Source organism: Betta splendens, chromosome 6 (genome assembly GCF_900634795.4).
Source record: "Betta splendens chromosome 6, fBetSpl5.4, whole genome shotgun sequence".
Classification (NCBI taxonomy): domain Eukaryota; kingdom Metazoa; phylum Chordata; class Actinopteri; order Anabantiformes; family Osphronemidae; genus Betta; species Betta splendens.
Window position 1 is genome coordinate 16,580,411 of NC_040886.2, and position 139,301 is coordinate 16,719,711.

General features: G+C 46.3%; 10 protein-coding genes and 1 long non-coding RNA gene across 14 annotated transcripts in view; 6 read left to right on the forward strand and 5 right to left on the reverse strand.

Annotated features, from left to right (window-relative positions):
* Positions 1 to 234: 234 nt before the first annotated feature.
* Positions 235 to 42,010, forward strand: cspg4 (chondroitin sulfate proteoglycan 4). Its single transcript, XM_029154424.3, has 11 exons — positions 235 to 484; positions 23,944 to 24,107; positions 24,854 to 28,402; positions 29,583 to 29,762; positions 29,840 to 30,115; positions 32,480 to 32,656; positions 36,403 to 36,601; positions 36,683 to 36,814; positions 37,140 to 37,300; positions 38,413 to 38,596; positions 38,695 to 42,010. The coding sequence occupies exons 1-11, from the start codon at positions 409 to 411 to the stop codon at positions 40,503 to 40,505; spliced, it is 6,909 nt and encodes a 2,302-aa protein (XP_029010257.1). The 5' UTR covers positions 235 to 408; the 3' UTR covers positions 40,506 to 42,010.
* A 9,491-nt stretch (positions 42,011 to 51,501) lies between these two features.
* On the reverse strand, positions 51,502 to 63,386 carry snx33 (sorting nexin 33). Its single transcript, XM_029153596.3, has 2 exons — positions 61,048 to 63,386; positions 51,502 to 53,443 (listed from the first exon to the last, which is right to left on the reverse strand). Exons 1-2 carry the CDS (start codon positions 62,474 to 62,476, stop codon positions 53,190 to 53,192), a joined length of 1,683 nt encoding a protein of 560 aa, XP_029009429.1. The 5' UTR covers positions 62,477 to 63,386; the 3' UTR covers positions 51,502 to 53,189.
* LOC114857262 (uncharacterized) lies at positions 53,444 to 61,041 on the reverse strand. Its single transcript, XR_003786189.3, has 2 exons — positions 57,564 to 61,041; positions 53,444 to 57,465 (listed from the first exon to the last, which is right to left on the reverse strand). It is a non-coding gene; the product is annotated as an uncharacterized LOC114857262 (long non-coding RNA).
* A 749-nt stretch (positions 63,387 to 64,135) lies between the features above and the next one.
* snupn (snurportin 1) lies at positions 64,136 to 69,340 on the forward strand. The gene is made up of 9 exons (XM_029153597.3): positions 64,136 to 64,260; positions 65,087 to 65,251; positions 65,546 to 65,729; positions 65,936 to 66,040; positions 67,229 to 67,325; positions 67,452 to 67,549; positions 67,703 to 67,780; positions 68,176 to 68,256; positions 68,414 to 69,340. Exons 2-9 carry the CDS (start codon positions 65,094 to 65,096, stop codon positions 68,732 to 68,734), a joined length of 1,122 nt encoding a protein of 373 aa, XP_029009430.1. The 5' UTR covers positions 64,136 to 64,260; positions 65,087 to 65,093; the 3' UTR covers positions 68,735 to 69,340.
* A 4,182-nt stretch (positions 69,341 to 73,522) lies between these two features.
* ptpn9a (protein tyrosine phosphatase non-receptor type 9a) lies at positions 73,523 to 88,654 on the forward strand. Its single transcript, XM_029153986.3, has 13 exons — positions 73,523 to 74,093; positions 78,479 to 78,622; positions 81,524 to 81,613; positions 82,954 to 83,078; positions 83,239 to 83,344; positions 83,654 to 83,764; positions 84,064 to 84,380; positions 84,528 to 84,615; positions 84,810 to 84,879; positions 85,446 to 85,524; positions 85,623 to 85,773; positions 86,200 to 86,407; positions 86,538 to 88,654. Exons 1-13 carry the CDS (start codon positions 74,061 to 74,063, stop codon positions 86,726 to 86,728), a joined length of 1,713 nt encoding a protein of 570 aa, XP_029009819.1. The 5' UTR covers positions 73,523 to 74,060; the 3' UTR covers positions 86,729 to 88,654.
* Positions 88,655 to 89,936: 1,282 nt separating this feature from the next.
* sin3aa (SIN3 transcription regulator family member Aa) lies at positions 89,937 to 102,731 on the forward strand. 3 transcript variants are annotated; one of them, XM_029154048.3, is made up of 21 exons: positions 89,937 to 90,089; positions 94,303 to 94,519; positions 94,694 to 94,876; positions 95,141 to 95,247; positions 95,344 to 95,638; positions 95,772 to 96,011; positions 96,102 to 96,254; positions 96,344 to 96,499; positions 96,634 to 96,723; positions 96,815 to 96,933; positions 97,008 to 97,218; positions 97,415 to 97,531; positions 97,694 to 97,932; positions 98,258 to 98,441; positions 98,553 to 99,129; positions 99,269 to 99,438; positions 99,516 to 99,689; positions 99,959 to 100,051; positions 100,368 to 100,462; positions 100,561 to 100,753; positions 100,836 to 102,731. In XM_029154048.3, exons 1-21 carry the CDS (start codon positions 89,992 to 89,994, stop codon positions 101,064 to 101,066), a joined length of 3,942 nt encoding a protein of 1,313 aa, XP_029009881.2. In that variant the 5' UTR covers positions 89,937 to 89,991; the 3' UTR covers positions 101,067 to 102,731. The 3 variants fall into 3 exon arrangements, with proteins under 3 accessions (XP_029009881.2, XP_040927177.2, XP_029009880.1); XM_041071243.2 differs by having other exon boundaries at positions 96,637 to 96,723; XM_029154047.3 differs by lacking the exon at positions 89,937 to 90,089 and adding an exon at positions 91,144 to 93,031.
* Positions 102,732 to 105,098: 2,367 nt separating this feature from the next.
* Positions 105,099 to 112,325, reverse strand: crabp1a (cellular retinoic acid binding protein 1a). The gene is made up of 4 exons (XM_029154760.3): positions 112,099 to 112,325; positions 110,495 to 110,673; positions 106,996 to 107,109; positions 105,099 to 105,423 (listed from the first exon to the last, which is right to left on the reverse strand). The coding sequence occupies exons 1-4, from the start codon at positions 112,166 to 112,168 to the stop codon at positions 105,373 to 105,375; spliced, it is 414 nt and encodes a 137-aa protein (XP_029010593.1). The 5' UTR covers positions 112,169 to 112,325; the 3' UTR covers positions 105,099 to 105,372.
* Positions 112,326 to 114,351: 2,026 nt separating this feature from the next.
* skic8 (SKI8 subunit of superkiller complex) lies at positions 114,352 to 118,790 on the forward strand. The gene is made up of 11 exons (XM_029153433.3): positions 114,352 to 114,493; positions 115,016 to 115,066; positions 115,156 to 115,183; positions 115,591 to 115,696; positions 115,966 to 116,138; positions 116,851 to 116,999; positions 117,202 to 117,295; positions 117,497 to 117,590; positions 117,662 to 117,754; positions 117,897 to 117,975; positions 118,571 to 118,790. The coding sequence occupies exons 2-11, from the start codon at positions 115,055 to 115,057 to the stop codon at positions 118,658 to 118,660; spliced, it is 918 nt and encodes a 305-aa protein (XP_029009266.1). The 5' UTR covers positions 114,352 to 114,493; positions 115,016 to 115,054; the 3' UTR covers positions 118,661 to 118,790.
* Positions 118,791 to 119,195: 405 nt separating this feature from the next.
* Positions 119,196 to 123,288, reverse strand: slc25a44a (solute carrier family 25 member 44a). The gene is made up of 4 exons (XM_029153430.3): positions 122,719 to 123,288; positions 120,989 to 121,689; positions 120,760 to 120,887; positions 119,196 to 120,632 (listed from the first exon to the last, which is right to left on the reverse strand). The coding sequence occupies exons 2-4, from the start codon at positions 121,620 to 121,622 to the stop codon at positions 120,441 to 120,443; spliced, it is 954 nt and encodes a 317-aa protein (XP_029009263.1). The 5' UTR covers positions 121,623 to 121,689; positions 122,719 to 123,288; the 3' UTR covers positions 119,196 to 120,440.
* A 99-nt stretch (positions 123,289 to 123,387) lies between these two features.
* Positions 123,388 to 132,898, forward strand: ireb2 (iron-responsive element binding protein 2). The gene is made up of 22 exons (XM_029153416.3): positions 123,388 to 123,509; positions 125,548 to 125,634; positions 125,725 to 125,890; positions 126,056 to 126,193; positions 126,420 to 126,662; positions 126,838 to 126,907; positions 127,057 to 127,240; positions 127,343 to 127,482; positions 127,560 to 127,731; positions 127,858 to 127,958; positions 128,025 to 128,141; positions 128,276 to 128,435; positions 128,677 to 128,812; positions 128,936 to 129,020; positions 129,112 to 129,268; positions 129,507 to 129,631; positions 129,724 to 129,828; positions 129,930 to 130,072; positions 130,166 to 130,313; positions 130,471 to 130,593; positions 130,676 to 130,861; positions 131,153 to 132,898. The coding sequence occupies exons 1-22, from the start codon at positions 123,485 to 123,487 to the stop codon at positions 131,261 to 131,263; spliced, it is 2,922 nt and encodes a 973-aa protein (XP_029009249.1). The 5' UTR covers positions 123,388 to 123,484; the 3' UTR covers positions 131,264 to 132,898.
* A 93-nt stretch (positions 132,899 to 132,991) lies between these two features.
* snx1a (sorting nexin 1a) overlaps positions 132,992 to 139,301 on the reverse strand; it is an 8,415-nt gene continuing 2,105 nt past the window's right edge. Inside the window, exons 2-16 of one of the 2 annotated variants that reach the window (XM_029153418.2) lie at positions 138,898 to 139,301; positions 138,649 to 138,825; positions 138,415 to 138,551; positions 138,146 to 138,221; positions 137,940 to 137,983; positions 137,592 to 137,733; positions 137,425 to 137,503; positions 137,257 to 137,332; positions 136,963 to 137,076; positions 136,420 to 136,513; positions 136,013 to 136,218; positions 135,772 to 135,915; positions 135,419 to 135,499; positions 135,256 to 135,327; positions 132,992 to 134,839 (exon numbers count right to left, since the gene is read on the reverse strand). The exon at positions 138,898 to 139,301 is cut by the window's right edge and continues 260 nt beyond it. In XM_029153418.2, the coding sequence (XP_029009251.1) occupies positions 134,789 to 134,839; positions 135,256 to 135,327; positions 135,419 to 135,499; positions 135,772 to 135,915; positions 136,013 to 136,218; positions 136,420 to 136,513; positions 136,963 to 137,076; positions 137,257 to 137,332; positions 137,425 to 137,503; positions 137,592 to 137,733; positions 137,940 to 137,983; positions 138,146 to 138,221; positions 138,415 to 138,551; positions 138,649 to 138,825; positions 138,898 to 139,301 (1,897 nt within the window). In that variant the 3' untranslated portion in view covers positions 132,992 to 134,788. Of the gene's footprint in view, positions 134,840 to 135,255; positions 135,328 to 135,418; positions 135,500 to 135,771; positions 135,916 to 136,012; positions 136,219 to 136,419; positions 136,514 to 136,962; positions 137,077 to 137,256; positions 137,333 to 137,424; positions 137,504 to 137,591; positions 137,734 to 137,939; positions 137,984 to 138,145; positions 138,222 to 138,414; positions 138,552 to 138,648 lie in introns of both variants that reach the window. The other variant, XM_029153417.2, reaches the window with a different exon arrangement.

The following is a 139,301-nucleotide window of genomic DNA, read 5'->3' on the forward strand; positions in this document are numbered from 1 at the left end:
GCACATGGCCGCACACACACACACACGGCCGCACACACGCACACACACGGCTGCGCACACACACACACACACTTACACACACACATCTTTCACATTCACAGATACAAGAACTTGTGAATGTGTAAGTGCAGGGGTGACGGGGAGAGGCAGGATGTGATTCTGTGTGTGTGTGTGTGTGTGTGTGTGTGTGTGTGTGTGTGTGTGTGTGTGTGTGTGTGTGTGTGTGCGTGTGTGTGTGTGTGGAGGGGGGGTGAAAAGGGGCGTCCCTCTCGTGGGCCCTCCCCGGCCCTGCCCCTTCACATGGAGGAGTATCTTGTAGCAGGTCCTAAAACTGGAAACTCATTCAGTCCCCTCTGAATGGAGCGTCTTTAACGTGAGAGTGAAGGACTAAACTTCCAGCACGACGACATGAGAGCCTTGCCTTCGGTCCTGGCGGGAGCCTTCCTGACCCTGCTGCTCTCCCTCCCCGCTCCAGGTCATGGAGGTAAGTGGCTGCGTCAGCGTCCCTCTCTCTCCTCCACTTTCTCAGAGCTCTGTCCGAATCAAAGTGTGACAAACTAATGAAGCTGTGACCTGCAGACGTGGAGCCTCCGCACGTCTCTCTTCTCTCACTGTCTCTGCACCTTTGCCTCATTGCACAGCGGCGAAAGCCCTTTTTCCTTGCATGGGTCTGAGTCCAAGAAGGGAAGATGTGTGACGGCTCTGACCCCACACTGCATCTTCACTTCTTCCATCTGATGCAGCTCCTCCGCTCTCCTTCCAGCCGCGTGTGAGCGCCGGCGCGTTCACCTCCGCAATGTTTGCGTTGAGGTCCTGCTGCCAGACGTGAGCAGGCGCTGTGTTTGGGAGGTGAGCTGAGGTCCCGCCGCCGCCGGCCATGAATGGCTCTTTGAGCGCGGCAGAACCCAGAGCCGAGATGAAAGCCGCCGCGAGAGACGGGGGTCAGTGAACGCGCGGGGGCGCGTGCGGAGGGGAGGACGCACAATGGTCCCACAGAGCGCGGGGGAAGTCAGCAGCAGATGCGCCTTTATGGGAGAACGTCACACGGATGCACGGCTCCGTGCAGGTCTGTGCGTTTGGCCGATAAGAGGCTGCAGCTCATGAGCTCAGCTCAGAGCGGGGCGTTGGCAGAACGGGCCTCGGACCCGGAGCGGCCGTCGGCCTCGGGTTCTGGACGGAGGAGCGGCCTCGTCTCAGGCGCCGGATCAGAGAGACCCGGCTTTTCTGTGATGTGTTCGCTGCACGTTGGAAAAGCCGACGCCCCGGCCGAGCAGCGGGCAAAGGTTTTGCCTCAATCTGTGCTAGAACCTTCCTGGAGGTCTTTTCCGGTCGAGGCGAATGCGAGTTTTCCGCTAATCAAAGTCATGGCAAAGTAATAGAGGAAAAACTTTACGGGAGAACAATTTCTCCTCATCTAATTATGTGCTGGCACTACCCTCACTGCCTCAGTGTGAACAGCTCTCACCCACTGACCCTGGAGAACAAGATGCTAATGTTGACCAGATGTACCAAGTCACTGATTAGATTTTGGATCTCATTTGCGGCACAGAATCCCTGGCACCGGCTGTCGGGGGACGCCGTTAGCGGCGCCCGGGGAGCGCGGAGGGTTTGATCGTGAGGCTGTTACGACGTCCAGACTCCTGGACGCTCTTGAATTAGCATCCTTCAGTAGCGGCGCGCTCACCTTTTCCAAAGCCCTCGCACGGCGGCTCAAGTGTTTTGAATCACTGAGTCAGAGGAAGCGTCAGGATGCAGCGTGAGCGAGTGTTGAATAATGAAGGGAATGAATTCATTTCAGCTTTCTGCTGTTCTGTTCTGCAGCCACGTGACTCACGTCTCTAAAATCAACCCGTCTTTATCGTCGCGCGTCGGAAATAGGACTTGACATGTTTCTGTTCGGAGGCTCCACAGCAGCAGCAGCTCTGCATCAACGCTGCCTGCAACCGCCACTTTACCGGGGTTTGAAACCTTAGCAAGGCACTTATTTGCTCGCCTTCAACTGCTGACACGTTGTTTGGAGCCCGTTTCCTTCGGTGGAAACACAAAGTTTGTGGATGTGTTTGGAAGTTGGCTGCTCCTCTGGAGCCACGTCTGCTGACACTCCCCTCTGTTAGTCAAACAGTGTGAACACTTAATGACTTCTTTCTTGCCCCATTACCGACCTTTCAGCAACATCTTTTTGTTTGTTGTCTTTTGTTTTCTGAAAATCCATTTATAACACTTTGCCATCGCTTAAGACATAAATGTGACCCGACAGATGAGCAGACGGGCAGACAGAAGAAATGGAGGGAAAACAAAAGTGCTGTCCGGCTCTGCTGACAGAGCTAATGATGCTGTGTGTGTAGCCGCCGGGACGTGTGGCGCGAAGAAGCAATGTAAACACAATTATGGCCTTAAATTGCTGACCTGACTCATAATAAGACACAACATCCACAACAAACGCGTCTCCTAGTTAGTGCACACGACAGCCAGCGTTTCAGAAAAGCTTTGTCTCTGGATGCGTTTGCATTTTCAATTGCGGCGCTTAATGAGGGCATTTGCATCTCGGGACCGCGTGCGATGGCGCCACTGTCCCCGGAGCGTGGCGTCGCTATGGCAACGGGAGGAGAAACAAACATGGAGCTGGGCTTCGTGGGGCGGTGTGCGCACGGCGTCCGTGTGTTGAGCGTCGGGTTCTGCCGGTCCCGCGCCGCGACCCGCCGCTCACCCCTCACTTTAAACACAACGCCGCTCCAGAGCAGAAACGAAATGGGACATTCGGAGTGAATCCAAACAAGAAGATGTGAGTGTTTGTACCTGCGCGGTAGAACATAGAGGCCCAGTCCGCTCCTGTTCTGCACCAAGGCCTCATGAGTCCAAACGGCCCAAAACAAGTGGTTCCGCGTAGGTGTGAGGTCATTTCAACACATTGTTAAGAATATATGGGCTCAGGTCTGCACACAGTATGACTGAAATGGAGCAGACACAGAAGCTCTTTGCATTTCTTGTAAAACTTAAGTGCTGTGTGAGTCATTTGTCTACTTTGGAAGGTCTCCTGCTCATCGACGAGTTTGTCCTTTTAGCCGCGTGAAAATGAGACTCCCATAAAACCAGCGAGCGCGAGGCCTGTTCAATATTGATACCGCCTCTAATATAATATAACCTCGCTCACTTCTGCCTGCCTGATGTTTTATCCCGGCATTCTGAGAAATAAAAGTTTCAGTGAGTCAAGGTTTCTGAACTTTTTTTTTTCTTTTGAATTCTGGCCTCGGGCAAACAGCATCGCATGAATCCAAAGTTATCTGTGTGCAACCTGCCCCTCTGCACAGTCAGGTTCCACATCTGCCCCTCTGCACAGTCAGGTTCCACATCTGCCCCGCTGCAGCCGCCGAGTCCAGCGCCGCTGCTCCAGTAGAACCCGCAGGCTGCTGCTCACAGGCTGCTCACTTATACATGATGTCACTGAAGTGCAGCGACAGACCTGCTTTCATGGGTTTGTCTGTTGGAGGAAAAGTCCAAAAAGTGGTTTATTGTCCTGTGATTTACTAGAAACGGGAGCGTTTTGTCCATGGTAACAGAGCGTCTGTTGGATCAAAGTTCAACCAAAAAGTAGCTTTACCCTTTGTCTTCAGTTTGGCGTCTGACTGAATTTGCAGAAGTAGCCGCCTCCTGATTATCAACTGCCCGGGGCCTCCAGACTCTCCAGGGTCCCAAAGGCTCCACGTTTTCACCGCCTGCTTGATCGTTTGGACTAATTTGTGGTGTTTGTGCGATGGTTTTCTAATCCTGCATGCGCTGCCACCGCACAAGATCGCAGGTTTTGAATTACAAAATCTCATGACCCTGACTCGCACATGCATCCGTAGACAAATCGAGTTTTTTTTCAGGCCGTTTTGTGATAACACAGAACACAGTCCTTCATGTTTTAAAAGCAAATTGCTCGTTATAGCGAATGCAAGAAAGAAAGAAGGCCAGAAGTGTCACAGGCCTACAGATGTGCCAGATGTGCGACATCTGAGCGATTCTTCCTCGCTTTTACTCGCATTGTTGTCACACTAAAGACTTCAAACGCATATCTCAATTCTCAACGTGATGCAAGAACACTGACAAAAAGACATGTCCCTCGCCTCAGAGCCGATACACTTCCTGGCAGATGATCTTTCCCACATTACTCTCTTTGAGGTTGCTGGCTGTCAGTGCAGGCTGCACTGAGGATGTTTTAGGGCCATGGAGTCCTCAGGGCAGGCAGACAGCCCACACACATGCCCTGGGTGTGTACACAAAGAGGTTCCTGTACATAAACACACCCCCAGATGCAGCCCTGGGGTGAAGGGTCGTCTCACGATGTTGGTTTAACCCCTTCCTCGTCAATCAGATAAGCCGGTGGTCCGGACTGGTCCACGCTCAGATTTCAAGTCCGTGGAAGAGGCAATTTGAGATTCCAAATTGTGTAGGTAATTAGTGTGTTTACCTTGTCGCCGTGCAGTTTGAGGCACACAGTCACCAAGAACAGCAGCAGCAGCAGCAGCAGCAGCAGCAGCAGGGAGACAGACCTTTTAGTGTTTAACAAATGCACCAAAGCACATTTTGACCTAAACTACAAATGTTCATCAGGACACCGTGGACCCGTCCTCTGGCAGCCATGACAGTGTAGTGAGAATGTAGAAGGACGGATAGGATCAGCAGAAGCAGAGGCAGGCTGGCAGCACCAGGACTGCGCCCTTGGCCAAAAGCTGGAGATGCTCACAATCACTGGAGGAGACGCCATTTGCGATATCGTTGAGAAAATCCAGCCCTCGAAGCCTCAAAGGACGGATATGGACGAGAATAAGATTACGACTGATTTCTAAAACATCTTAAATGTAATGACTGTAGAATCAGAGTTGATTTCAGAAGGAACAAAAGGGAGAAATAGCAGCTGGCTGGTCGGTACGTCAGGGTACCTGCAGGACCGCTGGGCCTCGGCGTTAACGAGCCCAGCGTTCGTTACGACCCTGAAACAGACAGACTTATATCTCAGCCCGACGCGTCAGCTGGAGCGTGTGTTTATTTTTGATAAGAGCTGTTGGGGAGTTTAGTGCCCAAAACGAAAACTCCAGAGAAAATTCTCATCATCACAGAACTGCCAAGTTTTCAATAAGCAGGAATTATGCATGACCAGATGTCTCGATATGAGTGGCCTCTGTGGGCTTCTGCCTTTATTTTCATTTTTTTAAGAGAATAGTCTGTTTCATCATTTTTGTGGGATGAAAAGGAATGTGTTTAACTCTGCTGCCATTGTTTCTCTTATCCACTGAAAATAAATTGTCAAAATAAATGATTTTCATGGAACAACTCGACTTGGCTTCCCTAGAAATGTTTTTTTTTTTTATTTCGAACGCTACCATACAAGAGAAAATCTGCAACATCATATGATATTAATTATTATCTCAATTGGATTTCGAACAGTGTGTCCTTTGTTGGACAGCCTGCGAAGCATGTAATGATGCCCTCGCCGGTGGAAGCAGACTGAGGTGGCCCGTGGGTAACAAAGGCCGCTAAGCCACTGGAAAACAGCGTGAATCATGGGAAATATTTCCAGCCACGAGCGGCCTCATGTGAAACGTGTTAGGAAAAGGCCTGGGGTTTCCTCCCCAACATCTGGAGTCGGCTTGGCCCGTCTGCAGCGGCCGGTGCCGCGGGCTTCACTCAAGCTGTCCCTCATGAGTTTCTTGCCTAATATAGACAAAACAACTGCAACTGAGCGCGTCACATTAGTCAGCGCTCAAAGAATGTCCACCGTTGGCTCCGCGGCGGACAGCGGCTTGTTCTCTCACTTCGATCTGTTTGGCAGCATTTAAACAGTGACTTGCATTAAGGATAGCTTCAGTGTGTGATTCCTGGGAGGCCTGATGCATTTCAGATGCCGGTTTCCTGTTTGTACGTGTCCAGCAGAGACAGTAGCTTCCACATGAATATGACTCACCCACTTTATATATAGAGGAATCCTCTGAGAGTGCGGGTGACTCCTTCCAGCCCAGAGGGCTGTGACTCACAAGGCTGCGCTGGTTCATCATGAGACTTCAGACTGCAAGCTAATAATTTGTTTGTGCTGCTAATTAGTTCACCTTTGTCAGATGTTTTTGGCTTTCGATTCATGATAGGATTGAGTTTTAGCCACGGGTTTTCGCTTTGAAGACGAGGCTTTGAGAATCTGCCAAACACCTGACACCTGATGCATAGGAAAAGTGTTTATTATTTTCCATGATGATTTTGGTTGTGTGGAATAAATATGAAGACCTCGGGTTTCTTCCACATCGCTCGCCTCATCATTCCCACGTGACAGCGGGAGGCTGCAGTTAGAAGACACTTTTCACAGCATGCTGACGTGAAACCATCCTGCTGAAAATCTTCATCAGCACCGTCGAGGGAGCACGAAGCGTAATTTGATGCCAGACAGCCTCATTACAGGCAGGTTCGGGCAGAATCCAGGGGGCTGGGGAGCGCACCAGGCCCGGGTTCTGGCAAACGACTGCGCCGGATAAATATAGCCAGACGTGAGCGAGGACCAACAAAAGAGCGCGTTGCTTCACATGGAGCTGAGGAAATGTGGAAATGTGGAGGAAAGGATCCAGGGTGGGGACCAGTGTGTGTGTGTGTGTGTGTGTGTGTGTGTGTGTGTGTGTGTGTGTGTGTGTGTGTGTGTGTGTGTGTGTGTGTGTGTGTGTGTGCGTGTGTGTGTGTGTGTGCGTGCGCTGTGGCTCACAAAGATCCACAAACTTAAGGGTCCGGAGCAGATGTCGTCATCGCGCTGGTCTGCGGGCTTAAAATAACCATAGAAAATAATGAAGTTGGATGTGACTGACTGTACGGACTCACAGTAGCGAGCAACAGGGAACAGCTGCACAGTGGTGCCGCTGCCTCGCCGAGCCAGACAACCGAGCGCCTTGTGCAATCATGTGTTGAATCTTTCACACAGTTATGGCAAAACGGATGCTGGAAGTTTCATAAAGTATTGTGAAGTGAGCAGAAACTCAACTCAACAGCATGAATTCAACTAAATGTGTTCTGATTAGAGTCATTTACTAATTATTGCTGAAACACATAGAAACAGTTGTGACAGAGGCAACAATGTTAGAGCTCTAACACAGTTACCCTAAAATTTATAGCAATGCATTCTGGGTAAATCTGGCATCACACGGTAACGCCAATCTTGCTGCACAGATATTCTTTGTATTAGATGGATCAAGATGGTTTAACCTCCATCCTAAAAACAAATCAATGAATTCGGCTCCAACAGTAACCTGTTGCACATTAAGTTCAACTCAACATAAAATCCACTTCATCTTTGTCAGAAACAACAACAAAAGCCTGAGTCTTTGTGCGACCGACAGCAGCAGCTCAACGCAGTAGAGTAAACAAATGAGCGGCCAAACCAGCAGCGATGCAGATGACAGAGGGACGAAGGAACCGAGAACAACCTGTATTTTAGAGGGCGGCTCTGCAGCCTGACGTGCGGCACCGGTCCAGGTTTGGTCACGGGACGCGGTCCCTGAGGAACGCCGGCGCTGAGCGGCCGCGACTCGGAGCGTCCCGTCACCTCACGGCCAAAACGCATTCCTGGGCGCCGCGCTGGGGCCGAGAGCAGCTCCGTCCCGTCCTATGAGCTCAGGTGCAGCATCAGCCCTCAATCAACAGCTTCCAGCGGAGGCACCGCTCGTTTGCAGTTTCCACTCAAGGAAACCAGAAGCAGCTGGGTGGCAACTAGCTGAAGGCGCGCCTGAGGGAGAGAAGACCTGTTTCACTGGCGTCCTCACTCGCTAACTGTATATTAATTCATTATAACAACAAGACGCTCCTGCTGTGGCTCTGTAACACTGAGCTTTGTAGATATGAGCAAAGGAAACAGAGTCAAGAAAACGAAACCTGCACAGCGACAACAATTTAGTTTGTGAAAAGCTGAAACCCTAGAGGTGAATGCTTCAAACCATCTGTCCCGTCCGAGGCTGACTGTTTAGTGGGTCCACTGATGAAAGGAGACACCGTAGCAACGCTAACGTGAGGAGAGAGAGCCCTTCAGATGGTGTAATGGTGACAGAGGTCAAAGGTTAAAACCGAGGCCTGTTTGAATCACTACACGCTGAACATCTCCCTGTGATTCGACGTCACTGTCGTTTTCAAGCTCGTTTTACAGCTTCGGAAAACTTCGTCCAGCGTTTTCCATCGGAACGAGATGCGACCCGTCGTGGTTAGAAATGTAAAGGTGAAGGTGAAGCCCTGAGCTGCTCCTCCGTCTCTGCAGCGGTAAAGAATCGTGGGTCATGTCTGGTGTCGCGTGTTGCTGCAGAGCGGTCTCAGCGTCATACAACACACTGTTACTTGTGAGCACAAATATTTTCCTGGCAGCAATGAGTGGAATCGCTGCGTTCAGCGCGGCGCCAAATGGTGGATTTCATTCCCAGACGTTGTTGAACATGGTTGTCGAGCAGACGAGTGCGTGCTGGTGTGTTGAGGCTGGACGTGGACGGGTCCCGCCTCCCGAGGCGCTCGCCTGATAAGTAAAAAGGAGAGCTTTTAATTATGTCGCTAATTGAGGAAGAGTAAACAGTAAAATGAATCACTTTGATAACAATGATTGAAATTGCGTGTAATCAGGAATAAGCCTTAATAATGGATCATTGATTAGGCCTAATCATGAACATCCTATTAGTGGCTGCACAATCTGAGCACAAAGAGACTCACTTCAGGCCTCCTCAGCCCGAAACACGCGGAACCCGTTCTCAGCGGTTCAGTGGAAACGACGACGCAGCAAATCAGAGAGAAGTCCTCAACAGCTGCACGGAGCTGCTGGAGAACATCTGCTCACGTGACCTCCTCCACAGGATGGAGCACGGATGAGTGTGCGACGCTGCACTGTCATCACGCGCTCACGCGCAGTGTTTGGCTTTATTTCCCCTGGATCGACTCTGACAGGTTGACAGTGATGGTATTTTGAGTGTCTTGTGTTCGTGCCCACAGGGGAGACTCAGTCCCTGCATCTTTTCTCAAAGCAACGCTCCCACCGCTGGAAAAATTCCCCAAATGTTTGTGGTTTATTATGAACAATGTGTACAGAAGGAGCTGTGCCTTTGTAGTCGTACCAGAGTCCTGCAGCAGCAGCCATGTGGGCTCAGATACGCTGTTTGAAGCCCTTCCATATGGAAATGTGCTGATTCGCTATCAGACGTACAGTATGATGCGTTCACTTACAGTACCTGGAGCGGAGCAGACGTCCTCATGCGAGTCATAGGCTGCGAATGTCGTCTCCATGTGAACGGTGAACGGTGCTGACGCCTGAATCACAGCCAGGTCACAAACTCCCTGCGAGACAGAAAAGAGGGAGACGAACGCGTGTCGCTCGGCCGACGCTTTAACGTTAGAGACCAAGCAGCCTGTTGAAGCACAGAGGCTGTGCAGACGCTCGCTGTGTGGAGGACGCTGGACGTCTGAACAGAACCGGCCCGACCCGCACTGTCGCTACGTGTCCTGTGTCCTAATGAGCCACAGCCTGTGGTTCTGGGGCCTCGCAGCCAACTCGCTCTCATCTCCACCTGAGGCCGCTGAAGTCGGACCTTCGCAGCATGAACCACTACCTCCTTTGGAACCCTGTCACTCAAGATACAATCGAACTATTGTGCGTTGGCTGCTTCGGCTCATGCAGTCTGCTGGCTTGGAAAGCACACAAGTATTTTTATGAAAACGCATCAGACACGCATTCTGTGCTTTGTAGTGCTGCATTCTGGATGCATTTATTTCCCTGGGCCGTCAGTGAATCCAGCGCATATGCAGAACATCTGAACGCCAGCTGGATGCTATCGGATGTCTTTGGCAGGAACCGGCAACGCAGTCAGAAATACATTTGGGTGAAATTCCCAAATTCAATTCCTCCACCTCGTTTGAACTCTAATGAACAACTGTAAACGCATTCATAGCTAAAGGACAGCTCTTATTGTGAAAAGCCTGGACGTGTGCTGTTAGGTGTTTACATTTTCACATTCCAGCAGCGGAGCTAAGGTTTGATGCTGCACATTCCTGGTCATTTCACTGTTTACTGCGTTCTCCAGGAGGCTCCTCGTCCTCATTACGCTCACTTGCATTAACGCCTTGCTGCACGTTGCGCGGCTCCACCCCCCACGGAGCAGCTGTCACTCAGAGCTGCCTCCTAGTTTAACTCCGGCCTCTCATTGACTGGCTGTCACTGCCACATCAGATGAGCGCAGTGGCTAAAAATAAAAGGCATTATTAAGGTCTTATGAAGCTGCTGTCGCACAGAGAGTGACGCTGTTGGAAACAAGACCAACGCCCTGACTCTGCGCCAAGGCCTTCTGGTGAAACAGCAGATCAGACGCTTCCTTCCCCCAAAATACATTTCTCGCTGCTCACCAGAAAATCTCCTCATCCCACTGGGTACAAAGCGTACCTCCTCTTTGAGTCTTTCTTTCCATTTGTCCTCTGCTGCCGTTAGTCAAGTGTCGGTTGGAGCGGCTCCTTGAATACACAAAGGCTCCTTTTACAGTAGCCGCCTGAAAAACGGGTTCCTGTAGCGTTTGTTGGGTTTGCTGTTCTGGAGGGAGGCGGTTTCCTGCTCAGAGACGCCGGGATTGGACGGCCCCTCCCTTCCCGCTGCCCGGAGCCCCTCATTTCTTAAGAAAGCCTCCTTCTCTGCGATCCAAACCCACGTCAAAGCTTGGCAGAGTCAGGGGACGAACGCAGTGGAAGCGTATAAACACATTCCATGTCATGGACCGCACGGAGCCGCGCCGCGTTGAAACCCATGTGTGCGACTCGGCTTTTCCGAGGTCCCGTCGGCTCGGTGCGAGTCTCCCACACCCTGCACGAAGCCCTGCACGAAGCCCTGCACGAAGCCCAGAACTCACCCGCTGCCACTTTGTCATCGACAGCCCAGTTGTTTGAAGATTTAGGAGATTGGGGTTAACATAAATTATCTCTGGAGCTGCTTAGTCGGCGTTCTGTGCGTCGGAGCCGTGAACCACTCTCCTCGTGGCAGGTAGAAATGATGGAGACTCCTTAAGAGACCAGAGAACTCCTTAACTGCTACTTAGGAGGAGTCTCCAGCACGTAGCGACGCCGGCGTCGCTCCTGTCATTAGGCTGCTTCACACTGGGGAGCCACCGGTGATAACTGCACTTTACAAGTGCAGCGCTCAAGGGCACCTGGCTGGAAACGACGGCCCAGCAGCTCATTTAGGAGCCGGAGCCGACGTCCCTGCAGCCGTAAAGCCTCCTCCACCGCCTTCACGCTGCCGCAGCAGCACGTGCACAAGCCTTCGTTTGCCATCTATTCACTTGTCACACTGTTTGCCTGAATGGATTGAATTGTGTGTGTCACTGTCTTATTCGGGGATTGGACGGAGCTGGTGTTTGTGGAGAAGCCTCGTGTGTGCGTCCATCTGAAGCATTAGAGCGAATAGATGAGTCACAGAATTTAAGCTTCTTACTTCTGTTTTTGCCAATTCGGTTCCGCTGGGTTATTTTTAACCATATTTGAAATCATTCGTTGTTGCATGGAGAAGCATTAAACAAACGTGTTTGAAATGAACATACTGTAATGAAGAAACCTTTCTGTGATGGCAACCGTCGCGTATTGGGTGGAATTAGTGATGTTCTCGCAGCTAAATCAGGCCGTGAGCGTCAGTTTGTGTGGCACCGCTGGAACCCACGAACCGCAGCACCCGTCAGGTCGTGTTTGGACAAAGCTGCCGTGCAGTTGACATTAGAGGCTTTAAAATAGCAGCTTCAACAAGTGGAGCAGACTGGGGAGATGCATCTGTGCCAGATGCAGAGCCACACCCTTCACATGACTCAAGACAGGGACCACGGAGTCATGCCTCTGCAGCCGCCCTAGCGTCAGCAGCTCAACAATGGAGCTTTTGAGTGTGAGACAAACACAGGCTCAGCTCATGCTAACTATTGAAGCTGCTGCCATCGCTGGGCACCGGCACATTATTCAATTAAGTGCAGTATGAACCAGCGCCACAGGTGGGCTGCCAATAAGCACAGCGCTGTGGCTCTTTTTATAGTGATTCCATCTAAATGAGGTCACAAACGAGTTACCTGAACCTCCCTGAACGCGGAGGCGTCGCCACAAACGGCTGTGAGTGCAGATGGGATTCTGTGGGACTGAGGGGGATGAGGTGCCTGTCCTGACCTTGCTGGGGATCGTCTCTGCCTATAAAAGCCATCTCATGATCCCTCAAAGTCAGTTAAAACTGAACCATGTGAAGAGTCGCGGCATCAAAACCATCCTTTTGTCTTTCGACCTGTGCTTGTTATTAAGCCTCGGGTTGAGTCCGGGCGCGGGCACCGAATGGCTCACAAATTGCTTCAAAGGGATTGAGTTGCTGGAATCAAAGTGAGGCGGCAAACTCGAAAAGAGATAGAAATGATATCACCCACACGCATGATGGGAAAAACCGCTAATGAGTCTTTATGAATGTCTGACCCTAATAAGAGCATAATCATATTGGGAGCTGTGAAATCACATGTTCACCCATTAGCCACAGAAACACGCTGCTCAGTGTCTCCGATTAGTCCAAGGAGCTCCCAAAGGGGCCGTTAGCATGCGCACTCCAGAACACATTCAAATCCAGAGGATTTTAATTACTCTCAGATAGCTTTCAAGTGGGTTAGCTTATGTTGTTTGGATGGAGAATTAATGGTTTTTTAAGCTGTTTTCATTTCATCTGCAAACTGAAAGCGGCGTAAACACGCAGACGACAACAGCAGGTGATTTCGGTAGCAGTTCCTTTAATGATTAAACATCCCAAACATTAACTGCATGGAGCCCCACTCACAGCCGCCCTTTGAACATGTGCTGCTTCTGACGATCAGCTGATGAGGGGATTCACTGGCGGAATTCACGGCAGCGTCTAGTTTCTCTGTTTGTCAAGGATGAGCTGTGCTGTGACAGACAGGGTCTGTAAACTATAGAAGCTGCGTTTGTTTGTGTGATGTTTGTCTGACGTTGGCGACATAAGCTTCGAAGGAGCCGTTGCCAGCGCCGCAGATCATGCAGATCTGTGAAATGCTCCGAAAGCTAATCCTGAGATTTATGGTTATTACACCCGCTGGCGTGGAGTCTGATCTTCCTGTGAGGTACCAGATGCAGCGCGTGCGTGTTCATGTGCAGGTTTGCTGACGAGCACAGACCCACAGCTGCAGACGCTTCGGACTCGCCGGCTCGGACGCGTCCTGTCCCATATTCTCCATGCATTGTAGGTCAGCGTACATCATCTCCGCTCACATGATCCAAGGAGAGAACGGAAAAGCTGAGCGTCACACTCTTCCTCTCCCACAATGAGCCAGATGGAAGTTAATGCACGATAATTCCCTTCCTGGACGAAGCCCAAATAGCTTCATACTGTACGCGCACGCAGCCGAGCCAAGCATCCAGCCGGCTCCGGTGTCGAGTAATGAGTCACAATGAATGTCCCAAGCTCAGGTGGAAGCTCTGGCTCCATCAGTGGGATCATTTCTTACAGCGCTGCTCTGTGTGGGCTTCGGCTTCAGTTTACTTTAACAGCAGCCCTATTACACAGTCTGTGGCTGTGAGCGAGCCGAGGAAGTCATACATCAATGGGCATTGATTAAAGTGAATCACTGTGAACAGCAGCCGAACCAGGCGAGATGTAATATTAAAATATCAATTTCTAATTGGATTAAAGTGACTAAAGTGGAGCTGCGTCACAGAGGATGGTCCCATTTGCTGACTGACCTCACACTGATTCCTTCTACTTCTAATACGTGGCTTTATTGCACATTGGAATTGGAAGGAATGATGACGATGATGTAGTTGTTGGTGCAATTTAATCATCAGAAACGTCGCCGCTGCTTTGTGAACTCGAACCTTGAGGATCCATGAACTGTCACAGTGGAGTTGACGCAGCTTTAAATAGCGAACGGCACCAGTCCGCTTTGGGCCGGTTCACGAAGGCCTGCAGACGCGCGGCACCGCTCGCTGCCAATGTCGGCCAAATGACAGCGTGTTGAGCACATGTTCATAGAACATTAGAAGGGAAATGGAGAAGAAAGGAGGTGAAGGACAGGACGTTTGCTCCAGAAGGGACCATTAGAGGTAATAGCGTGGCTCACGTCCTCTCATCCGCAGGGAGTAAGAGCAGAGAAGTAGACTCTTTAATGACATTCATTTACATACAGTAGTGTGTTTTAAACAAGGTGCACCTCACTCTTGGGCTATTCTGGGAACAAACTAACAAGCTGAATCAGGAAATGGGACTCGGTTGATGCAATATGCAAAATATCAGCATCTGTTTCCGTACATGACACGACAAGGGATAAATGACTCTATTAAATGACTCAGTCAGCGTTTTAGTTCACATGTCGTTAATTGCTGCCACCGTTGAAACCGCTTGAAATTGAAAACCAGACGTTGTTCTTCCTGATAAACCTGCAACAACAACAACAACAGGTGAATGTGCTGTTGTGGACGGATGCATTAAAAGTTTACACATACGTCTGTTTGTATTCCAGACTCACCTAACAAGTAAAAGCTTTCATCCAATCAATAGCTGGAATTATCAGCCGTCTGGACCCACTTTGAAACCCTGAGGGCCTCATGTTTATTTTTCCTCCATCATGTCAGAGTTTACAGTAGCTGCCTCTGTCAAGTTTTGTTTTCAGCTACAGGCTTTTGCGGAGGCGAGCATCGATTTCAGGCGCGGGCTTTGTTTTAGACAGTGGCTCCGTCTCAGTGGAGCTTCTGCCTCCAGCAGTGAATAGAAAACACATTCCTGACTTTCCCTCTCGCCACTGATCAGTTCCGTGGCTCGGCTGATGATCTCTCCCTCTCTCTCTCTCTCTCTCTCTCCCGCTCGCTCGATCGCCCTGACATCGTGTTTCAACACTGTGCTCCTGCAACCTCAGGATTCATCAGAGACTGACAGCCTTGTCAATATTCCCCAGCCAAAGTGGGCAAAAAGCCATCTAGCGTCTCGATGAGATGAACAAATGTGCTCATAAATCTAAATATAGTGGAGGAGCTGTCGGTATTGTATGTAAAACTATGTGCAGCGATGTTGGTATTATGCACAGGATCTGCGTAAGCCATCTGTGCCCTGGCTGCGTCTCCCACCATCAAATCACTCACCCGTGTGTGGCACTTTCATTAGCACCCATAATGCTGCCACGTCAGGATTAAAGATTCATTTTGTCCACCTGATGATAAATGACATGCTCACGAGATGCGCCCAGATTCGGATTAGCAGATATACTCTGACGCACGTGCTCAGGTGAATATTAATGGGCGCGGGTTATAGATTAGAATCTGGTTCCAGGAGGACAAGTGTCCTGAACAGCTGAGGACTGAGAACTTCTGGCGTCTTTGCCTCAGACTCGCTCACAGACGCTTTCTCCGCGCTCTGTCTTGATGACGATCACAGACAGCTTTGCGATGCATCGCGTGCACCCGCCCTCCGCTCAGACGGGCCCGTTCTGCAGCTGTCAGTCACGTGCACAGAGCCGCCTTCGTGCTGGACACATGTTCGGCTAATCAGACGCTTGATCATCGTCTGGTTCTGCAAACAAACGCCGCGGGTGCTCACCGGCTGCTCCGTGCGGCTCATCACAGACAGAGGAGCTGCTGTTCCCTCTGTCCCAGGACCACGGGGACGTGCTTCATGTCCCTGAGCAAACGGCAGCTCCCACACACACAGCCTCAGCGTCAGGTGACCCGGCGTTCGCTGCGGGATCCACGCGCCGGTCCATGAGCCGCTCGCGTTGCACGAAGGAAGGTCACGAGCAACTTCTCTCAAATGCAATGCAGGAATAAGAGTGTAATCAGTCAGAGGCGATGGGTTGCATTAGGCATAATTACATCTGTTGGGTACACGGCAGAAGTAGCTGGAACAACAGCCCATTCGAACCCCGGCACTTGTTATCATCTAAATGCAAATTAGGCGTAACGAGGACCTTGTCCGTCCGTCCGTCTGTCTGTCAGGGTTCGGGGCTGAGTTGCAGGAGCAGCAAAATGAAATAAGTGGTCGCCGCTCCGTGGTTCTCTAATCATTCCTGTGTTTGTCTGTGTGTTTCTCGTCCCCTGAGGTCTTCAGGCACACGCTCGCTCCTCTCACAGGTCTCCTCGTCGTATCTTTTCCTGTTTGAACGTTTTGCCAGGTTTCTAAGGTGCTGCCTGTCTTTGAGGCATCCCTGAGGCCTGTGCGAGTCTGTGAGCGTGTGGTGCTGCTGAACCTGACTCGTGACCCCTGTCAGAACCTCCTCTCTCTTAGGACCTTCACACAGGAAACCAAGGAAACAGCTCTCAACTGAATGAAAGTCAGAAGTGGAAATCTGCTCAAAGTTTTAGCCCACGTGTGTTCATATGAACCGCTCACAGTCTCAGTCGATGGGAAAGTTTGGAGACGCTGGAGTTTTTCCAAACTGCTTTTACCACAATCCTGCGTTGACCTTTGGACCCAGGAGGAGCTGAAGTAGAACCGCCCCACACTGTTTTTGTCCTGCACGTCTGAAGCTTCAGCCTTAAGTGTTTCCAGGTGATATAATGGCTGCCAGGCGTAATGGAGGCGTAATAGTGGGTCGAGGCAGCTAATTTGACCACACAATCTGTGGAAATGAGGAGGACTAATGTGATGAATCTGCCATCAGCAGCTGCAAAGCGCCCGAATCCCGCGACGAGCCGAATGAAGCCTGGGATTTTCATCTTTCACGGATAAAATGAAAGCAGGAGCAGGCGGTTCCGCCGTGGATCACACTGCTGCTGCGTCTCCACAAAGCCCGGCTGCTGACGGACCTGAGTTATGTTCAGTAAACAGTAGCCGGCGTGGCCCCGACGGCCCCTCAGGCTCAGAGAGAGGCTGCAGCAGCGACGCCGGGTCCGTTCAAAGCGCCACCACAGATGTGCCGGGGCTCTGGGCCGGAAACAGTGGGCGCTCGTGCATGTGCTGTTTGGGCCGTGCTGATCCTGGTTCAGTAGCATGTGCGCTCGCTGCTTAGAACGCTTGCATTCTAGGACTAAAGGGAAGGATCTGTGAGCAGAAAGTGGCCGGTTCGGGTGAATGTGGAGGAGGGAGGCCGTGAGGGACTGTTAACTACATTGTCAGTTTCCAGGTGTTTGAATGGGACTGTGTGGTTCAGGGCGTTCCTGGAAAAAAACATGCGTGCTCTGAATCAGCTCTCTATTAAGGAAGCTTAAATAAACAGCGGGTTTTCACTCTGCATCTCACTTTTGCCACTTAGAGCCTTTACAAATAACCATAAAACTGAGTGCTGTGGATTTATGGGTTTATTGACTTTAGAATTAAATATGTAATCCTTCATATGACTAATAATAAACTTAGTAACGAATAATTATGACAGCTTTTAGAGATATTTTGTGATTTTTATCCCGAAAAGGCATTTGTTTATGATAAGAATTAAATATATGACAAGAAAAAAACAAGCCTGTCTCACATTCGAAACATTTTCCAACAAACCTAGTTCATCTGTCTTCACGTACTTTAATAATGAACCCAACCTGTGCAAATTGTGGAAAACTGAACTGGATGTCGTTGGAGCTGGAACACTGGAGCCTTGTTGAAGCTTTTAACAGCATTCCTGGCCTCTCCACGTTACAGCCTGGGTTTTTTTTAAGGGGGAGGCTAAAAATGGCGGCTAGAGAAAAAGTGAGAGTTGTACATAACGACAGGAAACGGAGCAGTGGGGGTGGTGAGCACTCCTAGCTTCTCCCGAATGAGAGATGAACTGGAGGAAAGTGGCAGGGGAGACGGGGCGGGTCGGGCTGGACCTGCTCAACGGCAGCCTGCTGGAAAATGGAGGCTGAGTCAGCCGGCAGCGCGAGGGCGAGCGGCTGTCAGGCTGGAGACGTCTAACTCAGAGGGTGTGTGTGTGTGTGTGTGTGTGTGTGTGTGTGTGTGTGTGTGTGTGTGTGTGCGTGCGTGCGTGCGTGCGTGCGTGCGTGCGTGCGTGCGTGCGTGCGTGTGTGTGCGTGCGTGCGTGTGCGTGCGTGCGTGCGTGCGTGTGTGTGTGTGTGTTTACAGTACTTTTGCACAGTGTACTTCTGTATTTAGAGTAACGCCAGCTGATGGAAGGGTTTGGAGCAAACATCTGGTTAAAACATCCATCTGGGGTCCTATATTCTGCAGCGTTAAGGAGCAAAGTGGGTGTGGGGGGGTCGGTGTGAGCTGAAGAGGGTCAGTCTGGTGCTGTGTGCTTTCAGCTGGTTCTCATTATGGAGCTAATGTGACGCTCTGATCACAAACACAGTCTGACATTGCAGACCCGGGTCAGGGCCGGATATGGGTTTAGGAGGCCCCTTCGCTGCAGCTTCTGTGTCACAGTTTCCCTCCTCGAACCGGGGCCTCGTTTATGGAAAGCCTCGCTATCAGGCGCTCATGGAAAAACTGGGTCGCGCATGAGGCTTGAAACCACGGTGACGAGTCAGATACTTGACTGGTTTATGCAGGATTCTAAACCAAGTTCACTTTGGCGGCCACAGTCTGACATCAGATGTGAAAAGCATCAAAAAGTGGGGCTGATTTCTCAAAATTACAGTTTAGTCGATTTGGGGAGAAAGAAAGTTGCGTCTAGTATTAAGTGAAATGTGGACACCATTCAAGAGGCACAAGCGGACAATAATAAAAGCGGTCAAACACAGCAGTGAAGCCCAGCGTAAAGCCGGTTCCCATTAAGAGCTCCCCGTGCGCCAGCTGATCTGGGATCCGGCTCCAAACCCCTAAATCTTTCCCTCCGCGTTGATGTTACATTGGAGTGATTCACGACTGTAAACTACTACTCAGCAGAGTGTTTTCCAGCCCAGTGAAAAGCCAATGTCACGCTGATAATTAGAGGTGGAGTGAATGATGCCTGCGCTCGCATTCATAGCTGCAGTCATGAGGCACTCGGAGCCGGCGCTGAATGGAGCTATTGATACGTCAGAAGTGACTGTTGCCTAAGAAGAAACCAGGACGAGAGCAAACACGCAGACGCGCCTCCTCAGCGCCTACGGCGCCGCGTGTCGTGCTTCTGAGCGAGTGATGGCACCAAATCACAGCGCCGCCAAGTGCTCGCCGCTCTTTCGTACAGGAAGCGGTGACGGTACTCGCAGTGTGCCGGTCCGAAACCCAGCAGAACCCACGGAGAAACGGAGGATGAAGACCCAGAGAAGCGTGGGGGGGTCCACGGGAGGGCGGTGTCCGCGGTGCAGGAGGCGCTCCCATCCTTCACCCGGATGGGACGGGACCTTCAACCTTCAACCGGGGCCGATCCACAGCAGGAAGCAGTTCAGCGAACACCTCCACGCGTCCCCACGGACTCCGTGAGCCACACCTGCTGTACAAGCTGTCCGTCCTCACGCTCGGCCGCCGCCGCAGGATGTAGTATTTAAATGTTACACGTGACAGAGGAAAAACTGAGAATGAGAGGAGAATGAAGGAGCAATAATTAAAAGGACTTCAACGAAGGCACGAGGTGGAATCACACTTCAAATCGGTGGCCTGAAATAACGAACAATAAAATCATTTCCTCTAATTAGCCGCACTAATCAGTGGAACCTCTGTGCTGCTCCCTCCCGTGTTGACGTTGTACATGTTAGAAGCTCAAGTGGCTGCACTTAACTGGGAGCTAATTTCCTGCCGCTATTACCTTGAACCATCAGGAACAAAGCAGCGTAGTCGGCCACGTGCCGCTTTTAAAGAACCATAATGAAAACCCCTGCTTTAATTGCACTCATAAGTAGGTGTCAGGTGTAAATGAGGCGACTTTCTGTCGAGGACTGATCCACGTCCCGCCTTGTTCCCTTCTCAGACGCACCCTTCCAGCCCCTCTTCACATGATGAGGCTCCACGCTGGAATTCATGAGCGGCGTCTTAAACTGGCCTTCAGTCTGATGGAAAACAGACTAAGTCACAGCTGAATGTATGAACAGTGAGCAGAGCGGGCGCTAGCGCGTGTGGGGCGGCCATAGGTCGGAGCAGCGCTGGGGCCGGTGTTGTGACGTCACCGGCGCTTGTTTTAACAGGACGCACCCGCTGAGACGCCGCAGGTCGACGGCGGCGCCGACACAGGGCGCTCTGTGCGGCCGCTCATAAACTACAGCAGAGGCCGCGTGGCCACAATGCGTCTGTTCACGGCCGTGTTTGTCCTGCTGCGCTCGGCCCGGAGACATCATCGGCCCAGAGTCGTTGGCAGCAGCGAGACTTCGGTTGGGACTGAGCTGGTGACGCCGTGCTGTGAAAGACGTGTGTGAAGGAAACGTCACGTCTTTGTGGGATGATGGGAGCGCGTTCAGCGTTTCAGACTAGTCCTGCTTCAGTCTGTGACTTGACTGGATGCTGTAGGTGACCTTTGACCTTTCACCTCCTCTGATCTCACCTGCTTTCTTGCTCTGTCTCATCTCAAGTGCAGCCTTTTTTTATATTAGTTCTACATCCCTTTCTCCTTCTGCAGCCCAGACAACACTAAGTCTTTCACCTCTTTATTTCCCTCTCTCTCCTTTTTACGATACGCTGCCATTCTCCTTTCACTGCGAAAGGTCATAATTTTTCCGGGGGTGCTGCCACCCCTGGTCTGTTGTGTAAGCGCGGGTTTCAAAGAAAAAGGAGCCTGAGAAGTTGTAATTATTGCCGGGGAGGAGGCAGCCACAAGCCCGCGTTCCTCTGCCCCCCCCCCCCGGCTCGTGTTGGAGCGCCTCAGAGGGACGCAGGGTTGGATGGGGATTTGGAGGTGGGTCAAAGCGATGCTGTGTTTGCTTTCACACCGACACAGTCTGGGCTGAGGAATAGCTCCATAAAACCTGTAAAAGCGTGTCCCAGGTGCCTGCTGAAAAGTCAGCGGGGAGGGAGGGAGCTCAGGTTCTGCTCTGCGCCGTTTAACTGAGCTGCATCTACTCAGAATCACAGACGAAGTCTCACATTTCCAGTAAACAACACTCGTTTTATTGGATTTATTTGTTTGCTGCCAATCATCTTCGTTTTTATTATAGTAACAGGCCTCTGGTGCGTGACTTCTGCATGTTATAATCCATGATGACAGGAATCACATCTGCATCTGTAACTGGAAAAATAATGTCCACCACCGCTGCCATTGACCCTTGTGGGAATGTAATCGTTCATTGTGTTAATGACCATGTTGCCATATGGTAAAAGCTATTAGGGCCGTAAAAGCTCTGCAGCGCTGACTATGGTTAACAACACCCTATGCTTGATGTAGTTATATCCAGTTGTAGTAGCCACAGCCCAGCAAAGGAAAAAAAGACGGGCACAACTACTATTTATAGTCGGGCAGAGCCTGGTTTAAGCGTGGGTTGCGTAAGTAGGTGGTTTGTTTGGATTTCACAGTGTTACTATGGCAAAACCGGAGCAGAGAAACACACGCTGGGTTTCCCTGCTACTGCATAACATTAACAAAACAAATCACAGTGAAGGCACCTGCTTCACGATGCTGTGTATAATTCTGTGTGCGGTGCAGTCGAGGCCTTCGCTCAAACACCCTCCCAGAGGCACCGCGAGCCCCTCTTCCATCCTCCAGCAGGTCTCTCCCCCCCGTGGCTTCCCCGGATGTGTGGCCAAAGGGCCAGAAGACAACAGGGTAATTCATCTGATGCTCTGTGTAAGAGTGGAAGGCTCCGTTTCCTGCGAGCAGCAGTCACTCATCAAATTATGGCCATCTGCATTGGCCCCGAGCCCCAGATTCCGCCTGACGTACAATAAAGTAGTGTGAGGAGGGGTGCGGCAGCTAAAGGGCACCAGAGACTGGGCTCTTCAGTAGGTGGAGCTTCACACACGGCTCCATCCATCATATGCATGCATCCTGCCCCGGGACCCTTGAGCACGGAGAGGTGTGATGGCCGGGCTCGTTCTCCTCCGTAATTATCTTCTGGCTGCACACGCAGGGTTTAAGCAAGGGTGCAGAGACAAAGGAGGTGTCACAGAGCAGGACATTTGTGTGGATAGCGTTGTGACAATGTGCTTCTCCAACATGAAGCCTTTTCTACAGGGCTTTTCACAGCTTAGCCGGGGAACTAATGAATTCCAGGACCAGGTACACTGCAGAGACTGAAGCTATTGTGTGGATCATTAGAAAATGTGCTTCTCTTCCTAAAGGCTACAGCAGCTACCTGAATTCGAACCAGAAAATCCCCAGGCGGAATTGTCTTGGCATCGCTCTCTCCTTCAGCCTTTTATCCCTATGCTCAGTGAACAATCCAACAAAAGCCCGGGTTTAAGAACCATGGAGCTCATTGCGATTTTCTTTGTTAATGCAATTGCACAGAAGAAAAGATTCTGTTCCCCCATTTTTCAGTTTTAGCCGGAAGGCTCTGGAGCAATTAGCACTTCTTTCATTTGGTATACCTTACCAAAACTCTCTGCACAGTACCATAATAGCCTGGAGCGCCGCTACAACAGCAGCCTCCTAAAAGCCGAATTCTGAAAATAAATGATATAGAACTGTGATAATTGTGTGCGCTTCAGTAATACAAATGACATTTGCATGTTGGGCTCTGCTCTGATTCTGAATTACCAGGAGGGAACTCGACGCTTTAGTCTTGCTTTTCTCTAAATCCTTTTAGTCCATTTGTTCGCGCTCATGTTGATTTCAAAGCTTGATACGTGTGATATTGTCAGAGACATTTTCCTGTGATATTTATTTCTGGGAACTACCAACATGGCTTTTCTGTGGCAGCAGGAGACCGGCGCTGTGCAGCAGCGTGTGATCAGAGGTCTGTGTGTGTGTTTAGCCCTGCGCTGGGCCGTACATCATCCACTCTGTTCATGACAGCGCGGCCTTGGAACAAAAAGCAACTGACAAAAGCGTAGACGCAGCGATAAAAGCTTTGCTCTCGTCCTCGCCGACTTCAGAATGATTTCATGATGTTGAACTGCTGCTGGACGGACCCGCTAGCGGGAACCCAGACAGACAAACGTGACCTTGGGTGTTTAAGCGCTGGCAGCGTGGCATTCACGCAGACTCAGCACAGACACAGGCCGCCACACGGTTCATGGACACTTGAGAAAATAGCATTTCCATTTATAGCGACGCATGTGCACGCTTATTTCTCCACCTCTCTTCTCTCCACATCATTTTTCAAATCACACTATGCAAGCGGGCACTGCTGTTGACTCTGACAGAACATTTTGGCCCTCGTGACCTCATGGGAATGTTCTAGCTTTGACACAGAAATGTCAAATATTCCACAGCATTAGCGTGGTGCGATCGGAACACCGTCTTCTTTGCTCTTCAGTCTCTGCATCTTGAACTATCGCCCTTCCGAGGGCGAGTGGGTGGCTAATGGAAAGGCCTCTCTCTATATCTCTCAGCGAAAGCCATGAAAAAGCGACGCTGGGAGAACCGGGTCTTGGAGGTGGTCCAGTTTAATTTCAGAGCATGTGCACAGGGAAGTAATTGACTTCCTCTGTGGTTTACATTTTGTCAAGGGCCCCGGAGAGCACAGTCCAAGGCAGGTGGCTGAATTTGCATATCATTGGAAGTGAGACAGCTCAAGCCTGGGAAATCCTGCACCCCAGGACTCTATATGCCCAGAAAACCTCCGCAGGGGTAATGAGTGATGCCTCGGTGAGAGAATCCTTTTGAGGCCAGAGCTGCTCTCAGCTCAGAGCAGCAGGACGACACCTGATAATACAGAAATCAGTACTGAGCAACATGCATTGTAAAGCAAGAGTCAGAAATTTCATACATTCATTCATTTCTGCAAACCCCCACATCAGAATTCCCAGAGTTGCCTGTCAGCATTGAACGATAAGCTTATGGCAACATATGCATGTTTTTCTTTGTGTTGTGTAACGTAGTGAGTCGTGTTGCGTTTGCAGGATGCAGCTGTGCACTGAAAATTGTAGTACTAGAGCAGTTTCTGTTGCTTTTCACTCTTAAAAGACAAGAAAAGACTTACTCATAATTTTTAATACACTGATCGTGACGCATGTTTGTATGTTCACAGAGTCCTACTTCGGGGACAGCGTCTGCACTGTACAAACCTCCCAGGATGTGTCCACGTTCCACCTGTCCCTGCAGATCAAGACGAGTCGGAGAAGTGGCCTGGTGCTTCTGGCTGCAGGGCAGGAGGACTACCTGTTCCTGGAGCTGCAGAACGGGAGAATACAGGTAACAGACTGTCAATGAGGCTGAAAGAGCGCAATTAAACGAATTTAAACTATATGAGCATCAGTAATAGGTGGTAGGAAAACAATATGAGAACAACTATGAACTACATTCATAGCAAAATGTCTTTAAACTATTCTGTTCTCATCTTCGTGTTCTGTGTCATTTTGATATAATACTCTGTGTTACGAGATAATGGTTATTGATTAGAAGATTAAAACATTACACAGTTGTTTAAATTGATTTTCAGACAAATGGGACTTGTCTCAGTTGTAAAATACAACAAGAGTGTAACTTCATATGACTGTTCAAAAATACATTAAAAATGAATTGTTTGGATTTGTTTGCTTGAACTTTTATTACTTGACTAGAGGGCAACAAAAGGTTTAGAGCTTAAGATTTGTACTGACTAACTTAATTGTATTTTGTGAATTCAAACTAATTCAAGTTTTATACCTGCAGCACTCAAAAACCCGAAATATGTTACAGTAACAGCTTCGTTCCATCATCTTCCCTTGCATTTGATCTTTATAATAAGACAAATATGACGTCTGTCACTGTCCAGCTAAAGGTCCGGTCAACTGCTTGACAAGAAAAGCAAAAGAACTAACACCAGGTGTACAGACACAAGGATTCAAGGATCCAATCAAACACTCTGTAAAACGATAAATATCCTGTATGTGATTACAAATACTTAAAATGCATTGTACATTTTAAACAAAATGCGTTTACTTTTTCTTTTCTTCTAGGCACGAATGAACATGGGAGCTGGAGAAGTGACACTGTCCTCATCCCCAGCAGTAGTGCTGAACAATCTTGTGGAGCACCAGATCTCACTCACACTGCAAGACAGGCAACTCACCATGACGATAGACGAGATGTTTCCAACATATGTTCCGGTCAGCAGCGACGGCGAACAGCTCAATATCGACCTGGGCATTTGGATCGGAGGAGTAGGAGAGCTGGACGTTCCCTACCTCAGCAGCGCCATCCAGCCGTTCCGTGGGTGCATTTCAGAAGTCAAGTTTGAATCCCACCAGTTTGATATCCTCAGCAAAGTGTTTAAACAGTGCCATGACACCAAGGAATCCTGCAGCAGTGAGTTTGAGGCCAGTGATGGTGAAACAACCAGTTTCACCACCCCATATTCCTTCATATCTTTTCCAACCTGGAGTGGGGCCAGTGGTGCTTCGAGGTCCTTGGAGTTCCTAATGAAAACCACCATTGAAGATGCTTTGCTGGTTTTCCACCCTGGTCATGAATCAGACTTCATTGCCGTTGGTGTTTCTAAAGGCTTTCTCAAAGGCATTCTAAATCTCGGCAGTGGCAAGAAGGTGCTCGAGCATCCACTCATGCAGCTGGATGATGATCAGTGGCACAGAGTTAAAGTTCAGATCAGTCCGGAGGCTTTCAACATCATAGTAGATAGTCAGATTTCCTCCCTCCCTCTGAATCCATCAGAGAAACTGGACTTGATTGGAAGCCTATATTTAGGAGGCATCCAGGAAAAAATGAAAGACTACTTTCGTGATAGTGAATCCTTGACTCTCGTAGAGGAGGAAATAACATCTGAATCCTTCATCGGGTGCTTAGGAGAAATCAAAATAAACCAAAAGGATAGAAGCCTGCAGGATGCGTTGGTGACCAAAGATATTCATGCAAAATGTGAAGGAGAGGACTACGACTATTCAACAGATGATTACACCGAGGCAACTACAACCTCTCCACCCGTTTACCGATTCAGTGATGTAGACCTGACTAAACAGCATTGCTACCCAACAGACAGTTTACCAGACATATTTAAAAATGTCACAAACCTCCTTGATGTCAGCCCGTTGTTTGTGACCGATGGTGGGGAAGTTTTCCTTGACCTCATCAACCTACGCCCTACGTTTGATCTTGGCACTGCAGGAATACAGCAATCCGACATTGTATTCACTCTTCTAGGCGATCCCTCTTACGGCCTGATTGATATAAACGTTAACTCAAAGCACAATCAAAGATTCACTCTTCTAGATGTTGTCAATAAGAAAATTAAGTACATGCATGATGGAAATGAAAGGCATACAGATGAGATCCGCCTAGAGGTGGTTGCTCGCAGTAATGACTACCTACCAGAATGTCTAAAATCCCCCCATGAGTACATCCTGACAGTTGAAGTTCTTCCTGCCGGTGATAAAACACAACCTAGTGGAGGAGAGTTCGACATCACAGAACGTGGCAGGACTCTCTTGAATCCCAGCCTTATCAACATCATGGACTCTGACACCCGTTGCAATAAATTAGTAGTCACTGTGACTTCAGAGCCATCCGTGGAAGTTGGTTACTTCGAGAATAGACAACTGCCTGAAAGAAAGATCTTGAAGTTCACTTGCAGGGAGTTGAGAGATGGAAATATTTACTTTGTACACAGAGGGGGTAGACCTGCTGGGATTACCTTGGAAGTATCTGACAGACAGGCTGTGAGCTATTCCACCACTTTAAAGCTATCTGTGACACAAGCCCACATGACCATCGTCACCAACACTGGCCTTCTTCTGACTCAAGGCACCAACTCGTCCATAGGTGTTCAGAATCTGGCCGTCCTTGCTCATCCTCGTAACGGGGATGTTATGTATAACATCACACAACCCCTGCTATTTGGAGAACTGCAGATTATGACAGGTAATGGATTATACAAGCAGGTTACAAGTTTCCATCAATCTGATTTGGATCGAAACTATCTAAGATATGTCAGCACAGACTCAAAAGACCAGGAGGACATAGTGGTGGAGAGGGTTCAGTTCGATACCCACCTGGGACAGTTCTCCCTTTGGAACAACATTTTCTTGGTTAAGATCACCCCAGCACCAGTGAAAGTTTCTAATGTGGTTGGACTGGAGATGGTGCCCGGCGAAGAGCAGACAATTGGATCCACAGAACTTCTGGCTGAAGTGAAAGGGAAAAACCCAGATCCACAAACTGTAAAATACATTCTTGTCAAGCCTCCAACTCTGGGTAGTCTTCATGTGTTAGACAAAGAGCTTGCTGAGGGTGACACGTTCACTCAGAGGGACATTTTGGACAACGCTCTTAGCTACAGGGCGCGTGTGCAAAGAGGTGGAGGAAAAACAGATGAGTTTCAGTTCAGAGTTGTTGCAGATAGTCAGTACTCTCCGCTGTATAACTTCCCGATTACCATCTTTGGTAACGAAGATATTGTTTGGACTAATGAGAGGTTGATTGTCCTGCAGGGCGGTGAACACACGCTGAACAAAGACTATCTTTGGCTGGAGTCAGAAGGTTCAACAGATATCGTTTATCGAGTCACACAAGAGCCAAAGTATGGACGGCTGATGAGAAAGTCCCCTCCCGGCCTGCCGAGGTTCGAGGGTGCAATTAAAGTTTTCAGTAATGAAGACCTCCATCTTGACAGGCTTACTTACAAGCATGATGGCTCCAAGACAACCAGTGATGAGTTCTACTTTACAGCATTTGATCAAGCTGCAGGAAGTCCAGACAATAATGCAATAAGGAGTGATGTTTTCACAATATCAATCCAGTCCAAGAACGAACATGCGCCAGTGAGGGTCGTAGACAAGGTGCTGAACGTGGTCCGTCACGGTCAGCGCCTGTTAACAACTGATGTCATCAGGTTTAAGGACGACGACTCCAATTTGAATGACACCCAGATTGTCTATGCTCGTGAAGGAATCCTCTCGGGTAATATCGTCTCAACATGGAATCCATCACAGCCTCTTTACCGCTTCACACAAGCAGACCTGCACGATAAACACGTCCTCTTCATCCACCACGGAGCAGACCGGGAACGCTTCTCGCTGCAGGTGTCAGACGGCTTACACAAGACCACCGCGCTGCTTGAGGTCCAGGCGAGCGAGCCCTACCTGCGAGTGGTGAACAACACAATCGCTGTCATCGACCACGGGAGCACCAAGACCCTCAACACCACCCTCTTGAGTGCTGACACCAACATGGACATCAGGGATGACAGCGAAATCAAGTTCCAGGTTACATCACCGCCCAGCGATGGTAGAATCATTGTGAGTGGGATTGAGGCGTCAGCGTTCACCCAGGAGGACCTGAAAAAAGCCGTTGTGTCGTATGAGCATGATCACGACAGTCTGAGGTCCAAGGACTCCTTCAGCTTCACCGTCCAGGCCGGAGGACATTCAGAGGAGGGCACATTCAAGATCAAAATATTCAAGAAAGGATACCTTTCTGAGCCTGAAGTGGTGACCAACGAGGTCATCATTTCCTTCGAGGGAGAACACTCTATAATCAGCCCAGATCGTCTCAAGGTAATGTTCATCGACTGGAGCAAAAGGATTCTGTAACAATTAATATTCATACAGTCAGGCAGTGATTATATGCCAGACTGATGCTTTTGACCACCATGCAACCGTTCAAATCACTCAAACACTCCTGTTTTTGTATATGTGTGTCTAATCTATATTATAACCACAAGCTAAATATGACTGTGCAGCAGCTGCTTTTAATCTAGTTTACGTACTGAATTGAGTCTGTTAAGTGTTGAAAACAGAGCAGTAAGTTTCCCCCAGAGGAGCTTCCTGAAGCTCAATGTAATTATTAAGATGAGGCTTCCCGCACTTCACCTTGCAAGCAATTAATGATGCTCAAAGTGTGGGCCCATTCATAACCTTAATTTCCTCTATATGCATCTCAACTTAAAATAGACTGAGAAATAGGTCGGAAAGTGAAATATACCTTCTGAAACTTTGGACTCTAATTTCGCACTAGTGCACACATCTTAGATCTGCGCTATTGATATCTGAGTATTGAACTAACCCCCAGAACACAGAGGATGAAATATGTCCAGGACAGACTCGACAGAATGGCCTTTAAAAGCAATAAAACGTTGACTTCCCTTCTGGGAGCCTGAAGTATGTGTGTCCTTAGTGTGAAGGAACAGTTTATGAAAACACTTAAGAGAAGCGTGATCGTAAATCTGGGCGTCTTTAAAAGATGCTAAGTGTCATCATGTCTGTTTTTGAGTCAGTGTGGAAGCGTCCTAAATGCACCACACTGAGCCTGGAACAGGAAACGCCGCAGGGCGTCTGATCCCAGACGGGTCAAAGTCGCAGCTTCGCGCTGCACTGGTGCCGGCACCTTCTCCCAGTCTGGCTTAGAAACCTTATTTGTGACTTTGGTTTGTTTGGTTGCCAACCGTTGCAGGAGAAGTTGCACAAGCTTCAAGTAGTTCTTCTTTTTTCTGTTGGGAAGTCAAGTGTTTACAGTTTGTTACTGTATTTATGGCAACTTTGACTTTTAGTCTCAAGCGACATAAAATGTTTTGTTGTTTTCTTGTGGCCTGAGAAGCTTCTCAGACCTCTGAAGCCAAACAGCCATTAAACAGACACTTGATTTCATTTACAAAGCAGACAAAGATGCGGGCAGCTCATTAGAATGGATCAAAACACATTCTTCACTGCTTCTTTGTGTTGCTCTCCCGCCTTTCAGGTGGAGCAAGCTGACATCCTGCCCTCAGAAATGGTGTTCACCATCAAACAGCTTCCTCGGCTCGGTCACGTGGTCAAGGTGATCAACAGCTCAGACTCGCCCGTTCTGGACTACATTCACACCTTCACGCAGAGCGACATCGACCGCGAGCTCATCCTCTACGTGTCTGCGTCCGTCCAGGTTCGGTTCTACTGCCTCCAGCCTCCGACTGCAGGTTCATCAGTACGTCCATAACTTATCGGAGCTGTGTCTTTCAGGGCAGCGACGCCTTCACAGTGGACGTCAGCAACGGCTTCAACGCCGTGGAGAACCTGCAGATCTCTGTGAACATCGTGCCTCGGCTCATCCCCGTGCAGATCTTCAACTTCACCGTGCGGGAAGGCCTCAGCACAGTGATCAACGCAGAGGTTATCAACATCTCGCATCCTTTCTACAGAACAGCCAGCATCGACTTCACTGTGGAGGATCCGCCGCAGCACGGGGAGATCCGCTACCAGGAGGGAGACGAGCTGACGTACTTCACATGGAACGAGGTACACGTCAACATTTAACCAGTTCAGCATCCCAACGTCCACGCAAACACACTGTCTACAGCTCCTTTCACTGCGAGGTCACTGTAGTATTGTGGCCACCGTGGAACTTTCCCCAGTTGCCACTCGGCGCTGCTTTGGATCTGTTTGTCGTGTTGTTCCTGATGGAGAGGGGAGCGACTGAGCTGCAGCCTTCTAGTCTGCTCTCTCTCCGTGTGGTTCAGAGGCCCCAGCTTTAGGAAAATATTAAAAATGCATGAGTAGTTCCTGGTGGAAAAACCTCATGCATTCTGAATGGACCACATAGTTTAGTGGAGATGCTTAGACACATATCTTATAGCTCATACATGGTCTGCCTCAACTTTGCTGAACCGTTGTGGAAAGACTGACGCTGCCTTTGGATCGCCCGGAGCCAAAATAAACTGGCCCAGTGTATTCCTCTAATAATCGCATGTGAAGCCCCTGTGATTGGCTGCTGCCAGCCTCGCTCTCGGAGCGATGCATGGACCCCGGCGTGCCACTGCCATGGCGTAGCACAGATGAGTTTGGCGGCGCGGCGGCAGAGGGGGGCGCAGACACCATCAGCGTCGCCGTGGAGATGCCACCGAGGGAAAGCCTCGCTCCATCACTGGAAACTCCGTGTGCGCACACTGTATCCTGCTCCTCTGTTTTCTTTTACTGTTCTCCCACAGAGTGAAACACAGTCAGCTCCCAGATGAGAACCACATTGAAGACTGCGCGTCCAAGCTTTAGTCTGCGCAACATTTACAGCAGACTGTAATTGTTCCAAAATTAAAGTTGGACGCGTGGGACTTTTGTGCATTGCAGGCTTTTTTCGCTCTATTTCGAGCTCCACTGGGCCCTTGTTCCTGGGAACGGACACTGGGCTGACTGGTGTGATATAGTCATCATTTGGGGTGTTCTGCTGTGGTTATGTAAGTGTATAGTAACATGGGGGGAGCAGAAAAAGAGAAGGAGTGACTCATGCAGAAAATCTGCATAAACACCTACCACAAGAATGTAACACTCCGTCTCAAGTGGCCCCGATGTGTCACATGAGCACCGAATCTGTGTCAGACAATATATGGCATTTCTTCCAACCACAGCATTGATTTACTCCAGCCACGAAAGCTAAAACTCACACACACATTCATTAACACATTCTGTGCACTAAAACACATTTGCTTCCCCGTCAGGCCTCTTTTTGTTTTTCTGTCTGTGAAAAACTATTTGACTTGGCACAGATGTTTTTATGAAACAAATACGCTCTGGTGTCGAATATTGACACATGCATCAAGTCCTTCTGTGTAAATGTGAAGGGCACGAGTCCAGCGGCCGCCGACCGCGCTTGCAGACTGATCGTCTGGCTTTCCCCACTCCGTAATGATGATGGGGGTTGTTATTCCAGAAGGATTCCAGTCATATGGGATCCATATGGGATCTGACAGACCTGCTCCCTGTCGTACCAGCAGATTCAGACATTGAACAGACGAATCCTCCGTGTCTGAAAGTGAATCAGACGATGAGGCTGGGCAGCTTTGTCCACAGGACAGGGCATCACAGTAGAGCGGAGCACAGGAAGTGGGCGGAGCCGGCCTGTTCCCAGCACAGGTACTGGTTTCCATCAGCTCACTCCACACGGGATGAATGGCTCCTTTGTGCATCTGGTTTCCCTCAAAGTCCAGTCAAACAAGGGGGATTCTCTCTGTTTATGTACCAAACTTTAAGACCTGATTATTGTTATCTTACAATTTTGAAAATATACATATGATGTCAGAGCATTGTCTCATATACAGAGTTTGACATTTTAAGGAATTCAGGTATTTACTGTGTCACAGACAGTAAATAAACATGAAGCTTCAGTTTCACATGCAGGGATACAGTTACATGAAGGTTAGCAGACAGTAAAGACTGGGAGGAATGGGAAACAGCTGCTGTCGCTCTGTCTAAATAATTATAATTAGAATAAGTTAGGCTAAACGACTCCTGGCTAATCAGGGTCTAACTGAGCTCAAGCAAAATAACATCTCATTTATTTTGCATCGTCCTCGTTGGCATGAGCTCATCACAGGGTCAATATGTGTCAAATAGGCTTCCAAGCATGAAAAGGACGTGGCTCTTATTGCAATTGTGTGATCTCTCATTTAAAATGCACACAGCGCGGTGACATGTGTGCACGGAGCTTCGCTGTGGAGAGCAATCGTTTTGGGGCCGGCTCCGAGCGGAGCGGCGCCCGATGGCTGCTCCTCGCTCGGAACCGCAGGGGTCCTGTAAAATTTTACTCCACGCTTTACGCTCACTCAGCCCGTCCTCAGTTTATGACGCCCTCTGTGCTCGTTGACTCAGGCTGTTTTTTGCCTCCTGCAGGTGAAACTCGGGAACATCTTCTACATGCACGACAGCACGGAGACCAGCGAGGACAGCTTCACTCTGTCTGCCTCTGCCTACGAGCTGGACCGCCGCAGCCCCCCCCTCTCCATCACAGTGACCGTCATCCCAGTCAACGACGAGCCCCCGATACTGACCCGGAACACAGGACTGGAGGTAACGTGATGCAAAAACACCTAAACCTTTTTCCTTTATGACGTTATTTATCTACTTGGACCTATGGCTTCGTCGTCTGCAGTAGAGACCCGGTTCCACATCTGCACAGGTGATTGACAGGTTGCAGGTTTTCCCACCTGCTCCAGACTTTGCATGATTGGTCCGATGCACAGGCCGCCCCAAAAGCTGAAAGCATGATTAATGGCTTTGTTATGGCTGATGAGATTTTGACGTGTTGAATAGAGGTCAGTTTCTAAAAACTGCCACCCAGCGCTTTATGCTTAAGTGCTTTATTCTTGAGTCTTGATTTTCTAATTGATTTCCTGCCAGAACAAGTGTGAATTTCATAGTGTTTAGCAACTCAATGAAGTCCCAGCAGATATGAAGACACAAGCGTCCACTCGCACCCGCTGCTGTATGTTCCAACAGAGCTTCGAGGGTGAAGCAGGGCTGTAACTCTGCTGATATAGATTTACAATTTAAAGAATGAATGAAGCCTGAACTGTGAGTGAACCCTGTAAACTTTGTCACATCCATAGTGGAGACTCAGCTACAGCTGCAGCCCACTAGCATGAATCGTGCATGAACGCAGGATGAAATCCACTTCACAATGAATGCAGAGATGCTTTAACTCCGACACTGAAGGATACCGACCTCACAGGCGATGACGCACGATGCATCAGTGCAGCAGTGGCCTCCACAGCGCATTTGTTTGTGTAAAGAGCCATAAAATACAAGGGAATTAGCATATTCTCAGCTTGACTGTTTCAAAATGTAGAAAGTGAATCATTTTAGTCACTTAACCATAAGAGGCAGGTGATTTGCTACTGCGTGGAGTCAGGAACCCCAGGTAAACACAAGGCAGGGTTCGGATGCGTGTCGGTTTGTAGCAGGCATAAACTCATCAATAGCGTCGTGTCCTATTGGATCTACAGCAGGTTCCTGCGCTCAAACCGGTCTCCATTAGTTGTTAAAGCGAGGTTGTGCAGGATCAGTGGAGGGCATCCTACAGTGCGGTCGGCAGTTGGAAAAAGCCAGCAGTAATCAGCTCACAGAACTGGAAACCAACTGTGTCATTCAGCCCTTCCTGCTCTGCCTGCGGCTCCGCGTCGCCGTGGCAACCCGTATTTTTGGAAATCCAAGATGGTCGAGGAGACCGCGGTACTCTGGCAGAGCGAGGGCGGCATCCAGTCCGCGCCTCCGCCGCTGCGGCTGCAGGATGTAACACAATCACACGTGGACGTCTGAGCCTCGCAGAGCCGGGTCTGAGCGGGCCGGGCCCGGGTCTGGGCTTGATTTACGGCAGGAAGCGTGTGCAGTGACCTCTGCAGCAGACGATCACCATTCATCCCACTTGGCCGCAGAACGAGACGCATCTGCGCGTGGTTGGGGTTTAGGACGTCTCCATCGCCCGCTGCCGCTCCCGGGGCTCCGCCGTCCTGCTGATGACTGTGATGACATCTCAACCAGCTCTTGTGCCTTTGCATCCTGGCTTTGAGCATTTCCATTTTTTATCCACACACTCTTATTATGAAAACCAGCCTAATCCTTTTTGCTTCTTGTATAATGATACTCAGTGAGTAACAGATGAAGTGCAGTAATTTGGGTTTATCCCTCATCAGAGCGCAGTGCAGAGAGCCTGTGTGCTCCTAATCTGTGTCTCAAGGAGAAACAGCGTCGCTGCAGATGTGGAACAAACACAAAGGGAAACCCACCCCTGTGTTTTTTCCTTCACGCCAGCTACATCCCATCATCTGTGCTGCTGTTGTTTTTCCTGTAGTCTCTCCAGCTTTACCTCCCACTTCCTAGTACGGTGGTAGGAACACACCAGTGTAACTCCCACCTAAAGCAGCCAAGATTTACGAGTCACTTCAGGACAGCACCACCGCTGGTGCCCGGACGTTTCAAAGGCGGCGCTGCCAACAAACAAGGTGGACGCTCCTTCGTTAGTGCCTCCAAATGAAACATCAGCTAGCGTGTGTGGTCAATTTGCAGCTCATCTTCTCAGGTACTAAATGCATTGATTGTTATATAAACCATCAATTTGCACGGCCCTTTTCAGATTATCTGCCCTAGATTGTGTGAGGCCTCACAGGAGGTTTAGCGTGGGGTGATGTGGCCATCTAGTGTCTGGGACTGGAGACTGCGCTGGAAATAATAATATTCATTACGGACAAAACGCAAAACAGCTGTTCACCTGTGGAGGAGCAAAGGTGTCAGCATCACAGATCTCCTTCCGTCCTCACGTCTCCATCACATTTCTCCCTGAACCCCTGTAAGGGAACATACGCAGGACTGAAGTTCAGCTGCACCTCCTCCTCCTCCTCCTCCTCCTCCTCCTCCTCGTAGTCTTGTTTCTGCTGACCTCTAATGGTGGAACTTGTCCTGTCCCTGTCCAGGGGTAGTGGCTGGACCGCAGCGTTGGATGCTGTGACACCAGAGGAATGTGTAGATGTCGAGTCACCGCTGTATATCACAGCATCCACCAGCCTCCGGCGTTTGATGAGGGGGGGGCGGTGGGTGATTCATCCACCTCTGCAGCAGAGTCCAGAGCTGGTGCTGAGTGCTCGGGTTCTGTTTCCCCTCCTGCCCCAAGACAAACCACGCACTCTGCAGGCGGAGATATGAGCTGTCCTGAGGACGCAGCACCTCCCTGAGGCCTGATATCCTGAGCCTCCAGTGAGTGGAGCCTGTTTGTTGATGTAGACTGATAGGACGCCGCTGTGCAGACCCATGGTTTCCACTCGGACGCTGCGGCTGCGCCCGTCTGGAGGTGACGCCCGTCCTGTCGTGACGCCTCCGACACGCGAGCTCCGTTGTGCTGCATTTGCCCAGCGTGACAGCAGTGAAGTCGCCCTCGGATCCTGGTGGCGATAGCAGCGGTAAGAGCCAGGCAGCAGCGACACAGCACCAGTAAACAGGCAGAGCCATTACATCATTCCTTCAGTCCATCCACACGCGCCACCGGAGACACCTTTCACCCACTGACAACCACACACGTGGACCACTGTTCATCAGCTCATGCAACTGTTTGCAACAAGGAGGATGAGAAACTGCAGAGTCGTCAGTTCGGACCACAACAAGCAGAGCACCAGCGTTTGTGCCCCAGCGTCAAAGCCTTCGCAGCCGCTGCATGCGCTCTCATATATATGTTATGAGCTCGTAAGTGACACATAGCATGATTTTCCATGCACAGACTCTGGGCGAGTGTCGCCCGAGGCATCGATATCTGAGACTTCATCTCCCCCCTTCCTCCTGCCTCAGGCTCTGGCTCTTCATTCTGACTCCTGAGAGGAGACAGTGAGGGAGGTGTGAGCGGCTGTGGAGACGGATAAGAGAACCCTGGGCTCGCTCTCCCAGCTGATTCCGCCTATTTAAGAATGCCTTTCTGGGGATGCGGCCCATTTCTTTCAATTAATGCTCCTTTCAGCCGCTCGGCCATTAGAAGTCCATTAAAGCCTCTCTGCCCGGAGAGAGACGTTCACTGTGCGGCGCCGTGCTCCATCTTTTGATAACAGGAGCGTCTTGGCTGCCACGGGGACATAATTAACCTTTTGAATTGTTACTTTGGAGGTGGCTGTTTGTGGGATGGATCCAAGCTCGTTGTCAGGCATGTTGCTTAATTAAAGTTGATTTCAATTAAAAAGGATCTATCCATCCGCCTGTTCCCCCTCCACGAATCAGATCACACCTGTGCAGACGTTACTCCGACAGTTGGACCTAATGTGACATCTGATGTCTCGCAGGTTCTCGCTGGAGAGGAAGCTGACATCACCGCCGACATGCTGAGCACCGAGGACGCCGACACGCCGGCAGAGGAGCTGGTTTACTACCTGGAGACGCTGAGCAGCGGCTCGGTGACGCTGAAGGAGGCGCCGGAGAGGAGCGTCCTGAATTTCACCCAGGCGCAAATAAACAGAGGGGAGGTCATCTTCGTGCACGAGGGTGAGGCCACTGCGTCTGGACTCACACTAAGCATAAAGCACAGTTCTAGGACTGAACTCATACTGACTGGTGTTGATCCAGGTGAGGACTCGGGTGGTTTCGGTTTCACCGTGACAGACGGAGAGCACACGTCTCCTCTCTTCCGATTTGTCGTCACAGCGAGGCCTCTCACTATCACCATGGTAACACAGGAGGAGCTCGTGGTGTTTCCAGGTACGATGCCAAAATCAGGCGGGATGTGAAAATAACCACATGATGAGTCACTGAAGCATCGTAATAATATGTTTTCTAAATCGCTGCTTTCATGCGTGTGGCAAAATACAGACTGTCGTTATTATTTGTTTTATATGTAATAAGAGGTAAACAAATTCAGGACATTTCAGTTTTATATGCTGACACTTCATCCCTTTGAGATTACATCTGCTGAGGTGAGATGAGTGTCAGCACAGGCCCCACTGAGATGAGCTGTCACATTTTTAAAGCTTGGATAAAGTTGTGGAAATAAACTCATGCATCAGGAACGGCTCTGAACCCACAGGAACGAGGCAGCTCATCACCGGCGCCAACCTGGGGGCTGAGACCAGCGAGGATGGAAATGAGATAAGCTACTCGCTCGTCCGCCCGCCTCGTCTGGGACGACTCATCCTGGCCAGCGATAAGAACCAGTTTGAGGAAATCGCCCGCTTCTCACAGTCGCAGGTGACTGCGTTTACAGTGTGTGCTGTAAAGTGTGTGAGCGAAACTAACTGATGACTCATTAACTTAATCACTGAAGCAAAGATTAAAACAGAGAGAAATGAAGTAGAATGAGGAAAAGAGGTCTTTTTTCCTTCTGTAATTAAATTGTCACTAACTTCAGCGTTAATATCACAGAGCAGGTTTGCTGAAGCTGAAGAGCCAGTCTGTAATTAAAGCTGCAGCTGCTGACATGTGCTCCACCGTGTGCTGGTGATATTCATCACTGTGTTCCCAAACTACAGCTTATGATTCAACCTCAGTTCAATAGAAGTACCAGCAGTTTGCAGGTCCTGGGTTGGATTCCAGGGTTCTCCAGGTTTTTCTGCAGGTTCTCCAGGTTTCTCCGCAGGTTCTCCAGGTTTCTCCGCAGGTTCTCCAGGTTTCTCCGCAGGTTCTGCAGGTTTCTCCGCAGGTTCTGCAGGTTTCTCTGCAGGTTCTCCAGGTTCTCTGGTTTCCTCCCTCGCTTCAAACCTATGCAGTCGGATTGATTAGAGTCTAACGAGCTGCTTCACTTCTCCCCAGCAGGGGGCGTCAGTGATGCTCATCGTGCATTTGAGCAGTGGAGCTGATAACCATTAGTTGTTTTCACTTTAGCTCTTGACAGACAGATAATTCTGTATAAAATGTAGGAAACAGACAGAGCGGATGTAAACTGGGCATAAAGGTTTTCTAGTACAGTAAGTAAAATCAGCAGAAACACTCATTATACATTATACTGTGTGTAAAAGGGGAGCGTGAGACGAGGCTGTGTGTAAAACACTGAGGCCTCTGGCGTTAATTACATATTTTGTTCAAACTCTTAATGTGGACAAAACTCGTGATTCTAAAACGCTCCTTTGTTCATGTAGCGCGACTAAAACATAATTTATTATCTGCAGTAGGAAGAGACACATTTTACTGTCGGACCAAACAGAAGCACATGTTTTATGACATATGTGATATTTGGTCTTTAACGGATCGGCGTCGTCTTATAAAAGCTTTGAACCTCAATGACAAATAGTTTGTTTACACAGTTGCTGCTGGATAAACAGCGTTACATCTCGCTCCCCGCTCACTCTGCTTCTCTGCTGCAGCTGGAGTCGGGCCTGGTCTTCTATGAGCACCAGCTGCCGGAGGAGCCCTTCTGGGCGGTGAGGGACTCTGTGGAGCTCACGCTGTCCTCACAACCGGCCTCAGACGTCCACCACGTGCTGCCCATCACCGTGTCCTACTACGCCGCCCACAGCAACATCTCCTCCCAGCTCTGGAGGAACAAAGGTGTGTGAGGAGACGTGACTCAGAGTTAGCAGAAACACATGCTGTCACATTTTCCTTAAGCTGTGAGTGTGATGGTGTTCGTGTGTCATTGCGTTCAGGCCTGGATATCGTTCAGGGCCAGAGGAAACCCATCGACGCCTCCATCCTCGATGCCTCCAACCTCCTGGCCAGTCTGCCCGAGTCCGACCGGGCCGATGCAGACGTGGTGTTTGAGGTCAGGCGCTTCCCCGCGTCGGGGCGTCTCGCTCTGAGTGGGGAGGACCTGCCGCGCGCCGCCCCGACCTTCACGCAGAGGGATGTGCTCGGAGGGAGCCTGGAGTATCTCCATGACGACTCCGGGGCCGCGTCCGACAGCTTCTCTTTCAGGGCTCGGCTGAAGTCCGGAGGTCATCGGGCCGAGTCTGTGGTCCTGGAGGAGGTCTTTAACATCTCCATCAGACGACGCGGCTCCGACGCCCCCGAGCTGGTCCCCACTGACATGTTATTGGAGGTTCTTCAAGGCTCCGTGACCGTCCTGACCCAGAAGCATCTCAACACCCAGGACGAGGACAGTCCCCCGGACGAGGTCAGCTTCAAAGTGACCACGGCGCCCGCCAACGGCCGGCTCGTGGACCCCCGCACCAAGGAGCCCATCTCCGAGTTCACACAGGAGATGGTGAACCGGGGTCAGGTGGGCTTCTACAGCGACGGCAGCCTCGCCGGCAGCTTCGTGGAGTTCGTGGTGTCGGACGGCGAGCACCAGACGGCGCCGCACACGCTGCACATCGGCGTCTTGGCTCACACCCTGTTGCTCGACAAGTCTCCCGAGATCAAGGTGAAGCAAGGGGACGACGAGACGCTGGTGAGTGAGGAGATGCTGAAGGTCACCACCGGGGGCCCCGTGGAGGAGGACATCCTCTACAAGATCACCAGCGCGCCCAAGTACGCGGCTGTGATGGTGGACCGGCAGCCCACCTCGGCCTTCACGCAGAAGCAGATCCGCGAGGGCCGCGTGAGCGTGCGCTTCGTCAAGTCCACCTCGCCCCGCGACAGCGTGGCCTTCGTGGCCCGCAGCCGCGCCGCCAACGTGTCCTCCTTCCTCAACATCACGGTGCAGCCTCTGGCCCACATCGCCCGGGACCCCCTGCTGCCGCGCGGGGCCCTGGTCCAGCTGGACCGGAAGCTGCTGGACGCGTCCCCTCTGGCCAACAAGACCAGGAGCTCCCCGACCTTCACCGTCATCCAGCAGCCGCGCGGCGCCCGCTTCGTCCAGCGCGGCGGCGCCGACGCGGGCCGGCCCGTGGACACGTTCAGCCAGAGGGAGCTGGACGAGGGGCGGGTGGCGCTGGAGGTCCTCGACCGGTCCCCCGGGGCGCGGGGGGGCGTCACCAAGGACGAGGCCCGCTTCCTCCTCAAGGCCCACGCGGTGCCGCCGGCCGAGTGCGTGCTGGCCTTCCAGACGGGCCCCTTCAACGCCTCGCGGGCCTACGCCGCCACGCTGCTCAGGGTGCCCGACCCGCCCCGCGCCACCGCAGCCGGGCCCCACTGGAGGGGCGGCGCCGACGGGCCGCGCGCGGGCGCCACCGCCGCCGCGCCCGCTGACTCCGGCGCCGACGGCAGGCGCGTGTCCCGCCGCAGCGGCCTCTGGTCCATCCTCGTCCCCATCCTGGTGATCCTGCTGCTGCTGCTGCTGGCCGCCGGCCTGGCGTTCTACCTGGTCCGCAAGAACAAGACGGGCAAGCACGACGTGCAGACGGCCGGCGCCAAGCCCAAGAACGGAGAGGTGGCCAGCGCCGAGACCTTCCGCAAGACGGACCCGGCCAACAGCATCCCCATGTCCAACATGGACTCCAAAGACACGGACCCGGAGCTGCTGCAGCACTGTCGGACAACGAACCCGGCCTTGAAAAAGAACCAGTACTGGGTCTGAGACCGATGAGACACGTCAAGTCAGTATTACAGTATTACAGACCTCTTGCCACAGGAGCTCAAATGAAAATACATTGGTTGGTACGATCGCTTCCTTCAACACAGCTGTGGACGAATTCTCAGGCAATGAAACACTGAATCCGTTTTGGCGAAGAAAGAGGCCGTTCTTATTCTAGGAGTCGCGTGCCGTCGCTATTTATTTTAGTTCGTTCGATCCGCAGATAGACATGAACATGACATATGTTTGCAAAATTGTATGTAAGTGCTCCGTCATTGTATTCCATGTGATAGGCCGATATTATTAGAGTGCATAAGTGAGTTCCACGTTTAGTTTTTGCATCATCTGGAGCGTGAGGTAAATATGTGCTGCGCCATCGGCCGCCTCTCAGTGTTTAAAGGTGTTTGCTGTTCTCAGGGCGAAATTCAGTTCCAAGGATGCCATGGACTCACCTAAAGTTAGACGAACAAACACATAAGCTGATTCCACAAAGGGTTAAAGTGATCCTCTAACGTCGCCACAGCCTTTTACTAAAAACATGCACACGTCCCGGCGTGGACCGTGCTTCAGAACCTGCTTGTAAATAGTCACTGGGCTCAGACTAGTGGACCACAGTCAGGACGGAAAACCAGCAGCAGCCCATGAGCGCTGAGGACTGGAGGCGTCTCAAACTGGGACCATCCCAGTTCCCAGAGCTTATTGAACTGGTCAGTGTTGGGCGGAGATCGATCAATAAAGACGCTGGTAAGATTCTGTTCACTCCGAGTCTGAGGAGCTGTTCTTATTCAAGCATTCCATATGTAAGCTGAGTATAGAGGCCATATATTAGCTAATTAGTTTTGTGTTGAGACTAAACAGAGCGTTACTGTAAACACAATGTATTTTTTTCTTTCTGAACCGATTGCTGAATGAAGTAATGAAGCTGATGGAACCTGACGACTTCCACTAAATCTAATTGTGCTGTACATTTCATTTCTCATACTGTTTGGTGATGAACCTTTTGTTTGTTTGGCACATTCTGGATGTTTAACAGCTGTTTGTTTTTTTTTTTTTTTGCTGACTTTGAATCTTGTTTTAAAAGCAGGAAACATAGGGAGAGACTTGAACGGCAGCACAGAGCTCAGGAAGTGATGTGTTCAGGAGACGTGTGATTCCAATGACTGGGCTCAGGTTCAGGGAAACGCATGGCAGTGGCTGTAACCAACAGCATGTAGTGTAAACGTGTGTTTGTGTGCAGGTCTCATCTCTCTCCTCTGTTTACTCAAGCTTCACTTCATTATTAAGTTTCATCACCGTCGCTCATGTTTTTATTATTTATTGCTTCTGTCGTCCCCGTTCATCAAAGATAAAACAGCGGAACGCACGCGCCGAGTCACAGATTAGACATTTACCTGTAGACGGAGAAAACAGTTGTGGTGTTTAAAATCCTGAGCAGCGGCGATTCCTGTTAAAGCTGCATTTGGACTTGTTCTCAGCACCGATGGAAATAAAGGTTTCATGCAACAAAGGCTGTGCTCGTCATTTCCCCTGTGTGGTTCTGGTTGTCCATCTGTCCACATGGTGACTTTAAAGTCCATAATAATAATAATAATAATAATGATGTTGATGATGATGATGATGATGATGATGATGATGATGATGATAAGAAGAAGAAGAAGAAGAAGACGAAAAAGAAGAAGAAGAAGAAGAAGAAGAATTGCTATACATCATTGTGACCGCCAGGTGGCGGCAGGATGCCAACAGTCTCCCTCCAGCCGTCACTCTTTCCAGTGAGTGGCCTTTTCTCCCGTGTTCCTGTCAGATTGTTCCTGTTTCCTATCTCTACACTCGGTCCTGCTCTGCTCTGAGCTTTTCATACAGTAGGAGCCGTGGCACTGCTGTTTCTACACATGCATCCTCTTATGTCATGGCCACCGTGCTGCGGAGGCTCAAAGTGATGGGATTACAGGGAAACAGAGCACCTCCGAGTCGTTTCCAGGGTTTGAGAGCGCAGGTAAAGCGCAGGTGAACCAGGAGAATGTGAGAAGAGCAGCTGCTGCGCCATGTGAACGCCTGGTCTGGAGATTTAACAGCACAGTGACGGAATAGCTGCTCAAAAAGAGAGTTTGTGGTGTTGTAAATCTGAAGCATGTAGAAAAGAGCGTGGGAGGAAGCGTGTTTCCTCCCACGGGCGACTGGACACCTCCACTCCAGCATCTGCCCACGCATCGCGGCTCCGTTGTGCGTTTGAGTGCGGGTTTATTGGTTTCCTGCTGCACTGCTCCGTTATGAGCGTGTTCGGAGCCGCTGAGCTGCTGATTGTCGTCCAGCGCTGGTCTGGAACAAAATGACTCCTCCTTCCTCCCCAAACTGCAGCAGGAATGAAAACACTGGCGGCGAGGAGGAGGAGCCATTCCTGAGATTCCGTGAGGATAAATACTTGAACTTCGCCGAAAACAAAAGAAAAAGTGTCACATATGATTTAAAAGCAACAATCGCGGATGTTGGCTTTTATCTCTCAGTGAACGGCCAGAATTGCATAAGATGGTGGAAAGATGTTTCATGGCCATAAAAACCCCCTGTTACTGTGCGAGCGAAGCATGGAGCCATTAAGGCAGCATTATTTCCTGCCCCTTTGACTCTGGAATCATGCGTTTGCTTCCCAGGCCTCAATAAAAGCCTGAGCTGAGTTGTGTTGACGTTGGCTCGGGCGCTGACGGCCTCTGACTCAGCTTTACTGCCTGTTTGCTTTGGGTTTTTATCTTCAGACTCCATCAACTCTCCGCGTGCACTTTGTGGCCTTGGAAAAGGACAAAGTTGCTTTGCGCCTTGGTCCTGACATTGCTCACGTTGGTGCAAAAGTCACGACCTGAACTATAAAACCTGAATGATTGGTCCCCAAATGCATCTGCTGAGTCAGCCTTTCGCTAACGCGCATGCGGTTGTTGTTCACCACTTCCTGTTTGTTCTTGTTTGGGCACGGTGGAGTGTGTGTGTGTGTTTATACGATGTCCTCCCACCCAGTGTGAACTGGGATGGGCTCAACAAGGGAGTGAGTGAGTGAGTGAGTGAGTGAGTGAGTGAGTGAGTGAGTGAGTGAGTGAGTGAGTGAGTGAGTGAGTGAGTGAGTGAGTGAGTGAGTGAGTGAGTGAGTGAGTGAGTGAGCTGGTGGGAATGTGGAGCTCAGCAGGGGGCCGTGCAGGGATGTCACAACACAGTTCCTTCAACACACCTGTAAAAAATGAAGCTTCACGCGTAGAACTTCAAGCCCTGAGGTCAGAAGAGCACTGTCAATCATCTGCTGCTGCTGCTGCTGTCACTCCTGGAGGAAGACGAGGACACGCAGACCGTGTTCATCACAGCCACTGTGTTTCTGTGGCTGTGATGAACCAGTGTGTGTGTGTGTGTGTGTGTGTGTGCGTGCGTGCGTGTGTGTGTGTACTTCTACTTGCATCAAAGTGAGAACCAAAAAACGTATTTTCCTACCAAAGTGAGGACATTTTGGTCTGTCCTCACTTCTTTGAAGATGTGATTTTAGGGCTGAGGTTAGAATTGAGTTTTGGTTCAGATTAGAGCAAAGATTGGACGTCTGCCTTTAGTGGTGATGGTGAGTTTGAGGGGCTGGGGAAGGCATTGTGTCAATGGTGGTCCTCACACAAACGTGAGTGCAGAACAGCTGCTGGGAAGAAACAGAGGCTCCACCGCCACTTCAGCCCAACAAACCCTGAACTGTCAAAACACTGAGTTTACAGTCTCCCAAATCTCAGACTAGTTGTAGACTTGTTGACTCCGTCAGTGAGCTGAGGATGGATGGCTCCGTCCTGATGAGGCTGAAGCAGCAGAGCAGCGAGCGCTGGGCACAGTCACCATCTGCACAGTCCGTCTCCGTCCTCACCAGCTGAAAGCGTTCAGCAGCACTGAGTCAGGGTGAGTGTGTGTCCGCTGTGGCTCCAGCTGCCACCTCTGCTCCGTTTCACCGGGGGAACTTCTCACGCTGAGTGTTCTGTGGAACCAGCAGTCGCACGTAAACAGCGCTGCTGCACAGATCCCCACATTCCTCAAACGCATCGCTGGAATCAGGTGGATCCAGTAAATCTGCGTCTTCCGGTCGTCCGGCTCCAGCTCGATCTGGCAGAAAGAAGCATCAGAGGCTTAACTAAAGCAGGCCACACACACACACACACGCACGCACGCACGCACGCGCACGCACGCACGCGCACGCACGCACGCGCACGCACGCACGCACACACGCACGCACATGCACGCACGCACGCACACACACGCACACACACACACACACGCACGCACACACACACACACACACACACACACACTACTGTAAATCCCCTATGGGCATTTGTGTCTTTCTCTCTTGTTTTCCGCCACATCAGCAGATCTTGGTAAATAAGGAACACAGGCCAGATTCTCACAGCACAGATGCACCAGGCGATAAACTGGAATGATCTCTGGTCCAGTTTTCTGCTGCCCGTTTCCTTTCTGTCGGTTCAGAATGGCGTGTGACTATATTTAGCAGCCTTTTCAGGCTTTTCCCATTAAAAGCCAGCTCCGCGGCAGCTGCTTTTCTACTGAGCGAGGGCTAATTCATTTCACATGCTTGATGCCTCAACGTGCCACGGACCCCCACCAGTGGAGCAGTGGCCTGAGGCCGGTCCGGACCGACGGCCTCTGCAGCGTCTCCCTGTTTGTTTCTGAGCAGCGGAGCAGATGATGCCTCAGGTCCAGCCTCGAGTGAGACTTTCACGCTCGTCTGCCAGAAATGTGCTCCGTTACTTCCACCGGCTGGAACGCTATTGTCATGGAAATGTGTGTGTTTGTGCGGGTGTGTGTAGTAGTCGGGTGGAGCAAAGCACAGGCCGAGCCAAGACCAACACACTCCATCACACACTGTACCTCCTCTGCATCACAGGAAGCCGAGGTGATGGGGTGGAGGCACCGGCTATGAAGGGAAACAAACTGAGATCGTGCATAAAAGCATTATAAGTCAAGTTTTACTTTTCTTTCTCGTGTCTTTCTCTCCTTTTGACATTTTTCGAAGGGGAAAAACTTTCTCCCTGTTGATGTTGGAAAACGGAGGCACCCAACTGTAACGTGACCACAGGAAGTGTTTGTGAGGTGGGAGGGCCCAGTTCAACACACACACACACACGCACACACACACACACACACACACACACACACACACACACACACACGACCCAACTGGGAAGAGTGAACGCCTCTAGAAATCCAATCAGAGCTGCCTCCGCTGCATTTCACCATTTGTGGAGTCACAGTTTAGATGGAAAACATCCAGACGAACCTGATGAGTGTGTTACATTCAGCAACAACGCTGTAACTGACGTCCTCTACAGTTCAGGACCAACATGTGTGTTTGTTTTAATTATTTGTCACAAAGTGGCTCAAAACGTGTTTCAGTAAAATAATATTAACCACAAATATCAGTTTGTAATAGAGTAATAATGTAATGTAATGTAATGTAATGTAATGTAATGTAATGTAATAGAATAGAATAGAATAGAATAGAATAGAATAGAATAGAATAGAATAGAGAGTAAAAAAGACAAAGAAGAGATGGAGCTGCGTGAATGAGCTGAGGTCGAGGCGTCGGCCGTTTCCAGTGGAGCTGCTCCAGTCGACCCACTGGTCACAGTGGACGTGGACCAGCAGCACCAGCAGCACCAGCAGCAGGTAGAAAGGGAGGGATGTTCACTTAGAACTCAGTGAGAAGCCAACTCAACAAGCACCACGGTGGTGATGATAAAACCGGTTGTTTTATGTGGAGTATTTGTTAAATCCTTCTTGTGGTGCTGATGCTTCAAGACGAAAACATTCTCAAGGATTCAAAGGTCAAAATTACAACATCTCCTCAGATCAAGAGCACACATTACGTACAGCCTGCTGCTATTGTGACCATAAAACAACTATGTGTGTTTTTCCAAAGAAACATGGCCTCAGATCTTCACGGGACAATAACGCCGTTAACTGAGAAGTCTCCGACCAAAACACCAGGAATGCGGCTCGAGCAGAGTGGGCGGATGTTTCCTCGGCCGCTGTCGAATATTAATTGGAATCTGTCTAATTGATGGTGATGTCTGTCGCAGGAATGCTCGAAACCACAGTCGGCGCCGAGCTGGAAACGTGGGCTTGAGTCCGAAAACCAGGAGCGCTCCTCCTCATCTGATCCGTGTTTGAGTTCTGAGCTCAGTCGGGTTCATCTGCTCCCGTGGGACCGACCACACGCTGAATGTAAAAAGTGTGAGGAACCAAATGGAACATCTGTTATCATCCCAATAATGAGAAGGTGAAGACGTGTTAAAGCTGTGGTCACAGTTCATTGATCACTCTAAATAATTGATATCTGTATTTTTATCCAAATAGTTTTGTTTTCATCAGAGAAATAATTCTAATTGAGGAATTATCTCAGGCAACTCTTTTCTTCTCATCATTTCTGTCTGTTTTAGCTGTTGTGTGCAGTGATGGGTGAGTTTCCTGCCGTTTCACCAACTCAGAGCAGAGACAGAGAACCTGGCTCAGTACCAGAACCAGAACCCACATCTGCAGGGAGCAGCTGAGCAGCACCAGCTCTGTAGATTCCAACACTATATCCTGTTTCACAGCAAACATACAGTTACAGGACCCCTGGAAGCAGGTGAACGCGTTTCACTTAAAGCCACAGATCCATAATTAAAGTTACAACCTGCACCTGTGTTGTTCCACCTACGACGTCTGCCATGAGAAAAGCCCCCCCCCCCCGGTATTAGGGTCGCTCCACTCCGGTTCCCCCTGCTTGTTCCTCTGCTGGGCTCCACCTCCGGCTTGATTCGGTTCCACATGTCCTTCGCTAGACGCTAACAGGAGGGAAACTGTGGTTCCTGTCAACCAGCGTCAGCTGACAGAGACACAGCAGGTCCACTTCCCAGTTACAGACTTTCATTTGGACATTTGCAGAGGTGGAAATGGAAAGGCTCTATTTGTAATAGGGTTTGTGAGGTTTACTGCAGCAGAACAGGCCCCATGAACTGTACAGCGGTCGAGTCCTGATGGATTTCTGCCACTTTTGACCCGATGTGTTGTAGTCGATGTGAGCGTGTGTTGTTTACAGTATCTCTCATAAATCCATGGATTTAAAACGGGACAAACATAATAAACGTAGACAGTGACATGGCAGAGGAGAGGCTCCTACACTGAACAGTTGGATAAAACAGATCGTTTTTTTTTTTCAAAGCAGGAATGTTGTTTACAGGGATTGGACGGCGTGTCAGGAATGCAGACTGTGTTCTGAGGAAATGACTCTTGTCTCCAGAGGGAACTTCTCCAGCTCGGCTGTGAGCTCAGAGGGGAAAGGGCGACAGGATCGGGCTCAGGGGTGGGAACAGGTAGGGTGGTGATGATGATGATGATGATGATGATGATGATGATGATGATGATGATGATGATGATGATGATGATGATGATGATGATGATGATGATGATGATGCTACGTCATCAGTGAATGGTGTGTTTAAGCGTCTCAGTGAAGCAGGAGTTTGAGCCCCCGTTGAGATGCTGAGCAGTTGGTGCAGAGATGAGAGCGGCGCTAATGAACCCATTTGTTCCTGTGCAGTTCTGACAGTAACAGGGATGAGAAGCTCCAGATGCAGTATCACTGTTCCAAACTCTGAAATGGATCCTTTAATTTCTTCCACATTTTTTGTTTGAGTGTTTTGATTGTGTTTTCTGTATCTTAGCTCCCACTAAAACTTACTGACATAGTAACAAACAAAGCAGAAGTTCTGGTCACGCGTTCGTTCGTATGACGTCATACGGTCTGAGTTGATGCATCAACAGCCTCCGTTCTCTGTCTTCCTCTGAGACGTTTGGTTTGAGGTGTCATGTTGTCAGGGCCAGATTTGATTGGGAGGTCAAAGGTCAAGTTCCACTTTTAAGCTTTTTACAGAATCCTATAGGATGTGACCACATGCAGAACATTATGGAGGGAGCGTTTTGTTCTGAACTGGCGCTCAGGTCGGAACCAGGGCAGCAGATGCTTGCAGAACTTGTGTTTGTTCTCCGTTTTCCCAGCAGCCATTGCGGTTTCCACGTCGACTCGTGCCTGTCTCATCGGTTTCTAAATACCTTCGCGTCCGCTCGGCTCGGACCTGCCTGGGCCTGTGGCTCTGAGGGGATTTCATCATTTCTCATTGGCGCACGCTGACGTCTGTGAAGCGCCAGGAATCCGTGTCACGTTTTCCTCCCTGAGATAAAGTGTGTATTTGTCATTGTGTAGCGGAGAAAGCAGCAGGATTACTCAGTGCTCTCAGCACTTGAGCTGCTCCGTGTTGTGACAGCAGAAGCACGAGGTAATTAGCATTTACTTCTCCTTTCACAGACATTTTGGTGTAAACATAGAAATCAGCGGTTCAGGCCCGTGAGCATAAATAAAGTATGATGACGTTTCCTGTAAGATGTCTGTGGAGCCGCTCCAGACTATACATCAGTCTGACCTTCAGTGTAAACTCACTGAAACTGAAGAGTCTGTTGAGAAATGACTTTTCTTATGCGGCGCTGGTGTTTGCCACCACGTCAAAGCCCGATTAGCTCCACTGAAGAAAAACAACAGTCCAGCAGGAAAACTCCTCGCTGGTCTCTGTGGAAGAACGGCCTTTGGGGTCCAACCCACTGGAATGTCCTCGTAGCCAGACTGCGGCCAGGCAGACGGTGGAGCACAGATGCTGGTGTCCTGGAGGCCTTGCAGATGTCTGGTTTACGTTTGGCGCTTATCGGCGTGTAGGTGGAGAGAGACGAGGTGGAGGAGGGCAGATAGAGCAGAATGAGGCAAACACAGGCAAAGGTTCCACCATGTCAGGAAAAGTACCGTGGTCTGGTACATGGGAGTCCAACCACGAGTAGAAACAGGCTGAAGCCACTACAAAACCTGGAAACAAGTCACATTATCTCGGTCTGTAAAATCAGCGGCGTGTTTCAAAAATGGCTTCCACATGTGAAAAGGCCTGAAACAGTGGCTGTTTTCTCTCTGTAGCTGTTGGGTGATTATTCTTTATAGTAAAATGTTTCATTTCCTCTTCATCCTTCCAGTAAATCTGAGCCGAAAAAAGAAACCTTTTGGTTCAGCTTCCAAAATAAAGGTTGAATTAATACAAGCATTCTAGGTTAGCTTTATTTTGAAAGCAGCACAAGCTGAAAATGTCTACAATAAGGATGGGTTGAGATAATGTGTGTTTTTCTGCATAAAACAGAATTTATAACTTTAGAAATAAGTCCGGAAATGCCGAAACAAGTATTTTCCTTTGATGATAGATTCTCCATCTAAGTACAATTAAAATAATTGCCCGCTGAGGCTTCCAGGCCCAAACGAACTTCACAGAGGCTCAACTCTGGTTTGGGCGCTGGCTTTGGGTTCCGCTGTGCTGCTGGTCCCAGCAGCTCAGCGGGACGGAGGAGGGGGAGGAGGAGTCACTGGGTGCTGAACCCACCATCTGCTGCCTTTGTTTCGTTCTCATGCTGCTTCCGTGTCACCGCAGGCTGAGTGTCTGTTCATCCTTCAACCCCTCTGCTGATTCACGTCCAGTCGCTGACTGGCCGCCGACCTGCTGCTCTGAAGCTCAGGCTGGTTTGTCATTAGGGCTCTGGGAACGCCGTGTCCTGAGCCTGGTCTCGCACTTTTCCTGCCCAGGCTTTTTTTTTTTGCAGACGTGTGCTGGCGCCCTCGGCCGTAACGCGTTCCCCATGTGCTGCTGCAGCCGCTCATCATCTTCACTGAGGTTTGGTGCAGCAGCAGCTGTTGCCTGGGACACCTGAGCCTGTTGACGGGTAACAGGTGTGTTACTGAGACTGAGGCGGCTCCAGGAGAGCTCCATCACCGCCCCGTTAAAGCCTCCTGCTTGTGGAAAGAGGCGGTTCTCTCATCCCGGGTTCAGCTGCGTGCGATGGAAAAAGCCTCAATGGTTTTCATCTCCTCCACATTCACTCAAACGCCTGCTGAGAAGCGCGCTGTCAGCGCTACTCTTTCCGAGGTGTCAACTTACGGCCATTGAGGCCTTTTCGCGTCACTAATCCTCTGCGGTGAACATTATACAAGCGTGCGGCAGACAGGCCGCCTGCTTTCACCGCCCTAATTAGTGACGTGATTTACGCCGCAAATTCAGGTTTTATTCTTCCCAGTAAATTTGTCTGTCTCCTCCGCGCACGCATCACGACGGTGACATCATCCTGTCGCCCCGGCCTCACACCGCAACCTGAGAGGCTGGAGCATCCCCCTAAAACCGGCTCTGACTTCAAACGCACACATCTGGATTTGCTTTTGAGTTGAAAGGAGGTGCGTGTGTAACATATGCGGAGATCGTTCAGCAGCTGGGATTCTGTCGCACGGCCGTAAACGTCCACCTATGAAACGTATGCGCAAAAATATGTAAACCACAAGATTTCGCCATCCTGATTAAGTGAAAAAAGCAAATTCACTTACTGTAAAGTTGCGCTCGCTGCAGGAGCAGCTCCACTGGAGGAACGCAATGGTTCAGTGTTGACTGACCTTTCCAGACAAATGTTGGAGCTGGCGGCTCCGGCCTCCACTGGGTTTCGGTTCAAACTGTTCTGGTCCAATCTGCTCCAATCAACATGTGGAAGGATCCTCGAGCAAAAACCCGAAGCTGCTGCTGTGTTTGTGTGTCTCACTTTAAAAAAAGTAATCTGCCAAACGACTAAAACCAAAATGAACGTCTGCACAGCGTTTTTATAGCCCAGCGACTAGCTGTTGAGTCTGACCCGGCAGCAAACCCACACACACCCGGCCCTCACCACCACAGACATGACACATGGATGACAGCCTGAACGTCACGCTTCTGGCACCAGAAGCTCCTTGTGTTGCATTTATTGTAGGATTGTGAAAAGCTGGGGCTCCAGTTACACCAGTAATGCTTTCATTTATTATGGTATCACCCGCTGGTTTCTGAATCACATGTCCGATACATACATTTGCACAGATGACACAAACTGAGAGCGATGACCATCATTGCTTTTATTTCATTTGTACATCCACCTCTCCTAAATCAAGTAACAAATTACTTACTTAAAATCACCATCTGTTATTTCAGAGACTAAAGCACAAAGCTCTCGCGACCCACGAGGCCACACATCCATGTTAGGGAACAGTCACTTGTGTGAAACACCTGGAGCTTCATTTTCATTCTTTCGTTTGCACCTCGTGTGCCTTTCTTTATCCTAAAACCTCTTTGCCTTTGGTGTCCAGGATCGTTTCTCTGTGGAATGTCTTCTTAGTTTTTCCAACGCCTCTCAACATTTTTCCTCAGACGAGGAAAGACTCAATTACAAAAGCCACAAAACAAATGTACTTTTACTAAAAAGTTTAAAACGGAAGCCGGGCAGAAAACGCCAGACTTCTTTGGTCTCGGAGAAACTGAAAGGAGTGCAAGTGGCAGAGTGGAAAGCAAGGGTTGGTCCGGAATAAACCCACATAAATAACAGCACACTTAGACAGCAGTGAGCTGGAGGCTCCAGATGTAGCAGTACCAGCAACACTCGGATGGGAGTCACACACATGCAGAGCTGAATCAGCACGTCTTTGTTATAAAGGAACCAGTCTAATTCTGAGCAGCACTAACTGCAGAATAACCTTTTTAATATCAATTTTCCGCCACATCAGTGAAACATTGAGAATTAGTGGCCACTAAATGAACAATGGGCCTTTATGAAGGAGTGTGACCAGCTCACAAACACATCCCCCTCACTCCTCAGCGCTAAGGTTTCTAAACGAGGTGAGGAGTGGACTCACAACAGGAACCAAAGTAGTTTGGTCCAAGTATTATGGTCGTTGAAGCTCCTCGTTCTGACAAACAGCTGAATGAGTAGGTCGACGCCTACTTCCTGAATGCGTGTTAGACTCCCTCGCAGCACTTTCTTCCAGCTGGCTGCAGCTTCAGGTGTCAATAAACTGTCCCCATGCGGCTTTCCACTGCACAAAGAGCTAGGAACACAGTAGGAGGCTTTGGTATTGGACTTTGTGCATGATCTAATACATAAACATGAGCATGACGCTTTGATATTTAGCCTCTCAACCAGTTTAATCCACTCTAAGTATGATTCATATTAGTTGGTTAAATAAACCTGCTGCTACGTAAGAAGGTTTTTCTTCTTTGTTCGAGTTACAACATGAAAACGGCACAGTTACTGACTCATCATTCAGTCACCGACACTCAACCATGACCCAGACCCAGTATATAAAGCATGTGCAAACTTGTTTTCTCCTCTACTACGCAGACGGTCACTCAACCTCAGATCCCTAAAGGCACTTATGAAAAGTCAAAATGCGGTGCGACAGGTACTGAGTCGACCACAGGGGACTGCCATGAAAGTCACACTGAAAACCTGAGCTGTTGGAGGCAGAATGAGGAGGAGGTGAGGAATACTGTGAGACGTTGGCCAGAGGGGGACGAGGTTGAAGACCCGATTCATGGCTTAACGCGTTCAGCTACAACCGGCGTGACTGTGAATCCTAAACTCTTTATGTTACACCTTAAATTATGTCAAATAAACAGTCCGCCGTGATATTGCCTATGTTATATGTACTTCTGAAATAAAAGGTACAGTAGGTATAAAAGTGTGACTTTAAGGTCCGCTTCGTCACCTGCGAGTCCTTGAACTGAGCCAAGCGTGAGTCCCGCGCTCTCCTGTTCACAGCCCGTCGTACATGCGCAGCGTGCGCTCCAGTTGTTGGACAACCCGCTGGTAGAAGGCGATCTGCTCCGTGAGGTAGGCCTGCATCATGTGTTTGAAGTCCACTTCTCGCTGCTGATGGAAGTGGCTCATCTCCGCCTGCAGGGCGAAGCCCACCGTCCGGCAGCGCTTCCTGATGCCGTCGGACTCGTCCTGGTCCATCTTCCCTTCGTCGCTCATGCGCTGGCTCTCCTTCACCTTGGCGAAGGCACCTGCGTCGGGCCAAGAACCACCGAGAGCATTAGTGGGGAAACACCTCCCAGACTGTTAATCAGGGCAATGACATGTTAAATCACACAATAATCAAGCATAGAATTTTTCTGGATTAATAATAAGAATTAACTGTAAGTTGAACCTCCACCACAATATAGTCAAAAACCTCATTCCATATCATTTATTCAATATCAGAGTAAAGTACATGGACTTATTTTAATGCTATAGATGATTTTTAGGTTGTGAGCTGTGGATGAACCTGTGAAGTGAAACACAAGGAAGAACCTAATTCATGTGAGGAGCTGTCAAATCTTCGCGTCTGCTTTAATGAGCTGTTGGTGACAAAATGATGTATTGAGTCAGACACAAGCTGTAAAATGTGCTTATGAAAACCTAAAATAGAAGTTAGGGTCTAAAGCGGTTCTTTGGGCGGGTGTGGGTTTCTGTGTAATGTGTGTGGTACAGTGAACAGACCTTAAAGGCTGTAAAGCTGCACATTTCACAGACAGAGAAGTGAAAGCGCCTGCGTTTTGTGCCAGGGCTCTAGTTTCTAGTGATGAGGAGACTGCACACAGACTGCGGTGACGTCAGCGCCCGAGCGGCAGCTTCACGCCGCCTCAGAACCAGCAGAACCAGCAGAACCAGAACCAGAACCAGCAGCGCGTGCCGCTAGCGGGGTCCGGTCCATCCGCGGGCACCGCGTGCGCGCCTCATCGCTTCACTGTGACTTCACGCCGCTCTGGATTTCCTATGGAATGCCTGGCAGAAGTGTGGGAAAGCATGAACAGCACTTGCAGCCTGTTCCAGCGAGGAGGCGTGTAGTGGAGTCTGTGGCGCTGACCTACATTCAAGCATTCTGTTTTCCACATGAGAGGAGAGCGTGCACGGCCACATACTGGAGCACGTCTGTGGGACATAAAGACGAGGCGCTCACGTCCGTGGATGTGAGCTGTAGGGGGTTCCACACAACATTCCTGCATCTACTAAGCTCAAACTCGACACAAAGGCAGCTTTGCTCACGAACACACTCACCATTATGTTTATGCTACAAAATAAAAGACGACTCCCCGTCGCACCATAAGCCTTTGCCTCCTCTGAGTCACCGAATGCTCGGTGATACACGAGCAGCGATCTGTAAAGTCACCAGATTTGTTTATCTTTTCCAACCAGACCGGCTACCGCATGTTTTATGGCGACAGCTTCACGAGCCTGTGATGGGTGGAAATTAGAACTCGGTGTCGGACTAACGAGGGGGAAGAGGCAGCGAATGGGGGAGGATGAAGCATGAAGGGTGGGAAAGGGATCTGCGAAGACAAATGAAGCAAAGCCTGTTTAGCACCACGACGGCGGCGTGCTTCAATAAATGAAACACCTCAGTAAAGATCTGTACACCACTTAATGACAGGAACGATTTATGTTTGTAAAGCGACACTTCATGTGTAGATATGAGACAAAGAGCAACAGAATGAGCCTCGTCCAGATTAACTGACCACAAGCATCAGGGCCAGTGAACTCAGGCATCTGCTTCATTCCCCATTCCCACAGGCCTGTGGACCTGAGGTCACTGCAGGACGGGGTCGGGAAGTGCAGCACTTCTATGAATCCCATTTACCATCTTTCCTCTTGATGCATAAGTGGGAACGGAGGTGATCCTCTGGGATGCTTGTACATGTTTACAGCGTGTTTTTATGCAAAACCTGCAGTTTTCTATAAACATTAAACCTCTGCATTTGCACATCATTACATCGTTGTCCCTGTTTAACTCTGGAGTGGAGGCCTGTTCAAACTGGAGAAGCCTCTTCAGTCTAAGATAATGTACATCAACATGTGCTGAGTGTGCAATTAATCAGCAGAAGAAGGAAGATTTTACTGTTGCTACAGACGTGGCACGTCTTCATTCATCAGAGCAGCCCACAGGATGACAACATGGCTGCACTGTTCTCCTCAAGGTTTACTCTTCTCAGGAGGTCCTTAGCCTTCATCTGCCACTAACGATTAGATCCCCAACGCAAACACTGGACTGAAATGACCTGGCACAAGCTCCTGTCTCCAGTTGGAAAAGGTGCTGCCTAACGCTTCACGATGTGCTGGAGGTGACTGGGTTTATGTGGGTGTGAGAGTGAAACCGTGCTGGGTTAGTATGTGAAAGCGAAGCCACTAGAATGTAATGACTTCACTGCTACAGCGAAAACCACACAACACCCTCATTTTCCTTCAGGACCGCTAAGATACTCTCCTGAATAGTGAGTAGGAAAAATATTTGGCAGGTTGTGGTTTTCAAATCCAAGATGGCGAAATGTGACTGAAATAATACGAGGACAAGAACACAGTGACCAAGTAGATGAGTAAAGTCACATCAACTCAGTGCAGAAAACAGAAACAGGACAAATGAGGCTTGATGGATGGAAGAGAGAGAGAGAGAGAGAGAGAGAGACAGAGAGACAGAGAGAGACAGAGAGAGAAAAGGGACTGATGTCGGTGTCAAGCACCACAGTGAACTGGTGGAATATTTGTTCTATGTTGACAATCACTTTCAAGAAAGACACGAAACGCAGCTTTACAGATTAGCTGGTAGATAAAAAGTGGGTGACGAAGCAGACGGAGAGACTGAATCTAGTTTATCCACATGCTTCTGCATAGTAACAGATCCTGTTTTTAGTGACATTTAAGCTGAAGCAAAGAAAAAGAAAGGGAGAAACCAAAAGGACAACAACGTAAAAACGAGCGGAAACAAGGCACCGCTGAGCAGATTCTGTCCAAGTGTAACTGACAGATGAAAGATGAACATCTCCAATAGGTCCAGAGCTCAGAATGAGCCTTCAGTGAAGGAGATGCTGAACAAATAAATCCACCTTCATGTCAGACATGTTAATAGTTTTATTAAAAGACTCTATATATTAAAATATTTACATTATCACTTATTAGCTGGAACTAGATAAAGATAAAACATACTTCCCAAACTCCAGCATGTTAAAAGGAGCAGCATCAATGTTTGAATAGCATTTTTTTCGCTTTGTATCGTTTCTTGAAGCTTTGTGAGTCCCGTTCTGTATCTGACTGTGACATTACAGTCATTCACACCAGTCCTTATGCTGTGGAGCAGCTGTATCATTCCCCCTGTGACTCGGCCCGGTTACATTTGTGGAGTGAAGTGCTGCAGACAGCACACAGGTCAGAAAGAATGTCGTCCTTGCAGACACGAGGAATGAATCCGAGCAATGCCATTATCCGACCTCAGCTGACGCGTGGCACCAAATCACTCCAATCACAACAATGTTTGCTTGTCTTAAAGGTTTTAGTTGCTTAGTTGTTGGAACACCATGACATAACATGAGGAAAAGGTCAGCCAAAGTACTGCTAGCGGTCCTCTCCTCTCAGGGATGTCATCTCCATGCCAACCGCAGGCTTTGTGCCGTTACCATGACAACCACACAGAGCCGGTGAAACACAGGCGCTTTAGCTGTAATTTAACTGCATTGGAGGCAGAAACATTATTAACTCAATAAACAGAGTCAAAGCTACTTAATTAGAAAAAGCGATCAAAACAGTCTTTTTCCATTCTTTAACAGCAGCACAAGCACTTTCCTCGTCAGGCTAACGAGCAGGACTTCCACTTCTACTTCCAGGGCTTTAACCGTGCACTAAGTAACAGGTGGTCTATCCAGGTATAATAAAATATATTGCCAGTTTGTTGCAAGTTAGTAATTCAGGAACTGGTGAAACAGAACAGCTTTGACGCGCCAGGGGTCAAAGATCAAACGGCTGCAAATAGTGGACAATCATCCCTGGAGCCACAGCTGATATGTACACATCATATATGATGTGAAGAGCATCTCAGCCCAAGAGCTCCTTCACCTATAATCACAGGCCTCGGGTGAGTGAATAAGCACAAACAAGCTTAACTGAGCTTCCTCTTTACAGTCACAGCTCAGAGGTGTGGAAGGAGCTCAACTCAACAGGTACAAACCTGAGGATTTCTCTTCCCCCACAGTCCAAGGACATGTCGTTTGGGCCAACACACCTATGATCAATTCAAAGCCTCCAATTAAGACCAGACCATGGGACACGTTGTACACTACACTACGATACTGCACAATAATGCAAAACTGTGAAAGTTACCACTAATGATCTGTCCGGATAAAGTTCTCCTGGGACATAAAAGCAGCCAGCTCTTCGTATAGTCTGCGTCTCAGCAAAGGAGGAGGTGGAAATCTCCTTCAGTGTGAAAGAGCGGTTCCCTGGGCCAGCTCAGACAGGAATGCAGAAGCATGTGGATAGACAGCATGCGTGAAGGCAGGGGCCCGGCCTTCGTTAGATTCATGCGAAAGCAAAGAGGAGAGATACAACACTTCTAAACTGCTTCCACTGCTCCACAGTCAGCAAATACGAATAATAGTCAATATTGAAAGACAATGCCCCAACTGAGGCCTGGTACCTGCTGACAATGCAGTGTTCTTGTGTGTCGCAACCAGTGTATGGAATGTTAATCAGTAACATGCTTGTTAGATCACTTAAACACAACATGTGCTCCTGGTCAGCCCTTAAACGCCTCCCAGCAGCATCGCGGCGCGGAGCTGGACGAGCCCGTGTTATCGGCAGACACTGTAACGGGGCATGTGGGAGACGCATTCCCTCACAACTTGGCAACAAACTAGACTTCCTTCAAAGTGATGGGGTCTGCATGTGGTTCTGTAATGCGCTGCCATATGGAGGACAACTAACCTCTTGTCCAGATTAAAAGACTGGCTGGAGTGTTGAAGGCGTCTCAGGGGAGCTCGCTCATTCTCAAACTGATGCTCTGCTGTGGATCACAGGAGGTTTTAATGCACCATCAGCAGCAGCAGCTGAGGGGAGGAAACACTTTCTCTAACATAAAAGAGCTGAAATCAGCTGAAAAGCATTTGGAAAAGTGCATCCCTAGTATTTCCACAGAACACTCGCTCTGACCTGCCTCTGACTACACTGAGTATCCCAATTAAACCACAACTTGAAGTTTGATTCGGAGCAGAAGTGATTAATTGTGTTGTTTTTGTCCATGACAATGACAAGAACCGGGTTTTCCGTCTTTTGCCCCAGCGGCCACAACGTGTCGTTCTCTGGACACATGTGAGGCAGCCTAGAACTCACACGGAGCCAACGCCTCACATTTCATCTTACACAACACATGATGTGACATGACACCATGAAGCGGTTGGGTTCGCTCCATTGTGTGCCGCTCTGGGATTATTTAACGCTACAAAAGGTGGTTTTGTCTGAGAGAAGTGAGTCAAACGTGGGAAAGCATTCAACAGGAGACGTTCAGTACAGACCAAGATTACCAACAAGTAACTAACACACAATGTTGACTCTCGTACAACTCTCACAGGAGCCCTATTATGAAACAGCACAGCATAGTGAAAGACAGTAAAATTAAACAATTTTGGAATCAAATGAGATTCAGGTATAGATATCAGATGGCGTTCAAGCCTTTGGGACCAGATGAGATTTACTTTCAGTTTTACTAAAACCACGGCAGTCTCTCACCCCAAGAAGTCTTATGTGGACATTTATATGGGGTAACAGAAGGAGAGAGCATTAAAGCAAGCAGGCACATGTGAAGAGGATAAAGCAAGAGGCCAAGCTCTCATGATAAACTGATCTGCAGATGGAGCAACAGCAGAGACCAAAGTCAAAACGAGACAAGAAAAAATGGGAGAAAGAGATGCACAGAGCACACCCTGACATTTTTCTGACGTTACTCAAAACCCTCTCCTCCCTGCGCTGGTTTTATCAAGGCCACATGCAGTCACTGTCCACCACCACATTCAACATTCCTGCAGTTTACATGCTCCCCAGGACTCACAGTCAAAGCCAGGCAGGACAGAAGAAGCAGAGCAGGGATGAAGAGGAGGAGGAGGAGGAGGAGGAGGAGGAGCGGCACCGGAAAAGGTTGACCTCAGCTGTGTGTGTTCTGAGTGTTGCCACAGCTGTATCTGGTTCAGAAGAACACAAGTCACAGGGAGGCGACTAAACTCTGCCTGGACAAAAACACCGCTGCACACCTTCTACATGTGCTGGAGAAAACAACAGGATCAGGTCAGAATGATCGTTATCATTCTGACAGCAGATGTGCTTGATTGTATTATACACTGGTTCTAATGTTCATCATTGGTGACCTGGACACATTACATTATACAGAGGAAATGAGGGTAAGGATGTTAGTTAAAGGGCAACTTTACATTTCCACCTTCCTACCTTTGTGATAGTCTGAGAACATGTTTATTTAGAACATGTTTATCTGCTTGTAAATGATCAAACACACTCGTTTATTCCTGGGTGGAGTGATGAATGTAACTAGCTGAAGCGTATCACCACTGACCTTTGTAATAATGTCCCCCAGCTGTTTGAATGAGATAATACAATTTACCAGCCATTATTCCTGGTGGGTAGTGGCCTTTTCATGCGTCCTGAACCAACAGCGTTCAGCTGATAGTGTTACACGTTTGAGCTCTGACACACGATGCTGATACTGCAGCACTGACTGAACAGGTTAACAGGAGATAAAGCCAGAGTTACAGGTCCAACTGTTATCAAATTACAACATCTCTTAAGGTGGCTTAAGGTGGTGATACAGTAGTACATGTACGAGTTCCCACTGTAGGAATTTGTTTTTGCAAACGTGAATGCTGATAACTGCAAACAGAACAGAAGGCTAGGGTAAAGCTCTGACTCACTACCACCTGACTGGAAACATCAGGGAACAAAGTCATATCACCATATACCTCGTCTCTCAGGTGAGAGTTTGACGCTGTGATTGAAATAAAGATGTCAACTAGATTCAATTGTGTACTCCTGAAGGAACCACAGTTTGTGAAAGGTTAAGTCGACCTTTATCATTGCCAGGATTCTGACCCACCGACCCATATGGCATTTTCTGCTAATGCTACTCAGATGTTCTTTTAAATCATTGCTGTTGGTTTAAATCCACAACAAAGGTTTTGCGTGGGAGTTTCTTCAAATTGTAGAAAGCGACAGAAGTATGTAAAGTGGAAATCCACAACAAAAACGCCCAAATTAAAACATCCCATTAATGGCTGGTTTGATTCACTGGTTGGGTTATAATTACTATTTCCAGTTGTCCAATTACATTAGTATTGTGAAGGAATGTGTTGGTATGTGGGTGTGTCTTACTGTGTGTGTGAGTGGGTTGAAGTGGGGGGAGTAGGTGGAGCAAATGGCCTAAGATGCTGTAGGCAAACACTGGGACCTAATTTTCCTTTCAGACCGTCGCTTTAACATACTCACACTAATCTAGGTTAAACGGTGTGTCCTTGTGATGAGAGAGGGAGGAGATACAGGAAGAAAAACCTGACCTGATCTGTCAACCACAGCAAAACAAACAAATGTGACGATGGGTCATCGGCAGCCTGCTCCCCTTAGCAGACACTTGGTATATTATTCTTTACTACTAAAGCCTTTGTGAGACTTTCTCATGGTAGCTGCTTCCTGTCTTAGCCAGAGCAGCCAGACTCAGAAAATGAAGAGCAGATTCAGACATGTGATTGGATATACTGTAAGGCTACCAAAGGTATGTCTGGTATTTCACATACTGAAAGTTCATTACCTTTCTGTAGATGAATAATGTCTGGGAAGTTGGCAAGCAAGCCTTGATAGAGCGACAGCTTGTCCAGCATATGGAAGAGGTCATACTTAGGTTGCTCTGCGAACATCTCCCCAATGTTCTCATAGGTGCGGCCTGTGTGGGAAATGGCATTATTGAGGGCATCTGAGCAGTGGGGAGGGTCCAGCATGAACGCCTGGCTGATGGACTGGAAGGCATTTCCCAGCCGCTGGAACTCCTTCCTGAATCCGCCCAGGTGTTTACGCACCAGCTCCGAGGCAACATGTGTGAGCTGCATCACGCTGTCGTCCATTTTCTTAGCGAAGGACTTGAAGGTGTCGATCCGCTCTTCGACATCCTGAAGGTCCTGGTGCTCGTTGGGGATCTGGAGGGTGAGCATGAAGTGGGCTCCCACCATCTCGTCCTTCTCCGCCCGCCTCTTGCCCAGTTTCCACTGCTTGTCGTCGGCACACATCAGAAAGTGCTCGAAGCCTTCGTACTGGGACAGGACCGGGTGACTGGTCATGTGGTTCATCCATAGTATCAGTCGTCTCTTACGCTTCTCGATGAAGTCTTCCTCGAATCGCCCTGTGGCCTGCTTCTCGGGCAGGTGAGGCACAGAGATCACAGTGAACTTGTGCAGCAAACGGTTGTAAAGCCAGTCAAAGTGTTTGTAGCGCCGGTACACGGGACGCCCTGTGTGGCTCGGCGTGACCCGGTATGAAATGTAGGTCTTGATGCCTTTAAACTTTGTCTGTTTTGTGGGGTCTTCTATTGAGCAGCAGAAAGGTTGTGGGCTCTCTTTCCACCGAGGGCCCAAAAGACCCATGTCAATGGTGTACGACTCGGCTATCTTTGCCATCATGGGCACATCACCCAGAACAAATGCTTCCACACCTGAGCGGACGAAGCTGGAAAATCGGTTCCAGCTGCCCACCATGCTGCCCTTCCTGGAGCTGGAGACGCTGTCTTGTCTCTCCATGTGGGGTTTGGCCCGGTAGTGCACATTGGGATTGTTGGACATTGGGCTCTGATGGGCATGTCCATTAGCCCCCGGGTTCCTAGTGTGGTCAGAATCCTCCACTACTGTGGACCTGTCATCCCAGTCATCCCAGTCATCATCATCTTCATCATCGTAGTAGGGATGCTGTAGATTGGGAGAAGTGTTTGGTAAAGAGGGGAAATAGGAGACTTTTCCTAAAGAGCTTGGGGGGCTGATAGAGGAGTCGGTCACGTTGGAGTTTGAGCGGTTGCGAATAATTTCCACGTACGATGCTGGAAAGAGACCCCTCTCCCCTCGGCTGTTCTCCCCCTGAAACCAGCCGTCCACTGAGTTCTCATCAAAGATAACCAGTTCTTCATTCTCCTGAATATTTATCTCCTCTTTGTTTTCACTTTGAAAAGTGTAGAGGGCTTTGGCTTTCACTGACATGTTGATATTCCAGTGGATCCCAAACCAAAAGACTCTTCATGCACGTGAGTGCTTAAATTATCCTGCTGCTACTGTCTTCATGCATTCTGTGTTGGAAAACATCTGACACTATGTCACTGTAATATTTAAAGTCATCTCAAATGACATGGCGGCTGTTGGATCAAGTGTGCAACAGCATAAAATGTAAATTTGGACATACAATAAACACAGACGTCGAAAAAAACTATTTATTCTCTCTGCCAAAATAAAAGTCTACAAAGGGCCTGGTGTGAATAACTTCAGCCCATTGAAGCTATCGCTCTATAGTCTGACCATCTATATTACTTTAAAACCTAAGAATAACTTCAGGCTATGAAGACTCTATAACACCTTAACTTACTGATAATACAAACACACGCTCCTGCTGCATCTCAGTCCCAACAGGTCGAAAAACAAAACTGGCTTCGCCAAAGAGCTCCTCCAAAAGCACCAACGGCCGCTTTAATCCCTAGAAACTGTGCTGCAACAACGCGTCGTTCGCCCCTCAGACACTTGTTTCGCACTACGGAGCTTAGGAATCATCCTTGATGAAAACATTTCGAAGGCGAAGTGGCTGGCGCGAGGAACACTGAGCAATGAGTAATGCTATCCCTGTGCATTTTGAGCCTGCTCCGCATTCCCCCGGACTCAAACTTGCTGCGTTTCCCTTGTAAACAGGTTCCTGCGCATCTTCACTCGATCCTTTATATTCACAAAAACGAGAAGCGCCATCCAAACAACGTGGATTCTTCTTATCAACACACAGCTCCGCTCAATAGTATTTCGTTGGGATCATTCTTGTGCGCGCTGCGCCAAAGTAACTCTTTCCGTGACGTTAGGCTTGGACAATTGAACGCAAGTTGCCCTTTTTTCACGGACTCCTTTATATTGTTTGAAAGAGGAGATGTTGGCTCAACACCGCCCCCGACAGGAAGAACCGAGAAGAGCACAAAGCAAGGAACAGTGTGATCACAATATAACGATACTTATGATGTTGGGGAAGGAAATGACGGCGATGATCATGCAACTAACACACATTTAAAACTAAATTAAACACATTTAATAAAAACTACCACTAAGGCACAGAAATACAGCACAAAACACAGGACAGGGAAGTAACTAAATATCCATCAGTGACACACACATTAAATAAACAGGAATTGCAATTTAGATGCACCATACCTTTCTTGAGTATTTATAGTTTATGATACTTTAACTTTTTCTCCATTATATTTTAAAGTAAATGTTCTTCTTGCCATGTAGTGCAAAGTACACAATATATTTGACAATAGAAAAAGGCTGCCAAGTTATTCAAGACGACTAATTTATAATTAATTATTATTATCCATCCACGTATGATATAATGTCTATTCTTATAAGTGCACATTGCGTACACATGCTGGACTCTACACTCTACAGCTGTAGTTCTAGGAAACTCCGGGAGAGGTTTCTGGTGTTGATCCACAACGATTAATAAAAGACCATATATAAAAATACAATTTGAAAGGCTGTGGTGACGGTCTTAATAAACGCATTTGTTTTGGTACATATTATTTAGTAAGAAGTAATCGTTTGTTTTTTTAACAATAATGATGTAAAATTTCAAAATTGCGCATCAAAACAAAGAAACTCCGGGTAACGTTTTCACGCTGTTGGTTGGCCGACTAAAAGTCGTCGTCGACGTCGTGACGTTGTAGCAGCAGCAGCAGCAGCACCAGCACCGGCCTCTACCTCTACCTCTACCTCTGTCTCTGCAGATGTCCAAGGTAAACTTATCCAGTACTGACTGACCGAACAATCTGCTCAGGCTTTAATTTGACCCTAGAATTTAAATAAATTAAAGCTGCAACTTGTGGTTAGTGAATTAATGTTGCTGCCGACTACTTGGCCCACTGTAGTCACGCTATCAGGACTAGCATGATGCTAGTTAACTGTTGGGGCTGAAGTTAGCGGCCTTTAGCAACGCTCAAACTTTAGCTGAAAGTACAGCTGTCTAATACAGCAGCTCTGCAGTAAACTGTATATTCACAAAGGGTCCGTGTTCACGTCATGTTACTGCATGTTTATTTAGGAAGAAGTGGTTCGTGGCTGCTTTTCTCTTTAGCTCTTAATATAATTTTGTATCAGTAAAATGACAGAAGTACTTCTATTTATAGACTTTTATGATTCGCTGACTTTTTTAATGTAAAGCAGTATTACATAAACTAAAAGTACAAATCACCTCCTTCATGTTTGATGTGCACACAGGTACAGATAATGTTAAAAAGCATTTAATCTTATGCTGAGTTGGACTAATTACAGACATATGCGAAATGTTTAGTCTTAAGTGAGTACGAGTAAGTGCAGCCCTTGCAGCAGGCATTTAGAATTAAGACTTTCTGCCACTTTTAATACAGACAATTCAATATAACAGTGCTAGTACAGACATTTATTGATCCTATTGCAAGTTGTTAAACAATAGTGGGAAAAATCCTAGATGTGAGTGTATATACAATACGAGAACCTTTTTAGCCTCAGGAAGGGGTGGTTTCAGGACTATGGGAACTAAAGGCTTATAATCTTATGTAACGATTGGCTTGTATTGTTTTGCAGAGTCCCCATGGATGCCCTGACCCAAGCCCTCTCAGCCAGCTTTGCTGTGTCCAAGGAGCCCAACAGTACAGCTGCCCCCCACCCTCGGCTGGCTCAGTATAAGAGCAAGTACAGCGTGCTGGAGCAGAGTGAGCGACGGCGGCGCTTTCTTGACTTGCAAAAAAGGTAAATGTCTCAGAAGGCAATAATGTTTGGGAACATATTCTTATACAGATGCAGTGTAATACACCTGATTGCCATAGTATTGTAGTTGTAACACAAAAATCACAAAATGATGTCTTGTCGAATTGAGGGAGTTAAAGTTTGCAGCGCACTGACACTTCAGCACACTGGCCTTTCACTGCACATTTTAATTTTCTAAAAGGCAGATAACCTCTGTGTGCAAGTAAATTAAATCCCTTTATCATTAAAACATTCAGAGTAAACCTCTAAAGCTTATGTCTCTATCGCCAATCACAGCAAACGGCTAAACTACATCAACCATGCACGGCGACTGGCTGATGGGGACTGGACAGGAGCAGACAGCGATGGGGAGGACGACATGGAGAAGCAAGAGCAGGGGGAACGGGCGCAAGATGGCACTGCAGAAGAAGAGGGAATGGAGGTTGATAGAAGAAAGCTCCCAAAACATTATGCAAATCAGGTCAGAATCTGGTGTGCTCTGACCCAGATATATTATTCTTTATAGTTTTAATTGTCTCCAATAGAGGGCGCATTCGATTTGATAATTTTAAACTTGTTCTGACTCCAATTTGTAAGAAGTCTTTACATTAGCACACTTAGGCTGTAAAACAAATGCTGATGAAAATGAAATGCAGTGTGTTAACAAAAGCGCCTCCTCATCTTCAGCTCATGCTGTCAGAATGGCTGGTGGATGTTCCATCAGAACTGGACACTGATTGGCTTATGGTGGTCTGTCCAATGGGGAAAAGATCCCTCGTTGTTGCCTCTAAGGTAGGACTTTGTCTGAGTACTTCTATAGTATCACATGTTGTGCATATAAAACTTTATTATTCATTACTACAATAATATAATGCTTTGGTAAAAATGTTGTGTAAATTGAAAAATAAGTTTTATACAAGTGCTAGACATACAGATAATCAAGGCACAAAACTTTATTTGCAATATTTTACCATTCTAACCTCTAGATATTTAGTCAAATGTTCTGTGACCTATATGATTTCTATCTGTCTTCTATCTGACTAGTATGTGGGGCATAAACAAGAAGTGATCTTTCCTTTGATAAATTCTTGAGAAATGGGTGAATTTAAAGTTGAAACATTGTTTTTTTGTACTTTACTTTTTTGCAACATGTTTTTGGGTAATTGTGACCTATAAAATCAGTCCCTCTTCTTACTTTGCAATGTGCCGCTCATGTGGTTTCTGAGTAATAAATAGGCTTGAAAATGCTGATCAACGTGCAGACAACTCATAACACAAGTGTCCTGCAATAATGGCCCCAGACCACAGTTTCCCATCTCAGTTTTACTAGTGTCGGTGATTCTACGCAGTCTATGATGCAACCTAATCTCCAATATCATTATGACTGTGTCGCTACTCACATTGGTGACATTATTTCAGACCTTGACCTCACTGATGATAAATCTGTGAAAAACCACAACCCATTGCTCTACATACAACAGGAACCGGAGATTCTTTGAAAAAGAGAAACTGTATTGTAAAGCTTGAGGAAAAAACGAATGGCAAGTTTCATCTACTTGTAAACCTTTGCATTGATTTCTCAAATGCTTGTATGACACACTTAGTCATTAATCCTTCTGCAGTGGAGATTTTGCGTCACAAACTCTGCCAGGATTTGGATGAATGCTGAGACCACCCGCACCAAGATGATCTCTGATTCCATTTTATGTTTTATTATTTTTATGAGGACTGTTTTGAATGACTCTGTCAATTTCATATTTAAGAGCATTTCCTACATATAAACACATTGATGGCGTGTTCAATAACTAATTGAACACTTGAGTGAAAACAGATTGCTCCTTTATTAACCTTTGTTTGCCAGTCCATGAAGCCAGGAGAAGGGATGCACTTACCCAATATTCTTTCTATTCTTTCTTCTTTCTATTCTTATTCTGTATTGTGGTAATGTATTGTCTCACTTTTAAACTTTCTTTTCTGAAGGGTTCTACTGCAGCATACACTAAAAGCGGCTACTGTGTGAACCGTTTCCCCTCGCTGTTACCTGGTGGGAACAAACACAACTCCGCCGTGGGAAAGGGTAGGAGGCCTGTTGTGTCTGACGCCCACTGCACTACTGCCGTGGCTGTTTTACCAACATGAGAGGTGTAACAAATTTTCAATATACTTGTCCTAAAACATGTATTTTTGTAAACTGCCAACTCAGACTATACGATCCTGGACTGCATTTACAGTGAAGTGGATAGAACATACTACATACTGGACGTCATGTGCTGGAGAGGCCACCCGGTCTACGACTGCCCGGTAAGACTGGCTTCTAATCCTCCAGCAATTCAGGAATGCTTGTCTAATTGTATAAGTAGCACAGTCTGGGGCACAGATGTGCTTCTTTGCCATGTTGCCCATCTCATTGGTTCTGGAGTGTTCTGTTTACAGTGCTTGTTTTATCATCAACAGACCGAGTTTCGTTTCTACTGGCTTCAGTCCAAAGTCCAAGAAACAGATGGCCTATCGGAGATCGCCAAACGCAACCCGGTAAGTACCAACACTAGTAATACAGCCTCTCCACCTCATCTTCTGTATTTAGTAGTTGCATTTTGTTTTTTGCATTATTTACTCATATGAGATAAATTACTTCCTGAACTTCCTTAGCGCAAAGTGAGACAAGGGAAATCAAAGGTGGACATCCACTGCCATCATGGGGCATAATTGTGCACTAAAGTGATTATGATTATTACACACAAATCTTTAGGCTTCTGGTGCTCTGACAAAGTCTGATTGACCCTTTTAATTGTTACTGTTTTTGTGGGCCAATCTAGTAGGAGCTAAATCAGGCTTAGTCCTGGTGAGGTACACTTACTTGGAAACATTTGACAAGACAATTTGTGTTTAGAATTAACATGTTGCTCTGGTTTTATTTGATCTAACAGTTCCGGTTCGTGAGCCTCCAAAGCACAGACTGCACGACGGAATCGATTCAGAAAGCCCTGGCAGCCGAGTACAGCTTCAACGTAAGAAGAGATTTCTGCAGACACCCTACTCAGCTGTTGTACACTTAGACGTTAACTCACATAACTGCAGGAAATGCTCCAATGTACAGTTTTTGCTAAATGTCTGAACCATTTTGGTTTGATTTTAACCATGTTAATATTCCATTTCTAATTGCAGGTGGACGGTCTCCTGTTCTACCACCGGCAGACCCACTACACCCCCGGCAGCACCCCTCTAGTGGGCTGGCTTCGTCCGTACATGGTCACTGACATCCTGGGCATAGAGGTTCCCCTAGGACCCCTTACAATCAAACCTGAATATGCCAGCCACCAGCTCCAGCAAATCCTGGAACACAAAAAAACATCTAGTGAAGTCCGCCCTGCTAACAGCAGCGGAGGCTATGAGTTAGAGTACCTGTCCACTCCGAGTCAGGACAGTGGGGACTCTGTGAACTGCTTGAATCATAAGCCAATAAGGGAAGCACACATGGAAATCTGAGTGAGAGACCCAACAAGATGCACATTGCTAACTCCATTTCTAGGGGATGCCAGCCCTCATATGGCTCTATAGAATGTCTGCTGAATGCTTCTGCTGTTCTAACCAATTGCAAAGCATGGCTAATTCTAATCCGGCAGTGCTCAGGGCACCCTCTGAGTGCAGATTAGTAGAGCTATGCTGTGTATGTGTTTTTACTTTGGCAGAAACTCCAATGTGACATTTTCATCTGGTCTTCTTTCAGCAGCAGACCTTAAAACTAACCCGTTGTCTTGAGAACGATTGCAATGCAGATCGCTTCTGTAACATCAGTAGTCGAATGCTTGTAATCAAAAACAAAGATAAACGTTGTCTTGTGAGGAAAAGAGCCTGCAGAGTTCAGCACAGTCAAATGTCACTTTTTAATGATTCCTGCTCTGTGGAAAAAGCATTTTTTTAATCAGCGCTTTAGTTGGAGGAATGGTTGAATTTAGGAAGCATGCAGAGTTTTGCCTAAGGCTTTGCTGACTGATTGGAATGGACTTTTACAAGTTAATGTTAAATCTAAAATCCTTGACAAGTTTTTAAGTGTCTGTTTCTAAATAAAAGATTTTTTTTTATTGGACAACCCTTTTGTTTAAGGATGACCGTCATTTGCAGCGAAGCACGGTGGTGCTTGTCCAGATCTAGTGAGAGTGGGCTAAATACATAAAGATCGTCAAAGAACACCTGCTTTACAGTGCATGCAGTCTGAGGCTGGAGCAGCCCTTCACCTTATGTATCAGTTCATTGTCATACATGCATGTCCAAAGCAAAACCCAGACTTAAAGCCACATTTACCTCAATCTGATGAAAAAAATGGTGTGAAAAGCATTTAGACTCTTGGAATGAAGTGAAACTGTCTGCCTCCAGGAATAGTTTGAAAAAGTACTAGAGTTAGGTTTATGATACAAAATCTTTGCTTTAGATCAATCTAAAATTTAAGCTACATGTATGAATGCTTACGGAAACTTAAAAAGTCCTCTGCGCACACATTACACCTGATTGTATATGCACTGTCAACATAGCTGCAAGTAGCTGATGTTCCAGTATATACTAAGACATGACTCATACTGCTGATACCAGCTCTCATCAGCAGAATTCATGAGCATCTCTTTCCCTCTGCAATGAGCTCAGTGTGCCATTTGCGTAACTGTGAAGAGTGTGGCGGAAACTGTCAACAGGAAAAGACATCCTCTGAGAATGCACACTACACCGGTGCCTCAGGTTACCAGGGCTTGGTGGTATGAGATGCTATGCAGTATCTAACTCGGGATAAAATGCATTAATACAGATTCAGCATAATTATATTTATTTAAGTCTTTAAAATATTTAAATATATATTTATCAATGCTGGTTTGAGTGACACAACTCAAATATACCATCTCCATTGCTAAAGATGCGAATGGTTAATGTTCAGTACAGACCCCACGAACAAATACTTCCTATAAATACTTCCTAAACTGCACATGTTGACATTAGCATTTAGCTCAAATGTCACAGTTTTAAAATACGGCCACAAAGAACCGCTAGCTTGGCTTTGGACTAAAACCTTTTTTATATACTTGTCATCCCAGTCACAGATAAGATGAAATGACACAGTTTTATGATACAGTAACTAACAGTACAGGCCTTTGTGCTTGACCCCTATAATTATAGCGCATGCGCTTCTTTCCAGTAAACAAACCAGATATTCAAAAATCTGTTACACAAAGGCTACAGTTGTATTTCAATATCAGATAGGTTGTGCCTCGTGTTCCTGTGTTCATTTTTTTTATACACTGGAAAAAATTAAAATCACTATTGCTCTCACCGCCTACACAGAACATTAACAGGTGAAAACATCAAACTCTGCTGTGGAGATGGTTTAACTCGTTCTGGGAAGAAGAGCAAGGTGGACTAGACAGCTGATGGAAACTCAGCACACCACAATGACAACACCTCATATCGCTATAATTCTTGGAAAGCATGAGAGCCTGACTACAACAATAAAAGATAGCAGATTAGGAGCTTCAGCTTCCGGTGATTCTAGTGCTTATCTGCATTTTGGACCGATGTCTTTTAGTAGAGACTTTTTTATAGAGAAGTGTATCTAACACTGATGTGGTTTGTGATAAAACAGGGTTTGCAGTTGTGAAGTTTCCAAAGATTGATACACCATAAAAGCACAACTTGACCATCATTTTTCAATGGTTGTAGAATGCATCCTGCATTGTACTTCTAGGAAAAAAAATGTAATATGATGCTTCCAGATGCGCAGTATTCAGAAAGAAAGTGCTAGACAAATGCAGCTCATTAACTACAGGCAAATGTTTTTCTTATACATGGCTAAACCGAGAAGCCTTAGTCTACCAGAGCGTCGAGTCAGGCATGTGGTTACTGCAAGAATTCAGGTATTAGTCAGCAACACCGATCACTTTCCAGGAACTGAGCACCTGCCACTTCACAGTTACACTTTTCAGAACGTTCTCACACATTAACATGTACAGTCTGACCTCTATGAAAACCGTCTGTCACAAGAATTCTCATGAGGGAGGCTCATTTGAGCTTTTCCTGAAACTCTGTTTAACCTCAGGTTAGTTTTAGTTCCTGGTACTCATTTATAAAAACCTAATATGCAAAAAGTGAGATGCTTGCTATATTAAGTATCCACATTCATGAATCTGTATTTTAACAGACATATTTACATTTTTGTAAATATCAGGCTCTGGCGTCAGAAGCGTATTTACAGCTGCATGATGCCAGTAAAATGGAGGAAAGGATGATGCTGACAGGCTCAGTGTGCCTTTCCAGTTATTACTTGTCTGAACATTAGGTCAGAGGGGGTCTTCCTCTAGTAAAATCCTGCACTGTTTTGGTTTGACATGACGTTGCAAGGGCTCCGGGTTTACCAATCACATTTCCCAAAATTGCATGATGTCAACTTGCTTTATAGGAAGTCTATTGTTGTCCACTCCCTTTTCCCTTTTGCTTTCAAGCCAGATTTTCTCACGCCTCACTATTTACAGTTCACCTATTGTGAGACATTGTATTTTTGTGGGAAAAACAAAACTGTCTGTGAATTTTTCCAGCCTTTCCTTAGAAAAACAGTCTGAGATATAAACAGCCTACAGGTCTTCTTGTTCATCTACAGGTATAAACAGGTCAACCTACAGTTAGCGCCTGGTGGATTTAAAGCCGTGGTGGACAGGGGTCTGTGAAGCGGGGGGTCCGGGATCTGCCTTTCATCTGGCTGCATGAGGCTGCATAGCCACAGACCTGAACCCTGCCCACAACACAAGTCAAACCACCAGGCTGTGTAGATGTGGCCGATCAATGTCTATCTAACATTACATGTGTTTCCAGAGGCTCAGCTCACACATTCCTGTTCTATATCACATGATATTTCTTTTACAGTCTCTTTAAAAACACATAAAGGAAATGCAGTGAAGCTATAACAGCCCTGCTGAGATCTATCAGCAGCCTGTGGTATTTCCTAAGGAGATGTACGGTCTGTCTGCGGGTCATGTTACAGTGCCTTTATCCCACTGACTGGTATTTTTTGCTTCCTGTGATGTCATGCGATTCCTGTAAAGTGTTCTGTGTTATGAAGTAGCCTGGGAGAGCTTCACTAATTAAATTGCTATTCTTGCAAACATATTACGGGAGGGCCTGCTCCTATTCTTAGTTATTTCCTCTCACTTCATTTGATGCATTAGGGCACAGATGAGTCCTATTGTACTGTAGACTGTATGACTAATACATGTATGAATGCAATGTACTGCACATTCAAATACATAGGATGTGTTTTTTTTAATTATCTTCATATATGCAAAGAATTTGAAAACTTGAGGGCGTAATGTTCCGCAATTAGCATTCAAAGTGGTTTCCTGCATGTAAATGCTTGTCCTAAAATAAAAACTGAAGCTGCAGTTCCTTGTTTTGGTTATTTCAGTTTTTAAATATGATTTATATTGGCATGTAGCATCTTTTAGTGGAGCATTGTGATGTTCAACCAAGACATAATACTCACTTTGTGCAGCAACTCTGTCTCTGGGGCTTTTTGGACTCTATGGGCTCATTCAGTCATTTATTTATGGATTAAAACAAGCGAAGCTTAAAAATGAATCCTGTAGTTTTACAAGGGCTTTTATGTATATTATATCCTGTAAAGGGGTTAACTAACTAGATTATATTCGCCTCGCTCCTAAAAAAGTTGTTAAAAAGTTTAAAGACAAGAAAAAACACAAGCGTTGTTAGCTAGCAGCGCTAGCTCGCGCTGCTGGTTGCCTGGCAACGATTTGAACCGAGACACCGTCCGGCACGTAGTCAAGTTGTTATAAGATACTAGTACACATTTATTTGAATAATAAGGTGGTCTAGATATACTTAAAAATAATAATAATAAATAATACTTTGTTTTGACTGAGCCAGATTATCTATGCATTTTGTGTAAAATAAACTAGATTAGCCAAATTCAATTTAGCTTGACGTGGGAGTGTGATCTTCTTATCTAGTTAGCAGTTAGCGGTTAGCTCGCTCAACAAAATAAATATGTCTTCCAAGGTCAAACATGGAAGTCAAACTTTAAGTAGGTAAGTAAGGTAAACACCATTTACTAATATAACTGTCATTTTATTTATCTGGTCGTAGCCTGTGTTGGGGTCTTCGTTCAGGCCAACAGCAGACGTTGAAAACTATCGTTTTCCTGTCTGGTTTCCTATTTTTATGAATGAAGGCGGGGGTCAGTGAGCTTTTGTTATTTTCTGGACTTCACCACCAGGGGATAGAGCGACATGCAGTCAGAGTAGCGTCCGAGCTCTCTCTCTCTCTCTCTCTCTCTGTTCTGGGCTGCGAGTGTGCGCGTTCCTCGCTCAACATAAAGGCGACGTCCGGGGCTAAACGCTTGTAGTTCGTGGAATGGAGGAGTCGGCGGGCAGCTGCAGCCCCTGATCCGTGCTAGGCTGGTGGCCGAGCGGCAGACCGTGGTGGGAGCCCCGCTAGCGCAGAGTCGAAGCAAAGCCTCGTCTGTTGCCCTCTTTTTCCCCCCTTCTCCGTTTTCTCGGCGAAACCCGACACATTAGCGGCTTCACCTCTAGTTCGGATGGCAGATTCGGGCTAATTAGCCTCCGCGTTTCGCAGTCCAACAGTGTAAACGGAGAGGATTGCCCGGATCTCGCTGCAGCGTTACACATGCCGTTAACTTTGAACCAGAGGGACAACCCCTAAACCCACTTTCACGCGAGGGACAGGCTCTCGGAGACCTCATCATCCTCCACTTTATGAAAAGGACGCGTCTCGGCAAAAGGTGATCGGAGAACCCGCTGGGACCATGGCGGCCACTTTATCGGCGGAGGAGGAACAGGTAGGCCTTCATAGTTGTGTTTACACGAATTCCTGCCCGCGTTCGTTCGCCCGTGGCTGCTGGCCTCGGTACCTGGGCTCCGCTCGGCCCCGTGCTCGGCCCCGTGCTCTGCCTGTGCCCGACGCGGCCACCGGCGGCGGCGGCGGCGGCGCGCGACGGCGGGTTTGTTGCGAAACTGTCCTAAAGGCTGAGCGGAAACATTGTATCGATTTCTGGCGCATTATTGCTGCCGTTGCATCACCGCCGGTTCCTCTCCAGCGGCTCAGCAGAAGTGTTGCGAAACAGGCCGAGCTGGCCTTTACCAGCCTCCACAGATGTGAAATGATTCATTCCGCGTCGTGGAGTTGTTCCTTCGTGGGCACGCGTCGTGATATCAGCCGGGCTCCGTCCACGTTTGTGTGATTGAGAACTGCGTGCGGTGGAAACGTGGCTACGGCTTTACAGCTCCACAGCTCGAACTGTGGGGGTGAAAACTGGGTCGACCGTAACATCTAGGCATCGCACAACAGCGTGAAGGCTGTGGAATACATGTGATAACAGTTGGTGCAGGCTCCAATAAAAGATTTATATAAATAAGTCTTAATGTTGGGACTGACTGACCCGAATTTGGTTAAAATCACCTTAAATTTAAGATGCATATTGATGAACATGTTGTGCTTTTAACACTTAACACCATCACTGAGGGTCCAATTGATAATGACTTTAAAATAATATTGAAGGATTATGTTACATATGCAGGATTATGCCATTGTAGTGGATGGGATTAATCTTGGTTTGTGTAATCTGTAGTGGATCCACAACACCAAAAAGTAAATCCAGAGGAAATAAAATGAACATACACTCTCCAGAACATTTATTGTGGGTCAATAATGACGTTTACATTACTCCATTTGTAAGCCGCCTTCTTCTGTGGGGCAGATTTCATGCCTGCTCTCCTCACTGATTGCCCTCATCACCTGACCAGCAGAAAGCCTTATCTGGCCACTCCATTTCCTGTGTGAGCAGTGGGGTGGGGTGTAGTGCGTGTGTGTCAGGGTGTCTCTCAGGGGGTACATGGGTGTAGTGGAACTTTATTCTAAAGGCAGCTGTTAAAAGCATTTCCACTATTCGGGGGGGGGGGGATATACTCATGTGCTTTAGAACAGTGTGTGTGTTTGTGTGTGATTTGTGCTGTATCTACTCCCAGGAAGCAGTGGAGTGGGAGAAGGTAGGGAACAGAGAGATGGTGGCGCTATTGACTTCCTGTTTTGGTATTGACTAGTGCCAAATGGGACTTGCTTAGGTAAAGTGAAGCAGCTTGTACCTGTAACTAGATTAGCAGACATCTGGATTTAAATAGATTTTGAACAATTTTGACAATGTCAAGGGCAGGTAGTCCATCCCCCAAACATGGAATTCAGAAATTATAAATGGTAATAAAATAAAAGAAACTGTATCAGCCCAGTCTGCAGGGCTAGATATGAACATGATGCTGGGGTCACTTACCTTACGCATTACCTTAGTGTTCAGAGGGATTTCTTTCAGTTTAGAGTTTAATACAGTCACCCCCTTCAATATGACTCCTCCTGGCTGGAATGTGAATGTAACAGGAAGTGTGTCAGTTCTGAGACCATTTCTTGTAATGCACTAGAAAAGATCCAGTTTAGGTGTGCAAGTAGGACGGACAGTATATAACCATAAACCCAGATAGTCTCAATGAGGTGCAGCCGTTCATAACACCATTAAATTAAATTGCATTACCTTTTTTTGTTAGACCTGAACTTTATCTAAAATATTATCTACAATAGTGTTATTGATGTGTAGCTGTTCCCTTAGGCTGCTTTCATGCAAAAGTGTCAGATATACCTTAGGATTTATGGCCTGTCTGTGTCTTATATAAGAGCAAATTAAATGTATTAGGTTTGCAGACTTTTGGTTGGACAAACTGCTTTTAAAGAAGTTGCTTTGGAAAAAATAATGAAACTGAAAGTGTGAAAATTCCAGATGTACAGCATTTTTAGCACTACACTGGTGATCTATTAGTGTCTGAAGTGGCATTTTCTCAGTCTAGTGCATGTTCTGAAAGTATTTAGGCCGTAATATGAGTGAACAATAGTGTGATTTTGAACACAGCCTTCTCTTACCAGTGAGTTTTTCTTGGAATAATCTTCCACCTTCTTTGTAGACTTTGGTTTTTGGGCAATTTAACAAAGAACCACTTCATTCAATTCAGTAGCTCCTATCACAACAGTGTCCTACAAGTTAGGTTCTTAAACTGCTTTAAATCTCTTGCTTAACATATCAAACTAAAGACATAGAGTACAGAAAGAGTACAAGTCAATTAATATTCCTGTCAGATAAGATAAGCCAGAATTAAATGTTGCACATTTAATAATAAAGAAGTTGGAGGAAACTATCTCCTGTGATATCAGAACTGGAGCAAGCAAATATTTATGCATCCTACAGGAATAGAAGAAGTCACTCCTCCTCCTTCCACTTCAGTCCGGTGTGCGATCATGAAAACAAACTGGTTCATCCTCAAATTCCTTTCCGGCGGATATGGCCCCTAGTGCAGAAAAACCAAACAAGACCGGCTTCTCCAGGAACAGAGGGTCACTGCCTGGAGCTGGCAAGCTCTCCTTAAAAGGCTAAGAGAGAGAGAGAGCAGCTGTCAGACTATTGAGGCTTGGAAACCCGAGTGTACCTGACAGCAATCTGACAGGAAGTTGTCTTTGGCCTCCACTGAAGGATTAACACTTCACAGTGAAGCAACAAAGAGCTGATTGCCCACATTAGATAGGACTTGTGAACTGATAAAAGAATAAAAGATGGTCTAATATATTTTAAAATGAACAGCCTAGTGGTGAAGCTACTTTGTTAAACATTACAAGAGTCATGTTTCATTTGCTTTGTCTATAAATATTTCAGAGTCATAAAATGAGAGGTCCGGAAATACATATTTTTGTAAGTGCCATTGCCCAACCCGAGTTTGCTGAATCTGTTTAAAAGAGATTTAGTGAAGTGTTCAGAATGCTCCTGCTTTCCATTTTTTCCCCAGATTCGGGTGTGAACCAACTGCAGCTCTGTCAGGTGCAGTCATCCCTCATCCCTTGCATGTTAAAGCATCTGCACAGAGCAGAAGCTGCAGGCCCTTCTGTGTCTGAAAGCAGAGGCTTTCCTGGGGAGAGACAGTGGCGTCCTGTCTTCGGGCTCGGTGCTTGTCAGCGATGATCACTGATTTGTATTCCTGAAGAGCCGTCCACTCCCACAACTTGACTTCCTGTCTCCTATGCATGCTTTACCGCTCCTCTGCCTGACCAGAGAAGCGGAACCCTGTGTTTGAAGTGTGAGCTTTCATTGCCGCCTCTGTCGCCTTTAGACAATTCACTGGGTGCTGACTTGTTAACTCTGTGGGTGCTGAGGGTGGTGGAGGGGGAACGAGAGCGGGGAGGAGGTCAGGGAGCTCCTGAAAGACTTCTCTCTAAATGAAAGTCTGAAGCGATAGGATGGTGAATAAATTCTAAATGTGTCTGAGGCATAATGCCAAACTGAACACGTTAGATGAGTTATGTGTTAGTGTAAGGAATGTCACGTCAGTCAAAGCGAGCCATCATTATATGGGTCTCGGTATCAGGTTTTACGGCTTGGCGTCCTTGCCCCTTTTCTGGGGTTCTCTGCAGCTACATTTCACAAGAAGCTAATCACCATCTCGAACCTGGAGCATGGTCAACGTCGACGCTTTACCCTCACAGGGCTTTGCCACTTAATCATTCCTCCAATTGAAGAAGGTTCCTACAACAAACCAAGCAAAATGCTTTTAAATCCTACAGCTAATGACATACCATCACCATCAACAACTTGCCAGCCAACAACTCCTTTGATACTGGTTCATATATCAGCCCTTGATACTTATGAATAGTAAAACTAACCAGTACTCTTAAACCTCAATATATTATATTTGTTAATAGGGCAGTTTTAAGGCATTTTATAAAGGCTGTGAACATTATTCACACTATGGTTTTTAGTAAACGCTGTAGCTTTACTTGTTCTTTTTAGATCAACCACAAACTAGATTTTTTTGTGTAAGTGGCAAATTGTTGCCCCAAAATAGCTGTGGTTAACACGAGATGAACTAGCAAAACTGGCTGACTGCACAAATTACAGTTCACACTCTTCATTTTGTACCTCCCTGTCTATGTGCACTCACAGTAAGTCGGGCTTCCACTATAAAACAGTACGCCATATGGTAAATGTCTTTCCAAGCCACCGACTTGTGTCAAATATTCTGGGAAACGAGGGGTAGCGCTTCCCCTTGATCTTGTATCACGTTTAAAACCTAGTTTCATTTCCGTCTTGTGTGACCTGTTGATTGTGAGTTTGTGACCTGTGATCTGTGTCCGTTTCAGGCTACCAGGCAGTTTCTGGAGGAAATCAACAAGTGGACCAGTCAGCATGGAGTGTCTCCTCTGTCCAGAGACTTGGCTGTCAAGTTCCTCATGGCTCGCAAGTTTGACGTCCTTCGAGCCATCGAGCTGTTCCACAGTTACAGGGTAAGGAATGGTGGACAAGACCACAGGGGAACAGGACTCCATCTATTTATGTGTACACAATATTAGAAGGGACTCGAGTATGTCAGTAATTGTCACCCAAAATACTCTGTATTTTGAAAATATGGGTGACAATTATGTTGAGCAGTGTTTGGCGACTCCTTCCAACGGTAAAGAGAGGTGGTTGGTGCTTTAGTGCGGTGCTCTAGGTCATGTACAGTGATGCTGCTTGCTTCATCTATTTCAGATACAACTATTTACATTAAAAGGATGTTTACCCATTTGAGAAATTTCTATTCAGAAAAATATTCGTGTATGTCATAACTGTTTCAGTCTTAGTCTTATCGAAATAATTCACACCCACACTGGAAGAGTCTGTCTTGTTTCTAACCTTTTATTGCTAATTATACAGTAAATCAGTCAGGCTTTCCACTAAAACATCTGTATTATTCTTGTCTATTTGACCAGTCATTTCATTTTAAACCTACGCAGCATGTATTAACCACACAGCAGAGCTGCAGGTAGATCCTGAGGTAGGGTGGTAAACAAAATTTGGAGCATCATTACAACCAACAGCACAATTACACATGGTGTTTTTATTGAACACATTTCTTCAGAAGCCTTAGTCAAGCAAGAGATTGTCTAAACACCCAAAACCTCAGGCCCTAAGGCCAAATGCACTCGCACACAACCTCACAGTGAAACATTAAAGGGATATTTTAGGAAACGGTGTACAAGCTGTTCAGCTGCGAGTTTGGAGTTGATCACAAAATAGGTGCAGTGTTCTCGATGGTAAAGTTTACTGGTTGGTATGGCTGAGGTTCTGAGGTTTGCATAAATAAGGGACGTTACCAAAGTTTCACAGGAAAGGGCGTGTTGGCCCACAAGTTAAAACACGGTGATAAAAATGGGACATATGTTAGCGTAGACGGTTACAATTAAGCTTCTCTGCACAGCAAGCTGTTTCTGTATTTGTTGGGTTTTTGAAACATTTACAGAAGAACAAAAGCTACTGAATGCATTTTCAATGAGCATTGATGCTCTTCTCCTTTTTGTTTCCTGTTTATTTTTTATGTTCTTTGCCGCATCCCTGGGGGAACTCTAGGGTGACACAAGCCAAAGTCTGCGACCAAATGGGCCGAGCCCTGGAGTTTGTCCCTGTCTGTATCTGCTGTAGAGTTTTCGAGAACTCACTGTGCATAAACAAATGAAGCAGAACCTAATCTAATGTAGCAGAGAAATGTGACTCTTGACTACCCATCACCGATATAGCAGTGGATGATATTATGATGATCATGTCGGAAAATGATAATCAGCCACTGCCCTGAAACCGCCAGTGCCAGGCTGCAGGTCTCATTTACCATATAATCTGGAAATAACCTCTACATTCAAACATAATTAAAACATTGCCTCCCAACCCACGTAATAACCGCCATCAGCTTCAAAGATAATATCTAGTTCTGTCCCTAAATGGTCTATAATGCTCTAAAGTTCATTCCGAGCAAACCTGACATGCAAAATGTGATTAATGTGCTCAGATCTCCTCCAGTTTGTCCACCACAGCAAATGGATGATTCCCACACATCTAATGACCTGAACAGCTTCAACAGGGTTTTATTAAATTTACTTCTTATGTCACCAGTAAACAGTTTGCCTTTATCAACTCATTCCTGAATGCCTATTATGCGACTTTGACTACAGGTTTAGTTTCTCCAGACATGGCACAGATCATTAAACTGGGTTTAATGCTGCGTCAGCACCAGTACAGAGCCTGGGACAAGTAATTTGTCAGAACAACTCGAGGGAGAAATTTTCCATTGCTTATTTGTTTGGGGGTTGTTCCATAAACCGGCCAAGTTGGCACTCAAACAAAGGTGGTTGATAGTGTAATACTTGGCCTAAAATATTTTTATTGTCCCGTCTAATGTAACGGCCCTGCGGGTAGTTTCAGTCAGACGTTTCTTGGAACCCAACAGAGCTGGTTGTATGTTTAAAAAAGCTGATTCTTAGTGGCAGAAATTAATGTTTAGGCTCATAAACAATTTAACAGGAAGCTAAGGATGTTCACATGTTATTATTTCAAGGTGCTATAATCAATACTCGTTTACTCTGGGTATTTTAGCATCTTTTAACTTCATGTTTGTTTTTGCATGAATGGCACTATGTGCTCGTGTCAGTACCTGCCAACATCTACTGCAGTGAAATAGAAAACATCATCTATGCATTGAGTAGCAAAAACTGAATTATTCTCCTTGGTGGTAAATTATACTTTGAAAACGTTTTACACTACAATCTATCTTCTCTTAATCCCATAGTCACAGTTTAGTTTGTTAAATAGTTTGTTTGTTCCTGTGTTGTATGCTGCTATTAGAGTGAGGTACAGCTGACGTGACATATGACTTCCTGCATAACTGTTGTGTTATGGTTTTGGAAGACATGACTGGAAAAATACAACATTCACAATTGGCTAGAATAATATTAGACAAACAAGGGATGAGTGTGAAACCAATAAATGAAGCGACCTTTTATTATATGTTATTGTTCAAATGAAAATCCAGTGTAAGAGAGGTTATGAGTGTATCATTCTGTTTTTATAGGGTGTGATCGCAGCTTAATCACTGGTCTGCATATGAAAAGTGACAATCACTAAATAAACCTGTGAATGAAAATGACACTTAGATTTTGCTTGGGATTTCTGCACTGCAAGTTCAAGTAACTCCCACACACCCACAAGGGAAAAAAGTAATGGAACAGACAAACAACTTACAGACAAAGATCCTCTTCTTAGGAAAATAAGGCATGTAATTCTCTATTGTTCGTAGAGAGGAATCCACCTCCGTTTAACAGCCTCTTACAGTAACTCCATGGCCTGACTTCACCTGTTGTGGTTTTTTTCTTTCTCAGGAAACACGTCTTAAAGAAGGAATCGTCAGACTTCAGCCTCAGGAGGAACCTCTTCGCTCAGAGCTGCTCAGTGGAAAGTTTACTGTGTTGGTGAGTCTGTTCTTTATATGTCCTCCACATTTGGCAGAAGTTAAATGGAAAACTCCTGCCTATTGTCATATCTCAGAACAATGAACTAATTATACAGGTGAACCCCTGTAACATCCTTGTTACACTTTCACTAACAAGCACTGTCTGTGCTTTTATCTTTATCTTGCTAAAACGGGATTTCTAAAAAATGTGAAAAACACACTTGTGGCATTTTGTTCTGGAGGAACCAACGCGCTCAGTGCCACAGTCAGTGTGGGAAAGCCAGTGCTGAGACAAGCATTGTTTTTGCTTTTGATGGGTTGGGTATGAAATGACAGCAGCCCTATCTTTTACGGTTTCATTTTACACCCACACATTCAAATGTAGCTTATCGCACTCTTTGTTGTTGTTGTTTTGACGATGATATTACCGTGCTCATTTCATCTGCCATATCTGGGGAACTTAAGCACGCCTTAATTCTATTAAACACGGAATAGAATTAGTCAGCCGCGACAAAGGCAACAACAATGTTTCCTGTGCTGCACATACACAATCTGTCTTACTTTGGGTGTTTTTCCATCGTCTGGAGGTTACCTTCTCTGACGCTTTCAGTAGCTATCACCGAGGACCCTTAATACTTAATTATGATGGACTTCACTTTAAGCCAAGCAGTCTTTCTTTGCCAGATAAGTTTAATCTCTTCTCAGCCAAATCACAAAGACATGTCCCTTCTCCAACTCTCTCTCTCTCTCTCTCTCTCTCACACACACACACATCTGCACACACTCATGGTCTCGTGTTTCCCTGCTTCCTTCCCTATTGACGTGCCACAGTGGCATTGATGCTGCACATCCTCTTGTCTGACGTCTGAGTTCTCCAGGCTCAGCAGAGGGCTTCATATCCTGTCTGAGGTATTTTTAGCCCCCGTGCCCAGGAACACAGTATTATTAGCTTACAACAGTCAGTTCCAGCCACATCTTTGGTTGGTGACTTCATTCAAAATGAAGCCTTTGGTTGTCATGATATGAGCCGCCTTGACATGAAAAGTACGGTCTACCCCTTCAGGGTAAAGACGTGCATTGATATTATTGACAAACTATTCCTCCCACTGAATTGTTGACAGTCACTTTTGGCAGTGTTCCAGCGACTAGTATACGAACCTAAGTGCCCCCCTGTGGTCATTTTTCATCCTTCGTTTCCACATAGTTTCCAGGCTGTCCCGTCACCGATGTACAGCTCCTATAAATGACACAGCACAGACACATATTATATAAGTTAGTGCAGGAAACGGACCTGAGATTCTATTGAACCTGTCACACAGCACTGTCAGTGTGCGTAAGCCTGGTATTGTATATCTTCAGAGTGCACGGGATCCCTCTGGGGCCTCCATCGCTCTGTACACGGCCAAGCTTCACCACCCCAACAAAACGGGCAACCACGTGGTGCTTCAAGCGCTCTTCTACCTCCTGGATCGGGCTGTAGAAAGGTGAGTGCTGTAGTTTCACGCCGATAGCCTGGATTTGAGAAACGTAATAAGTTTAAAATAAGTACAGTAATAAATATTTTGTGGGGCAACTACTGTATGCCATCCACCGTTTGTGTTAAAACACCATATATCTTCTCTATATGTCTCTTACCCCTTGCAGCTTTGAGACCCAGAGGAATGGCTTGGTGTTCATCTATGACATGGCAGGATCCAACTACACAAACTTTGAGCTGGACCTGAGTAAGAAGATCCTCAACTTGCTCAAGGTTAGAAATACTGTCCTACTGCTAGAGATGTAGTGGTTTATCATCTGGAGGTGTTATAATGACACACATGGAGCCCCCATGTCCTGAATTTATATAATATCTATAAGCAGGGTTATGAATAGAGAAAATAAAATTATATAGGATTTAATTGTCTCTGAATTATGCTTGTCATTAGGAAATTATGAACTGAAAGACCATCAAGAACTTTAGAAAATGCACCATGTTGATTATTTGCCAAAGCCTTTAAAAGAATAGAGTCAGAATCTGTTAAATGTATCTCTAATAAGCCGTGCTGTCTCCCTCCACCAGGGGGCGTTCCCTGCCAGACTGAAGAAGGTGTTGATTGTTGGGGCCCCAGTTTGGTTTCGAGTGCCCTACAATCTCCTCAGTCTGCTTCTCAAGGAAAAACTGAGGGAGAGGGTAAATGGAAAAAATCCTTCAGTTTCTATAGTTTGATTCTACACATCAGTCCTTTTGCACCACAACAATTATATTCATGAAATTTTCAACATAAGATGTATTAAGGTATATTATGCATTAAATCAGAGGGTTATTCAGTGAGTCTAATTGATGTGATTTAAGATTTGGAGATGCTAATTCATCTCTGGGACATGTTTGAGGACTATTTATGCAAGTAAAGTAAATGAAAGAAGAATTTAAGGTTATCATTATCCTCATTTTATATTGTGATAATCACCCTCTCAAATTATCAACTCCAGGTTCAGATGGTAAAAATGGCGGAGCTGCGCCAACACCTTCCCAGGGACTGTCTCCCTCAGCATCTGGGCGGCTTGTTGCCCCTGGATGCTTACAGCTGGAACCAACAGCTCCTGGCAGGCCAGAACGGTAGAGCGGACCCAGTGGATGAGCTGGTGGCCATTCCCCTGGAGGATTCCTCCATTCATGTACCTGGGCCGGAGTCTATGCGTCCACAGGAGCTGCTGGTACATCTGGGCAGGCTGCAGCGCTCGGGCATCCATCAGGAGTACGAGGAGCTACGCAGGGAACTGCCACCAGGAACCTTCCACTGTGCACAGTGAGTTTAGGGTTGACATTTATGTACTGGATCTGGACTTATTTCACAGATCTGGTTTCAGGCTCCTTGTTTATCACATGCATTAAAAAGGTTGTGTAAAATATGTATGTCTCAACTGATTCAACGGACTGTGTTATTTGTCCACAGAGCAGCCTACAATCAGGAGAAGAACCGCTATGGAGACGTGTTGTGCCTTGATCAGACGAGAGTTCGTTTGAAACCCAGAAGGAACGAGGTTGGTGCGGTTTTTCACAACTCCTCTTTATTACAGGTGTCATCTCTACAGGTTAGAAGCAGTCGGCTCAGGGTTATCACTGTCACTCAGCTGCATATTTTGAGGATGTGTGCAAAGCCTGGAAACGTGCAGATAACTGAGCAGTACAGTGTTGTCAGATCCTTCCATATGCCAAAGCTCTGCTGTCTCCACAGAGATCAGATTACATCAACGCAAGCTTCATGGACGGCTACAAACAGAAGAATGCTTATATTGGTACTCAAGGTACGATACGTCCTGTTTCTGGTGTGCTGTATTGCACTTCATGAACATTAAGAGTTTATTGCAAGCTGTATAAAAATGTTTGTGAATGGAACATAAACATTTCATTCATGATTTGAGCAGCATACTTACCACACCTTATTATTGAATCTTGATCTGCTAATCAGTTTATTTGGCTGTATTTAATTTGTTATTATCCTGGACAACAAGTTATTATCTGGCCCAGTTATAAAGAACAGAAAATAACTGGGTCAGCGTGGCATTAGTTGTTATTTGTATTAGGGCTCATTTTTCTATTTGTAAATTCACCCTTCAGAATTTTTTGGTGATTATTTCATATCAGAAGACAGAGTAAAATTAAAAATATTAAACACCAGTGAGTTGGACAATCGGGCCAAATTGGCAGGATGTTGGCAGATATGGAGACGTTTAGGAAGAACGGTAAACGTTATTTTGTTAAGGTTTAGTATGTGTAGATTATTTTTCTTGCCATCAGAAATGCTCCATTGCTTTTGAGCACTCAGTCATTTCTAGAGTGATTTAAATGTTTCCGTTCTGTTTCACTGTAGGACCACTGGAAAGGACGTACGGTGATTTCTGGAGAATGGTTTGGGAGCAAAATGTCCTCGTCATTGTCATGACAACCAGGTAAGTTGAGTTCTGTTCTTAAACAGGGTATGCTAAAAACAATAGCCGGTTAGCATTAGTGAAGATACAACTTTCCAAAAACTGCCTCTGTGCTGTAGGACCGACGAGGGCAGTCGGAGGAAGTGTGGGCAGTATTGGCCTCTTGAGGAGGGGGGACAGGAGGTCTACGGCCACTTGGCGGTGGTCAACCAACGGCTGGACCACCACACCCACTACAACCACACCACACTGGAACTGCACAACACTGAGGTACAACCATCAACCGCTGAGTGAGTCTTTAGGCAGACAAGGCCATCGTTGAAATGATTGGAACTGAAAGATGCAAATCACAAATACTGTCAGCAGAATGTTCCTGGATTTCAAATTAGTACTGCAAAATTCCATTTCCTGTCTTTGAGGTCAGATCAAAGCAGTATAAGCAAGTCCAGATGGTCTCCCACTGAAACTAGGCCTTCTCGTCATTCTTAGTTTCCTGTCTACATATGAATTAAATTAACAATGCAGTGTGTCAAGTGCTGAGCACAGAGCCAGGCAGGCTGTTTCCAAGCTAAGCCACTCGGCCGTGTGCTCCAGCTTCATATTCAGAGCTTGAATTCTTTCACCTTAGCCTCAAAGAATACACATTTCCTAAAATGTAACGCTGCCCTTTCTAAATCTATTTCCTTATGCATCCAGACGTGTGAACAGAGACAAGTGAGTCATTTCCAGTACCTCAGTTGGCCTGACTACGGTGTTCCCACCTCAGCCGTGACTCTCATCGACTTCCTGGGAGCTGTGAAGAGACAGCAGAGGAAAATGGTGAAGGCTCTGGGTCTTCAGTGGACAGGCCACCCGCTGGGACCCCCAATGGTGGTCCATTGCAGCGCAGGGATTGGGAGAACAGGTGAGGTCTTCACACTGTGCCTGTCTGGAGATCAGACCTCAACCAGAAAAGCTTCAGCTCGTCTCGTTTCTCTTAAGATCGTGGTAACTGTGTTTGAGCGTTACGACTAACTACAATGTATTGTTGGCAGGGACCTTCTGCGCCCTGGACATCTGCCTGTCCCAGGTACAGGACGTGGGCTCACTGAATGTGTGCCAGACGGTGCGGCGCATGAGAACACAGAGGGCTTTCAGCATTCAAACCCCAGACCAATACTACTTCTGCTACAACGCCATTCTGGAGCACGCCCAAAGACAGGGCCTGCTCCCGTCCAATCAGTGAGCTCCAGCCACGAGCTCCAGCCACGAGCTCTGGCGCCGATCCGTGAGCCCTGAGAGGTTGACACCTGATCTGTTAACTCCGAGCCGTGTTGTGTGACCAATTAGTGAATCCAGGAAAGTAACTTCCTCACAGTTTAGTCTTGTGAAACTAGGCCTTTCTTCTTTGGCAGACAGTAACATGAGCCGGTGATAAGGCTGCTGTTGATACTGTAGCTGCCAACAATGTGATGTTTTCTTTTCTGCTGGACATATCTCGGCAAATCTGTGGTGGAGTGGACAACCTGCTCCATTGCTTTGCAGCTTTGTTGTGTGAGCGGTCAGGTACATTGAGGTCAAGTTCATTAACCTTTTGTTTATTTATTTTAAAGGGCAAAAACATGGACATGAAAAGAGCAATTCATTACAGAATTATTACAATATCCACCCAAGCTTCATCAGTTCTAGCTGGACTGAAGCTTTCACAATGTGGCCATTATCACCATGTTGCTTCACCCTAATGACTTCTGTGGAAATTCATGCTTTTGGAGGCGAATTAATTCCACATTTATTTTCAGCCATGAATAATAACTTGGTTCGAGGAATGAGATCAGCACCAAGCAAAATTCAAACGTTTTGGCCACTGCACAGCTTCATACACTGATTTATTATACACAGGAAGTCTAATCTCCACTGTCAGACAACAATAACAGCGCAGGTATAGCACTTCCTGTCCAGTATATAGTATCTTTAGTACATGGTATATGGACGGTACGAGCTAGCTTTGCTTTGTCCCAGGCTGTCGTGCTAAACACAAGGTGAACCCACCCAACCCGTTGCAGTGCAGAATTCCACTGAATAGAATATTCCACTGAGGTTGTATGTTCTCCTCTGCCTCACTAGGTGTCACTGAAAGGCAGTAAGGAGCAGTAAAGCACATTCTCACCTGTCACCATTAGATTTCTCTTAAAAAATTGTACATATGAATTTTAGTTTTTCTAAAGATCTGTTCCAGGTCCACTAAACCCAGACGCTTTGATGTCTCCACTGACCAGTGTCTCCGGCTGCCTTTGCTCAATAGCAGTGCCACTGTGCTTGTGGGAATGTATGGCTGAGCCCACCTACACACCTGTCCAGAACTAGAGCGTGCATCTGTGTAAACCATCGGTTAAGACCTCATGAGTAGTGCAATATTTCCTCTTTTCGTTTTGACACATCATGTCGTAGCACTTTTTAACTATTCCCAGTGTGCTGAGATTAGTCATTGTGGCGATAGGATGAGATGACAAAATGTAATAGTAGTAGTCCACATTTCATGCAGGGATAACTAGTAATACCTAAATATGACTGTTGGGCTAAATGTACATGTCTAAATAGAGCTTTATTGAAAAAATAAAACAAGAGGATTTTACAAGGAAACCAGAAATGATTGGTGGGTGAGCTGATTATGCATGCACAAATCTGTGCCTACACCCTGTAAAGTCCTTCTTGGGCACTTGGGTCAGAAATGAAGTAAGTTTTCATTATTGTTGCTTTTAAGTTGTCTAGGCTGTGGTTGTGATCAACACTTTCATCTGGTCCCAGTATCTTGTCAAGATTAGAGTACACGTACAAATGCGGAGTGTTTGTGTTATATGTTGCATTATATTGTTGCCAGGTGAAAAATGCATCCTTTACTACAGAATTCATATTGAATTTGCTTGTAGTGAAGCATTTTTTAAGTCTGCCATCTTCATGCACTCTGATTTGAGAATTGTTTCCTTTCAATAATGGATTCAAAACGTGCCGTTTTATTTTTCTATTGTATTCAGCAACTCTTTTCATATGATTACCCAGGATATACAGTTATCTACATTAATTTTATATTTGTTCTGTTATAACCTATTACTTTATCATTTGTATGATTATTGAATCAAGCTATACTGTAATAAATACAAACGGTCAATGTGTACCTTTTGTGTGGGTTGTTTTTTTGGCTGTGGCAAATTGCCGTATGTTATGTAAAACCCATAGACAGTGACTCGGGTCAGTCTTTTCCTTTTCTTCTTTCCTGCTGTAGAATCCAAGTACCAACCTGTATTTAAACCCTCTTCCGTGCTCCCTAAACCGAATTCACCTCCTTTAAAAGCTTGGTAATGATTAGCTGTCATTCCAGCTGACTGACGACTGAAGGACCAAACCATCACTGTTCCTTAACGGCTGCATACACACGACGCGCACAATAAATTTACTCCAGCGAGACCTGTGGTAGTTACCACCGCACCAAAATCAGCAGCAGCTGAAATATGAAAACCCACAAAATGATACGTACTCCCTGTGCGCTCAGACACTGCTGCCTGCAGCAGCGGGGACACGTCTTTCTCAACAATACTTATTTTGGGTTTGGTGTGACGTCCTCGGCGTCAATTAGCACTCTGTAAACTGCAGCATTAAAGTAGTAAGCGAGCGTTTGCATATTCCTCTTCTTTTATGCCCGTCCGGTTCAGTGGAGCACACTTCTAACGGGCTCATAGGCGGGTAGGGGTCCTCCAGTATAAACTGGGCCGCAGTCTCTAAATCCTCCAGCTAATCATACAGTCACAGATTTGTGTATAACAAGACCGATCCTTCTGACATCCAACACCTCCAATCATCTTCACCACATGAAGCAAGGACGCCATTTAAGCAAACGTCACAACACAAGCTCTCACTACGCACGTGACTGCATGTGGAAAATATCTAAACGTGTACTTTTGAGTGCCACGTCTGCGCTGGTTTGCACTGTGATAATACACAATGTAATATTATTAAAATCACTGCAGGCTTGAGTGTTATGATAAATTATTATAATTTACAGTATAATCCTGTGCAATTAATGCTGATTTGCCTCCACAGTAACTAACTAGTAAAGATTTAGTGTAAATTGAAACAATTTGAACTTCAGATGTTTAAAATGGCACCTTGTCATTAAAATGTATATTGGATTTTAAACCTGACCTGTTTGAACATTGAGAGGTTTTTTGTAATAAAACAGCTGTTTCCAGTCTGTCAATCATGAACATTTTCCTTTTATGAGGATAAACTTACAACATGTGGAGTTTGAACTGTTTGTCTAGTATCAAATATCGTCATGGTTTCTGGGAACCGGCGATGAGACATCTTAAAACCCATTTCTGAGTCCAGATAACGGTTACCACTGCAACGACGGTGAGGTCTGATGACAACCACTCCTGCTCGGTTTCCATCTGATGGAGACGGGGCTGTTCCAGAGACGCTTCCTCGCTTTTAGCGGGTTATATTCAAAATAAAATGACGTGTCGTGTAGGACGCGCCAATGCCAGCGGAGGGGGGCGTCTCCAACTATTTTGTTACAAACACGAATCCGGAGTAAGGAGTCTTTTTCCTGGGTATGTAACAGCTGCTTAAACTAAATAATATTTACATTGTGGCCGCTTTAGCGAGCGAGCCGCGCGCTCTTCCGTTCGCAGAGTGTCTGTGGGTCAGTTGCGCCCTTTGTGTAGTGAAACGTATTGAAGGAGGGTTTTGTGTGTGTCCGTAAACGGGAACAGAATGGCCAAAAACATAACGTGGTTGAAGGCAAAGCCCTCGCCGTCGTCCTTTTGTCCGCCCGTGAACAGCCTGCCGCGGGCTGCGCGCGGAGCGCGAGGCGCCCGCTGTCTGGAAGTCGAAACATTTTGTCTGCAGTGTTGTGTGAGCATGTAACGCTTGTTTGCAAATGGATCGGTAGTGGTGGAGGTGGGGGGGGGGGGTTGTGGTGAGATGGCTTAGACATTTTACTCCCCACTGTTGGAGTAAACAAAGCCTATGATTTGTTAAACGCGCCATCGGGAACGTGGGCTGTTGTCGGCTGCGTTTTTTTGGGACGCGGGGAATGGCGTGGCTCCGCCGCGCCGAGGTTCCCACACGGCGACGCCGTAGTTCCCCGTTCCGTTTGACTTTGGCATTGTTTGGTAAGGGCAGCCGGATCGGCGCTGGCCGCCCGCAGAAAAGGTGCAGCGATCCCCGCACAGGCCCCGCTCCGCCGCGCGCAGGGTCGCTCGCCGCGACCCGCCGCGTTCCGTGCCGCGAGCCCTTTTGTTTGGCGCGTGCAGCCTGCGAATGCCCACGTCGACCGCCGCCGCCACGGGGCTGAGCTGTGTTATTGTGCGGAGCTCCGCGGCGCGCCGTCGGCCGTTTTGCACGCTTTTTCGCAGAACTTGAATTAATTACTTGCGAGAAACGACCGACGTTGCGCTTTGAGCGGCGTCGCGCCGTGTTATGTCACCGGCGAACATGCGCGGATCGCGGTGTGGATTTGTGCAGAAAGCGGCGGAGATAGTGGATCACTGCGTGCGTCTGCAGCCTCCGGTCGCTCCTGAACCCTCTCCCTGGGCTGGAGGGCTGGAGGGAGGGAGGGAGGGAGGAATCCCGGGCTGGGGTTGCAGCTCCGCCTGTCGTGGGCGAGGGTTTATTTTGGAAGTTCCACCTTTTGGGGATTTGTAATGGCGGTTCTGTGCAATCATTGGCTGCAGTGGCTGCTAAGAGGCGGGACACAAGCGTAAAAGCAGAGGCCCTCCTGCAAGGTCACGTGTCGCAGAGCTCCAGGAAGTGGCTATTATGTAGCTACATCATGGATGTATTCACAATACACCATTAATCTGCTACATTTTGCAGCTCTGCTGAGTAGCAACATCTTGTGTAGCATTGCTATGGATGAGCGCTTTGTTGCATAGATTCTTACACATATGTACAATGATGTTTAAAATAAAGTTTAATTACCTACGGCGACAGAGCAGATTGTGTGATGATGCAACATTTTAGTTGAGCAAGCTCTTTTTGCGTCTACCTGGGTTTCTCTGCGTACTCCCACTGCCTTCTACAATGTAAACCAAGCCATTAGGTCAGGTTAAATTGTCTGAAGGTGTGAATGTGTTGTGTGTTGACTGCTGAACCCAGCCTGGGTGTACACGGCCTCTTGTCCATTGACAACTGGTGCTGGCTCGGTCACGCCCACTACCTACTAGGATAATGACTTGGATGCTTATGTTCTGTTTGTTCTGTGGTTGCAAGGCATAAATTGAAAAGGCATAAAAAGACATTTATCATATAATTTATTAGTGCTCTTTGTTTAACCCAAAGCATTTCAGCACAAATTCACTGTTAAATTATTTTTAAGAAGTTGTTAGGTTTTCTATTTAGAAAAATACTTTAAACAAGTTTTAGAGAACAATTTTATGCAAATACTGTAGTTTTGAGTATAAAAGGACACTATAAACATGCATCCACAAAGGCACAGTTTATTTACTTCTATACATTTATCAACTTTCTATTTAATTGGTGAATACAAAACAGAAAACACAGCTATGATGTACCAACTAGTTAACAAAAACACAATCAGAAGAACAATAACTTTTTAAACACAGATCAAGTGAAACATGGATATTAATAATCATTGGACATTTTCTCAATAAGAATAGTTTTTCCACGGTTTTGTCTTATTTCTTATGTCCAGTTTGTGGCACATAAACTTGCAGTATAGTTGCAAAGTGAATTAATTGTTGTATTGTTGTTAATTATTGGGATTTGATTTTTAAATATTCACTCCACTAAATACAAGTATCAAATGCATGAAAGGTAATAAAGCCTTAACAAATATAGATTAAGATGTATCAGCCAGATGGATAATCACCGCAGCAGATGTAGCTCATATCTAACTATACGGTGTAAAATATTAATATAATCCTTATTGGATCGATTCGTATGAATATGTTATGTTGCGGTAAGCGCAGCATTGACGTTTTTGTGATTATTAGTAAGCAGTCTATTATGTGCACAAATATTGTAGTGATAATGTGGCACCAGTAGAGTAATTATAAATGCTGAGCGTGTCCATTGCTTTTGCCTCTGACTTTATGCTGTAATATAACCGGGACGTCTCTCGCTCTCGGCTTTGTCGCGCTTCAACTTAAAATAGGCGTGTTTGGTAACTGTGCTACAAATCCCTGATTGACAGCTCCAGCTCACCAACCAGGCTCTGTGCTCCGCCCTCCTGCGGATCCTCAGAACGAACCGACGAATCGGGTTTGGCGATGGGCGGGGCCACGGGGAAAACACACACCCATCCCCGCTGCTAACCGAACGGAGATTGTTTTCCTCTCTCGGGGAGATTTTTCACTTTGCAGCATTCAGCTTTAGTTGTTTATTTTACGATCACACGTCACTGATAAGTTGCTGTTCCACCTGTACGTCGCTTCTGTATCTTCTTCAATCCGAGGTGCAGCCGTTAATGCACAAATAACAGATTATCAAAGCACCATCTGCGAACTTCTGCTCGCTATTTAGGAGAGAGGTGAGTTCAGCTGAATTCATTCAGCAGGCTAACACGGCTAGCCGTTAGCAGACATTATAAGTGAAATATACAGAAGATCGACGTTTCTTTACTTGCCATGTATTCGTAGCTGGATCTATTGTGGGCAGTTTAATAAATCGATACCAAATTCTTGCTACAATCAGCGTGTTTCATCTTATTGTTAGCTGCATGTGCTCCCCCGCTAGCATCGGACGGTTCTCGGCGTTGGACTACTCATGTTGTTTACATTAGCTAGCTATCTAGCTAGCTAGCAGCTAACTGGCAGCTCACAGCCCCATTCAACAAAGCAGGTTCCAGGCGACTCTATTAAAATTAACACCCACATCGCTTTCAGTGCGAGTTGTCAGTCACAGCGGCGAACAATGGAGAGATTTTGCGCGCTTACCTGCGGGACACGGAGCGTCCTCTGCTGCGCTCCTGCGCCACGCTCTAAATGGCGGGCGGAGGGGCAGCGTCGTGCAGCAAGCCGAGGTCGGCGTTTGCATTGCTAGGCCGTGGAGGGAAGCTTCATGCAGCGGGGCTCGGCTGGCGTGGGGAAAGCATGCGTGCGTCTGCTTGTACGTGACAGTAACGTGAGTGAGCGGAATAACAGGCGGCGGAGCCATGGACGCTGCAGCCCGGCTCGCGTTCGGCTGCGGAGGGTTTTGCTGGTGAACGGCTCCGAGCAGACCGAGCGTCACCCGCACACGGGGTTGACAGTCACCGGAGCCGCCGGTGCTCACTGTTCGGGCTTTGGGACGGTATTGACTCGCCCCACGTCGGGCGCGTAGCTCCGTCCTCCGGGTCGAGCCGCTCGCTGACGCGAGGAGCTCTCGCTGTCTTGAGGAAGTTGTGAATGGCCGCAGCACCTGTTTGTTGCAGCGGTGACGTCGCTTGTCTGCGTCTCATTGGCTGCGGCGGCGAGTTTTACATTCAGTACAGACGCGCGGTTCCCTTTCATGTAGCACTTCGCTGAACCCGGCGAAGGAAAGAAACAAGGTGTGAAGGTTCGCGGACCATTTCACTGGGGACGTGTTGGGAAAGAGGCTTCAACCTTGTTTATGTAATATTTACAGTTCATATGGTCGGTATTGTAACTGTTGGATGACTTTGAAAAAGAAAACATCAAAAATGTTGTTATCACTGTTGTGGTACACTCTGAGCAAGTGTTTGACGTGGTGTTGTACAAATATTAAAACCCAGACACTGACTCAATGGATTCTGACTCCAGCCAGTGTAAACTACAGTCCGCTGCCGTGCTTTATTCCCAGGTCTCTCAGTTCTCACAAGTATGAGGTCATAATGAAGCGGCGACTGGAGGATCAGGAAACGGTTTTTGCGTCCCAGCAGCGACGCCTCGCTGGCAACGCCGAGGCTTTTCAGCATCGTGTCCTGGCCCCGGCTCCGGCTCCAGCTGTGTATGAGGCCGTGCCTGACAACATGCAGCCCACAGCCGGCGTCCAGTACTCTGCCCCCCAGGGCTACCAGGTACGAGCTGTGTATCGGACGGATCAGTCTGTTGGACAGTTGTGTGAACCTTTTTCTTGTAATACTCCAGAATATCTCACTTTTGTGGGTTTTACTAGTTCACATTTAATAGCACGTCATTGCACGTCTCTTTCTGTTACATGCCCTGGTTGATTACATGTTCCTGTTTTTTAGGTTCCTACAGTGGCCCAGAATAGCGGAGGTCATGGCCACACTCCAAGTCCAGCCGTCCACAGTGGGTCTCACCACCACAGCTCAGCGGTCCAAGCGCATGGGCCTTCAGCCATGGCGGGACATGGCCATACAGCCGCTCCGCAAGCGTCGGTGCAGGGCCAGCAACAGTTCCAGAGGCTCAAGGTTAGCGCGGTGCTTTTATTTTGGCAGGCCTGTTTGGAAGATCGGGTTTAGATGTTGATTCATGGTGACTTTATTCTTATTTATCTTTCAAATATGCACTATTTGATCCAAGTCCATCACAGAGACTAGCTGTTCATTTTCAAGAATCTCTTGTTGTGATATGTTTATTGAAAGTACTGAGGCACTGCTCACAGAAATGAGTGAAAAAGTAAAACAAAGCAACAAATCCATGAGATTGACTTACCCCCTTTTTCTCCCGCTAAGGTGGAGGATGCTCTGTCTTACTTGGATCAAGTGAAGCTGCAGTTTGGCAACCAGCCTCAGGTCTACAACGACTTTCTGGACATAATGAAAGAGTTTAAGTCTCAAAGGTGAGGGTCCTTTTGCTGATACCATGAGCCAGTACAAACTGCTGTTTTCAAAAACCAGCGTTGCTTACTTCACTTTGCCTGTTTTGGAATGTCCAGTATTGACACTCCAGGGGTCATCAGCAGAGTGTCACAGTTGTTTAAAGGCCATCCCGACCTCATCATGGGATTCAACACCTTTCTGCCACCGGGCTACAAGATCGAGGTCCAGACAAACGACCTGGTCAACGTGACAACACCGGGTCAGATCCACCACATCTCCCCACATGGCATTTCTGTGCAAAACATCCCTATAACAGGAGCAGCTACCCAGCAGCAAGCACAGTTACCATCTGCAGCAACCACCACTGCTCCACCCCTTGTAACACAGCCCACGCCTCCCAAGATGAGCAAGGTGAGTACAAACTGCACAGTGGGAAGTGACCAACACATCAGGAGAGTAAATAAAAGTTTGATATAGCCCTTTGTGGTGCGGCATGCGCTTTAACATCGATTTAACATCCTCTGTGTTCTCATGTCCTCTTCAGCCCCAGGCCTTAACACCAAGCAGCCAGAGCAATCCGTCCATCCCTGCGTACACTTCTCCTCGCTCTCCTCCAATGCAGCTCCACCCACCAGTGAGCGGGACCCCCACCGGTCCACCCATGCAGAACAACCAGCCTGTTGAGTTCAACCATGCCATAAACTACGTCAACAAGATCAAGAACCGCTTCCAGGGCCAGCCTGACATCTACAAAGCCTTTCTGGAGATCCTTCACACATACCAGGTCAACTTCAAAAGCAAAAATGTTGTTTAAAACATCTCATTGAAACTGCTATTTGTATTTTTAGCTTAATATTTCACCTGTCCTATACAGAAGGAACAACGTAATGCAAAGGAGGCTGGAGGGAACTACACACCTGCACTGACAGAACAGGAGGTCTACGCTCAGGTGGCCAGGCTCTTCAAGAACCAAGAAGACCTGCTCTCAGAGTTTGGGCAGTTTCTCCCTGATGCCAACAGCTCAGTGGTGAGTGCAATCGTGATTCTTCTTCAGTGGGGTTCAACCACAATTGAATCTGTACCTCAGGGTCCACATTCTGAATGTGTTCCCCATAGATGTTAAACAAAACCACAGCTGAGAAGGCAGAGTCGGTGCGCAATGACCATGGTGGCACTGCCAAAAAGCTGCAGCTCAACAACAAACAGAGGCCCAGTCAGAACGGCTGCCAGATCCGACGGCATCCAACCCCAGGGACCACACCGCCCATCAAGGTACAGTAGATGCCAGCAGGCCCACTTTCTGCCGGGGCTGTGTAATGTATTTGTTACTTCACACATGTCTTTGTTGATCTGCTCCGTAATTGTTGTGCCTCTGTGTCTTCGTTGGTATTTGGGTTATGCCACAGAAGAAGCCCAAGCTACTAAACATGAAAGATCCCTCCGTGGCAGATGCCAGCAAGCATGGGGTCGGCACAGAGTCTCTGTTTTTTGAGAAGGTGAGCTTCACCTGTTTGTCTTGATGTTTTAGCTTCACATCCTTTTTATCGATGTGGACGGATCCTAACAAAGATCTGTTACTATTCAAAGGTTCGTAAAGCCTTGCGAAGTGCAGAGGCCTACGACAACTTCCTGCGGTGCCTGGTCATCTTTAATCAGGAGGTGATCTCCAGGGCAGAGTTGGTTCAGCTGGTGCTGCCCTTCTTAGGGTGAGTGGTTTTACATCACACAGATCCATCCAAATATCCCCGATCTGTATTTTCAATATAATTCTGTCCTGCAGAAAATTTCCTGAGCTCTTCAACTGGTTTAAAAACTTTCTGGGATATCGGGAAATGTCTCACATCGAAACCTACCCCAAGGAACGGGCCACTGAAGGTATCGCCATGGAGATTGATTATGCCTCCTGTAAGCGCCTGGGCTCCAGTTACAGAGCCCTGCCCAAAAGCTACCAGCAACCCAAGTGCACTGGCAGAACTCCACTTTGCAAAGAGGTGAGTGTGACATTTAAGGAAAGGTTGCCAATGTTTACATGTAAAGAGGATGGAAATTTTTCAAGCTGGCAAATATTTGCATGAATTGCCTGCTGACAACTGTGTGAAGAAGATAATACAATGATCATTTGACTTCAGCTCCGTGTTATAAGCGTAGAGCCTGAGGGGAATTCATTGTTTTTTCCTGCTGTTTCAGGTCTTGAATGACACCTGGGTCTCTTTCCCCTCCTGGTCTGAGGATTCTACGTTTGTCAGCTCAAAGAAGACTCAGTATGAAGAGCATATCTACAGATGTGAAGATGAACGGTTTGAGGTGAGCAGAAACTAGTTTTATTGCAGTAGATGTTACATTTTGTTTTTCTGGGTATTACTTGTTGTTTGTCCCAATACAAAAAGTTTCCCACTGATCAACAATAAAAAAACAAATATTTAAAAAGCCTGAAATAATTAGTTTTGTGTTTCTCTCCCACAACAGCTGGATGTAGTGCTGGAAACCAATCTGGCAACCATCAGAGTCCTGGAGACAGTACAGCGGAAGCTGTCTCGTATGTCTGCAGAGGAGCAGGCAAAGTTCCGCCTGGACAACACGCTGGGTGGCTCGTCAGAGGTTGTGCACCGCAAAGCCATCCAGAGGATATACGGGGACAAGGCGCCCGACATCATCGATGGCCTGAAGAAAAACCCGGCAGTTTCTGTCCCCATCGTGTTGAAGAGGTGAGGCCAGGGCCTGAATAGAGCTTTCTTGTAGTTTGTGTGTGCTCACAAAAATTATGACCACAGCTTATAAACCCATTAATCCACACAGGAGAGGAAAAGGCATCACTGTGTAGAAGTGGTGCTTCCAAATGTGGCTCTTGGGGATTACACTGTGTTTTTTGGGGTAGAGGCTTCATAGCTGTGGAAAGATTTGTAAAGAAGTTGCTCCTTTAACTGCATTTTAGTTTTCCCTATTGAAATAGAACACGCTGCAGCAGATGTTGATAACGAAGTCAGACGCCAAACGTGACCCTAACTGGGCTTTGCCTGCTCTTTGAACCAGGTTAAAGACGAAGGAGGAAGAGTGGCGGGAAGCGCAGCGAGGTTTCAATAAGATCTGGAGGGAGCAGAACGAGAAGTATTACCTCAAGTCTCTCGACCATCAAGGCATCAACTTCAAGCAGAATGACACCAAAGTGCTTCGATCCAAGTCCTTGCTGAATGAAATCGAAAGCCTCTACGATGAGGTAAATACTTAATACTAATTACTACTCAGTGATGGTAAACGCTAACCGGGCCAGACCTTTCCATCAGGATCACGGCTGCCTTTAAACCACTGAACTGTTTTCTCTCTGCAGCGGCAGGAGCAGGCCTCTGAAGAGGGCGCCACCCCACCCACCGGCCCCCACCTGACGCTGACGTACGACGACAGTCAGATCCTGGAGGATGCAGCGACGCTCATCATCCACCACGTCAAGCGGCAAACCAGCATTCAGAAGGAGGACAAATACAAGATCAAACAGATCATCTACCACTTCATCCCCGACATGCTGTTCTCGCAGCGGGGCGAGCTCTCCGATGTGGAGGAGGAGGAGGAGGAAGAGGAGATGGACCTGGAGGAAGGCGCCTCCAAAAAGCACAACGGCGTCCCCGGCAGCAGGAGTCCTTCCAAGAACAAGTTGTTGTTCGGCAACACGGCGGCGCAGAAGCTGCGCGGGTGCGACGACGCCTACAACCTCTTCTACGTCAACAACAACTGGTACATCTTCCTGCGGCTGCACCAGACGCTGTGCTCGCGCCTGCTCCGGCTGTACGGGCAGGCGGAGCGGCAGATCGAGGAGGAGGTGAGGGAGCGGGACTGGGAGAAGGAGGTGCTGGGACTCAAGAAGGAGAAGAGCGACAACCCAGCCGTCCAGCTGAGGCTGAAGGAGCCCAGTGAGTAACAGCAAACACCCAGAGGCGTCATTCGCTTGTACAAAATACCTGGATTAGCACTGAACTACTCACATAAACCTTCACACAAGCTGCAGCAGTCTGACTTAACCATGCGATTCTTTATCTTTCTCCCCCACAGTGGACATTGAGGTGGAGGATTACTACTCTGCCTTCTTGGAGATGGTTCGGAATCTGCTGGATGGCAATATGGAGGCCTCCCAGTACGAGGACTCACTTAGAGAAATGTTCACCATCCACGCGTACATTGCCTTCACCATGGACAAACTCATCCAAAGCATCGTCCGACAGGTGAGATTGGTTCTCTCCACGACACAGCGTAGGTGATTCTCCTTTTACTCAGCGCCAGTGGTCTCTCTCCCCTGCAGCTTCAGCATATTGTGAGCGACGAGATCTGCGTCCAGGTAACAGACCTTTACCTGGCGGAGAGCTCCAACGGCGCCAGCGGAGGAACTTTGTCCACTCAGTCTACGAGGAGCTCCGCAGAGGCCCTGTACCAGAAGAAGGCTGAGCAGCTCATGTCTGATGAGAACTGCTTCAAGGTAAATTAACGTGTTTCGTTTGGTAAACAAATAACTGTTCGTCTTCCTGCACTTTGCTGCTTTATGTAATTATCAGAACATGGCTCCTTATTACAACAAATTATACTAAATCATACTGAACACAAGCTGGAATATGCTCAAAAATATAATAATAATATAATACATAATTTGCCTTTGGCCTCTTTTTAATTTTACCAGTGTTGTTAAGGATTATTCTTACGACTCGTTATTATTCCTGCACCGTGACAACTTCTCGTACTTTTCCTCAGGTGATGTTTTTGAAAAACCGAGCCAAAGTGCAGCTCACCGTGGAGCTGCTCGACACGGAGGAGGAGAACTCGGACGAGCCCATGGAGGCCGAGGTAAGAAACCACAAACCCCCACAAAGGAGCCTCTCGGGTTTCAGCTTTGAATGGATGGTTAAGCTTCCTTACACACCAGTTGACTCTCTCTGCCCACACGCAGCCTTGTGGTCAGCGACCTGCCAAACTTGATAATTATGCAAACGCCCAAGCATTTTATTACCTTTACATCAAATGTGCTGCAAATTGAAGTTGTCTAGTGAGAAGGTCTACTTTTCCAGCTGGCGTGTACATACTAGTAAACCTTTTTGTTATACTGATGCTAGTAATAGTGTTTATAATCTAATGCTTTTATGTCCTTGTTTTGCATGTACAGCGTTGGTCTGATTACGTCGGACGATACTTAAACACAGATTCCACCACACCTGAACTGAGGGAGCACCTCGCTCAGAAGCCAGTTTTTCTTCCCAGGTTGGTTATCACATCTGTTTGACATCACATGTGCCGTTATCGCTGCTCATGACTTACGTTGGGACTGTCGTCCTGTTTGTCTCCCCACTCGGAACCAGGAATCTGAGGCGGATCCGAAAGTACCACAAGGGCAGAGAGCAACTGGACAAAGAGGCCTACGAGGGAGGCAAGAAGTCCCTCGAGAAGGAGAAGATGGAGTGTATGTTCAAACTCAACTCTTACAAGATGGTGTACGTATTCAAGTCCGAGGACTACATGTACCGACGCACTGCCCTGCTGCGAGCTCACCAGGTAGAATTCTATATGAATCCAAACAAGATTGCTGCATTTCGCGCATGTAAACAGTCACGGACCTCAACCTTGTTTCCCGCAGTCACACGAGAGAGTGAGCACGCGGCTGCACAAGCGCTTTCAGGCCTGGGTGGACGCGTGGGCGAAGGAGCACGTCAGCCGGGACATGCTCGCCGAGACCAACAAGTGGCTGATGGGCGAAGGGCGCGACGGCCTGTTACCCTGCACCACCAGCCGCAACGCCGAGATCCTCCACTTCATGAACATCAACAAGTACCGCGTCAAGTACGGGCCGCCCAGCAAGGCTCCGTAGCTGAGGGGAAAAGAGAGAGACTGATTCCTGAGGGCGTTTGGTCCGATGTTAGCCAGGAGACAGGTCAGGAGCAGAGGTAGGAGCGAGGGCTTATTAACATGTTTTTAAGGCCGAGGTGGGAGCACAGTAAGTGAGCTACCGTGTATGTTGCACCCAGGGCGGCAGGGTTGATGATTTTACCAGCGTTTTTAGCTGGGCCCACTTTTTCGCAGGGCCTTTGGTGCCAAAACTTAGGAATGGTCGTGTTCCGGTCGCAGACCTGAGTTCTTACCAGCACTCGGAGCCACGTCTCAAACAAACCTTTCAAGCCTTTCTGGTCAGGGCTTCGCAACGTGAACGATGAGCCTGTGAGCGATAGAGTGGTGCTTTTTGTACTTTATCACAACTGAGCTTCAGTTCCACTTTTGACTGATCTTTGTGTCTGAAGCCATCAGAGTGGGAGCTCCATCGAAGTCACTCATACAGGGATTTATTTATGGTAGTGTTACGCTACAGTATCCATGGGGGAACAGTTTGGGGGACAAGTGCACTTATTTAGTAAGAGGAAAATGTTTCAAGTATTTTTGTTTCCTGGAAGGTTCAGGAGCTCAGTGTCGTCTGAGAGATCTGGTTCAGACATTCCTGTGTTAAGGCCAAATCACGACTATGTACCTATCACTAGACGGAAGGGGGGTCACAGCTCCCCTTCCACACCACATGGCAGCATTATTAGAAACTGTGCCTGAGCTCCAAACAGTATTGTCGGGTCGACATCCAAAAGCACTGTTGCATCTAATGTACAAACAAAACGTGGAGAAATGAGCCTCACAGCACTGTTTGGTCTCAGAGTGTAAAATTGTATAGCTTGTGAATGTCAGATACTGACATGTATTCCAGTGTACGTGTGACGTGTGTATATATATATATTATATATAGTTCTATTAACACAAATGATCCTTGCCGCCCTGGAAGTCAACCTTTTTAAAATGCCCTCCGCCAATACACCAGCTTGTACACACATGCACACACACACACACACTCACACACATAATCACACACTCACACACGTCGCATTCTAGGAGGCCGGTCCATGTTGTAAATACCCTGTAAATAATCTCAGACTTTTTATGACAGATGTGTGTTGTTGTGCTAGTTATACTTTCCAAGCTTACTGTGGACTTTAGTGATAAATGGCTAAAGTTAGTATGTATATGAAAAAGACAAATGCAAGACCATTTATTACGGTTTTTACCAAAGGGAGTTGATTATAAAAATAGCCGTTTCCCCCCTTTGTGCGTTCCTTTATGTCTTTTCTTTTTATTTTCTGTAGTAAAACATGGACAAGTAGAAATGTATCCAGGTCTTTCAGTTTGTATTTGAAAAAGACTTTTGTTTTTCTTCTGACTGTGACGTTTGGTTGGCAAAAATCACTGCCCTCCCTCTTTTCACAACCGACACCGTCCGTGGTGACGGTGGGACTCGCTTTCAAAGTTCATTCTTCACAGCGATGGACTTCAACACCGTCTCACCGTGTGATGCACGTTCCCTGCCTGGATAGATTTCTGCTGCCGACATCACCCCACACCGTATTTTTGATAATGGAAGAAGTCACATGAGCATGTCTTTAGTCCCTTTATTTAGACATTATTTAAAGTAATAATAAAAACAACATTTGTAGCCTATGGAGCTCTCTGAGTGGAGTGTTTGTTCATTCCTGTCTTTATATAATTGAAGAGATGGAGTGTGGTACGACCACATGGTACAGATGATGAATCATACAACATCCATGAAATGCATGTGGATGTGGTTTTCCTTCACGCCCTGCAGAGGGAGCTCTCGCGCTGCCAGTGATGAACAGCTCACTCGGCTTCCACATGGATAAATGGAAGCCGAGCTCTTGGTTCTGACAGCTTCATGGTTTTAAATTACAAGTGTCGCTCAGAATTTGACAAGATTAAACAAATGTCTAGAAATCAGTTTTACTTTCGCTGATGGCATCAAATCGTGAGAAACCTTTCTAACTGTGCTTCAGCTCTTTAATGGCTGCATTCGATGGAAGCTTCCACCTCGTGACGCAAAGTGTGAACAGACTCTTTAAAGCCAGGCTTTGTCCTCCAAGCACCACTTACCTGCAGCTTTCAGACTCTTTCAACAGAACACATGCTTTTCCAGGAGGCCTGCAGGCTCTGCTGGCGGCGCCGGCCCGGGTCCTCGAGCAGAACCGGCTGGAGAGCTGCTTTTGCTGCTTTTGCTGCTTTTGCTTCTGCACCAAAGCTCTTCTGCGTGACTGCTTCCTTGGAGTGCACACTCCTGAACTCCCAGCAGCATTCAGCGCCCTTGTGTTGGCGCTTCCGCAACTTCTGACTCAGTGAGCGGAGCTATTGTCACAACGACAGAGCCGATATTGTCCTGCTGCACGGAGGCCACGGCTTCACAATGCACGGCAATTAATTCAGCGGGCGACCACATAGACCGTGGTCTTTACTGCTGCGTGTGGAGCGGAGGGGTCACTCAGTAACAGCGCTTTGAGCAGCCACAAACACTGGTCCTGCGTTTCTCCACAGGCCACGAGCAGCGTTTGAATGACAGAAGACGTCCGCAGCAAAGCTGGATGAAGGAAGATGATCCAAAACGTTGTTTGGGAAAGTATTTTTGGAAGGCGTTATTTAAAGGCCATCAGATTCAAAGAATGAGAAGCAAAAGACAGAGCAGCTATTAATAAGTCATCATCTCAACTACCTGATGCATCCAGAGGTGTGTGTGTGTGTGTGTGTGTGTGTGTGTGTGTGTGTGTGTGTGTGTGTGTGTGTGTGTGTGTGTGTGTGTGTGTGTGTGTGTGTGTGTGTGTGTGTGTGTGTGTGTGAACCCTGCAGGCTCTTCTTCTGTCTAAAAGGATTAATGAAGTCAGGCTCTTACATAACTGACGCTCAGCTCCAGCGAAAAAAACAGCAACTCCCCTCTGAGCAGCCGTTTTAACCATTTAACAGCTGCTTTAAGACGGACGGCCACGGGACCTGGTGCCTGAAGCGCTGTTCTAATGCTGCTTTGGTTTCAAACTGAAATTATCATTGAAAAGGAAAGTGACTCATTTAGTTTTACCGGTGAAGCTGCAGCAGCGATGGTCATTAACAAACAACTGCGTGTCTGAAAAGGGTCCAGTCGTTTTCCCCTAAACAGAACAAAATCACAGCCACATCAGTGCGACCCGATACTTGAAACCGGAATTCCCCCTAATTAGTCTTATTGTGTCTGTGTGAGAGTCCAAAGCCTTTTTCAGCCTCAGCGTTCACTTAGAGCGGAGTTAAAGTGGAACGTCTACTCCAGAGCACTCACGGCGGCGCCGCTGTTTGGAGCGTTTGGACCAGAGCGGGGGCCCCTTCCCCAAAAGCACAACAAGCCCTTTATTGAGCTGCTCCATGTGAGCAGCGGCCCGTCATTAAAGCAGCGTCGCAGCAGGCGCGGGCCGGGCCGGGCCCCGGTTCCCGGGTCATTGGGGTGCGCTCAGGAGGAAACTCATCCTTTCAGGGCCGAGCGGGTCAGAAAGCAGGGCTGGAGGCCGGGATCCAGAGCCGGGAAGCGGCGCCGGGCCGCTGGGTGAGCGTTGAAAGGACGACCTTTGAATCCCTGGCAGCTGTGAAGGACAGAGACTGATTCGCTTCTTGTTTCTGATGTCGTGCCACTTTCTCGCCTTTTCCACCACAAACGGGGCTGAAGCCGACGCTGGGACCGGGACCGGGACCACTGAAGCCGCTGTGCGTTTGTTGGCTCGGCCCACGGACTCAGGACAGAGACCGCTCCTCTGAAGAGCTTGATATATATATATATATATATATATATATATATATATATATATATATATATATAAAAGAAAAGCAAAAGGAGCTGGTCTCAGCCCAGGATGAGGCTGGATAACTCACAAATATCCACCAAGCAACACAGGAGTCAATGAAGGCCAGAACTATGTCAATCAAATATATGTAGACTCCACCTCAGGGCGCTGGAAACAACCCAGGTTTCAAATGATTCAAACAACAGCAAGAGCAAAAACGAGGCTTTTGTTCTTTGTTCCATCTTTTATTGTCATTAAACACACTTGGTCTTATTCAATGCAAACAACGACTAAGTCCTAAATAAACACTGGAGTTGAATTGGACACTGAAGTTCCCGGCTACTGAAAAGCTGACATAGATTCACTACGACTGAGCCGGTTACAGCAGACTGATGCTGAAGGCTCATGACACTTGTTAATATATTAGCATGACAGACATGATGAGTGCTGTTGGGCTTGTGGTTCTACTGGGGTTCTGCTGCGTCCCGGCGCCGACCTTCATTCCCGGACGTAAACCCGCGTGCACACGACGTCGTCCGCCCCAAAGACCTGCAGGAAACGGACACGTGGTAACGAGCTGCATTCACAGGAGGCTGTTGAATGGAGACGTCACGAGGGCGGCTTCCTGTCACATGTGGTGCGGTTCATCACACACACTCTGCATTGTTTAACTGTCTATCAAGCTGCAGCGATAGTCTTATTAATGGATGATGACATCTGACAGGCCTCGTCATGAATCATAACGCGGCTCAGGTCACGCTGCAGCTCAGAGGACGCGGCCAAATGAAACTAACGCCTCCTCTGAATGAAGGAACGAGTCCCATCAGCTGCAGCTTTTGATTTAATCCCGGGCCGATTTAGCTTGAAGAGTCTCCAGATCAAAGCAGTTAAGTGGATCATGCAAATGCTATGGAAATGTGTCCCACTTCCAGCGCGAACCGTCGCAGACAATCGCACCTTTCACCGTCTCCGGTCCTGATCCGCTCGTTGTCTCCAATCGCTGGGTCGTCTGCGAGCCTGGAGGCTTTTTGGACGCGGGTGTCTGATTTAGATTCAGACAGTGAGTCTTTTGCTTTTTGCAGATGCTGATGCAAAGAATAGAGACTGTGACTCATCCTTCTAGGACCACTGCTTTTTCTTTGTATTAATGTTGATCAAATGGCTGCATTCACGTCTACTTGTTTTTTATATGTGGCACCACTGGTGCCTGGTTCTTTGCTCACTGCTCAGCTCGCGCCCGTGGTGGTTCCGCTGTCAGAGCAGCTGCTTCACTAGAACTAGGTCAGCCGTCTCCTGTCAGCGACCCGTCAGCGCCCGTGGGCCGCTGGGTGCCGGTGTGAAGGCGTGAGACGAGCGCCGTCACCTCAGCGCCTCAGTGAGTGCTGGCGTCCGCGTCCCAGAGGGCAGCGGGGCTGCAGCGCCAGCGCCGGGTCGGGCCCCGCATGCACCAGGAAGCGCTTTAAGAGCCCGGCTCCTCTGAGGAGCTGCACCGAAGACGCCGCTCGACCCGATTCCTTCCAGTATGTGCCTCTGGCTTGTAAATGAGTGTTTGCTCATTTCCTTTCCAGCAGCTCGTTGTTTTTTCTAGCCGGCAACAAAGCCGAGCGTGGGAGTGCTGAACCCAGAGCGAGCCGGGCTCGTCCGGGCCGTTTGGCTCGAGCTGCTCCCCTGCAGTGCTCAAGGGGCTCTCAACCCACTGACTCCTGCCCGTATTAATCTGGGTAAATACAGGGGTATTACTGCGATGTCAGCGCAGCAGCTCCCCTTCTTCTCCCTTCACATCTCTCAGCGGGGCGGATGAAAGCTGGGCTCCTTGGGAACCGGCCTCGCTCTCTCGCTCGCTCGCTCGCTCGCTCTCTCGCTCTCTCGCCTCCTTTGTGGATGAGTCTCCAGGGCGACTTCATACACTCCCCGCCGCGTGCTAAACTAACCGCTTCTCAAACTGAGGCCTTTTCAACTCCATCTTATGCATCCAGTGTAGGTTGAGAACAAGTAAGAGTGGGAAGAATCAAACCATGAGCTCGATCCTTTATGATTCAGTCATGCAAAGACCTACTGAGGAGATTGATGTTCTTTTTGAGCATTTATCAGTAACGTGATGAATCACCGCTGTGCGCTCACCAGTACGAGCTCATCGCCGCTCAGCTCCCGGGTCCAGTAGGTCTTGGGGCCGTCGCCGTCCACCAGAGTCTGCTTACAGTAGATTTTGTTCTCTGACTCCCAGGTGGCGAAGCTCTGGAGGAGGCGAGAAAGGTACTGGTTAAGGTGTGTGTGTGTGTGTGTGAGTGTGTGTGAGTGTGTGTATGTGTGTGTGTGTGTGTGTGTGTGTGTGTGTGTGTGTGTGTGTGTGTGTGTGTGTGTGTGTGTGTGTGTGTGTGTGTGTGTGTGTGTGTGTGTGTGTGTGTGATATCTGGTTGGAGTCTGGATGGATGATGAAGTCATAGTTTGGTGATAATAGAGGTCCACTTATACTCAATGCTAAATCCTCTTTGCGCTTGGAGTAATATTTAAAATGACTTCAACAGGATTAGTCAGACTCTGACTTCAGGCCTAATTTGAGAGAAATGAGAGACTTATGGATTCATAGCGGATCAGGATCTGGTGACCTGAGGGCCAGAACCTGTTCCAGTGGACAGGAAGTGATCATCCTGCTCCACTGGCCTGAACCTCCCTCGCCTCATATTAAACTTACAGAATGTTTTTATATTCTGTTCTTTGTGAGACCTTCTTTTAATAACGTTATAATTTGTTTATTATGACAAGGCGTTGGTTTAAACAGAAACACATGGGTTCATCTCCAGTTCATGTTTATGTGCTGACACATGAACGTTTTATTTATTTATTTATTATAATCTTTATAATATGTTAAAATGATTTTCAGAAATCCTTAATGTGTGCTGCTGCTCGTAGATGAGGGGTTTTCTTATTAATGGAACTGTGCATTTGGTGCAGCAGCAGCAGCTGCTCGGAGGCAAATGTTCATCAGCTTATCAAAGGTAAGGAAGTGGTGGTGGGTCCCAGCGGGTCCCAGCGGGTCCCAGCGGGTCCCAGCGGGTCGGGTCCACGGCTCCGTGTCTGCCAGGCTGAGCAGCAGGACGCCGCTCTTCTTTCTAATAAACCCAGAACCCAGACACTTGGGCCCCGGCTCCACTGCGCCTCTCGCTTAGATGGATTCTGTCTGCACTTGAACCCACCGTCATGTTCTCACGCGTCCTCCTCCTGAGCCCTTTATCCTGCACGTCCTGCTTTTTTCCCACTTGTTCACGTTTTGGAGAGACTGCAGCTTCTCAGACAAACACTAACGTCCTGTTTTACTGGATTTCAGAACCGAGCCCGAAATAACAGCTCAACCTCCTCTTGGATTCGTGTTTGATCACATCATCTCAGGGTTTGAAAATGTGGAGGACAGTTCACATAATCAGCTCATTCAACAGCAAGCACTTGTTACAAGCATCTTAACTACACAATATTTTGTGTAGTTTGGAGCCAACGTTCCACTCAATTATTACTGATAAATTCTAATTAATCATATGTTCCATTTCCAATCACCTTCACTTTTTTTACTAACATACAGCTCATCCGTCTTCTACCGTCATCCGTTTTTCACTTACTCACTGCTGTCCTGGTACTTGAGTGGGATCAAAGGTCTGTCTCCATAGCAACCGGCCGGGTGTCAAAACTCGGTTTCTCTAAGTGCTGATTCTACCTGATATAAACTTCCATCTTTCTAGATCGTGACCCTGACTCCACATTAAAACTGTCTGTGACTGTGTCTGTTCACACCTCACTCTCTCCTGCAGGAAGTGAGAAGTGGCCGTGTGACGTCACGGCGCTGGCGCTGCCTAACCTCGGGGCTGTGTTAATGGGCCGTCTGCTCTTGGCCAGGCACAGACCAGCGTGTAATCCCTTTAACCAGAGGCTCCACCTGAGACTGGGCCAACACCCCGCGTGCCCTCGCCCTCTGGCACACGAGCCTCCAGCAGGTCCAGCTCAGTGTCAGTGTGACGGGACGACACATATGGAGATATTCTTCCCAACAAATATAGACGCAGTATTTAGAAGTGAAAAGCGATGACAACAGTATATTCACTGGGTTCCAACCTGATATTCGCAGGTTATTTCCGCGACGACAAGGCTCAAACCCAAACAACTGGAAATGACAACGCTGGGGTGGAAACGGCAGCGTGCTCCAGGGCACAGACAGAGGACGGATCCAAACTGGGTCAGGTCTGAGCCGCCTGCTCCCAAACCACGGCGGACGAGGGGAAGTGGAGAAGGATGCCCGCACAGACACGAGCTCTTCCTCTCAGGCTGCTTCATTGGAATGAATGCTCCACAGAATCATTTGCACTGTTCCGTATAGAAATAAATGCTTCGTCGTCTACTGATCTCCCAGCAGTTGGAGAAGGTGGAGGCTGCGCTGTGGCTGTCACCCTGGATCTGCTCTGCAATAGACCTGCAGTCTGTGCATGACCCAGCCACGCTAGCAGACCTGCAGTCTGTGCATGACCCAGCCACGCTAGCAGACCTGCAGTCTGTGCATGACCCAGCCACGCTAGCAGGCCTGCAGTCTGTGCATGACCCAGCCACGCTAGCAGACCTGCAGTCTGTGCATGACCCAGCCATGCTAGCAGGCCTGCAGTCTGTGCATGACCCAGCCACGCTAGCAGACCTGCAGTCTGTGCATGACCCAGCCACGCTAGCAGACCTGCAGTCTGTGCATGACCCAGCCACGCTAGCAGACCTGCAGTCTGTGCATGACCCAGCCACGCTAGCAGACCTGCAGTCTGTGCATGACCCAGCCACGCTAGCAGACCTGCAGTCTGTGCATGACCCAGCCACGCTAGCAGACCTGCAGTCTGTGCATGACCCAGCCATGCTAGCAGGCTGCTATAGGAAGCACCGTTACCCAGCTCATGGGCCGTGTTGCTTCAGATCCATCATTCTGACCAAAAAGGAGGAATGAGCCTTGGACTCTTCTTATTAAAACAAATATTTGCTTCAGTCTGTGGGACCATGTTGATGCATTTATGCTCAGGTTTTGGTCTCTTACAACTTCTGAGGGAAATGTCTCAGACTGTAAATACCTTCAACCAACATTTGCTGCAGAGCAGGTGCATTAAGAGTTTTAACTTAGAATGAAGCTGAAGGTCATATTGCAAAGTAGATGTTATTTTTAAACTGAATCAACGTGAGTTAATTGGTGAATGAATTTTTGTTGAGCTGAAACCCACTGATGTTGTTTTCCTGTAAATCTGAGCCGGTGTTTTTCTGTCCTGCTCAGATCGGTTTCTCAGCAGAGGACGATAAACAGATGCTGCTGATTCCCAGCCACATGCATTTTAGCAGGATTGGTTATGAGATACAGCAGAAAGAATGAGCTGAATGATGCTCTAACTACTGCGGGATGTGAGAAACTCCCCTCAGGGCCTGAGGACGTTCAAAGAGAAACCCGCACCACCTCAGGCTCCCTTGAATCCAGCTGCACAGCCCTGAGGCGTGAGCCTGTGTTGGTTTTAACAGCGACGTGGAGCCAGAGCGGCTCGTCCTGCTGTGATGTCAGTGCACACGGCTCATTTTCAGCTGACTGGAGTGTGTGTTGAAGCCTCTCATCCTCTACCTTGCACTTGCGTCCATCCACCGTCTCCTCGTCGAACTCCTCCCCGATGTGGAAGTTGATCTCGGTGGTGCGCACGCTGGTGGACGTCTTGATGTAGAACTGCTCTCCGTCCTGGCGGATCTCCACGTGCGGGTTGGAGGCGGCGGCCACGGCCACCTTCCTCAGCATGGCGTTCACTCCTGACGGGTACAAACCACGAGGCGTGAAACAGCGGCCAAACTGACCTCCACTGTTGCTTTTCTGTTATTCTGCTCTCACGGCTGCTTGGGTTCGTCCGTGCGTGAGTGATTAAATGTGAAACTAGATTTTAGACAGAGCCATAAATGCTTTGTGGCTCCGACTGAAGCCTCTAGGAACTGGAAGGCACTAAAGCCTGAGTGAAGGATTGTTGAGACCTGAGATGCTCTGAGGGCGTCTCCTCTTGTCTGACTCTTGCAGAGGCGGTGATGCTGCGCTGCTGTGGCATCGCCCTGTCTGACTCTGCAGGGCCATCTGGCTCCAGGTGCTGCCAAAGGCCCAGCATCTGCTGCCTCCCTGCCCTCTGCCACCAGCAGAACTATTCTAACACACAAAGCTCAAACCCTTCAAACAAACCTGGCAGCATCTCTGCATCTACAAATAAGAAAAATCCCCCAGATTCTCCAAAACCTCATGGTTTCCCCTGGAGAACTCCAAGCACTGGAGGATGTTCATGTGCGTGCACGCGACCCCACCCATGATCTGAGCCATGTGTTTTTATAGCATTAAATATGCATGAGCACGAGTGAGACGAGCAGTCTGTCCTTCTGCTCGAACCAACTGGAGCCTGAACCGAGGAGGGTCTCAATAAACACGCATGGGTCTGAGTGGACCAGTTCTCAGCCTCGTCGGGTCCGGCCTCACTTTTACAGCTGAGACAAAAGCAGTTTGAGGTTCTGAAGACGTGCTGCCACATTCATCCTGTTTACTGCTGCTCTGATGCGCCCGCTTGTCGGTTCTGTGTCACTGGTTGGTTTTGAACTCAACTTGCCCTGTTGGTGCTGAAAAATGACCCGTTCACGTCTAAAGGCGCTCATTGTGAGCGAGTCTGGAGCCGCCGCGTCCTGGAGAGCAGCTGAAGCCGCTCCCCGTTCTCACAGGGGGGACTTCTCCCTAAAGATGCCGACATTGTTCTAAAGACGCCCGGCCTGTGTCGGTGGTCCCGGCGTGACGAAACACTGCCACACAATTGACTGACCCAGTTAAACTGGTCCCCATCGACAACCATCACAATCAACAGTTAAGACCAAGAAGAGTGAAAGCGAGAGAAGACAGAACCCCCCTGGCATCGCTAATGCATGCCCTACTTAAACGCTTAACATGAATAATGTTGTGCCCCCTCCCCTATTCATGCAACAATACCACGTTTGTTTCATATCTCCTGTAAAGCCGAGGGGTTTCCCTGCAGCAGCATCTCCCGTAGATCTGCCTCCTTTTGCCAGGGACTTTTCTCCACACAATACGACGGTGTTGGACGTCAGCCACATCTTTCCCAAAGGACAAGAAAAGGCTTTTTCTACGTGGACATGATGGATGGAGGGACAGTCAGCCTCACGCAGAGATGGGGGGGGGCGGACCAGACTTACCCAGGACTTTGAGAAGTTCATCGAAATTCTCGCTCCTCTTCATCTTCCAGGTGCCGGCGAAGTTGGCCATGTCTGCTGAGGATGAGGCGAGGGCTCGTGTCTGGTGGCGCTCTGATGTCTCTGACTCGTCTCCGCGTCCGCCGTCCCTGTGCTCAGCCTCTGCTCCCGTCTGGCTCCTTATTTCTCCCGCTCCGCTGCTGCAGCTCGGTGGCGGCTGCAGCCTCCCCTGGAGCTCTTTTATAGCCGCCGTCTTTAGTGGGAGTCAGAGGAGTCCCTCCCACTGAACGCTGGGAGCCAGAGCACAGCAGAGAACACTGACGCGTCTGAATCCTCTGGAGACTGAGGCCAAAAAACTCATTCTTTAAAGTGTATTTATAGAGCTTGTGTTTGTATGAAAATATAGCAGCAAAATGTCTCAACTAAGCTTTTTAGAAATATTTAATGATCTGCCTCTATTTTACTGTGCACTGTTGACACTGTTCCTTTCAGTAACTTGTGTTTGCAGCATTTTGTCAGTGACCATTTTATTAGGTACACCTGTGCATCAGAAAAGATCTCCATTATCAACATTTCCTTTGGATTTGATCTTGAGAACATTAACGTCTTCACCCCAGAATAAATAAATAAACATGAGATGAGATTAGATGAAACTTCCTCTGTTGCTCTTCTAATTATAACATAAATGTAATAAAGCACAATTATTACATAATGCACTGTTTTCATCCTGTGTACTGTTTCTCTAATAAAGCATCAATATAACCTTGTTTATTAGTAATATTGCTCTAAGCAGCAATCAACAAGAACAACTTTATTGACAATATTAGTTAATGTTATTATTTCAATTTATTATCAGATCAATGTTATTGACAGGATCAACAAGTTACACAACACACAGGCCTCCGATGTTGTTCTGCTACTGTTAATGGTCAGATATATAATCCTGTCTCATACTCTATTTCTAAAGTAGGTTCCTCCAAAGACGCTTCCAGCAGCATTTAAATACTCAAACCCTCTTAAAATCACACACCTCAGCTTAAAAGTTGCTGCTTTTTCTGACTTTTTTATGGATAACTCATTTTTATTTCCATCCTCCACTCAGGCCACACTGGATCATTTTACATAAGGCACCAACGCTTAAACACAAAGCTGTCTTGCAGATAGTTTCCACAGTCACAGCCTCTCACAGATGCAGAGTTCAGCTGTCATAACAGCAAATGAATGAACTGTGGCTGTCTGAGCATTTATTCTCAGAGGAAATACATTTAGAAATTAAGTATTGGATTTATCCATATTTCATCAATAATTAATAGTGTCATCATTAATTTATAGTGTCATCAGTTTATTGGGTACAGCTTTATTGGTCAGATTTGGAAATCAGTCAACCTATTTGTAGCAGATCTGCCTGAACTGATGAACATCTGCTTGAAATAGTGTTTTTTTAATTGTAATGGGCAAAATTAGTTTTGGTATCTGAAATTTACATTTGTGAGCAAAGAATTTAACATATAATATAATGTTCAACATCTCATTTCTAAAGTAGACATTTGCAAGTCCAACAATGTTTTTTCTTACTTAAACCCTGTGACCAAATATTAACTCTCAGGACGTTTTGTTTCAGATCTCACACACTGACTTTCAGCACAAATGATTCTGCAGGAAAAGTGTGGTCTAATTACCAGAATTATGAGTGGCCTTAAAAAAGAACACAACATCAGACAATCTCCTTCTCCCTGGTTTAAATAGGACATCTCTCATCTTCTTCACTCAGGTCCTGAGCTGTCAGGAGATTCACACTGATCCTGTTTCAGCTGCACTTCAGCAGTTATTTAAAACACACTGGGTGCATTTTCTTACCCCTGCTTCTCTTGAAACTGTATCTTCACAATTGGTTTTGAGACTGTGGAGCTCAGACTGCAGTTGAGGCACCTGTCAAAATGTCAGGATGTTTTTCTGTTTACTCTTCACATTCTGGTTCGCTTTCCTCTGTGTACTTTACTGACTTACAGTAACTTTCCTTTCCACTGATTGGGTGTAAGTGAGTGCACAAATTTGTTAACACCAGATCACCAGAGAGGGTAAATAATGTTTTAATAAAATAATGTGTTGTTCTCCTAAAAATGCAAACAATTAGGTTTGCTGAATAACTAGAATGATTAGGTTCACAATAAAATACAGTTCCGTTAAATTTCTACCGTTTCACTGTCACAGTCGTTTTACTTGCTGTACCTTCGCGTTCCGCTGGTGGCGGTAGTGCGCCTCATTACACATTTTTCATCTGATTAAAGGTAACGAAGAAGAATGAAGCGGAAGTTACGATTAATGTTGACATGGCGTCTCACATGTAAATCATCGCGCTGCCAACATTAAATAAACCATAATATTTGGCGATTAGAAGGTATGTGTGTTCATGCACTTAATTAAATTCGTTGCCAGTTTGTTAAATCGACACTAGGAAACTGTTTTTTTTGCCAACCGGTTGCAGCGCTAACTCTGTAGCTAACTCTTAAGAGCTAGTTACAGTTAGCCATTGTTTTTTTACAGATTCTAACCTTTGTTAGTGTTATTGCTGTTCTTATCTTTAATCCTTGGGTTTTCTGAACAACTGTGGTTGCTGTACAGATGCAAACTCTTGTAGATGTGTTGGACAGTCGCGCTATGTTGGCTATTAATTCAGTCCGACTTTTACAATGAACCAGCTAAGTCTTTGGATTTTCACACACAAATGTTTTTAATTTGATCTGTTACAAAGGGTTTTAATTATGATAAAACGACAGACAATATAAATAAAACCTTAGCAACGTGTGGAAAGATATACAGCTTCTAGTTGTATGATGTTAATTTTTACTTTTCCGAAATTGATCCATTCATCCTATAAATCCATTGATTTATATTACCTTTATCTTGTGACTTTTTTTAGCTTCTAGTCAACTATCTGCGCCAGTACCAAGAACAAACAATGAGCACACAAGTAAGCAATACATTCATTTTTACACCTGTACTGACATTCAAAATTCGGAGAATGCAGAAATTAACTTTAGGTTTGTTTTTTAATTTCAGTACAGCATTCTTTTCAAGCAAGAGCATGGTGAGTCATGGTCTGACTGTATGAAGCTGTCACAATTAATATATCAGCATTATATTTACTGATATATATTTGCTTCTAGTATTTGTACACCTGTCAATATTCCTATTTTTATAGTACGGTGGAGTTGTAATGCATTTGCTGTTACACGTACATTTATTACTATTTATGACTTTGTATTTATTGTTACTATTATAATGCCTTCCTTAATTTAAATAACATTTCAATATAATTACCTAAACAACCTTCCTTTTTCCAAAAATGTCTAGTCTAGTGGGAGTGACTAGACCGTTTCATGAGCTTGTTTGACCATAAAAAAATATAGATGTATTATATACATTATATAGATGTATTATATTAATGTGATCACATTGTTGACTGTTTTTTAATGTACGTTTGGTTTTTCTCAGCACATGATGATGCTATTTGGACAACGGCGTGGGGTAAAAGTGAGGCAGATGGGTCTGAAACTATTGTCACTGGCTCGTTGGATGATATGGTGAAAGTCTGGAAATGGTATACAAAGCACATATTTTAACAAAAGCAAGCACCACACTAGACACAACACTGTTTTAGATACAATAGTGAGCATTGTCAATTCATAAAGCCTTTTTATTTGATTCGCATTGCAACAGGTTTTTAATGATAATATAATATATAATAATATGAAGCTGCCCTTCCTTTTAATACATTTTAGGAAATTGTGGTTTAAACTTATCAGTACATTTTATGCTGATTGACCTTCTGTGAATAAACCTGAACTCCTTGTACCCCTGTCTCAACAGGTCAGACGAGAAGCTGGAGCTGCTGTGGACTCTGGAAGGCCACCAGCTGGGTGTGGTGTCGGTGGACATCAGTCATAATGGGGCGATCGCAGCCTCCAGCTCCCTAGACGCACACATACGTCTCTGGGATCTGGAGTCTGGAAAGCAGATCAAGTCTATGGATGCTGGACCAGGTGACATTGATTCATCTGTTTTGGTGCTTGTATAGTGATGACTGTGAGCTTTTCACCTCTGGGATGTATGATGTAAAAAGGGTTAATACTTGATTCTTTAGTTTTTAAAGTGTTAGATAAAAACAAAACACTAAATGTGTTTCTTACTGTGTTGTGTTCACTCAGTCCTTTTCTTTTAAGCACTTGCCTCTGAACAAAGGTCAGTGCAGAGGAAGGTGTGAACTAGCTTGACGTTAACACAAACTGCAGAATTGAGGGCTTGTCTGCTCTTCTTTGCCGCTCAGCGAACTCCTTTTAGTTTTTATCCGCGCCTTTCAAAAAAGGCACATCCAGAAATGTCAGCTTCATCGTGTGTCCTAAACTGAGCTTTACTTCATGTAAATGCCACGTCACCTTTTATTAGTGATACTGTGTTTACCTTAGTGCTCGGTCTGCATCAGTGGGTTATCTATACAGCCATTTTTTTATTTTTTTTACTGATGTAGTCTTTTCAACTGCAGTTAGAATCTGGTTCAGCAGAGGAGAAAGTAGGTTTGTTGCTATTATCAGGAAAGACAAGCCAGACAAAGTCCAGATTTGCAGTTCAGAATGTTGGTGCACACTTTAAAAAAGTATTCTACTGATGTGACTGAGCTTTAATTAACTTTATTGACTATTAACAGATTATTTTATAGGACATCTTGTTGAGTTACATTCTTTGTCTTTCTCCTAGTTGATGCGTGGACAGTTGCTTTTTCTCCAGACTCTAAATACATTGCCACAGGAAGCCACCTTGGAAAAGTTAACACCTTTGGTGTGGAAAGTGGCAAAAAGGAATTTTCCCTGGATACTCGAGGAAAATTCATCCTGAGTATTGCTTACGTAAGGAACCGTGAATTGTTGTTTTGGTGGTGCCTCCTGTTGCTCGGCCTTTTCTAGGCTGAGAATTCAGTGCTTCACAGTCACTAAGATCTTTTCTTATTCCCAACAGTTTATCTGAATCTTTTCTGTGTGTTGTTTTGTAAGGCTTCCTTGGTTCTCTACATTTGTAAATCGTCTTTTTCTAAACTGCTTCGCTCATCAGAGTCCTGATGGGAAATATTTAGCCAGCGGAGCCATTGATGGAATTATCAACATCTTTGACATCGCCACTGGGAAACTACTCCACACGCTGGAAGGTATATTCATTTATTAGTTGCATGAAAAATTACTTTTCTACTGTTACATATAGTGAACATATTATACATGTATTGTGCCTAAACAACTAGTTTAGTATTAATTTAAACAGCTTGAAGTGAGAGGAACACCATATAAGGTCAGCAAGCCTGAAATCTGCCACACCTGAAGACTTGGCTGGTCCATCTCCTCTCTGTCCTCAGGTCATGCTATGCCAATCAGATCCCTCACCTTCTCCCCAGACTCTCAGCTCCTCGTCACAGCCTCAGACGACGGCTACATAAAGATATACGACGTGTGAGTCCAGCTTGCTTTTGGTTCTTTTTTATTTAGGCAGTAAAATAAAAAAAAATCTATTTGTTTTGTAGGCAACATGCCAACTTGGCTGGAACACTGAGCGGGCACGGATCATGGGTGCTTAATGTGGCCTTCTCCCCAGATAACACCCACTTTGTCTCAAGGTGAGACAACATTAATAGGTGTGTGTGTGTGTGTGCACGCGTGTGTGCGTTCTCCCCAGGTGCCAAGACAAACCCAGCAGCTCAGTTGGACTCTAAGATTGAATGTAAAACCTACAAAATGTCCACTCTGCTCTACTTTCAGCTCGTCTGACAAGAGCGTGAAGGTTTGGGACGCCAGCTCCAGAGCCTGCATCAACACCTTCTTTGACCACCAGGACCAGGTGACAAGGCTGAGCCTGTATCTCCTCCTGGAGTGTTTATAATCAGATTGAAAAGCGCTGATGAGCTCTGGGAAATCAATACATCCAGAGTTATGGTGCAGCCCCTCATGTAACCCTCCTCTGATCTTACAGCTCCGGCAAAACCAATAATCCCAGCTGTCATTAGATCTCTGGTTGCTGTGGGGAGTTTGATCTGTTCACCAACAAAGGCTCAGCTTGAAATGGCACAGCTCCTCCGAGAGGAGATGAAAGGCAGTCGAATCGGCCATATTGTTTTTGTGTCTCCACATTGTTTAAATTCAAAACCAGAAAGCCTTCAGGGACGGTTTGAAGCTCGTTAACTGTTCGAGTTTTGTTCTTCTGCGGTTTTGTGGGCTGCTTTAGCTTTCAGTTAAAACAATGTGATACAAAGAGGCAAAACAGAAACTGAGCAGCTTGTTTGAATGAACAGAGATAACGAGGATCCTCACTGATCGATAACATAGTTATTGCATCTACACAAGTATTTCTATTCTTCTCCACCTTTGGGTTACACAGAATCTAAGTTATTGAACTATTGTTTGATTTTATGAATTGTTTTTTAATGTTCCTTCAGGTGTGGAGCGTGAAGTACAATAGCACTGGCTCCAAGATCATTTCTGCTGGAGACGACCGCGCCATCCACATCTACGACTGTCCCATGTGATGAAGCTTGTCCAAATCATGGAGCTGGTTCTGGTCTCTGAAGAGGGAGGGGTGGGACGGATGCTGTAAATGTCATAGGTTTTGTTTTTGCACTGACCAACTACGGTCAAATAAAGGGTTGGGTTTTTTTATCTTCTTGTTTCTGGTGTATGTTTTCTCTTTTATGGTGTGAGCCATAACAAAGCAGTAACTATAGTCTCCAGTATACTCTGTTTCTCTATATATGATCTGAATAATCATAACAATTCACTGCCGTAGGCCAGGTCTGATGACAGATGGTGAGAGCTAACGCACTTATTCGTCGATTCCGTCGCTTCATACTTGGATCCTTTACTCAGGTTTCCTCACATGTAACTTATTTTACTGTATTTGTGTCTTCCTGTGGCGTCTGAAATTTCTCTGACGGAGGAAGTAAAAACCAGAGGAATGTTTCAGCCCTGTGTAGACTCTCCCCCCAGTGGCCAAACAGGCGAACCGCAGCCTCGTAACCTTCAGAAACTCAGCATTTTCCTACTAATAATAATCCAACACAGTGCTTCAGAACTTTTTTTTTTATTGCTTTTTGTCTACAAGTTCTCAGTGTTTAAAACACATCAAACTGGACAATTCTTAGGCTACAAAAAGCAGATAGTTACGTTAGTTCAGTACAGACGTAGCTTTTCCTACATACATGTAAAGGTCTGTTTACATGGACTTATTATTGATCAAACTGAAATGTTGCAGCTTCCAGTTTATAAAAAGAAAGGGCGGGTATTAAATGTGTGTGTTTTTTGGCAGTAACCAAGTTGAACAGAAGTGTGTAAAAGTCCATAATTTTACAAAAGGCTTTGTGATGTAGAAAGTGAATCTTCTGTCCCGTTAGCAAATGGTTGACTCATCAGAAGAGTACCAGTAACACACACAATACAACATGATTATCACACTATCACAAGTGGCATTTAAAAGGAAATACTGAAAAAGCTCCTCTCCCGTCGTCTAAGGCCTCAAACATAATGTAATCCTTTCTTCTCATATTTCAAGCTCAACTTCGTTTTGCGCAGTTTGTATCTTGTTTACACAGATAAGAAAGAATGACTGGTGCTTCGAACAAATCCACACGATGACACATGGGCTATTTCACAAACAGCTGGGAATAAATCACAGGACAAAGCCAATAAACACTACTTCTCACACTACACAGATTTGAGGGGAGTTTTTCAAAGACCCATAGAGATAAAATTCTCATTTGTTGTCCTGTAATTAAACAGATCGTGAACAATAGTTTATAGATAACTTTAAGTCTCACAAATTGAGTCATTCTGTCCAGTTCAATGACGTCTGATTTTCTCTTTGTTAGTCCTGAAGAAACGGTGGGACTCATTTTCAAAACTCTGCACAAATATTTGGAATGCATTCACATTAAGCTCTCTTCTGGTGTTAAAGGGCAGTTTGCGTGTACACCTGGGTTCACAGAAAAAACTAAATCTCTGACATGATTTCTTTACCATATAATTTCCTAAAAACCCCAATAACCGGTCTGTTGATAAAATTGACATACATTTGATTCAATCTTCAATAAATCAAGTCAATCTTGATTTGCTCGCATTTTAACAGTTTAGCGAAAAAAGGAAAGAAGCCAGAAGAGAGACAAACAAAAAACAACACCACAATTAGTCTGTTCCATTGTCGTCATACCCGCATTAAAACAACTCAGTTTGAAGGTTTGCGGCAACAGCACCACAGCAGAGACATATCTGAGTAATTATGTGAGGTTCAGCCTGATAGGAGGCTGTTCTTGCCTTTCACCAGTGCCTGGACTCTATTAGATCCGCTCGTAGGCTCAGTCTCTTCAGAGTTTCGTAGCCGACCACAATGAGAATGGACGTTGGTATAGAAGAGATGACGCGAGCTGACAGCCCCTTGGACAGTCCCCAGACGCCCTCCTCCGCCAGCAGCTGCTTGAACGTCTCGATAACAGACGATCGTCCTTCAACCTAGAAAAGACATTCAAAGGTAAACCAGGAAAACGTGATTGACAATAAAACATAAAAAGTCTATTGGTAAAATCACTTAAACCAAATTTCAACCTGCCTAAATGAACAAACAGTGGCTATTATTTACCTGAACCCTTGCACGAACAACGTCCATGGGGTTGGTGATGGTGGAGGCGGTTGCAGCGGCCATTGGACCTGCCACAGCCTGCAGAATAAGGTGGGGGCACTCACTTGGTGCTAACAAGGACAGCTGCTCTGAGATTACAAAACCAAAGAAAGCAATGTTTATATCAATTTTCCAAAAGCTGCAACTTGTAAACAAAAACAAAGTGTAAACAGCAGTGTTTGTTATTTACCTGCATAAAAATGATAAAAAGGCCACCACAATGCACTGTTGGGGATGTAGGTGAGGAGGGTCGCCACGTAGCCCCTGTAAAATCCTCTAAATCCATCAGTTGTGAATATCTGCACCGTAATGTCACGTGTTTGCCCGAAAGTTGGTTTGTGCTTTGTGGCTGTGAGCATCATTTTGGGTTTGGCCTTAAAGCGACTCAGGTGCTCCCCCTGCCCTTGCATCATCAGTTGCTGGGACACGACATCTATGGGCACCGTGATGGTCTGGGCCACCAGGGACGCTGCTCCTCCTGCCACCACTGACTTCACCGTATTACTTGGAGAGTAGTTGGACACATACTTGCGTACCAATTCATAGGTGGTAATATAAGCCTGCCCTGAGAAGAGGGTGAAGGTATTGACCATAAACCCACGGTAGAGGCCCCATACACCCTCTGTGCGCAGGATCTTGCAGAAAGCATCAAACGTGCCAGAATACAGGCTCTTCCCCTTCTGAACCTGGAGTCGGGTGCGGATAAGACTCACTGGATACACCGTAGCTCTGGTGGTTAAGGTCATAAACACACCCAGAGAGTAAAACTTCTTCTTGTCCAGGTCCTCCCATTCAATAATCTGGATCGCACCTTTCTGATGCATGGTGCCAGGGAGGGGGGGGGGGGACCCTAAAGCCACATATCTGCAGACAGTCCCGCTTTCTTCATAACTGTAAAATTTAACATTAGTAGATATCAGATGCAGAGACTCTTGAGTTCACTCATGTCAGTCCATCTATTTAACCACACATCTCTAGTATGTAAGTACTTGTACATGTGTAACACCAATAAAGCTGATCAAATCTAATCTAATCTAGGTTGCATGTATCATATCAATACAATACAAATGATATGACATTCAGTTTGTTATTAAGTTATTTTCTAAAGTTCTCAAACTGGTAAAAACAGTTAATAGATATAGATGGTACCGATTAATGGCTAAACCTCAAAATAAATAAATAAATGCTGAAATTAAAATATGTCATATTTAAATAGTACCAAGTTTTTTTTTCTCTTAGTCAGCGCCAGTTCTCGCCCTTCCACATTAAAGCAGTTGTCAGCAAATTCTGGTTGTAAGATAACAGACAACTTGCTATGCTTCTGCCAAAAAACGTAGTAATAGTAAAGTTACTGAAGAATGCGAAGGGTGTTAAAAAACAAACCTCTCCTTTTGCATTATTTCTATACTGATCATGAACCGAGCCTAGGAAATATATTGCATACATGCATTACAACGAAGAAAGTTAAAGCAAGTAGCAAAACATTGTCTACACGGAAGTGTGCAGCTGATTACGCCACATGTTGCACTACCACCTAACAACAACATTTATTATTGCAGCTCATAAAACACATCGAGACAATGACACGCAAATATCACAAAACGAACTAGTTTGGCCACGAAGCCATGTAATGTTACCTAAAGCAGAGAGGGCAGGACACCGTCTGTACGCGTACAGTTTGGGAAAGACTGACAGACACAAAGCGTCCATTTGTTGTTGTTATTATTCACACGTTTCCATTTAAACACTGTTTGATAACAAAATCACGTGTCCAGCCTAATTGTTTGATATTAATCTGATGTCCCGCAACAGCACGTGCAATGTCACTTTGTGAACTTTAGCTATGCGTTAGCTAGCTACTAAAAAAGTGTTGATGTACTGCGAATCGAAGCTTTGGTGCAGAACACGGCTGAAACCTACCTGTCATGGGCGTTAAACTTGGGCTTTACCTTCCGCCTCGTATCTAAAGCTAATGCTAGCTGATGTGTAGTATCACACGGCCTACTCTGCTACAAGGTGGGTCGTGTCTTCCGTCCATTACTAGGGCAAACAAACCATGTCAAATGTGAAAGGTCATGGGTCGAGCTTGTACCGCGTCAATGTTTTCTTTGCGAATATTTCTAAGTTGCAAAACGTGATCTCAAAACCATCTTATTTCCAGTGGATCACTGCACCAGCTACCGTTAGCATGTTTTGTTTACTCAGCTAACGCTAGCTTGCTGGTACTGCAACTTAACGGTTAGTAACTTACTGCGATGCGTTCACATGTCGATGCAAAAATAGGAATTTTGCCTCTTCATGGATTGGAATTTGGCCTGTGGGCGTTTATGTTTAAAGCAGCATAATATTGAAATACCCAAACTACATCTACAGTAAGTATAGATAGGTAGATTTACATACTACTCATTTACTTCTAATAAATATTACCAGACGTAGCTGACTTGAAAATAGTCAAAACAACACATTTGTAGTGTCCTGTGTGTCTTTGTTAAAGAAATCCTTGTTAAAATGCTTTGTTGCCTTTGATTCTTTTGCTTTATGTTTAATTAAGGCTTTTCATTGTGTTGTTTTTATTTTCTTAATCATTCTGTGTGGGCGGGACTGTTAAGTTCTTCATTGTGATTGGTCAATTCTAGTGTTGCGTGCACAGTCCCGAGAACGGGTCGTGTTGATTTCAGTAGTCATCATGGCGCTCACTTCCCCAGTCAAAGGTAAAGACGCGTCTCCTGCTAACATTACCTACCACCCTGTCACTGTATTTAGACTAAAGACAGGTGGGGATTGAAACCTCCCCGTTTTGAGAATGGTTGTCGTTTGATTTTAGTCAACTGGTATGACGAGTACCGACGTCAAACCGGTTATCGCTAACGCTAGCATTAGCTAGTTTGGTAATGATTCAACAACTGAACTGGAGCGGTTATCTACCGTACCGTTGAAAACACGTGGTTTTTTTTACATTGTCACCAATTCAGACATGTCTATGCTCGGTATTTGTTGTAGTTACCTTGCTTTTTCTTATCTCTTCAAGCCAGTGGCTCGATAAGTACTTGAGTAGCGATAGGGGGCTTCACGATAAGGAGCAGCGTTAGCAAGTTGCAGTCGTAGCTAGTGTAACTGACTTCCATACCTTGTTTTGAAGACACATAGAGATTTGACTTGATTTAAGCGGATGATTGCGCACTGTGTGTCATTACCACGGTTATAACCCATCAGCTTTTCGTTAAACCTCGCAATTATAGACTAACGTCATTATATAGTATTGTTATATGCTTTTGCTTTTGGTGTCAAAACCCACAAGGACTCGTGTTTAGACCATAGTTGTCTGATTGTCTGACAACGCTAACATGCACTTAATGGTGTGTTGAGTCAATCTTTAATAATTCTCTTGCTAAAAATTATCTTTCATATCGAGTTATCTTCGTCCATCTAACCAGCTGCTTCATCAGGAAAAACGAGTTCCCATGAGGGTTTGTCTCATTAGCTTTCACTAGTGATCATCCAATTTCAGATTAGATTGTTCTAGTTTTTGCTTATTTTTATTTATACAATATTCACAGGAGCAGACAAAAGTTTTTTAGAAAGGCAGGAACGTTATGATTTAGAAATTGTTTTGTTTATAAACGTAGGTCTGCTCAAACTAGAAACTTCTAAAAACCTATAGAAAATATATGCGTAACATCCTTTGAATTTAGCTCCCTTTGGGTTTGAACTGGTTTATGTTTGCTTAGGAATATTGAACTAAATTATAGTGTATTGTTACTTTAATGTTCAGCTGCATCAAAGCTGCTTCACTGTGTTGGCAGTAAATACTGCAGATGAAGAAGAAACTTTCACTGTGGGATTTACATTAGTTTATTTTCAGATTTTTGCAGGGATTACATTGAAGCAGTTCCACTATGTCCTTACATTTCTTCCCTAACTGTGAGGGCCTTGACTTATGTCTACATTTTACAGGGTCACTGATTGTTTTTAAGGACATTGCTTTCATTTGCTCAACATCCCAACATTTAGGGTATAAAATAGTGACTTACTATAGCCCAGTATGCTCACCATGTTGCTTTTGAAACTCGTAACCTGAGAGCCAAAGTTACATCACGGTTTCATGTTGAGAGATCAGGCAGAAAATGCAATGCATACTGTTAGAGATGAGACTTTTGCCTTAACCAATATCTACAGGGGCTTAGTCCTTGCTGAGCTTAGTGTCAAGTAGAATCTCATCAAAATTAAACAGCTATGAGTTGATTGTATGCACATAGCTTTAGGGTTAAACCTACCAACTATAGATTTATACTAGAAATTGTGGCTAGTGAATGTATTGCCAGACCATGAGTAAGGAATAAATTAGACTCATACTATATTTTAAATTCTCTTTTTGCATTTGCACTGTGGCCTGATGTTTTCATAAATTGACTTAATTCACATCACCATCAAAGTTGAAACTGAGCTTCTTGAAACTGTACTACTGCTAACAAGCATTAATACTATAAGGTATGTAAGCCAACTGTATGGTTAATGAGCATACATGCAAAAGAAATGTAGGCCTCCTGCCAGATTCTTAGATTTGGTCTAATTCTTGTCCTGGCCTATCTTGCTCTGACCCCTACAGTCCAGTAAAATGACAATAGTGAAATCTCTTTATTTGCTTTTCCACATCACAAGAAAATTTAGTTAACCTGTTTTTTTTTTATAAAATAAATAATAGGCTTCACTTGAATTATTATTTCACAAATTTTTGTTTCTCCTCTGCAGAGCACAAATACAGCCATCTCATAGACACACTGAGTGATGGCGAAATTAAGTTCTTCAATCCACAAAAATTAAACGATCCAAGATATGGTGAGTTCAACAGGAGAGCTGACGTGCACATGAAGAACGTTTACATTTGAGGCTTCTTATTGACAGGCCATGTGTTTTTTCTCTGTTTAGACAAACTGCCTCTCTCCATACGCGTCTTGCTGGAAGCAGCAGTTCGTAACTGTGATGGCTTTTACACAAAAGAAGACGACGTCCAGAGCATCTTGGACTGGCAGCGGCAGCAGAATAAAACCGAGGTGCCGTTCTCTCCAGCACGAGTCCTTCTTCAGGACTTCACGTAGGTTACATACAATTTGTGTCAATACAAGTCACCCATGGTGTAAATGTTTCTGAAATGTACAGCTAAGCATTAGATAAGCAATGATCCGATCAGAATATTTTATAATGCAGCTAAATGAAAGTCAGTGAACGTTGAAAAGCTGACCCTCAGTTTCTTTAACAGTGGTATTCCTGCCATGGTGGACCTGGCAGCCATGAGGGACGCTGTAGCCAAACACGGTGTGGACCCCAGCCTGGTCAACCCTAAATGCCCCACAGACCTCATCGTAGATCACTCATTACAGATTGACTATAGCAAATGGTGCGTTTGGATTTATAGTTTTCCATCTCTCGCTTTTTTTTTCTTTTAAATCAAGTACGAACTGAGAGCTAATATAACTAACTATAACTATTATATTATATAACTATAATAAAATAACATAGACCCAGACTGACCTTTGATCACTGCACCTGTGTTTTATTCTACCTAAAGTTAAGTAATTGAGTAATTCATACCAGCCTATGTTTTTCATACTTGTGGTGCACAGTGCCATACAGAATGCTCCAAACCCTGGTGGAGGGGACAGTCCAAGCCAGAGCCAGGGTCCCTCTCGTTCCACAATCTTCAAGCCTCCGTCCAGAGGAAGCTCACAGTGTGGAGGTCAGCGGGGGTCCTGTAGTAAACCTGCCTGCTCTGACCCTCCAGGCTCGTCGGGTCAATCTTCAGCCTCTGTCCAGCAGATAGAAAACACGCCTCTCCTATGCCCTTTTCACCTAAAGCCTGTATATGAGTGAGTCTTGGCAAAGCCGTCTGTGTGTGGCCTGTGAGGCAGTAGTGTTAGAGTTCCGCATTTGTTTCATTTTGCTTGCTCAGTTTGTTCTTCTAGATCTCTACAACACCAGAAGGTATTGCATTGATATTTTAGAAGTTTACTGTTTGATGACAGTTTATTCAATTTTCTGCAGAACTGAAACAGCTGTGAAGAACCAGGAAATGGAACTGATAAGAAACAAAGAGAGGCTTCAGTTCTTTAAGGTAAAGAGGTGGTTGTAATGCTTTATTTGGTTCAAACTTAAAAATGTATTCTTAACACCTGTTAAGACAAAGGTCATGCAAATAGTTGATGTTACAATGTCAGACACAAATTTACATATATCCTCTAACTCCCATCTGTCTGTCAACAGTGGTGTTCGAAAGCATTTAAGAATGTAAATGTGGTTCCTCCGGACGTGGGTGCAGTCCACCAGGTGAACCTAGAGTATCTGTCCAGAGTTATCCAGGTCAGCAAAGGTTTCATCTACCCTGACAGTGTGGTGGGAACTGACTCTCACACCACCATGATCAATGGACTGGGAATCCTGGGCTGGGGTAAATCATCCTCATACTTTCTCAGACATGGACTGTAGACTCATTAATTTTTGAATACTTTTGACTCCACCTTTTGAATGTGTGCTGCATCTCCTCCACCAGGTGTTGGGGGAATAGAGTCAGAAGCTGTGATGCTGGGTCAGCCAGTGTCTTTGACCCTTCCTCAGGTGGTGGGCTGCAAGCTGGTGGGCTCCATCAACCCCTTAACCACCTCTATAGACATTGTCCTTGGTATCACAAAGGTGAAAACTGGCACTAGTAATGAAAATATAAACATGAACCTGAAGTGTGCAGTAATGCAAAACAATGTTTATTCTAGCATTTGAGGCAAGCTGGGATTGCTGGAAGGTTTGTAGAGTTTTTTGGACCCGGTGTGTCCCAGCTGTCGGCTCCTGATCGAACTACCATCGCCAACATGTGTCCAGAGTATAACGCTACTGTCAGCTTCTTCCCTGTCGACCATGTCACTCTAAAGCACTTTAAAAAGACAAGTGAGTAAACTGAGTATGACGTTGACGTTGTTGTATATCTGGAGCATTTCTCCATTGCATTTTACCTGCATCGTTAAAGTCCCTGTAACTGTTTAAGACAATATAGTGTTCTAATTTTACTTTCAGATTTCACCCAGGAAAAACTTGAATTGTTGGAGTCTTACATGAAGGCTGTGAAGCTTTTTAGAAGCTATGAAGACTCCTCAGAAGACCCTGAGTATTCTGAGGTAACTTTTCTGCACTTACCTTGTCAGTAGGCAAAAAATAGAAAAGTGAACCCTTTCACCTTTCAGGTGATTGAGATCAACCTGAGCTCTATGGTACCACATGTGAGCGGACCGAAGAGGCCTCAGGACAGAGTGGCAATCAGCAACATGAAAGAAGACTTTCAGAGTTGTCTTGATGAGAAGGTAAAGTAGAAAAAAAAACTCTTCCATCATCATATACTGCATGTATGTGTATGACTCAGATACTTTGGCTTAGTTTATGATGATGTAGCTTGAGGAGATGCCAACGACCTGCATTTATTTGCTTAATCCTGAAGGTGGGATTTAAAGGATTCAACATCTCCAAGGAGAGGCAGGAGACCCGGGTTCCCTTCCTGCACTGTGGGCAGCAGTACGAGCTGGCCCATGGCTCAGTGGTCATCGCCGCTGTTATCAGTTGCACCAACAACTGCAACCCGTCTGTCATGCTTACTGCAGGTAAGAGACTAGAAATGTGAAGATTAAAAGCTGCTGAACATTTTAGATTGGGAATAAAAACATTTGAGACTTACGAGGCATATTGTAAATACGGCCATGCAGTGGTTGTTTTGTTACAAGGTGGCTTGTATCATTACATCTATTTTCATTACATCACTCATCTCAGATTGCAAATGTCTGTTAGAATACATAAATTCAAGTGCATTAGCAGTAGCATAGCAATATTTGTGATCTTCTTCAGGTCTAATGGCCAAAAAGGCTGTGGAGGCTGGGCTTTTGGTCAAGCCTTACATCCGGACCAGCCTGGCTCCAGGAAGTGGCATGGTCACTCACTACCTCAATACAAGTGGAGTCCTGCCTTATTTAAGTCAACTTGGGTAGGTCGCTGAAACAGTGCAGTAGCAACACAAGCAAATTGTCTACTAACACTAAGGCAAAAGCAAGCTCAGCCTCACTACGTCGAAATGATTGAATTCCTTTACAATCTGTTTTTGTTCCAGGTTTGAAGTGATTGGTTATGGCTGTGCTACCTGTGTGGGTAACACGGCCCCATTACCAGATGCTGTTGTAGATGCCATCAAACAGGTGATATGATATTACTTTTATTATGTTTCTCTCTGTACAGATGTTTAATAAAGTTTATAGCTCACATAATCCAATCCCCTTTTTACTTTAGGGGGACCTGGTGGCCTGTGGTGTGTTATCTGGCAACAGGCACTTCGAGGGTCGCCTGTGTGACTGTGTCCGTGCCAACTACCTGGCCTCCCCTCCCCTGGTGTTGGCCTATGCGATTGCAGGCACTGTGGGAATCGATTTTGAGAAAGAGCCTCTAGGTAAAGATGGAAAACGGCAGTAGCACTTTTAAACTGTTCCAGGCAAAGCTGAGGCTCATTAAAGGATTTCAGGACTTTGGTTGTTTATAGTCAGGGAGACTGTAATGAGCCAGTGTCTTGTGCAGACGTTTTAACCAGAAAACAGGTCAAATGTGCATCTTGGTTGTTGGACTGTAAATTTTTGTACCTTTCTTCAGCCTATTTGAGCAGATGTGGTGCTTTTTTGTTGTTTGAGCAGGTGTAACATCGGAGGGGAAGGACGTGTTTCTCCGTGATATCTGGCCATCCAGGGAGGAGGTCCAACAAACCGAAGAGGACACAATAATCTCCTCCATCTTTAAGGATCTCAGGGGACGGATGGAGGTATTGGGACATCTTCACGTCATCTCCTGTCCTTTGTGACTTTTCACCTCATCACAGAATGTAAGTAAATGTGTTTTTTTTCTTTATTTCAGAAAGGAAACACCTTTTGGAACAACATTGAATGTCCAGATTCTCCACTTTTTCCCTGGGATCACAAGTCCACATATATACGTTCACCATGTTTCTTTAGCAAGTTGGTGAGTTTTTACTGTGTCTCCTGGTTTCTTGTGTTGATCTATGTTTGCGGTTGTGATCTTGAAAGTATAATAAGCACCTACTCCACTTGCTTTTCCCTCAGACTAAAGAGGTCCCCACTCCTCAGTCAATAGAAAATGCCCATGCCTTAATGTTCCTTGGGGACAAAGTGACCACGGACCACATCTCACCAGCAGGCAGCATTGCCAGGTCCAGCGCAGCTGCCAAATATCTGCAGAGCAAACGGTCAGTTACCAAGAACTGAGAACTGTTCCAGATGCAGTAACCTTAGTTTTTGTTTTTCACGGGTCAGATTTCATTGTACTTATGTCTCCTCAGCCTGACACCACGGGAGTTTAACTCGTATGGCGCACGCAGAGGAAATGATGCAGTGATGACCAGAGGCACATTTGCCAGCATCAAGCTCCAAAATCGATTTATTGGCAAACCTGGTCCCAAGACCCTGCACATTCCTTCAGGCCAGGCTGTAAGTGGAAACCTGACCAGTTCAGATGTGTTGGGGAACTAAAATACTGTGTTTCATGTTTGACCAGTCCTGTTCAATTCTCCCAGTAGCGTGCTAGTAACATTTGTTCCTGTTTGGTCAGTGTAAAACCTACTGCTCTTACTGTTTGTCCGATCAGCTGGATGTCTTCGAGGCAGCCGAGCGCTATCAGAGGGACGGCACCCCCCTCATCATCCTGGCAGGCAAAGACTACGGCTCTGGAAACTCCAGGGACTGGGTAGCCAAAGGACCATACCTGCTGGTAAAGCACACGCACTCACCTTCCACTGACTCTACAACCACATTTCCTGAGGCTCTTCCTTTTGTTTATCGGCCATCACCAGGGGGTACGTGCTGTCATTGCTGAGAGCTTCGAGAAGCTGCACAAGAACCAGTTGGTGGGAATGGGCATCATGCCGCTCGAATTCCTGCCTGGCCAGAACGCCGACTCACTGGAACTAAGCGGAAAGGAGAGGTTCACCATCACTCTGCCAGATAACCTGCGTCCGAGGGAACAGCTCACAGTCGAGGTGAACAACATGCGTGTGCTTATTTGTTGAATGTATGACGGATGAAATCTAATTAAAGCTGGATAGCAAGTGGTACACAGCAATTACATTACAGACCAATTCGACTGTAAATCAATATAAAGTAACTGAAAGGTTCTAAGTCTGAACATACGACACAGAAACGGTTACATTTCAGATAATGAAAGCAGTTCTAATGTTGCTTTTACTGTTGTAGTTCTGTTTTTGATTTCATTAACATAATAATCGATTCTGCACCTCCATGTTATTTTCTTATTATTTGTGTTTTTCCAGACCAGCCAAGGGAAGTCCTTCTCCGTCATCGCGCTGCTTGACAACGACATGGATCTCATCTTTTTCCGGCACGGAGGGCTCCTAAGATACGTTTCTCGGACTTTTCTTTGAAACAGACTACACCCTGGTCTCAAGCCTACTGAATGTGCACAAGTGTCATAAACCGCAGCTTTCATTATTTACCAGTTTATCTTCAGCGAGAATGAAAAGCGGCCCACTGGAGCTACATAGATCTGATTTGTCCATTAGAGCGGATGAACATTTCCAGACCGTTTAAGACTGGGAAGCGTCAGATGTCAGACCTGAGCTGTTTCTCCATCAGTGCCGGTTCATCGGCTGCTGCATTTGAACACAGTGTCTCACCTCAAACAGCAGCCAAACCAAGGAAGGAAGGAAGAAGCAGCAACATTGACTCAATGTGGAGGTTGTATCTCAGACAAGTTTGAACAGAATTGCTTTGTCTTTTATCGCTGAAAAAGGAGGAGTACGGCTGAGTAAAACAATGGAAAGTTGAGCCAGAAGTGAATCCCAGCTGCTGCTTTTGCCTTGAAAGGCTAAGATGGTGCTAGGTACTCCAGCATGAACACCTCGTTTACCCCTACAATCGTCAAAGTGAAGCATAGTAATGTTGCAGATATGATGTCAGTTGCCCTTATTTCTAATTGGGTCCAAACAATCTTATGTAATGTTCTCTTAATATCAAACCTTTAGGAAGAAAGTTGATGCTTCCTACTCAATTTTGTGGAAAATTGTGTTTCTTCTTTTGCTGTTACCTGTGTAACTAAACTCCCTTCATGAAACTGCTTCTTCTACAACTGACAGTCCTGCATCACATTAAAGGTAACTTATGAAAGCTGGTCTGCAAAAATAATCTTGATACAATTCACACACAAGCTGAAATGGAAAAAAATGGTTCCTAATATAAAGCCAAGTTTTACAAAAATGATTTTAACATTGTAAGTGTAAAGCTTTTACTTTTACTGGTGGAAGAGGAGAGCTTGCTGGATTTCCTTACACTATCATGTTTATTTAAAGGGGAAATCAGAACCAGTGTTGAGTGCTCTTAGTGATGTCACTTGAGTTAGCGCTTTTGCATTGTGGGAAATGCAGTTGCCACAAATTAAAAGCAAAGAAGAACAGCCAAAGATCCGTTTTCCAAAATGTCTAAATTCTTTGTTCACAGCTGGGTGTGGTAACATCGTTTTGACACAGTGCTGTGTGTGGACACAGATGTGGAGGTTAGTTCTCTTTTTAACATGGATAACTGGAAACCAGCCTTGAGTTGAAAACCATCATAAATGACACAGTGAGGACCTAGACTTTATTAGCATCCGTTCATGTCAGCTCTATGTTAACTGCACTGTTTGTCTAGTCATCTATTTAGAATGTGGACTGGAGCCTGTGGTTTTATTCTTTTAGTGTATGTCATGTGAGTACAGATGGTTGTGAAGCAGATAGAAAACTGTCATGTGACATTTAGGGTTGGGGTTTTGACTCGCCAGTCAGACCAGTCCACCTTCACGCTTTGCCTTTTCTGTTAGAGCAGGTTTTATCTGCACAGAAGAGTGAACATAGAACAATGATGCAAGTGCTCACTGCTGGTAGTCACCTGGTCTGCTGCGCTTCCCTCTGTCTCGGTTTAGTGAAGCGAGGCACGTGAGCCAGGTGTTTACCTGCACATGAAATGGAGTCTGCGTGACTCTGAATAGCACTGTAAATCATTTTTAATAAACAAAGAAAAACTGGTGCTGTACTTGTGTGAGTAGTCGGGGTCACAGATTTTACTGCACTGTAAAATCACAGTAAAAAGAAAAAAATACTCTTTGGTTCAAAAGTATATCAAAGTGTAAACAGTGAAAATTTTATTGATTTGTTTTGACAGAAGTTCCTATGACACAATGGATGTTGGTGACAGGTGACGACATTCAGCATTAACAACCAGTTATACGTGAGGGCTGTGTAACAGCCGCTGAGGATACGCCGCCAAAAAGGAAAACTGTGCAAAGAAACGTCTGCAAGTTAAGAGAGGCCTCCGTAACGAGTGACAGTGTAGCATCATGTAGCACAGTGGCGACGTGAAATTAAAGCTCTAATCAAAAGAAAACGGCAGCTCTGCCATTAGAAGCCGGGACCAAGGCTTTGTTAAAACTGTAGTTGTCAGCAGATTGTTTGACACCGGTACATGTATTTGAAGTTACACTCGTCTACAAGTCAACTTCATTTCAATTTGGATGTGCACCACTGCTGCCCATCACCCCCAGCTTTACATCACATACTATAGTTTTTGTTGATTAGGTTAGGTCATTAATCATATACAAAATTATTTTGGGTATTCAAGGCCTGATTTGTTTTCATCTAGTCTCACCTTCTTCCTCTTTCCCTTTGTTGGCACTTTGACATTTTTTTCATTTTTCTATTGATGAGCAGAGAAGTGTGAAACCACCAAAGGGGAAACCTGCATTACATAGGATTCACACCTCCACAGTGGACTTTGAAGGGATAAACAATGAAAAAGGATAATCACATTGCTTTATTTGTTAGCATTAGCTGTAGCCTTGGCCTTTTTACCATCCCTGCCAACTATTTGGAAGCATCACTACCTTCCAGTACCATTGGCTCCCATGAATCTCACTGCGACACTAAACACAACTTGCTGAGACTTGAACAAGGATAATCCACATAATTAACGCATTTACTGGCATTATTCTCAGTTAAACATCATTACTTCTTAATCCCTAAAAAAGGGTCAGCTGACACTTAATACACTGGATTACTGCACAACAATGACGCAACAAAAACACACTCAGCCATGACAATTACTTGTTTCAAGTCTCTGCCTGTTGCTGACTGCAAAGATGGAAACATTTATAAAAGATACTGAAACATGCTTCAATGTGACTGTAGCTTAGCATCAAATCCTTGTGGTGTTTATGGAAGTAACTGTTTTAGACTCAGCATCTGGAGACAAGACATCGTCCTGACTCAAAAGGCACAGATGTGTAGCAATAAAAGTAAAGTTTTAACAGCTCACAAGCTTTCGTCTACTAACGCAAACCCTGGCCACAGCTAATCTAACACCTGCACCCATTCCCCTCCTAAGAAAAACAACATGTGGTACTTTAGTACTCTGTCCACCTGGTGGAAGTGCTCATTTTAAGTGTCATTTCATCCCTTTGAGTCATGAAAAACAGAAGAAACCGAGTGAGCTCTTGGCCACTTTCTGAGTCCCCAGACGTTTCTGATGAGCAAGCAGCCGCACTGTAAACAATTAACCACTGCTGATGTGAAGGAGCTCCTGATCACAGGAGGGAGGAATCCTGCACTCCAGTCTCCGTTCATTTCCCTCCTCTAGTGAAAAATAAAGGAATCATTCATCTATACTTTCTCTCTTTTTAGGTCTATATTTTTGTATATGCAAACTTTTCATCTAATACGAAAATATTTGTGGAAGGTTAAATGAAAATATACAGTTAATAATACAATAGAATACAGAGTTATGTGTTAAAGGTGATTAAAAACTGGTTGATTGTTTCTCCCTTTATGAAGCGAGCATTTTCCTTGGTTTAAAGACAAAAAGAGGTAAAGTGTACGAGAAGAAGGCAGCCGGTTTAGGCCTCGAGGGCTGGTGCTTGAGGATTAGGCGATTGCTTTTGCTTCTGGTAAGAAAGCTTCCCAGTACTTTATGACCTGGAGATAAAACATAGAAATATATTAAGCAACAGTAGTGTCAAGTTAAATTATAACACGCAACAAGTAAGTTTAAAACTGTACACACATTTAAAAACATTAACCATATACAAATATAGATAAAACCAGGCTTTTAATTTACATTATCTAATCGTTAACCAACAGAAAACACTATTTATTTGAATCATGTATTTCCATAATTCCGTTAGTCTGTCCATGGCTTTCTTCCTTTTTGTGTACGTTTCACTCCTGTTTTCGGCCACTTGGACCTGAATAGAACCGCTCAGGACCAACAGGTAAATGTTTTTAGATAAGGCTATGACCAAATGAAAAGTGTCACAACATATCAAAACAAATGCACCCGACTGGTTTGACAAGTAGAATGTTGTGATTACTGTAGATAAATATTCACTCACCTGCTGTTGAGACTGAAGCAAAGACTCCAGATACTTGATTATCTGTCTTTTGAAATTCTTGGCCTTTTCCTTCTGTAGAATAATGTAATAAATGTGTGTAAATTAAGACCAGCATTTACAGCAGGCCACCGATGAGTCCAGAGAGGAAGAAAAGAACACTGACCTCAAAGCGAACCACTTCCCGGCGCACGGTGGCTGAAACTCTTTCGAAATCTCTCTCGTACTGCGTCACCTTGGCCTCCCACTGTTAGCAAGAAGAAAGCATGCAGTAAAATCCCTGTGTATGGGACACCTATTCACTGGAACAGTAAATGCATTTTGCTTTGCATTTCACTTTTTAAGCTTAATTCTAAATTAAAAAGGTCTTATTTCTGCCCACCCCTTCTTCTAATTAAGCCCTTTGAATCAATTCCTTTAACACTCGCTGTCCTCAATGAAAAGAAAAGAGCTAATCTACAAGCCCTTCCAGGAATCCCTGCCTCCTCTGAGTCATTTCCACCGTGGCCTGTGTTTTACCTCTGCAATCTCCTCTTTAGCCAGCTGCAGTTTGTCGGGCTTGTTGGCCCAAAGCAGTTTGGCCTCAGTCTCCCTCTTCTTTTGCAGCATGGTCTGAGCATCCTGCCAACGCTGCCACGCCTTTATCCGGTGATCAAATGACCCCTGCAGGTTGTAAACACACATGAATGTGAACCCTTCATTCACTTAGAACCTGTTATAATTACAAGCAATATCAGTGTACTAAAAATCTTCTCCGTACCCTGACGGCTCCAAGGAGACGGATGTAATCTGCAATGAGTTCAGAGAAGCAGAAGGTGTCGTTTTCAGCCTGGCCCTGGTGTAGCTGCTCCATCTTGTCCTCCACCTCTGCCAGCTGAGACAGAGCACGGGACAAAGCGGTGTTGTCTTCTGCGCTGCCCAGCATGGCTGCACTTTTAGCGAAGCTCGCTGTGTTGAACGAGAGCTCTGTGGAAGAAAAGGCCCTACGTTACTGCAAGCAGCATTTTGGTTCCAAAATTTGCCATGTGACTCAAAACATGGGAAAAATATAATGAAACGTACATGAATACTAGGATATGAACGCATGGTCGAACACTTTAACTATGGGTGTATGAGTCAATGATTCATTTTAATTCTATGATGCATTATTGTTGGAAAAAGAAGAACCTTTTCTGTGGATGACCAGGGTTTCAACCAGTGTGTGGAGCTTCCTGAACTGCTGGTCTGCAGACTCAACCTCCTGGAGTTTCTCCTCAAACCACTGCAGAAAATGAAATTGTAAATAAATGTTCAACCTCCCACTGGTACTCTTTCACCTAAGCTGGGCTTTAATATGTACAGGTTTTATTTAAATAACTCATTAGTCTCACAGTTCATCAGCTTCCACCATAGCAAACAAACAAGCTCCACACACACTTTAATAGTGTTGTCAGTACAAACAGATCAGTTTGCAGAGATGTGTATCTCCAAAACTAGGTTGATACGTTGCCATAACAAGAACGAGTTTTGGCTCAACACAAGTTGTCCTCAGTACACAGAAAGAATGAAAACCAAACACATTAACAGCTCAGCTCCAAATAATGTCAAGTGATAACTAACGTTTTGATACAGTGCTCTGTAGTGCCAGGATTCAGCTGTGCGCTTGAAATGTTCTGCTTTTCCTCATCTGCTACATGAGAGAATCTGTTGTGTGTCTGCAGATCAACTCACCACATCAGACTCATTCATCTTGATTGTCATTTTACTGACGGCATCTGTTGCTCGGTTGATCATTTTCAGGAAGCCGGCACCACTCAGTGCCTGGGTGCTCACTGCTCTGGGCAACTGAAGACAAAATCGTATGCAAGCACAGAATCTGTAGAACAGTCAACTCTGCACATATTGTACATACTAACATTTTAAATATGCTTTGTATTTCTTAGAATACAATACATAATATGACGTCATGTCTTAGATGTGTGCCATTGGTTTGATGGTCAAGCAACATTAAACTATTTCCACTACCTCGTCCCTCTCCAGGAACTCTCTGACATCTGGATCTTGGAGCAGTGAGGGGTGATTTACCACCCGCTGCAGGTACCTGTCCAAATAAAACGATTAAAATAGAAACCCTTTCCTGGTTTAACACCTAGGCATTCTTGATGACAGACACACAATCTGATTATCTTTTACCTCTCCAAAGCTCCTCTTCTTCTCTCTACAAAGTCCACAGATGAGGAATCTTCCTTTCCCACCTTGACCTTTGTCATACCTATACAAAACACAAGATGGTCCTTAGATTTAAGGCTACAGATTAGGAGAAAGGGGGGAAGGGTAAAAAGTACGGCCCGTCAGCCCACCCAGGATGCTCTTCTCTGGTGGCGGAGGCACGATGAATCCATTTGGTCCATGTTTTTCAGAGAGTTTTTCATAGAGACCAAGGAAGTCACTAAAGCGTCGCTTCACTGATAACGTCTTGTTGCGGAACATGGGCAGTGTGGTCTGAAACACAGATTTTCTACATTATGCCTGTACATTACTGGTCTTCAGGAATATGAACAGTATGTGTTAGTGACATATTGATGACATAATACTGTACAGACCTACAGCTGCACACTTACCAGATTGGCTTCCTTTGCTGATATAAAGATTCATTGATTAACTGCTAAATGCCAAATGAATGATTTATCACACTTTAGAGTTTTTACCTGAGTTAATACGTTATAAGCCATGTAAGCATTCATCCCGTCCCCTGAAAATAATGGATAGAGATATTTACTTAGCAACTGAGTGGACGGAACAAAGTACAAATAATAAAACAATCGGACAATTAGCCAGCTGTATGTGGATTCTCTTAATGGAGCTTAGCTAGGTACTAAGCTCTGTTATTTAAAACAATACAAATAAATCCCACCTATTTTCTCAGGGTCTTTGACGGAGACATAGATATCAAATTTGTCTTCCTCCTCTTCTTCTTCTTCCTGCTCCAACTGAAGCAAATATTAAAAGGAAAGTGAAAATGTGCAGTCATATTGGCTAATTACTATAAACTATTCAAAAATTTAAATATGTATGTGGATTTTACAATTCATACGGTGGAGAGGACAATAGCAAATTCCTCTTTTCTTTTTTAGACTTCTAGTCATTATTTTGTTGGAGTTTCACAGGAATAGACGCTTGTACCTCTTCTATGGCAGAAGACTGTGGCTTGGCGTGGCTGGTAGTGGCTGACAAGGAGGGAGTGGGCGCAGACGGTTTGGCCTTCACTTCCGTTTTTCTTTCGTTTTGTGGACTGTCGAGCGAAAGTTCCACTGTGGCTTCTGTTGGAGAAAAACAAAGCAGGCCGAGGTTGTCACACGATGGAAGAAACTGGTCAGATTGTTGATGATGCAACCAAAAAGTAAAAGTGGGACCCACCAGAGAAAATATCAGCCTCCTCTTCAGAGCAGGTTCCGTTGGTTTTGGAGTTGACGGTGCTGGCGTTTCCAACGCTCGACACTGCAGCGGTTCCTTGTTCAGTAAAAATGTCTGCAGGTTCTGTGGGATTACTGACTTCTAAAGGCCCCGCTACGCTGACACCATCACCAGCAGCACCTTTGGAGGAGACAGGTTTGTCCTTCTGCTCTTTACTGATGGACTTCTTTGTGTTGACAACCATGGGCTCACCAAAGAGATCCTCGTCAGTCTCACCAAAGAGGCTTTTCTGTGGCTTTTTGGATGACTTAATCAGCCGTGGGTCTGCAAATAAGTCACTTCCATCATCTTCAAACAGGTCAACAGCTGCGCTGCTGGGTTTGGGGGCATCAACAGCAGGTGGTGTATCACTTAAGAAGTCAACCAAAGGCTCAGCTACTTTGTCAACGGCCACTGGCTGTTGTGTTTTGCTGGCTGATGAATCAACGCTGAGGTTGATGACTGGAGCTGTGGAAGCTTCTTTGACTTCCTTTTTCCCAACAGCAGGTGGATCTGTAACGCTGTTAGTCACATCCCTTTTATCTGTTGCTGCTGCAACACTAACATCTGCTGCCATCACTTCCTCTTGTGTTGCCGGAGTTTCACTTCCCAATATG

Coding starts and splice junctions, on each gene's coding strand:
- slc25a44a (XM_029153430.3), bottom strand. CDS start 121,622: ATGCATCAGAAAGGTGCGATCCAGATTATTGAATGGGAGGACCTGGAC. Junction 120,888..120,988: donor TTTTTATCATTTTTATGCAG/GTAAATAACAAA, acceptor TTGTAATCTCAG/AGCAGCTGTCCTTGTTAGCA. Junction 120,633..120,759: donor TTGTTCGTGCAAGGGTTCAG/GTAAATAATAGC, acceptor TGTCTTTTCTAG/GTTGAAGGACGATCGTCTGT.
- ptpn9a (XM_029153986.3), top strand. CDS start 74,061: ATGGCGGCCACTTTATCGGCGGAGGAGGAACAG. Junction 83,079..83,238: donor CTGGATCGGGCTGTAGAAAG/GTGAGTGCTGTA, acceptor TACCCCTTGCAG/CTTTGAGACCCAGAGGAATG. Junction 83,345..83,653: donor AGATCCTCAACTTGCTCAAG/GTTAGAAATACT, acceptor TCCCTCCACCAG/GGGGCGTTCCCTGCCAGACT.
- crabp1a (XM_029154760.3), bottom strand. CDS start 112,168: ATGGCCAACTTCGCCGGCACCTGGAAGATGAAGAGGAGCGAGAATTTC. Junction 107,110..110,494: donor TGGATGGACGCAAGTGCAAG/GTAGAGGATGAG, acceptor CGCCTCCTCCAG/AGCTTCGCCACCTGGGAGTC. Junction 105,424..106,995: donor GCGGCGATGAGCTCGTACTG/GTGAGCGCACAG, acceptor CGTTTCCTGCAG/GTCTTTGGGGCGGACGACGT.
- skic8 (XM_029153433.3), top strand. Junction 117,591..117,661: donor TACATAAAGATATACGACGT/GTGAGTCCAGCT, acceptor TTTGTTTTGTAG/GCAACATGCCAACTTGGCTG. Junction 117,755..117,896: donor AACACCCACTTTGTCTCAAG/GTGAGACAACAT, acceptor CTCTACTTTCAG/CTCGTCTGACAAGAGCGTGA.
- cspg4 (XM_029154424.3), top strand. CDS start 409: ATGAGAGCCTTGCCTTCGGTCCTGGCGGGAGCCTTCCTGACCCTGCTG. Junction 485..23,943: donor CCCCGCTCCAGGTCATGGAG/GTAAGTGGCTGC, acceptor GTATGTTCACAG/AGTCCTACTTCGGGGACAGC. Junction 29,763..29,839: donor ACGTGTCTGCGTCCGTCCAG/GTTCGGTTCTAC, acceptor TGTGTCTTTCAG/GGCAGCGACGCCTTCACAGT.
- sin3aa (XM_029154048.3), top strand. CDS start 89,992: ATGACGTGTCGTGTAGGACGCGCCAATGCCAGCGGAGGGGGGCGTCTC. Junction 94,877..95,140: donor AACAGTTCCAGAGGCTCAAG/GTTAGCGCGGTG, acceptor TCTCCCGCTAAG/GTGGAGGATGCTCTGTCTTA. Junction 97,219..97,414: donor GAACTCCACTTTGCAAAGAG/GTGAGTGTGACA, acceptor CTGCTGTTTCAG/GTCTTGAATGACACCTGGGT.
- snx33 (XM_029153596.3), bottom strand. CDS start 62,476: ATGTCAGTGAAAGCCAAAGCCCTCTACACTTTTCAAAGTGAAAACAAA. Junction 53,444..61,047: donor CATTATTCATCTACAGAAAG/GTAATGAACTTT, acceptor GGCCCGACGCAG/GTGCCTTCGCCAAGGTGAAG.
- snupn (XM_029153597.3), top strand. CDS start 65,094: ATGGATGCCCTGACCCAAGCCCTCTCAGCCAGCTTTGCTGTGTCCAAG. Junction 65,252..65,545: donor TTTCTTGACTTGCAAAAAAG/GTAAATGTCTCA, acceptor CGCCAATCACAG/CAAACGGCTAAACTACATCA. Junction 68,257..68,413: donor CAGCCGAGTACAGCTTCAAC/GTAAGAAGAGAT, acceptor TTCTAATTGCAG/GTGGACGGTCTCCTGTTCTA.
- ireb2 (XM_029153416.3), top strand. CDS start 123,485: ATGGCGCTCACTTCCCCAGTCAAAG. Junction 126,908..127,056: donor AGAGGCTTCAGTTCTTTAAG/GTAAAGAGGTGG, acceptor GTCTGTCAACAG/TGGTGTTCGAAAGCATTTAA. Junction 127,241..127,342: donor ACTGGGAATCCTGGGCTGGG/GTAAATCATCCT, acceptor CTCCTCCACCAG/GTGTTGGGGGAATAGAGTCA.